Source organism: Dipteris shenzhenensis, chromosome 28 (assembly GCF_047967505.1).
Source record: "Dipteris shenzhenensis isolate YYH24624 ecotype China chromosome 28, Dip_SZ_1.0, whole genome shotgun sequence".
Lineage (NCBI taxonomy): Eukaryota > Viridiplantae > Streptophyta > Polypodiopsida > Gleicheniales > Dipteridaceae > Dipteris > Dipteris shenzhenensis.
Window position 1 is genome coordinate 7244068 of NC_141623.1, and position 144179 is coordinate 7388246.

The 144179-nt window shown below is 41.4% G+C and overlaps 2 protein-coding genes across 3 annotated transcripts; one reads left to right on the plus strand and one right to left on the minus strand.

The window, feature by feature from the left end:
- Positions 1-19406: 19406 nt before the first annotated feature.
- On the minus strand, positions 19407-71835 carry LOC147883120 (osmosensing histidine protein kinase SLN1-like). 2 transcript variants are annotated; one of them, XM_087399216.1, is made up of 11 exons: positions 70315-71835; positions 69752-70135; positions 68440-69501; positions 62467-62583; positions 61179-61300; positions 60828-61053; positions 53502-53610; positions 52086-52632; positions 44156-44816; positions 20217-20912; positions 19407-20088 (listed from the first exon to the last, which is right to left on the minus strand). In XM_087399216.1, exons 2-10 carry the CDS (start codon positions 70118-70120, stop codon positions 20700-20702), a joined length of 3426 nt encoding a protein of 1141 aa, XP_087255342.1. In that variant the 5' UTR covers positions 70121-70135; positions 70315-71835; the 3' UTR covers positions 19407-20088; positions 20217-20699. The 2 variants fall into 2 exon arrangements, with proteins under 2 accessions (XP_087255342.1, XP_087255341.1); XM_087399215.1 differs by having other exon boundaries at positions 70250-71835.
- Positions 38436-39366, plus strand: LOC147883121 (uncharacterized). The gene is made up of 2 exons (XM_087399223.1): positions 38436-38746; positions 38884-39366. Exons 1-2 carry the CDS (start codon positions 38564-38566, stop codon positions 39364-39366), a joined length of 666 nt encoding a protein of 221 aa, XP_087255349.1. The 5' UTR covers positions 38436-38563.
- Positions 71836-144179: the final 72344 nt, after the last annotated feature.

Below are 144179 nucleotides of genomic sequence, written 5' to 3' on the forward strand. Positions count from 1 at the left end.
TTCAACAAACATAGAAAGACCCTATGTTCATCACATCTATCTCTACTGAATCAAAATGCAATGAACATAGAGAGAGTCTATGTGTGTGATTAGGTTTGCATCTATCTCTACTTAATCAAAATGTGACAAGCATAGAGAGATTCCCTTGAGATAGATCAGATAGTAGGAGGTGATGATGGTGATAGGGTAGGCAGAGATAGGCCGAACATAATGGCATGTCACAAACTTCTACATGTTTGACTTGTCATCTGATCATAATGAGGAGGAGCTATGCCATATGAGGGGGATATGAGGGAAGAGGAGATGAGCAACAATGGAGCTAAAGCCATAGAGACCATACATAGTGCAGAGACAAACCAGAGCACACATGATGGAGATCTAGTTTATCTTGGTTTTACTCAAAGTGGATCATTGGAGTTGAGGTATCACTCATTATGGCACACCAAATATAGAGACAATGGAGGTCACCACCCCACCATAGTGATAGATGACTCAATAGAGGCCAATAGAAGATATCCTCATACACCATCAGAGAAATGCCGAGGCATCAAGATCATGGTTTACCACATCTCTTGTTTTCTCTCAAGATTTTGGAGTTTTCGAGTTCTAGATTTTAAGTATAGCACTCAATAGGGGCCCTAGAGGCCTGCATAAAACCCATGGTGGCTTGTATGAGATACTATTCTTGAATATACTTTGTCTCATATGCTTGTTAGGCCTCCATAAGATGTTAATATCTTTCATTGTTTCTTCTTTCTATGTGATACCTTTGCCCATTATGAATCTACTCTTTCCCTCTCCTTTTGTGTAGCCCTATGTATTCTCTCTCTCTCTCTCTCTCTCTCTCTCTCTCTCTCTCTCTCTCTCTCTCTCTCTCTCTCTCTCTTGCTCTCTCGCTCTCCCTCCCTCCCTCCCTCTCTCCCCCACCCTCCCTCCCTCCCTCTCTCTCCCCCCCCCTCTCTCTCTCTCTCTCTATCTCTCTCTCTCTCTCTCTCTCTCTCTCTCTCTCTCCCCCTCCCTCCCTCCTTCCCTCCCTCCCTCGCTCGCTCCCTTTCCCCCCCCTCTCTCTCTCATGCAATAATCAAGTCACAAAGCAAGGTGCCAAAAGATCTAAGTGCAGTGATGAGACTAGCTCTAATTGTGGAAGGCACATTCAACTAGTAGAAATCAGCAAGTCTAAGATTCCACAAGTGTCTACTCAATTATGTGCGAGTAGCCTAGCGCTAAGGAATATCAATTGAAGCACCCAAGCATGTCCACAATGATGATTGACAATAAAGAGCAAGGCAACATCATGGACCAATTAGTCACCGAGATACAAGAGATTGAGTTCAGAGTCCTAAGAGAGTTGAGAGGAAATGCGATGACCAAGCAGCCCCAAGTTGATGAGATTGCTAAATTCAAATCTACACATATCATTAAGGTGAAGTCCTAGGACTTCAAAAGGACCAAGGAAGTGGATCCCTAGGGTCACCTACAAGGCTTTCTATGGGTTTCCCATATCAATGGTGATATGACCAAGGAAGAGTACATGAACTACTTTCCATGTACCAAAACAACCTGGAGATGGTTTGACCAATTTACAATTGGTTATTTCATAGGCTAGCAACAAAATTTTGAGGTCGAATTTAGACAAGGGATTAACAAGGAAGATGTCTACACTAGGCTTAGTGAACTGAAGTAGAAAAAAAATGAGTCTATTCAAGATTTTATTCTCCGAATGTAGACGCTTATGAATCAATTAAGTACACCATTTGATGATGACAAGACAAGCCTTTGCATGCTTGGTTGACTATGAGATGCACCCAAATGGAAGTTGTAAATTTGACGAGGACATATAAGGAACTCCTAAACCAAGCTATGGCTTTGGAGAAGAGTGGTGCAATCAAGTCCAAGCAGAAGAAGAAAGGTGAGGAAAGTGAAGAAGAAGACCCATTGTTCAAGAAGGACAAACTACAATCTAAGATTAAGAAGGCCTTGCAAGAATTGGATATTCGAGGTAAGCTTGATTTGAATGAAAAATGGTGCAATAAGTGTTTTGGCAAGGACATACTAAAGATGACCATTGGACCAAGTACTATAATACTTGTACTAAGTTTGTGCATGATGATTCCAAGTGCTAATATGACAAAAATCACATTGTGGATATTGCAAGATACCAAGCCAAAGCACGAGTAGACATCATCGAGCCCCAAGTAGGGCCAAGGCAAAAATGTTAAAGGAAAACCAAGGACCACCATAGATCTGATGCTACTTCTATGGAGAGCATAGTCACAGCAAGGCATAATGTAAGCTTTGATTGGAGCACATTAAGCTATTCAAAACCAATGCAAAGAGAAGGATGTCCAACTCACTAGATGCCAATGCAATAACTCGGTCCTAGGGCCTAGTAACCAATTTTGAGATGAGACTAGCCAAAATTAAGGGTATCAATTGGAAGGAGTAGAAACAAGTGGTGTCCCAAAAAGAGAAAATGAAGGAAAAGGCAAGGCCCCTATAGTTGATCTACAACCCAAGAAAAATTTTGCACCACAAGCAACCAAGCTAGTTGAGGGAGCGTCTAGCATAAATCATCAATCTAATGACTTGAGCCCAAAAATTACCCAAGCATGGGAGACGTTCTGTAACATGAATGTAAGCCTCATGATGCCAGTTGAACTATTACAACTTGCTCCTTATTGCTATGAATTCTTTCTGCAATAACCCCAAGCTGAGTAGACACCCCAATAGTGGATTTTCTTACTGACATTCCTATCATTCATATACTAGTTGTGTATGAAGTAGTTCTAGCCATCACTTTCAAAATTAAGAATAAAATCATACCGAGCGTGGTCATGAATGGTAGACCAAGAGATAATATAATCTTGAGAGATATAATTATGTAGTTAAAGCTTAATATTTTGAAACATTCTCTGTTCTTAGTGTGTATCGTATATCAAAGCCATTTTTAGGCCAAGGTTATGCTCTTAGATGCCATTATCACCATCAAAGGAGTGCATTATATTTTGATTGTCATTTCAGTGGAGATGAATGCCTATCCATTATTGTTAGGTAAACCATGGTTGAAAAGTGCCAAGGTGCTACATGATTGGGACTCCAAACTCGTGACAATCAAAACCCAGGATACTGAGGTGAAAATCCCCACCACCAATATGGGCAAGTTGCTAAGAAATTGTCAACCCAAGAACCTAGAAGTAGATGATCGATTTCCATAAGATGTAGGGTCTAAGCTGATGGAAATCTTGCCTATGGGAGAGATAGAACCTATTCCAAGTGGTTGCTAAAATTAAATACAAGATCCAAGAAGAGAAGTTGGAAGAGCAAAAACATCTCTATCTCGACAATTTCACTTAGGATGTGACTAGGAAACAACAACTAGCCGAGACAAAAATAACAATTACTTGGCTTGGTTTTGAGGATTGAGTTGAAGCGCCAACACAAGACCTAAATCTGGGCATAACCGAGGAATCATGCACAGTCTTGGTAAGTGCCAGTGTTATGGATGATAAACTTTGTACTATGATAAGCTATTTTCTACAAGCTATAGATGTGTTAATAGCTAGAGCTACACCAATTTATAATGTGTACCACTAGAGATATGTCAACATAAAATTCCATTGGAAAATACCGATCCTCATCCAAGACATACACTTGGCCACTTTTGAGGAGACCCCTACCTATCTACACCTAGAAAAAACTTTTTCAAGATAGGCAAGATCCATGGAAATGGCCAAGTACACACAAAAATCATCCAAGTAAATGGCAATGAGCTCGATTAACTAATCCCAAAACCTTTCAATAATAAACATTTGAAATGCTAATGGCACATTATGCAGAGCAAAAGGCATAACTTTTCATGCATATGCACCCCCCTGTGTGATGAAGGTAGTCTTTTGTTGATCCTTTGCTGCCAATGAAATCTGATTGTACCTACTATGACCATCCATAAACAAGTACATCTTGTGTTCTACAACTTGTCAAGTATACTAGTAGTAATGAAAGGAATCTATAAGGGATCAACACTCTTTCAACATTGAGTTTCCTATAATCCACATGAACTCAGAGCTCGCCATTCTTCTTGGATAATTGTGTAAATGATGCTTGTTTTCATCAAATGGGGGGCCCTATTAAGTGCTTAGAGATTGCCACGTCAAATTGCTAGATTGCAAGAAGCACATTGCGTTTGGTTCTAGAAGCTTGTGACCTAGATCATGACTTTCACAATGAATCCCAATCGTCTTCTTTTGTTCTACCAATATTTATAGAGACGTTCTTGCAATCAAGCATTTTGACATTTCTCCAAATTTTGTGACTTGCAGCTGCACACAGACTACTTGACCTGCACAATTACTTGCCTAAAGCTTTTGCCACAACAGCTTTTTGCATTGTAAAAGGTAGTTGTAGCTATGCCACATTTGCTCCCCAAACTTGGTCAGCCCTAGGTTCACTTGCTTGACATTGAGAACGTAGAACAATAAGGATATCACCACTTGATAGTGTGTGTAGAATGTTGATCTTATCAGAGCTAATAAGGCCATTCTTTCGAGGAGAGGGCAGTAGAAGAGGCTGAGTGATGAGGGAGGGAGGGGAGGGGAGGGGAGGGTTGGGCAAGTAGGGAAGTGATTGGGTAGGGTGGACCGGAGGAGGGGAACAGGACAAAGTTGAAAGAGGGCAGTGAAGAGATCTATGGGATGGTGAAGAGGATAGACTGAAGACGCTCCATTGAGGGAGGGAGACAATAGCAAGGAGTGGGAGATGAGAGTGCATTAGCATGAGAGAGAATTTTGTGTTTCCATGGAGGAGTACTTGAGCTATAATCAAAGGTGGCCAACTCCAGCAAAATGTCTAATCGTAGCTAGATGTAGAAGGTGTATTGTTGTGCATGGTTTTGTGTGCCTATGGAGAAGGCAGCTGGCCAATATTCACGACCACTATCGGCCCTAAGGGAAGGTGGCTGGCCAAGTAAAGAGAAAGAAGAGAGCAACACATGGCATAACCTTTGAGTGACAAGTAATTATTTGAAAGCTAGCTGGCTAAGGAAAGAGTACAACACACCTTTAAAAGCTGCCTCGCTGGCCAAGGAAAGAGAACAACACACCTTTGAGTGATAGGTAATTCTTTGAAATAAGTAAATAGATACTCCAGATTGAATTTGGGGGCAATTAATTACATAGAGGATAGAGGAACCAAGGTAAGGTGGACTAAAAACGTTTGTGAGACATTGCTTTTTGGATGCTTTAAAAGAGATTCTCCTCTTTCTATCTCAAAAAAATTCCCAAGTCCATGTGTAAACTCTCGTAGCTATAGGATTTCAATGCAAAAAGTATGTGACATGTGCACAGGCTGGACTGCATATGTTGGGACTTTTATTCCATATAATAATTTTTGTTGTACGTGTAGAAGCTAGCATGCTAGGTTTAATGTTTCTTTCACCATTTCTATTCTCCCCCACTTTTGTTTGAATTCGCAAATGGTAGTCGTGAGACTCTGCACCAAGACTACTACAAACAACACTTAGCTAACATACACAACTGAATGCAATGTGTTTACAACAATCTAATGATGCTCTATAATAGCTAATGCATAGCTCAACAAAGCTACATCAATTGAGAATAGAGAGTCAGAACAAGTGACACATGCAAAGCTTAAAAAGGAGAGCGACTCAATGCTAGAGGAAGCAATGCAGCTGAACAAGGCAAAATTTTATATCCCCATAACAAGGAGCCAAAAAGATAGCAACTCAATGCTAGAGCAAGCAATGCAACAGAACAAGGTGTAATTTTTTATCCCCATAATTGTGTTGTAGTGGCATCAACCAACCCAGCAACTAGTTCAAATAGGTATCTCCAAACGTTTTGGTAGGTGGTTCAGGTGGTTCCAATGTGGCTCATGTTACATATGAATTGAATTTCTTCAAGCAGCTCAATAGGCCCAAGGTGCCTACGCTACCTCTCTCTCTCTCTCTCTCTCTCTCTCTCTCTCTCAGCCATCGCTTGCACATGGGAACACATTGATAAACAAGCCTTTACATAATTGTAGACAGATTTCTTTGATCGTGTGGCTAGAGATTTCATTCTAACATTCTAAGAAGTGATGAGGTATGATAGATATATATTTGAGTATAACATAGTCATGCTAGTCATGCTCTACATATTATAACATTAATACTTTATTTTGGTAATCTAGTGCTTTGTTCATTTGGATATAGTAATTTAAGTGCTTTGTTTTAGTAAAAGAGGTCTATTTTAGCATTGTATGCTTGGTTCATTCTATAACATTTATTCAGGAAACCGAGTTCATTGTGACAATATTAAACGAGTGATAACATTCTAACATTAAAAGGCATACTATTTTTTTGAAAAGGTTATATACATTGTTTGAATTAATAAATGCATTGTTTGTCTCGAGGTACATACATGACATGGCTGGGGTTTATATGAATCTACCCTTCTCTGTGTTTCGTTCTTGAGTTGGGCCGTGTTTTGATCCATTAACGTGCTTAGCACACTGGAAGAAGCCTAAATACTATAGCAAAGGAATAGAAGAGGCTGATCGATTCCTTCAGCTCATCATGGATAGAAAGATGATTCACGTGAGGTAGTTGATATAAAAGTTGGAGCAACCATGGCATCATGGTGATATCCATTGCAACACTTGTCACCTTCATAAATTTGACATATTCAAGGAATACGAGGATTTCAAAAAAAAAAAAGCAAAGAAGAAGACCGAAGGCAAAAAAAAAAGCTCCAGTTGTTGGAGACGGTAATTTTTATAAGCATAAATGATGCAAGATTTGTAATGACATGGCACTAATCAACTAAGGGAATGGGCCAGACGACTTGGAATATAGTCTTTTGAGAGGTTCTTCTCCATAGTAGTTTCAAAGATATGTAGAATATAAGGGAAAGAGTCAAGGTAGCAATGTTGTGCAATATCTGCAATATTTTAACACAAGTAAACTTGCCAAGATCAGTAGATGGGCTCTTATTAAAGAGATTATCCCCCATGATGATACTAAATTTGGATGGAATTGAATCCCATGATGTGAAAATTACAATGGCCTCAACAATATTAGGGATTCGTAGGAGAAAGTCATAGGGATTCATTTCCAAAAGAAATTTGTACTCAATAATGTCTTGCCTTGGGATTGAGGAGGAAGGGTTATCGCCCCTATCTACATGCCATAGACTACCATACATCACAGGAGATGTCAAGGACCTTGTAGTACACCTTGGACAACTAAGAGCCGAGTATCCCCAAACAAGAGAGTGTTTGCCACAAGAAATTGGATAGCAATGTGTTTTTACAACATACAATTCATACAATTCACGAGCCTCAAATTAGTCTTTACAATGTATATGTTAAACACATTTCAATTATGAGCACCTTTTGAACACTTTTTGCACTTCCACACTTTGCTGGTGGTTGCATAGGCCAACTTATAGGTTTTCAATGTATGCTTTACAATGACTAGTGCGATTGTTCAAGTGAAGGGATAGCCACCACACTGCAAGTCACTCTATTGGTTGTAGCCACCATGCTAGTTTTAAGTACTTTATTGACCAAAAAGTGAAAATAGCATAAATGTAGTGGCATACATTAGATATATTCAAACAAACATATACATTTGCACGGTCATAAGTATGCAAATTGAAAATTGTAACAAATTTTGAATTGCATTACAACCAAAAAATTCTTGATAATAGTTAAGTCTAATTTCTATTCTTTTAATAGTTTGATATTGGCTCAATGCTAATCTAAGCTTGCAAATTAGATGGTCTTGAGTGCACAACCAATGTTCTAACATTCACGTTTCGATAGTCTGATTTCTTTTCTTCTTTTTTTGTGTGTTATTAACTAGAAAAGAAATCAATGCATGAGGCTAGATGCTAGGCATGGCGATGCTCGAGGGCCATGGAGGAAAAGGGAACGTGAGGGAAGAAGCATTAACATAGGTGGGGAAAAGGGATTAAGAGGGGTGGGAATGAAGAGGGGGACTATGGCACAAGGGGGAAGAGGAGCATGTACATGATGGGAGGTGGAATGTAGAGATAGAGACATCAAGGGAATAGAGTCATGCTTTATTAGAAAGGAAGGATGGGGGGGGAAATCAAAGTACTAGCTAGGTGGCTTTACAAGAATGAGCGTGTCCCATCAAGGAATAGCCCCCTCCTTTTATAGCCAAGAGAGGGGGGTCTCTCCCAATAAATGCATCCTCCCACATGCATGGTGTGTGTGGAAGAGTCTCCCATGTGGGCTAGGCAATTACACACTCTCAATTGTGTGCGACAATCCTTGGCCTCATTTTTCCACATAAATCAACCCCCATATCCCAAGTCTAAGATACTCCCTTGGTCTCTTCCCAATTTTATAATACGTTCAAACATCTAGGAGGACAAGTGGAGGGTTAGCACAAGGAATCTTGCCATCTCATCCTACTTTCCCATTATTTAACTTGCATTCTTGGACTTTCTACCCCCCCCCCCCACATGGGCCTATCCTACATGGAGGGAATAATCCAATATAATATCCATCTCCACCTATTTTATATTACTTCTCCCATGGTCCTTGGGCCATATCTCACTAAATGCAGGCGTGGGACCGCCTAGGTGGAGGGGTGGTACATGGAGGACCCATGCCACCTTATCATTTTATATTATTACCATGGATTATGTACAACACACCTTATGGGTCCTCTTACGTAGAAGGGTGGCACATGGTCATGCCCTGCCACCTCAACCCTGGGCCTTATGCACACCATATTTTATTATACTATTGCCACACATACAAGCACACACACATATTTATGCCTTTTACTTTGGTCAAATTTATCCATAACAGTTCCCCACCCCAAGCAGGGAATGCACAGCATTTCCATGCCTGGGACGATCACGCACAAATAATGCTTGTTGATCACCTTCTTGCCATATGGTTCATGCAGCTCCTGAATTTGTATAGACTCATTGCTACATTCCTTGATGACTTTGTATGGACCAGTCCACAGTGGCAAGAACTTCTTATCCATTTGGTGGTCCAATCTGTTATCAAAGCATAGCACAACATCCCCCTTAGCAAAGTGTCTTTCCCATCCCTTGTAAATTTTAGCATCCAAGCGGGCCTTTTGTCGATTCTTTTGGATCTCTGTCTGATGTAGTTCAAGGCATCGGGTTTCATCTCACTTCTCAAGTTGTACCAACCTGGCCTCTACATGTTCATCTTCTATCATCCTTTGTTCTTGTGCCAATCTTAAGGCTAGAATCTCTATCTCTAGGGGTAAAACTGCCTCAGTATCGTACACCAACTCAAAAGAAGTGTGACCTGTAAATGTTTTATGAGTGATGTTGTAAGCCCACACAGCTTCAGTGACCTTCTGATCCCACTGGCTCCTATTCCCTGTGGCCATTTTTTCCATGGATTTACAAAGGAGGCCATTGGTCTGCTCCGTTTGTCCCACGGATGCTGGATAATAGATGCTAGAAGTGTGATGATCAATGCCTATGCGATCCATGAGCAACTCCACTGCTTCATTTAAGAATGGACTCCCATGGTCAGATACTATTTCCATGGGTGTCCCAAACCTTGTGCAGATACGTTCAAATATGAAATTTGATACTGCCTTACCATTTGCAGTGGGGAGGGCAATAGCTTCAGCCCACTTAGTGACATACTGAGTGGCTACCAAAAGATACTTTGTTTTGTGGGTAGTCATGGGTAGGGGCCCAACAAAATCTATTCCCCACTTCTGAAACCGATGGATGGACATCACTAGGTGATGTTGCCCAGGATGCAAATCCTTCCTACCAAAGAATTGGCATGGTTCATAAGTTTTGCAATACATAGTGACATCCTTGAACAAGGTCGGCCAATAGTACCCAGCATGTAAAATCTTCTTAGCTGTATAGTCATCGGCATAGTGGCCTCCATAAAATCCATCATGATAATTCAATACCTTCAACCGGCCCATGGGATTTGGTGATTGAAGAATCTGCTTTGCAAGACCATTGCTATAGATTATAATGAAGGACTTTCCAGCCACATAATGCTTAAATTTCTCAATGCAGAACACCAAAGACAAGGCACGTTTGTTTTTGGCAATTGACGACCCAACACCAAGTTTTGCGGGGTATGAAAGCTCATTGGTAGGGGTCACAGTGTTAAGCAAACTTAATTGCTTCAGTAAAAGAGAGTTGGCCACCATAGTTTTACTTGCAATACCTTGCGGGCCGTAAGCCCCCCTGCAAATAACCACTTGCGATGACCAAACAAGCTCCATCCAACACCTCCATGAATTCACCTTCTCAGATGCAGTGGTGCATTATACCATCATTGCCCATATGATAGAGCTGGTTGGCTATGAGTTTTCCGGTGCTTTGTCCTTAATGAGTTTTTCAGCCCTATCTTTATTGATGGCCTTGTCTTGAGGAACCCATTGGCAAAGAAGTGTCCAAACTCTTGAGCCCATTCTGAAATCAAATCCAAGAGAAATAATGGGGCATTCGAAAGATCATCTTCCACTCTTGTTGTTGCAGATTCTCCATTGGGAATATGAGACATGTGGTCGTCCATAAAGTGGGTATGTCCCTTTCATACAGCTATGGTGAAATCAAACTCTAGAAGTATGAGCATCCTCCACGTGATGCATCCAGTCATACATGGCTTATTGACTAGATAAAGGAGGGCCTAGTGATCTACAATGAAGACAAACTTGTTTGCCAACAAGTAATGGCTAAACTTTTTTACCACGTAAACCATGGCAAGTCCTTCTCACTCAGTTGTGGTATAGTTGATTTTTGCATCATTCAGTCAGAGGTCTATAAAATTTATCGAGTAATTTAAATTAAACTCACCCGATTGCACCAACATGCACCCTATTGCAAACTTAGAAGCATCAATATGGGCGTGAAATATCAAGTCCTAATTAAGGGCTTGCAAGATCGATGCTAAAGCCAGAACAAGTTTGAGAGTCTCGTAGGAGATTTGGCACTCTTTTGTCTAATAAACAATGATAAAAAAAGTATACAAAGGGTGGGCAATATTGGAATTTATAGATAAATTTAATGTTAGTAGCCCATATCCATGGAGATTTCATTTGTTGACACGACCTGTCGAGGATGACCCCATGCTTGACCTAGAATTGGCATTTCAAAGGGTTGAGCAAGATCTTGTAGTAGAGACATCTTTTAAACACAAGCCTCAAGTACTTAAGGTGATTATCCCATTTGGAATAAACACATTAAACATCTTGAAACACCTTTAGGAAATCCCTCAGATTTTCCTTGAAAGCTATGATCATTAGCCTTTGGAATGTCGTGGGAGCATTGGTGAGGCCAAAGAGCATCACCTTGGAAGCCCCATTCCATGGAAAATGCAATTTTGTGTTTTTCCTTTTGTGGTCTTTGTTGTCTTTGAAAATACATTGTCACCTATCCAAATTAATATTTATCCCACATCAAAGGCAATCATGAGCACAGTTTGTTATTTGAGTTGAAAAAGCATGCTCTAGTAGTCATGGATTTAAAGAGCATATTCAAGTGCTCAAGGATTGAGGGCACTTTCTCTTCTAGGACCTCATGGATTGATAGCCCCTTTAGGTGGGCATAGTTTGAGTGCATTGCTTTAAAAAGAGACCACTGGCTACAAGATAGATGTTGTGGTAGAGGCTCATGCAATTGCACAAGAAAGAAAAGTTCATACAACATAGATGTGGTAGAGGCTTATGCAATTGCAAAAGAAATAAAAGTATGAAGAGATGAAAGGGATGTAAAAGAGGAACAAACGTGAAAGAGAGAGAAGTTGGACTATTTAGGGATCTACATTTACCACCAACAGACATCAGAGATGGTGCACCAGGTGTATACATAGGATGCATACAAAGAGAGAATACAAAATCTTATAGATCATCAAACTTTCTTCCTGTACATCAGTTATGTGTCAAGGCCTCCAATTCACATGACACTACTCTATGTCCATTGGAGGTACATTCTCCTCATCAAATTCATATAGAAATTTTAAAGACAAGGATGAAGGATAGCCCATAGGTTTGAGTGATGAGGCAAAGTTGTTGGCCTTTGACCACAACAATGACAATGGCTATCATAAGTCAATGTTATGGATAGAACGAGTATGGCTTTATCACAATGATTTTGTTGTAATTGTCAAAGAGGATTAATATATTATCACTCAAGAGTTTGTTTTCTTTGCTAAATGAGATACAAATTTGTTCAAATATTAAAGATCCTACAAGGCTAGGTGATAGCTTACAGGTTTTAACATTGTTACCATTCTCTTTTTAATTACTATTGGAATACTTCACTATATTGCCTTGGCAAAGTGTAACACCAACATTGAAAGAAGAGTGCATGGGCAATCCTGGTTACAACAATTGATGACAAAATCCAAATGCAAAGCCAAAGGCAATACTTTGTCTATAATTAGGCTCCCTTGTTTCTTTCAGAGGAGTTCCTAGGTGAGACTTTAACCACTTATATGGCTTCGAGAAGAATGCTCAAACTCATGGTTTTTCCAGTATTGAGTCTTTCCATGGCATGCTCATGGCCAGCTGCACCAAACGCCATCCTAACGTCCATAATGTTGTGAGTTTAAAGAATGTTATTTGCATTAGATGGGATAGCAAAAGGAAGGTAGCATTGAAAGAATTATCGAGTGGAGGTGGGGTTGCACTGTAACTCATTTGGTGCAATTAGAACCATGCTTTTTGTCAACAATTGGCACGTCAACCAAACTAAGTTTTCTTGAGCATTAATGAAGTGTCTTTTTGTAAGATGGGCATTGATTACCATTTTGATCAAGCCATGATGGAATGGAAATTGACTCCAGAATATAGACTTGTATCTATCTTGTTTGTTGCTTGCGGGCTCTATTAGGCAATGCTAAGTCTATCTTTGCCATAGCTGCTAGTGTGTGCTATGTTGTGCTTGTGTTTCATTGTCTACTTTGTATTCTTTGCTACTGTGCAACCACTACTTGAGTGTGCATCTCGGCCCTTTGTAGTCATGCCGTTTGACTGTCTATTTTGGTGAATCTTGCCTTAGACCTTTGGCTTCTTGTTTTGTGTTACCATAGTGGTATGTATGTAGTAGATGTAGAATTGTTGCACGTATCTACCTTTGTTTTATTGCCTAGGCGTGCTATTGTGCATTTCTCTTGAATGACTACAATTTTCTTGTGTTCTTGAAGTCGTGACCATTGTTGGTTTTGTGGTAGGCTATAGCTTGGTGGTGGATTCCCATCCATTCTCCACATGGCAACCTTCTCCTTAGGTAATATAGAGATGTTTATACATAATGTAACAAGGGAACCAGAGGATGGCCAAGGGGTTCAAAAAGTGAAGATGGATCTTCAGTGGTTGAGATATGTGGGTTCTGTTATCGCACACCATGAATTCTCTTCTAATTAGGGAGCTAGGCTGCATAGAAACAAGGCCCCCTTGGGATCCCTTAAGGTAGAAGAAACCCTCGTAGTTGAGGCTTAGAAAGGGCAATGGGTAGTGGTCCTTCTGAGTCGTGGCATTTACTTTTTTTAGATCTATGCAAACTCTTATCTTGCCATTCTTTTTTAGCACCATGACGATGGGGGATATCTAGTCTATATGCTCGATCTTGTAGATGATTCCTACATTGATTAACTTTTGTATCTCCTTTGTTACAACTGTCACATACTTTGGATTCATTGGGTAGGGTCTTTGTTGCACCGATCTAATATCATCCATCATAGGGATGGTGTGTTCTATGACCTCGGGTGCAAACCATTCATACCAGTGTACTTTCAAGCAAAGAAATCTTGATACTCATGTCGGAGGGCAATTAAAGCCAACTCTTTCTCAAGGGTGAGGACATCAGCTATATAGACCGATTTAGGGTCTTTGCCTTTGATGGCAAGGTCCACCTCCTTTACCTTGCATTAGATGGAATGTTCCAAGGTGGATAAGTGTGGGATCTCATTGATGGTATTTTCACCAAGTGGGAGAACTTGAGGATGAAAGGGCAAAGGAAGGTCACAATTCATGGAAGCAAACATGATAAACTCTCTCTCTCTCTCTCTCTCTCTCTTTCTCTCTCTCTCTCTCTCTCTCTCTCTCTCTCTCTCCACCACCCCTGTCCCCCCCATCCGCCCTCCTAATACCTCTCTTCTCTTTCTCCCTCCCTTTTTTTGTGAGGGAAAAAATAATATTCTTTATTAATAATGCATGTTTAGGCTATTTATTACAAGTAAGAACTTTTGTATATCATTGATATCTAAAATTTGGCAAGTACTACTATCGCTTCTCTATCACCTTGAGGTTTTCCTATCCCCAAGACACAAAAATTATAGCGATGTTAAGGGCCTTTGAACTCTTTCTTGACATTATTTTCCTTGTTGACACATCCTTGTGGGCTGAAAGCATCCGCAATCTATTTGACCCTTCTTGGATAGTATGCTTTTGATGTTACGTGCTTGTTTTCTAGAAATGCAAGTAGTAGATCTTAAGTCCTTGTCCAAAAATCCCACATCTTGAGAAACAAGCCTGGTTGTCTTCACCACTTTGCCTACAGAATTCTCCCTGGGAAGTTCACATGCTTATGAACACTCTATCATTGTATGGATTGGCAGCGGGATTGCATGTCAATTTTGACAAATCTAAATTGCTTCCCCTGAAACAATGTGACTGGCATTCTATTCTTTGGCCAGATCAGGTGGTGCATTCCAAAGATGTAGTTAGACATTTGGGATATCCTTTAGGATGGCACATCACCAGGAAGTAGCAGTTAAAATGGATCTTCCAAAGACTTCAACATAAACTGCAATACTGGAAAATTTCTACCTGGCCACTTCATGTCAGGCTTAGAATAGTACAGTTTATTGTAATGTCCTATGTCCAGTTCTTTTTGCCTTTACTGCATTGGTCCTCCAGAGATATTTCAGCCTTTATGTCTCAAGCTATGGAGATGTTATGGAAGACAAAAACTGCTGTGAAAGCATTGAGACTGATGAAGATGGAAATGGTGTGCTCTCCTAGGATGCATGGTGGACTTAATATCCTCAATATAAGATATCATGTACTTGCAAGGAAGGTGACTATGCTCCATACTTTTTTCCGCCAACAATAGCCATGGACTTGTATGATAGCATCCATGTGTGTCAACATGAGGACTTCTGCTTATGGTCATTGGACTATAGATCATTGGGAGGTTGTCATTGGGAGATTTGTAGGGAAGATACCTGGCTGTCCTTTCTCTACTGTTCTGATACTTGACTGGAAACAAGTACTTTCTAAGGTCAAATGGACTCCTGATAATTGCTCGGGGACAAACTCAATGAGGAAAGAAAGTATTCATTGGAGTGCCATCTTTGACATTCCACTTGCTTTACAGGAACCTGTTCGGGCATACAATCTCATGAAATTGGGAATTAGATATATACATGATGTGGTAGATAATCAGGGCTATGTCTTATCCATTCCTCAAGCCACTGCTTCCTATGCATTGGGAATGCACCATAGGTTGATATGGAAGAAAATTGCTGATTTGTTACATCCTTTTCTACCTGTTCCCCCTGTGGCTAACACAGACGAGCTTATGGATTGGCAATTGCAACCCTCTGCTACATGCTCTCATCCTGTTCCTCTGCCTGCCCTGACCTCCATCAAAGCCTACAGGCTTCTTCATCCTGCTTCATGGATTCAGCAATATGCTAATACTCTGTGGCATATTAGGAAGCCCCCTAGGGAGAATTTCAGATCATCTTTGGCTCCGTTTCCCGAGTCACAGATTTAGGAAACATTTTTGGCTATTTGGTAGATTTATGAGGTCATTGTCTCAATACTCACTATTTCTCTCTTGGGTGAGATATTGGGCTCTTTGGACAATCTGGAGTGAGCATAATTTGGCATACTTGGGTCGGCAAATTCACAAGTCATATGAATCTTTCCGAGCCTCATTGCGGCAATCCTCATATGATACTTGCCATGAGGGTGATATAGATGCTTCTTGCATAGAGCTTTTCTTTTTATGTTTCTGATCTTTGGGATACTCTCCTTTTTGGAGACTTCCTATCTTGTAAATTTATGAGCGTATAAATACAGCATTGGATATTACTAAAAAAATGTGTGTGTGTGTGTGTGTGTGATTGTTTGCAAACAAAGTCTCTAGATCAGAATGCATATTTGTCATATATTGACATCTTTGCTTAATGTATTTTGAGCGTATCTTGCTTTGGGATGCTCATCTTGTAATATAAAAAGCAACAATAGTTTCACCACACAAAAAATGTGTGTGTGTGTGTGTGTGCCATTTTGTAAAATGATTGTTTCATAATTTGATGTTCATAGTTTCACTTCCAAAAAAAAGTGTGTGTGTGTGTGTGTGAGAGAGAGAGAGAGAGAGAGAGAGAATGAAATCTTTGTGATTTGGGAAAAATATGCTGCATGTTATTTATTGGTTATATCAAGATAGTAAAGATGCTAGTATTCTAGCAAGTGATATTACAGATCAATGGACTCTTTTTTGTTCCATATGACAGGGATGTCCTCTGAGTGCTTTGTTTTATGACATAGCTATTCATTCTATGCTTCAATACATGGATGATTTAGTAGCTACATGTGCTTTGCATGGTCTAGAGACACATGGCAACAAGCTGTTGATTATGCAAGCGTATGCGGGAGATTCCTTTTTCTTGCCCTTGAACACAGAAAGGGATCTTTCATGCCTCATCTGGGATCTTTCATGCCTCATCCATGCTTTATCTTTATATGGTTTGTATATTGGTCTACAAGCAAATTTTTAGAAACCTAACCAATTCGATCACAAGAGGCGATCGTCAAGAGAGTGGGTTACCATGGGCCACCACTTGTCTAATCCAATGTAAGTAATCGTCATTTTCAACATTTCATGACTTATCGTCAGGTTACCCACATCTAGCTTATAGGAGATACTTACCATTGCAACATGTGAAATGGAGGACAAACAATCAAAAGTACTATTTTGGCAGATGTCGAACAAATTTATGATCGAGCTGGGTATAATGCAACCGATTTGTAGCGAGGCACAAGCAAATTAGAGTGCAATGAGCACGGTTTAAAATGATGGTCTCATAAAGGAAGGCAAGAGCATTCTTTGTTTTTTCATTGGGAGCAAAGCTTGCAGTTGCACGTATGAAGTACGTGAGGCAAATAGATTAACAAGAGCAAAAAGAAATTGTGAGAAATTGTGAGAGGTGGCGAGCAACAAAAATGAAGGAAGATGCACGATTGCAAAGCCACCTAATTAGACAATGGTGAAGGGTAGGTCCAATGCATGATAGAGACAGCCTTGCAATGGACTCATGGTTGAGCTAGTGGGAATTGCAGAGGGGAAAATATGACATTCCAAGGGGAGATGGATCTTGCAAGAAACAGTGATCATGAAACCGTTTTCTTGAATGGGGAGCCTATTGGAGCAATCACTGCACAATATGTTTTAGGCATTAAGGAGGACCCAAGTAAGAAGTCATGTAATGTGCATAGGGTGGGTGGATGGGAAGAGGTGCAAGGCATTTCATGGAAGCTCATCGAATAGCATAATTGCACCTTCTATGCAATAAGCGTTTGTGACACAGATCGTAACATTAGCCCCAGACCCATGCCCATACGCCCGAAATGGCCTATTGCAAGTGGAACTAGCATCACACAGCTAGAGACCCATTCATGGCTAGGGGATTCACTTTGAGACATGGTGAGGCATGTATCTTTGTAGACAACATTCATATGGCCTCAAGTAGGTGGGATTCACCATCACTCCCATGATAGATCTAGAAAGAATCATGGTGACAATGAATCAAGGCAAAGGTTTATAGCACATATTAGCAAGCCCTTGTCCAATGTCAGCCACACAGATTCCATGTCATTCGACCCAACTAAAAGATCTACACAAGGATGAAAAACATCTTCCACATGTCACATAAATTCAACAATGATTCACGGAATGACCAATAACATAACAAAACAATTTACTGTCAAAGCTAGGGCCTGCAAGATTGCATCCAATCACCTTTTATTGGGGGTTAGCAAAATAAGACGAGAGAGAGAGAGAGAGAAAGAGAGAGAGAGAGAGAGTAGGAGAGGAGGAGGAGCAGGAATAGGAGGAGCAGCAGGAGGAGGAGCAGGAGGAGAAGAAGAAGGAGAAAGAGAAGGAGAAGGAGAAGGAGAAGGAGAGAGAAGGAGCAGGAGGAGGAGAAGAGAAGAAGCAGAAGGAGAAGGAGCAGGAGCAGGAGGAGGAGAGGAGGAGGGGGAGGAGCAGAAGCAGGAGCAGGAGAAGCAGCAGGAGAGGCAGCAGGAGAAGGAGAAGCAGAAGGAGAAGGAGCAGCAAGAGAAGGAGCAGCAGGAGAAGGAGAAGAAGAAGGAGAAGGAGAAGGAGAAGGAGGAGAAGAAGGAGCAGCAGCAGCAGCAGCAGGAGGAGCAGGAGCAGGAGCAGGAGCAGGAGAAGCAGCAGGAGCAGGAGAAGCAAAAGGAGAAGGAGCAGCAGAAAAGGAGAAGAAGAAGGAGCAGCAGGAGAAGAAGAAGAAGAAGAAGAAGAAGAAGAAGCAGGAGCAGGAGCAGGGGCAGGGGCAGGAGCAGGAGCAGGAGGAGCAGGAGCAGGAGCAGCAGAAGGAGCAGAAGAGCAGGAGAAGAAGAAGGAGCAGCAGAAGAAGAAGGAGCAGAGCAGGAGAAGAAGAAGGAAGGAGAAGAAGGAGCAGAAAGAAAAAGAAGGAGAAGAAGCAGAAGAAGCAGAAGAAGGAGAAGAAGAAGGAGAAGGAGAAGCAGGAGAAGGAGAAGGAGGAGGAGGAGGAGGAGGAGCAGGAGAAGGAGAAGGAGAAGGAGGAGAAGGAGAAGGAGAAGGAGGAGAAGGAAAAGCAGAAGCAGAAGCAGAAGCAGGAGCAGGAGCAGGAGCAGGAGCAGGAGGAGAAGCAGGAGCAGGAGGAGGAGGAGCAGCAAGGAGGAGCAAAGCCAGGAGCAGGAGAAGGAGAAGCAGAAGCAGAAGCAGGAGCAGAAGCAGCAGAAGCAGAAGCAGAAGGAGAGGGAGAAGGAGAAGGAGAAGGAGAAGGAGAAGAAGAAGAAATTGAAATTTTAACGTCAGAGAGAGAGAGAGCTTTCCCATATGCCTTTGCTCTCCGTTTTAGACAATCAGAGGAACAGCCTGGTGTGCTAAGGACCTATATTTTTATCAAATTAGTGGTTCTTGTGTAGGAAGAAGTGAGCCAAAGACCTTAAAGTCACTTCTTTCAGTTTGGAAGGGCATGGCATGCATGATCGTGAAATTGTTGGTACCAACAGAACACTTCCTTTCTTGGAGCTATATTTGAGGGAAGCTCACAAACCTGAGATCACTCTCCAGTAAGAGAGGCTCATGTAGCATACTAACAACAATCACATATAGAAGATAAAAGCATGAAGTTTTCATTCATATGGGCATGCCAGGCTGTGCTAGGAACAGCAGTTGGCATTGAGAAATTTCCTCTGTGGGCCTACTTATAAATAACAGGGACAAGACCATCAATCTCATGCATACAACCTTAAATGGATCAACTAGTCAGCTTGCCGGACGTCCAAATACTTGTAGATTCTGACGACTGGAAATGATAACATGTGATCAACAATTTGCATACATCGCATTCAATCAATAGGGGCCTTTTTCACATCACCTATATGCCCAAGTCAGTAGGTCTCCCAAACAAATCACGTGGGGATTTGCAACTATCAACAAGCATGGATGCATGATCCAATTGAACATTGGAGTATTCTTCCCCTGTTCACCATTTTGGCATTTCATACCAAGCTCTTAATAACGAATGAATATGTGTCAATTTCATCATCCTGGTTTGCCAATTGGAAACAGAGACGAGGTGAGGAGGGCTTGAATGTTCAAGACCACCACATGCTTCGATGCGAAGTGACAACTGATCAGAAGTGCAGTCTTAACACCCATGTAAGACTTGAATGTTGACACATATATTATGGTGCATCACTAGAACGCGATTTACAACATGAAAATCATTGGAATCTCAGCTTGCTTAGCTCCAATCTGAGCATCAGAATGCCATAATACTAGATATTCTCTACAAAAGGTGGTGCGACATCTGCAAAAAAAAGACACATCAGAACACAAAAGTAAAACTCTCAAGATAGCAAGGTTAGGAAAAATATAACCAACCTGCCAAAAAGAAAAAGTTGTTCATGCGTATCAACGAGAAAGCAAATAAATTACCTTGGGCATTGTCTTTCCATTTGATAGAGTATGTCCACAAGATGCCGGAGTGTATCACCCAATTTATCTTTGAAGTCATGATACATATACTATTGGGCCTGGATTCAAACTTTAACGCTGTGCAGGCTTTAGGCTGCTTATGTGGCACTTGATGCCTCTCTATCATGAGTGGCAGGGGATAGTATTACAATCAAGATGGCAATCCTCTTCAAAAATGTTCTGGGATCAAGTCACATGGTACCGATTGCCTTCTTTGGAGAACATAAAGCTTCCAGAACATTTGTTCTCAAATATTCAAGCTTCGCTTTATGAAAAGATACTCAGACTTTCCCCAGTACAACTAAAAATAACTACAAGTTGTTAATGTGACAAGGCTGCCAGTAATACTGCTCGTCAAGTCCCTCCATTTTCCCTACGGAAATAGAGCAACCCTTTGGTACTATAAACATCTGTTTGAGCTCCACCTGAGCAGCAAAGTTCACTTCAATTTTCCATTACTCTTTGAATTACTTCCATCAGTTGTTTTGTCTGGAATGGTTTGCATGCATATGCATCCATCCCAGCTTCTAAACACTTGTCCTTGTAGCCCTGTATAGCATGTGCTGTGAGGCCAATGATTGGCTTTTTGGTATAGCCAAATTCTTTTTCATCCGCTCTTATAATCTTTGTTGTTTGCAAACCATCCAAGATGGGCATCTGCTCAAATAGAACTGTGTAGTCAAAGGAATGTAGGAAAATACAATATCTCAAAAATTGAGAAACAAGCCCAACACACAAACATCCACAGACTACAAACCCATGCAAAAGCGGCTTCTACTATGATTCCCCACGAACGAAGACATTTTGACACTCTGTATAAGCTGTGCCTTCAGGCATTGCCTCTTTCGCTGAAAGAAGTCTATGTCTACATATGGGGCAGTTAACATGTCTTGTCTTATGCCCAAACTTATCAAAGACAAATGAATAAAACGAATTGCCCAGAGCTGTTTCATGTGCACTAGCACTTCTCTCTTCGTACCATGAAAATATCAAAATTCAGTCACATAACAGAGAGAAAGACATGGGATAATGTAAAGGCCAACCATTCCCCTCAACTGAAGATACATTCATGATATTGACAAGAAACTCTGTGTACAATAGACAAAAGCCTTCACATGGTGAAAGTGAAAAGTGACCAGAACAGATACAAATTGTAGATTCTGCCCCAGTGCAAAGCTCCTAAGCTCATGAAAATGAACAGCAACAGGGCAAAAATAATATAGCAGATAATACAGCAGAAACACACTCTCATAATGTCTAAGAATTAGCATGAAATATTTGAAATAAAAAACAGGACCAATAAAAGGTCTGAATGCTTTGCATAAAAGAAACTTTACTTTCTCCCCCAGAGATCTTATTCTGTATGGTATTATGGCCAACATCATAAAACAGTTTCCAGCACAAAGATGTACATAATGCTTGTCCCATTAAGTCAAGAAAATCACAGAGATATAAGAGAACAAAACCACAGTTGTAGCATTGAGGTCTTAGATCATAGGTAAACAAAGCATGGGAAACAGACATGATAAATGACAAACTTTCCAATCGAGAAGGAAGAGGCTATTGAGATGTTAGTAAGAGTTGATATAGATGACACTAAAGCATGAGTTTCCACATGCAAAATAGAAAATCAATTGTCACCATTCAAATGTCACTACAACACTATCTGTACACCTCAAATGACTGGTTGAAGGTGGCTGAATAGAAGTTTTCCAGGCAGGCACCTATAGATTCAAATTTAGAAGGCTACAGGTCTGGTGTAAGCTGTAATTTGCTTGACAGACGATGCATGCACCAAAGAACGCATGCACTGCTCGTAAAGATAAATTAGAAATTTAAGTTAGTTTCAATGCATGCTTGCCAGCATAGCTAAGTATTCAAATTATGATGGCCCACATGGCATTCTATAACAATTAGCATACTCCATAAACCTAGATGAATCCAGGAACATTTCCAAACTCATCCTCTAAAAACACAACATAGTGCAGTTTCAATCTCATGATGGTCACACATAAGGTTGAAAACCATAAACTCCATCATGCATAGCAGGGACTAGCTACTATGACATCCCCACTGACGTCATCAGCACCCAACACTGGGGGTAGACCATAGTATAAAAATATGCTTCTCACACATACAAATCCACACACCCACACAAACTTGAGCATCCACAAATTCTTCGTACTGACTTTCTGTCGGCACTCCGGAGGTGAAGGGCAGACTCAGCCATGATGAAGGCTAGCACTAAAGGAGAAGGCTAATCAAAAAGTAGTCCAAAATCTCTTCATTCAAGCTACCACTGCTTGTGAAGTCTAAACAATTTCATTTTAGTCTCTCCCAAGCGAGCATCTAAATCTAGCTGATAGGGCAACGCACCATTTAAGATAGAAAGAATTATCGCAATACCAGCAGGCCGCAACATGGACGAAAACTTCACAAGGTGAAATTTGCATGTCCGCTAATACGGCAGAAGCATATACCTAGATGAATCCAAGAACATTTCCAAACTCATCCTCTAAAAACACAACATAGTGCAGTTTCAATCTCATGATAGTCACGCATAAGGTTGACACACTACCACTGTCTTTGTTTGCAAGTCTCCAGTTGCAAAACTGCAATGTATTAATAGATTTTTGAAGTCCACCATATGGAGATTCGTTAAAATTCTTCTTTGCATGATTTGTAGCCAAGCTACATAGCTCTTGCATACATTTGTCCTGCCAACAAGATAACATAGCATCAGGCGTCGTGGCCTAGGTTGATTTTTTCTAGTCTTGTCTTATAGGAGCATCAGCTCTTTGACCTAGAGGCTATGCATGCATGCGTGCATGTGTGTGTGTGTGTGTGTGTGTGTGGCAGGTTCGAGCAAGGATGACTCAATTTTTGGATAAAGGATGCTCCTCTAAATCCTTTTTTCAAGGGTTACATGCTTTCAGGAGAAAGACATCTTGCCTCAGACTCCGCAAACGGGATGGGGAATGGACTCGGTCTTTCTCAGAGCTTCAACATGAATGCTTTTCTTATTTTCAGAAGCTATTTGCACCCCCTGATACTCCTTCTTTGCAAGAATTACAAGCTCGGGAGATTCTTTTGCATCAAGTGCATCCCATTATCAACCCACAGGAAGCTCTCAAACTGGATATGCCTTTCACTGATAAGGAGCTTGATGATGCCTTGTCTCATCTTAGCCCTGGTAAGGCTCCGGGGTATGATGGTCTCACAGTGGAGTTTTTCTTACACTTTTGGGAGGATCTTAAAGGTGTCATCCTACAAATGATTAATAACTCTTGGCACACAGGAGTACTCCCCTCCTCATGGAAGCATGGCATAGTTAAACTCATTCCCAAGAGGAAATTGTGTGAGCATCTTATGGATTGGAGGCCCATCACATTGATGCCCGTTATTTACAAACTCTTTGCTAAAATGCTAGTGCACCGCCTTCATCAAGTGCTCTATGAGGGCTTGCATCCTTTGCAATATGGTTTCGTCCCTCGGAGGCAGATTCATGATAATATTGGCAATGCTCTCATGGCTATTGAATATGCAAAATATTCTGAACAGGATGTTTTTATTATGCAAGTGGACTTTGCCAAAGCTTTTGACACGGTCAACTGGGACTTTATCTCACAAACAATGGCTAAGATGGGCTTCGGGCCAAAAATGGCTAATGTCATCTACTGTTTATATGCTGGCTCTACAGCCCAATGCATCCTTGGAAATCATCTTTCGCAATCTTGGTCCTTGGGTCGTTCGGTCCGGCAAGGATGTCCACTCAGTGCCCTGTTGTATGCCATTGCCACTCACCCACTTCTCTCATATTTGGATCATCTTACCGCACAAGGTCTTCTCACTGGTCTTCAGATTCCTGGAGCCCCTTCCTTTATTGCTCAGGCCTATGCAGATGATTCTTTTTTTATGCAACATAATTCTCCACAGCAGTTGAAGACTATTATGGACACTCTTTCTTCATATGGCCTGGCTGCTGGCATGAATGTTAATTTCGATAAATCTAGCCTCATACCGTTGCATTCATATGATTGGCATACTCTTCTATGGCCTGGGCACATTATGCAGCCCTGTGATGTGGTCCGCCATCTTGGTTACCCTATTGGCTGGCACATCACTAGGAAACAACAGTTAAAATGGATTTTTGATAAGCTTCATGCCAAACTCCATTATTGGAAGCTCTCCACTTGGCCACTCCATGTTAGGCTCCGGATTGTCCAGTCGATTATTATGGCTTATGTTCAGTATTATTTGCCTTTGATGCACTGGACTTCTCAAGACATTTCTGCCTTTATGTCTCATGCCATGGAACTGTTATGGAAAACAAAGTCTTCTGCTAAAGCTCTAAGACTTATGAGGATGACAAAAGTCTGTTCCCCAAGGATGCACGGTGGATTGAATGTGCTGAATATTGCGCACCATGTCTTGGCCAGGAAAATTCCTCTTCTACTCACCTTTTTTCGTCAGAAGCAGCCATGGACTCATATGCTTGCAACCATGTGCACGTCCTTACGTACTACTGCACATGGTGCCTGGCTCACTGATTTTTGGGAGGTTATTTTGGGCAGATTTGTAGGCTCTATCCCGGGTTGCCCCTTTGCTACTTCACTTATTAGCGATTGGCAACAGGTCCTTTCGCATGCTCATTGGGCCCCTTCCGTTTTATCTCATGCCAATTCCCTTCGGCAAGAAAGTATTTATTGGAGTGCTGTTTTTGATCCTCCATTGGCCCTCCAAGAGCCGATTCGGGCATATAATCTCAGCAAATTGGGGATCAGGTGTATAAATGACGTTGTTGATGCTACTGGGCACATGCTTTCCTTCCCTCAAGCCATGGCTTCTTATCCACTAGCCATGCATCACAGGTTTATTTGGGGAAAAATTGCTGAATTACTGCAGCCTTTTCTTCCCATCCCTCCTTTATCTAACAGGGACCGATTACATGATTGGCAGTTACACCCGGTGGGCTCAAATTCTCGTCCTGTTCCTCTTCCTAACCTAACGGTCAGCACGACATACTCTCTCCTCCAGCCGTCACCATGGATTCACTTACATGCTAATTCTCTTTGGCATATGGCAAAATCGCTTGCTTGGTGGCGAAAGAATCTCCGCAATTTATGGAGAAGCAAATTGCCTCTCAAGCAAAAGCTTTTCCTATGGCGTTGTCTTACAGGAACCTTATCCGTGGGGGTCACTCTGGCTCAACGAAGGATTGCATCTGCTTCCTGTCTTCGATGCATGGCCCCTTCTGAAACGGTGTCTCATTTGTTTTGGATGTGTTCCAGCACTAAGACCTTCTTATGCAAAATTTCCATGTCGCTTCGCCTTCGTTTCCCTAACTCACCTTTTGGGAAACATTTTTGGCTTTTTGGCAGACTTCCTGCAACCCTGGTCCATTACTCCTTATTTTTGAACTGGGTCAGATATTGGGCTTTTTGGACCATCTGGCAGGATCACAACATGCGATATTTTGGGAATCCGTTCTTGCAATCTTATGAATATTTCAGACTCTCCCTACGGCAATCTATCTATGATGCTTGCTATCAAGGAGATCTTCCTCAGTCATGCCTGGAAATAGTTTTTCTTTGCTTTTGATTTCCTGTTGAGGCTCTCTGCTTTTTTGAGACCCTCATGTAAATTTTGCTGATAATATGATCATGGATTTACCAAAAAAAGTGTGTGTGTGTGTGGGGGGGGGGGGGGGAGAGCTATGGAGTTTGCTTGCTACTGCAACCACGTCTAGGCCCTCGAAGTCCGTGCCCTCCCCGCGAGCCTCCTCTACCGCCTATACGACTACCAGTATAGGTCGTACGGCTGTTCTGTACAAGTTCCCTCTGCTGTTCCGTATCTAGTTTCCTCGGTGTGTGTGTGTGTGCTGCTGGCCGTACAGCCTCTGGTTTTTTTCGTACGTTTCCTTTCCTTTGGTTGGTACGTCTGTACGTTTTTTGTCATGCGTACGTTTTTCCGTAAGTTTTCTGTCAACCTTTGCCCATACATTTTCTACCAGGCTGTCTCCGTACTTTTTTTCTCTACTGTACGACAGTCTGTATGTTTTCCCTGTCCGTATTGTTTTCTGTACTCGTCTGTCCGTACTGTACTTTGTCCTTTCTTTTCTCCGTACAATTTTTTTCTTTCCATTTGTCCTCCTTTCTTCTCTTGTCCTGCTCCTGTTCCTTCTCTCTCTCTGCTACAATGGCAAATTGTCCTTTATGAGAAGACCTTTCACAAAGAAAGATCGCTTCAGAGCAAAAAACAAAAGCAGGCAATGGGTCACGATGACCCTCTACGTGCCTCTGCAGAGGCTCAGCTGGTATATGAAGTAATGCATGAGGGTTTTGAGGATACAAGGAAAAGTTGGAATGATCTGGTTCCTACCTCAGGTATCATGATTGAGGTAGATGATATCTTCGACCCAACGAAGGATTATGCCAAACATGCCATCATTATTTTCTTTTCGGGACGGATGCCTGCTGCTGCATATGTTGGCAATTAATTGACTAGAACCCTGGGTGGTTGCTATGTCAAGAAAGTACATTATGCAGCGAGGGGTTTTTTTGAAGTGATAATGGCTGATGAAGAGCACAGACAGATTTTGTTGGAGCATTCCCCCGCTCTTCTATGGCCAGCAGATGGTCCATGTATTGCCCTGGTCTCCTACCAGGGATTATCAGGCATTGATTCGGCATCGCTGCCCTGTATGGGTAGAAGTTGTGGATTTTCCTCAATGGATGGCTTCTCTATTGCTGAAAATTGCAGCCTCCCTTGGTAAGGTGGTCTGTCCACCAACGCCGGAGTGGGTTGCGTGTGCACTAGATCGAGTTTTGCTCATTCCCGTATTAGCGAGGAAGGAGTTTAGGGCAAAGAGAGTGTGGATCTTATAGGATTGGGAACAACTGATACCGGATTATGCGGAAGTTAAGCTCTGTCTCGACCTTAGGCTTATACCTAGATGAATCCAGGAACATTCCCAAACTCATCCTCTAAAAACACAACATAGTGCAGTTTCAATCTCATAATAGTCACTCACAAGGTTGAAAACCATAAACTCCATCATGCATAGCAGGGACTAGCTACTATGACATCCCCACTGACGTCATCACTTGAAACTACAATTGATAAATCGATTTGTGTCTGGTATAGTTCTCCCTCAAATCCTGCCTCGTTGGTTGGCATTGTGGTAGAAGAGGTTCTTCTCCAAGAGGAAAGGCTAGTAGCCTTTGAACGCAAGAAGCTTTCTCTCTCTCGACGTAATTGGCTAGCTCATGAACAAGAGTTGTACGCTATTATTCATGTTGTGAGAGCATGGAGACATTACCTGTATGGTTTAAAATTTTACGAGGATGTGGACCATGATACTCTAAAGTATTTTTTTAAATAGCTTGACTTGAGTAGCCGTCAAGCTAGGTGGACAGAGCTCATGTAAAGGTTTAATATGCAGATTTGGTATTGAAAAGAGAAAGAAAATAAGATTGTTGATGCATTGTTATGCACTATGCATAATACGAGTTTCACGGTATTAGAGAGTGCTCTAATGATTGAGATAATTGGTCGAGGTCGTCCAAAGCCTTTGGCCAAATGCTATTGCGATTAAATCTAGGATGACCTAGCATCTAGAAAAGGCCAAACTAAGATATATTTTCATTTTTCAAATTTTTAGTGTATAAGAAAAGCCTAGCGTAACATAGGCATGCACTCTTAGTCTGAGACAAATCCTGCATGTCACTAAACCTTGATAAGTGTTTTTGGCCTTAACAACAACCTCCCTTTAAGCCGCACATGCAATTCTCCCCGTACTCAAGCATTACATACTGCATTTGAGTGGTAAAGGTAGTCCATGCATAATCAACATCAATCACACTTTGTGCCCAAAGGGAAGCGACGGCATCGGCTACCATTTCCTTATAACGCTCATGCTGCTATTTACTATGAGAAGCCTTTCACCTAGCAGCCTCTCATTTTGTATCTCATGAAAAGAAAGCTTTAATCAAAGTAGAGCATGATCCAAGTGTAGACATGCATAGTCCACCTACAATTGATTTCCCCAGAGCAGCAGATAGCCCCCATCTTAGAGAGCGTGCGGCGCAAGCTTCTATGTTGGAGCTCAGCCAAACTCTCTCTAGTATGCAGGGCCCTTGTGGCCAACTGGGTTCTTTTGGCTATGGCTTGGTATATTACCTCCTACTGGTGTTTTTGTACGGGCTGTATGTGTTACGCTCTAGCTGAGGTGGCATGACCTCGGAAGAATCAGTCGACATTTCCCTTAAGGATCTACGTTTGTAATATATTTGTTTGCGCTTCATGTAAATGATCGGGAGGGAATGAATGTCAAGGTCCTAGGTGAGGGCTGATAGCACCAGACTAGGTGGATCTAAGGCTAAGGGCCTAATGCAAGCAATGTGCCTAGGGGCAAAGGAAATTAAAGTATCCCATGAGAGGGGTGAAAAGATGCATTAGGAAAGGCCCTATGATGATGACATGTGGCATCTAGATCCATCTAGGGAGATGGGGCTTGTTGGAGTTAGTGAGAGAAGGAGAATGGACCTTCACGTGATTTTGGATTTCGATTTCTCTGAGAGCTCTCACGCTCTAGCAAGGATTTGGCTGGGATGATATTCTGTGATGCTACTCCCGTGATCTGCTGTAGTAAGCAGAAAAAATCGTCTCATTTGGTATCAGAGCTGTCACGCTAAATGAAGGGGTTACATATAAAGGCGATTCTAAACAGGGCTGGAATTGTTGGCGTATGCAAGTATCCATGGGCTGATGGGCAGTTAGCGTGGGCTCTCAGACAAATCTCTCAGCCTATCTGTTGCAATGCAACCGATTTGACGATTCAGAGCAAGGGTAGAGATTATAGGTGGCTCTGTCGTGCGGACTTCCGTTGACAGAGGCAAGAGAAGGGTAAATTATCATTTGGGACTACGTCTGAATGACCTGGGAAATTAGAGAAGGCGTGGCACTCGACGACGATACGTGATCGACGAAATATGTGGTGGTTGCACAGGCGAATTTTTGGATCTCAGCATCGAAGCAGCTCACTGCTACACGAACCAGCGGAAGAACAGATTGCCAAAGGGCGGCTACTCTATCCGACTGGAACCTCCTGATCGCTATGAGGCTACATGGTTCACCAAGGGCACCATAGAGCGGGTTTGCTGAGAAGTGACGAACAGTAGGGCCAGGGAGCGATGTTGGATGCAAAAGATCGTCGCGTTGATGTTGGCAAATGGTGGGAAGCTGTGAATTTTCGTTCGTAAATAGCCAAGAAGAAGGCACAGATTACCTTCACGTAGGCGCACGTTCCGACATTTGATGAAGGCACAGATTACCTTCACGTAGGAGACCGAACTCAAAATATGTGGAGATTCCAGGGAGCAGTTCTTTTCCTCTTCACTACAAATTTTCAATTTGCAGTTTATTATTCCTGTACAGCAGAGTTTACAGTTGATTTATTCCTGTACAGCAGAAGGGAATCTGAAGTGGAGAAAAAAAAATTAAAAAAAAAAAATTTTGGACAGTCTTTGAGACTATGCTTGTGTGCTTCAGTCAGAGTGGATTTGCAGGAATTTCCCTAGTATAGATAAAAGCGGTATTTGGGTTATGCCTGTGTCAAATGCCTAGTCAGTGTGCATGTGGGATTGCAGGTATTCCCTAGAATAGGGAATTGTGTCAGAGTGCCAGTACACTGAATTTTGTCAGTTTGTAAATACAGTGTTCTAGTGGGTTTTTTTAAATTTATAACACACAAAATAAAATAAAAACACCCATTGACCTGAATGGAAGCAGAAGGAGCTTCCAAGATGGACCCTGTAGAGTCAAGAGTCCGGCCGACCCAGCAGGTGTCGCGCCCAGTAGTTCACACCTTATCTGGCAGGATTGCATTACTTGAGGATGCCTTGCAGCAGTTATTAGTACAAAAGTTACAGGCAAATGCAGGGCACTTTGAACTTAGAAGAGTGATACACAGTATGTCTGCCAGACCTTCTCAAGATGAGAAAGGAAAGGCTCCAATGGAACCGGAGTCTAGTGTCCATACGGTCGAGCCTAGGAAGGCTAAAATACCTAATATTGCCAATTATAGGCCGAAAAAGTATTCTGGTCGGATGAATGACCGTAGTTCTGATGTCATTGAGACCTGGTTACACAAATGGGACGAGGTGTTCGCCATTTGTGAAATAAAAAATGATATCAAGAAAATCCGCGAGGCCACCCACATGTTTAGTGAGGCAGCGGATCGGTGGTGGATTAAACAACAGAAACTGGGAGGAGTTTAAAAGGGAATTTAGGAAACACTTCTTACCTCCTGACGAAGCATCCCGAGCTTGGGATCAGTATAGAAACCTTCGTCAGAGAAATTTGTCAGTGGCAGAATACACTGATAAGTTTTGAGAGAGCGTAATGAAGGTTGATGAACCCCTACCTCAATCAATCCAAGTGAAAGATTTAATATTTGGATTGAATGATCGGATTAAAATGGAAGTTCGGGCTAAGTATGCGAACACGTTGGATGATGCAATAGCCATAACCCTGAACTATGAAGATGCCAAGGGCAGCAGGCCAAGTGGGTTTGCGTAGGTCGGAACCCAGTATGGGTACCAAAAGAAATATGGGTTTAAGAAGAAGTGGATTAGTAAAGGGAGTGGTTCTTAGCCGAGTGGTCAAGCCAAGCAGGTGAAACCAGCTGAAACTCCTAAATCAAGTACCACCATTGGAGATTGGAGCGAAGAGGAAAGTAACACCAATGGCAGCCCGGGCTTGGTCAAAGTCTCCCTTAAACCCAGAGCAAAGAGAAAAAGTGAGGAGAGAAGGCTTGTGTTTTGGTTGCCTTTAGCCTCATTAGTGGAAGGATTATCCACGAAATAAGGATTGTCGGATGGCTGAGATGGTAGTCTTAGAATGCGACGTGGAAATGGAGGGAAGTCCCAGAGCGGAACAGATGCAGATTCAGCTAGCGAATCTTCTCAGAGGTCAGTACCTTGTTTGTTATGTGTGTCTGTTGCTAAGCTAGTAACGAGTGCACCTGATAACATCCTATCTAAGCCTGCAGCAACGGGGTATACAGCCTTTAATGATACGGAGTTAATTAAGATGAAAGGGCAAGTGGCCAATCATGATGTCATTGCGTTGTTTGACTCGGCGTCCGCACAATGTGATTAACTCCAAGCTCGTGAAGAGGCTGAAGTTAAAGACTAGCCCATCTGACTATGCGTATACAATCAGAATGGCACATGGAAGTAGAAGCATAGGAACGTCGAACACTGCTAAGGACCTCACTAGATACAACCCTATCTCTACGAATGTTCAGCATAAGATCGAACTAATCCCGAGGGCAGAACCTGTAAATAGACCTCCCTATCGAATGAGTTTTACCGAAGAAGCGGAGGTGCGAAGGCAACTGGAAGAATATCTCAAGTTGAGGCAGATTCAACCAAGTTTTTGACCCTTTGCTTCGCCAGTGATATTAAAGAAGAAAAAGGATGATACATTTCGCCTCTGTATAGATTACAGAGCATTGAATAATATCACTGTTAAGCACAGGTATCCGATGGCTCGGATTGATGATTTGCTAGATGCATTACATGGAGCCATGATTTTCAGGAAGATAGATCTTAAGTGTGGCTACCATCAGATCTGGATTAGAGCCGTGGATGTGCATAAAACCGCTTTCAGAAGCAGGTTTGGTCATTATCAATTTTTCGTAATGCCCTTTGGACTTACCAATGCTCTAGCTACATTCGTCATGCTTATGAACGATTTACTACGTCCGTATATCGGAAAGTTTGTAGTACATTTTATTGACGATATTCTGGTATTCAGTAAAAGTATTACTGAGCATCGTGAACACTTAAGAATAGTGTTCAGTACTTTGAGGAAAGCCAGTCTTTATGTAAATAAGAAGAAAACTATACTGTGTATGGTTAGACTTGAATATTTAGGATTCATAATTACTCCAGAGGGGGGTAGAAATGGATCCAAAGAAAGTGGTTGCGATACTGACTTGGCCAATCCCTCAGAGTCTAACCGCTTTGCGATCATTCTTGGGATTTGTCCAATTTTATCGAAGGCATATCAAAGGATATTCCAAAATAGTATCGCCATTGACTGATCTGACCTCAGATAAAGTATCTTTTATATGGGGACAGAATCAACAGGAAAGTTTTAACACCATAAAACAAGCTGTGGTCACAGGACCGGTGTTAAAAATAGTTGATCCCCAGAAACCGTTGATTCTGGAAACTGATGCAAGTGGCATTGCGGTAGGAGCAGTTCTTCTTTAAGAGGGAAGGCCAGTAGCCTTTGAAAGCAAGAAGCTTTCTCCCTCTCAGCGAAATTGGCCAACTCATGAATTGGAGTTGTATGCTGTTATCCATGCTTTACAAACATGGAGGCATTATTTGTATGGTTCAGAGTTTTATGTGGATGTGGATCATGATACTCTGAAACATTAAACAGCCTGACTTGAGGGGCCACCAAGCTAGGTGGGCAGAGCTCATGCAGGAGTTTAATTTGACGATTCGGTACCGAAGAGGAAGAGATAATAAGGCTGCTGATGCGTTGTCTTGCATTATGCACAATACGAGTTTTACGGTATTAGAGAGTGCTCTAATGACCGAGATTAGAGAAACTCAAAAGGTGGACGAGTTTGCAAGGCATTGTCACGTGCTATTGGGAATTCCGACATCACTCGAAATGCCAACAAGGTCATTTTGTTCCACCGCTTGACTTTTGTCAATGCATTTGTCCAGATCAAATATTCATGGATGGGCATTGATGGCAACATCTATGTTTTTGGCAGTAGGAGAGGATGATTTTAGTGCTATTACAACTAGGTTTATTTAGGAGTATATTTGGGGATCCAAAGACCCCCATTGTCAATGTGTTAAAAGTATTGTCGATGTATTAGAAGTAATGAAGAAGAAAGATATCCCGTAAGGGCCTCCGCTAATACATTTTCGAATACAAACATCTATTTTAATGGACACACGTCTTTCATATTTGTTTTAAGTCATTACTGTTCTTAATATATTTTAACATATTTATTTCCCAGAGCTTATGGCCTAAAACTCACGTGTTTAGACCCGAAGAAGAAAAGGATGACCTGGCATCTAGAAAAGGCCAAACATATGCAAGATATACCATAAGGGATGGTATGCTAAAAAGAAATGGCAAGGTTGTAGTACCTAGTCAGAATGATCTCAGGTAGAGAGTCATTCGACAGTGCCATGATAGCCCATGTGCGGGACACCTAGGAGTCGAGAAGACCTATGATCTCGTGAAGCGAGATTTCTTTTGGCCAAAGATGAAAAAGCATATTCATGAATATGTGACACGGTGTTTTTCGTGTCAGGTAAGCAAGGCCGAGCGGGTGAAGCCACCCGGACTTTTACAGCCCTTGGAGATACCACTAAGTAAGTGAGAGAGCATCTCCATGGACTTTATTGTAGGGCTGCCTACGACACAAGGTGGATATGATTCTATCCTTGTGGTGGTTGATCGTTTAACCAAGATGGCTCACTTCATTCCGACTAGAGAGTCTCTTAGTGCCTCGCAAGTGACGGATTTGTTTATTAAACATATATTTCATCTGCATGGATTGCCTAGATCCATAGCGTCAGACAGAGATGTCAGATTTACCGGTCATTTTTGGACAGCGGTATTTGAGACACTATGGACTGAGTTGGGAATGAGTAGTGGGGATCATCCTGAAACGGATGGTCAGACAGAGAGAGTCAACCAGATTTTAGAGGATATGCTGAGGGCATATGTGTCATTGAGGCAACATACGTGGAACAAGTGGTTGCCATTGTTAGAGTTTGCCTACAATGATAGAAAACATTCCTCTACGGAGTTTAGTCCGTTTGAATTGAATTATGGCTATAAACCAGCAAATCCAACTACAGTTGGAATACCTTAGAGAGTGCCTAGTGCCGCGAACTTTGTGGTTTAGATGCGGGAGATGCTAGCACTTGCGAGAGCTAATATCAGCCACGCTGTGGATAGAGCCAAGGCGTATGCGGATGAAAACCGGTCTATAAGAGAATTTAAGGAAGGAGAAAAAGTTTTTCTCAGAGTTCCTTCGCACTCGAAGTCGTTAACTTCAGGAGAGTGTGCTAAGTTATCACCTCGATATTGTGGGCTGTGGTTAATTCTAAAGAGAATAGGCAAGGTAGCCTATAAATTAGAATTGCCACAGGGTTGCAAGGTTCACCCAGTGTTTCATGTTTCTCGTTTAAAGAAATTTTTGCATACTGGTGACTCACTAATCGAGGGTGTGGTTTTGTTTTGGGAGATAGAGGATAATGCAAGATGCAAACCAACAAGAATCCTGAACCGAGGAACAATGCAAGTGCGAAATCGGAAGATACCCACGGTGTTGGTTGCATGGCATGGTCAGCCTCTATCAGAAGCTACCTGGGAATCCGTATACCAGTTGCGGAGAGTGTTCCTAGACTTTATCATCGAGGACGCTGATGTCTGAAGAGGGAAGGAATGTTACGCTCTAGCTGGAGTGGCATGACCTCGGAAGAATCAGTCGACATTTCCCTTAAGGATCTACGTTTGTAATATATTTGTTTGCGCTTCATGTAAATGATCGGGAGGGAATTAATGTCAAGGTCCTAGGTGAGGGCTGATAGCACCAGACTAGGTGGATCTAAGGCTAAGGGCCTAATGCAAGCAATGTGCCTAGGGGCAAAGGAAATTAAAGTATCCCATGAGAGGGGTGAAAAGATGCATAAGGAAAGGCCCTATGATGATGATATGTGGCATCTAGATCCATCTAGGGAGATGGGGCTTGTTGGAGTTAGTGAGAGAAGGAGAATGGACCTTCACGTGATTTTGGATTTCGATTTCTCTAAGAGCTCTCACGCTCTAGCAAGGATTTGGCCGGGAGGATATTTTGTGGTGCTACTCCCGTGATCTGCTGTAGTAAGCAGAAAAAATCATCTCAGTATGGGACAACTTAGGTGCCTAGTGCACAACTTCTTATGGGCAGGATCGGATGGTACCCAAAACACTCGAGCCAAGGTGGCTTGGCAAATGGTGATCCTACCGCAAGCTCAAGGAGGACTTACCATCATTGACCCCAAGATGCAGAGTAGGCAAGTTGGTCGTACAAAACCTCACATCTAGTTCCAAGCCTTGGAAGCTCCGGCTTTAGTGAGGGCCTCTCAAGAATAACCCCATATAGGAGGCCTATGGCAGCTGTCCCACGGGTGGATTTTTCCAAATGCCGCACTTACAAGAAAGGGCTCATCCTTGATGCGGAGCCTTCTTAGAGGTTTGGCCGTGATTATCTAGAGGCCTCATTTGGGCCAGTCCCTCGGAGTGGTGATGCGATCTCTGCGAAAATACTGGATAAATCTCTTGTAGTACGAGCACAAGCCTAGAAAGCTACGTACTTCATCGATATTCTTCAGGTGTGGCCAATTCTTGATAGCCTCTACCTTGGCGTGGTCCATCCTAACTCCATCCTTGGAAACAATGTGCCCGAGAAAATGGATCTCATGCATGAAACATTCACTTTTCTTGGCATTGACAAGCAACTTATGCTTCCGAAGCTCCTCAAAAACAATTGACATGTGCTTCTTATGTTCAGCCTCATCTTGAGAGAACACGATGATGTCATCAAAGAAGGTGCCAACAAAGGCTCGATGTTCTCTAAAAATCCTGTCCATCATTTTGTTGAAGGTGGCAAGTGCATTCGTTAACCCAAATGGCATGACAAGAAACTCATGCAGACCAAATGTGGTACGAAATGCTGTTTTGTGCACATCCTCTGGCTGAATTCTGATCTGGTGATAACCACTCTCCATATCAATGCGGCTGAGCATTCTAGATCCCTACAACCTATCCAAAATATCATCTATCATGGGTATAGGGAATCTATTCTTAATTGTAATTTTATTGAGGGCTCAATAGTCAATGCACATCCGCCAGGATCCATCCTTCTTTTGGACCATAGTTGCACGAAACGCACGTTTCGTGACAAGAAACGGAAACGGCGAAACGGAAACGCCGTTTCGTCAAGAAACGGCGTTTCGTTTTTGCTGTTTTTCCCAGAAACCCTAAAAACGGGTTTTCCCTGTTTTCTTTCAGAAATTCGCCGCGGCCTGCTCCGTTTTTCGCCGCCTCCCGCTTTCTTTCAGCCTCCTTCCTGAATCCAGCCTCCTTCCAGCATCCTTTCAGCATCCTTCAAGCTCTCTCCATCCCATCCTTTGCTCTTGGACCTGCCCTCACCTCCATCCTTCTCTGAGCTCTCTCCATCCTCTTCATCCTTTGCTCCATCTTCTCCATCCTTGGCAGCCTGCTCTCCTGACTCCATCCCTCCATCCTTCTTCTCTCCATCCTCTCTTTAATCTTACCTTCTACCTCTCCATCCTCCTCCTCTCCATTCTCCTTCACTTCTACCTCTCCATCCTCTCCATCCTCTTTTACAAATTACCTCTATCTCTCCATCCTCCTTCTACAGTCTACCTCCCATCCTTTCTCACGAGTCACTTGTGATCTCTCCATCCTCCTTCTCACCTCTCCATCCTCCTCAATGCCGAGAGATGCTTATTGGGTCCATGTCTCCCTCCTGGATAGTTATAAAGGAGGCGGTGGCTCCAAGAAGTGGAGATGCAACTATTGCGGCATAAGCAAGACGGGGTCTGTCACACGGGTGAAAGACCATCTAGCAGGTGTTCCCTGCAAGGATGTAGGACCTTGTGAGTTCGTGCCTACTGCAGTGAAAGGTGGCCTAGCAGAATGGAAGCGTGCGCGTATGGCAGCCTTGGCTGCAAAAAGTGGAGGACAAGGGCTGCAAGATGAAGAAGAGGCTGCTGACACTGAGCCATTGGATGATGCCAGCACATTGGGTTCTGCAAAGAGAAGTAGAGGGGCATCAACTACATCGAGCGCAGGTCCTAGTGCCACAAGAACACCCTTGCCACATGGATCAATTAGTGTGGATGCTAGTGCGGGGAAAAGAGGATCACTGCAAAGGTCTAGCATTCAAGCACGCTTGCAAAAGCAAGCAGTGAAGGAGGCCACTAGTGAGCTCACAAAGCTCTTCATACAATGTGCAATACCCTTTCATGTGGCGAAGACTACACGATGGAGGAAGGCCATGAGAGCCGTAAGCCGCATTGGGTATGAATGGGAAGGGCCTACATATGAGGCCTTGCGGACAAAAGAGCTAAGAAGAGAGAGGGAATGTGTGGAAGACCAAATGAAGCCCTTGAAAGAGACTTGGAAAAAATATGGATGCACACTCTTATGCGATGGATGGTCAGATGCACGCAAGAGGAATGTGTACAATATTTTAGTATCTTCTTGCAAGGGAACCATGTTCTTGAGAGCCATAGACGCTTCCACTGCAGGTACAGTGATTACAGGGCTGTATATTTGGGAGCATTTACGGGCAGCCATTATGGAGATAGGTGTTGAGTATGTGGTGCAGGTGGTGATAGATAATGGCAGCAATTGTGTGTCAATGGGTGCCATGTTAGAAGATGAGTTCCCTAAGATTGTGTGGACACCCTGTGCCTCACATTGCCTTGATCTTTTGATCGAGGACCTAGGGAAGATACCTTGGATTGATGCCATCTTCTCCACAGCCCGCAATATCGTGAAGTTTGTCACGAAGAGACCCAAAGTCCTCAGCATCTATCGGGCTTACAGTGACCTTGAGCTATTGAAACCTCCAACCACAAGGTTTGCTTACATGTTCATAGTGGTGGAGAGGCTTGTGCGAGTGCGCCAGGGCTTGTTGCGCACGGTTGTGTCTCGGGAGTGGGGAGATTGGGATGATAGAGGCCAAGCAAAGTCTATCAAATTTTTTCGCATGATCATGGATGAGTCTTGGTGGAATGAGGCGGAGGCATTAATCAAATCGATTAATCCTATCTACACGGTGCTTCGCATTACAGACATGGAGGGAAGCACATTAGGGCTCTTGTACGAGTTTATGGACAAGATTGGAGAGGCCCTCAACAGAAACACTTCCCTATCGCCTGATAAGTAAGACTTTTTACTTTTGTAATATGTATAATTATTGCAGTTACTAAATGGCAATTTGTTATCATGAAGCCTGGAATTTTCAGATATATATTATGTATGTACTATTATCTATAGTCTATGAATTTTGCATGCATAATGCATTCTAATTTCTTGTGGCATGATTTAGGGTTGAGTCCATCCGTGCTATATGGAATAAGCGGTGGAATTGGTTCCACCGCCCAATCCATGCGGTGGCACATGTATTGCATCCGCTCTGGCGCAGTCAAGAGCAATATGAGAATGACGAGTTGGAGGAGGGGATGCAACAGTATCTACAAAATTGGACGGGTGGTGACTTGGAGATGCAACGAAGACTGGAGGATGAACTTCTATTGTTCCGCAATCATAGCCTCTCCTTTGGTCGACCTACAGCTAGGCTCCGAGAGACACAGTTGCAACCTGTCTCCTGGTGGGAGAAATATGGCAACTGTACTCCTACTTTGGTAAGAGTCTAAGAGACAAGTTCCAACGCCACTAGTTGGAGCTTAGTCGTTAAGTAATTTGAAGTTTTATCTACTACAAATATGTTTAAAGTTATCAAGTTCTTGATACTTATCTCGGATTAATTGGCTTATGGCAGAAACGCCTTGCTATACGTGTTCTCTCACAGGACTGCAGTTCCGGTCCTTGTGAGAGGAACTGGAGCACTTGGGCCCTCTTTCACACAAAGAAGAGGAACAGATTGAGCACGGCTCAATTGGAGCGGTTGGTGTTTTGTCATTGCAACCTCCGTCTCCTTGAGTTCACCGCCGGCTGCCCCGAACCTCGCCAAGTGAATGTAGACAAGGTGGACGTGGAGAAGATGGAGGTCATACCAGATATCCCACGGGAGGAGCTGGACATATACACCATGTTGTATGAGGAGCTGTCAGCACCAGCACACCACACACGATCATACACTCAACCATCTGGAGATGGTGCTAGTACTTCAGTTGCACCCGATGGTCCTGATCCTGATGTTGATGATTCTTCTTCAGACAGTGACACAGATGCCTCGAACTTATCTGAGGACGCAGAGGATGACGATGACGAGGAGGCCATGGATGATGCAGATGATCAGTAGTCCTGCTGTTTTTTTATATCATCCATGAGTGCTTTTATTTTAAGTCTTGCATGACTCATGAGTCATGAGTCATGAATCATGATCATGAAATTTGTGGACCATGAATCATGATCATCTATGGAGTCTGGACATTGAATACTTTCAAGTTTCAAGTTTCAAGTTTCAACTTGTGTGCTAAGTTTAGACTTTTAAGTACTTCAAACTTCTAAATTTCAGATTCTTGTAATGCCAAACTTGTTAGTCATGACTCATGATACATGTTGATTTCAGATTATTGAAGCATCATTCAAGAATTTAGAATCATAGAGGCATGAATCATGAATGATGCATTGATGCTTGAAGGCTGAAGCCTGAAGCTTCAGCCTTCAAGTATAGATAATTGTAATTTGTATTATGTATGATTTGCACTCTATTGATAATTATATTATGTATAAAAAATAAATTTTTATACATAAATTGTATCATATTGCCGTTTCTTCCGTTTCCGTTTTGGCGGGGCCCGGAAACTCCGTTTCTTCCGTTTCCGTTTCTTCCGTTTCCGTTTCGGCTGGTAACTATGTTTTGGACCAAAAGCACAAGTGAGCAGTAGGGTGAAGAGCTGGGCTGAATCAGCCCTTTCTCCAGTAGGTCCTTGACTTGGTTCATGATTTCCTCTTGCTGGGCTACACTGACCCTGTAAGGAGGTCAGTTAGGAGGGCTGCTACCAGGGATTATGTCTATCGTATGGTCTTCTGGCCTTTCAGGGGGCAACTCCTGTGGAAGTGAGTCAGAAAAACACTCCTTAAACTGAAAAATAAAATCTGTCCACTGCTTTTCCAGTTTAGAAAAATGAGACTTTCTTCTACTGAGTTCTTTTCAGATGTACACTAAGTATGCTAAAAGGTGTTTTTTCATTGCATTGCCAATGGCAAAAGCAGATACAATAGGGATAGATTTTCCCTTCAGCTTAGCAACAAGAATGGGAGTTTTGCCACGGTGAGTGATTGAGATTGTTTTATTCTTCGTATCCACTAAGACAACCCCAACACGAAAGTGCCAGAGTATTCCCAATAACACATCACAACCATTCAACGGCATAATATAGAACACTTCTGTGTCCACCTAGCTCTGAATATGCATCCTCAACTTGCCTATCATTGGAGTAACTGATTGGCTGAGCCTTGGGCAAGCCATATCCACATCACACAAAGGACCCATCTCTTCTGCCCGTATTCCCAACTTTCCATCCAGCTCTGTAGAAATAAAGTTGACCTTGGCTCCCGGTTCAAAAATCATCAGAGCTGTTTGGTCTCTTATCATGCCCCATGCCCAACATAACTCCGTAGAATCTGTCTTCTGAACAGCCCCGATCAATTCTGGCAAAAGACCAGCAATGGGCTTAGGCTTTTTATTCTTCTGATCATTCCTCTTCTCTTTCTTATGCTGACCTTGCTCAAGAGGAGGGAAATCCCTTTTCTTGTGTGGGGCGCTCAAAAGCCCTTTGGCCTTCTTCCTTGCAAATGTAACACTTGTTGGCATCATAAAGAATTTGTTTTTCTTCATTTGACATATGGGTACGAGACGGTACTCGTCTCTATCTTGCAACAAATTTTGCTTTCATAGGTTGCGAGAAATTTATGAACTTCTTAGGAGATTCCGTCTTGCTGCCCTTCGACTTCGGTGTCTCCTGGTTGGCTACCTCTGAACCCGGAAACTTTCCCCTGCATGAGTGCATAAGCGGTAGTGGCATTCTCAATCAACTGGGACATATTGGAGACCTTGGTCTTTGTGCAATAGTCCTGAATCTCGTTGGGTAGCCTGCAGCAATACCTTTCAATTTGCTCTGACAGCGGTACATGCCTATAAGAATTCACTGGCAGCAGGGCTTCCCAAAACTTCTTCTTGTAGTCTTCCAAATTTCTGCAATTCGCCGCATCTAGCTTATACCAAGCGGTCACAATATCCACTTTGAAAGTGGTGGTTAACCACGTGGCTGAGAACACCTGTTTGAATTCAACCCATGTGGTAGGTGCTCAACCTTGCAAAAGAAAGTTGGTCCACCATTGGAGTGCATTGCCTGGAAATTCTGCATTCTGGGCTGCATGCTGCCCACGTATCTGCCTAGCATTCCAAGCCCTTCTGTGGGCTGTCCCACCATTGCCTGAAAAACTGATCCCCCTCCAAGTATCCTCGATACATCATAAGCTGAGGGAGGACTTGCTATCCTTGATTAACAAAGTGGAAATTATTGGCCTTACCCGCTACAGGGGTGACTGTGGGCATCTCTGGTGGCTGTCCAGTGAAAGATACATGCCTGCGAGTTTTCTTATGCTTCTTCTACTGCACTTTGCATTTGAAACTGGAAAAGGGCATTGCGATCAAGCTCCTTTGCCTCATCTACCTCATCCTAGAATTCCTCAGTGCATGCTCAAGAGAAACAAGTGGTGTCCTACTGTCCTGCTCCTCATCACCCCCACTGATGCTATGCTCCTCCTCAAAACTCTATGGTGCTCTGCCTTCCTCTTGCCCCTCCTGCTTGGAGATGGTCAACGACCGCTCCCGGTCTGACAATCTTGCTGAAATTGATGGCTATAGCAAAAATTGCAATGAAGGTGTCCTTCACCCAACACTACCAAGGCTCACCTCTATAGCAAGATGGTGATATCCCGGCAATGGAACCACTATAACCGGACTTCAAAGAACTAAAGGGCAGTAATCTTCATCTACTCAATCATAAACCTCATAAATAGCCAAAATGCAAGCTTCAGTCACTTAACAATACTTAGAAATAAACTTCAACAACAACAATAGTGAGGCCCCTCCTCAATGAAAACAGTACACAATACTCCCACTGGCCCCAAATGCCATGGCGCCCCTTTCGGTGTATTTATTTAATGCTGAATGGAAATGCTTTACACCGGGGGTTCACCCCTGCACTGTTCCTCTCTATAAATCCTCTGTTTGCCTTCTCGGCATCCAATCCAAGTGCACCATTAGAATCCAAATGGCAAGGCAATCTCAGGCATCCACTTCTGACCTGACCCAACTGATAGGCATCCATGCTCCAAACCACTAGCAAACTGTATCCAAGCAGCCTCAAGAGTTTCACATGCAACACACTGGTCATCTAGCCTTTCCCTAGGCACACCTTTTGCTTCTGAGTGCTGGTTTAGGCCTATGGGGACCAGAAAGGACTCCAAACACAACAAAGACACTGCAGCTAGCTTCAAAATGAGAAACAACAATCAACAGGAAGACAAAAACCAAATACCCGCTGTCCATGGCAAAGGGGCAAGCTCAATCCTAGCACCTATCCCCTAACCAAGCTCCCAACAAGGCGCAGGTGTATCCCAGCCTCAGAGAGAAGAAAGAAAGAACAGATAGAAGCTGGAAGGAGGGCCAGAAAAGAGCTGTAGAGGACAAAAAGCTGCCAGATCTACCTTGAAGTCTCTGTTCCAAGATCTGCGCAAGGAAAACCTCCTCGGAAGTGTGCCCTCCTCGAATCTCATGTCCAGAAAATTCGTACAGCCGCCTGGATAAATGTGCCAGCAGTCCGTACAGCTGTACGACAGCCGTACAGCTGCACGACAGCCATACAACTGCCTCGGGACTCATGCATGCAGCCTCAGGCTGTGTGCAGCAGCAAAAAAGGGGGAGGAAGCCAGCCAAAGCGTGAGGAGTGCAGCCAACAGCAAAAAGAGCAGAAAAGAAACTGAGCCTGACGTTGAAATCTGCCCAGAATGCTTCTGCTAGGCATGGAATGCTCCAGGAGGGTGAGGGGAGAGAGATGGTAGGTGGGTTACACTTGGCCCTTCATTAAAGCTCTAATTCACCTGACCAAGGACAATGTTGGTTGTCCTTGGGCCCAACTTTTAGACCCCTCTCCAGTGCCTTTGCCTTGCCCCTAGGACCTAATGGTGCACTTAGACTTTGCCCCTAGGAACTTTTAGGAAGTTTGCACTTCCTCTAGCCACACTCTCACAGCCAAACTATTACTAGACTTAACCACAGTTAACCCCAGGTTAAGCGTTGGTTGAGTTACAAAATACTTTACATCACTTTACACGTCCCCGTGACATATACTTTAGCATAAATCACCTGGACTATATGTGCATGGCATGCAGGCATGTTAGCTCAAGGATGCCTCTCCGCTAACAATTACCACCAAGCTTCTAAACGAAGATCCTTGACTGCAGGGAGGAGGTCTAGATCTGAGATGCCAGCATCTGCAATTTCATGCAAAATATCATGAAATTGCAAAGCAAAGTATGATTTATAGCTTACTTAAGAAAGGAGTCAATGTAGTAACCTCTTGCTATACTGCTGAGAACCCATTGGTGCAATGCACTGAAGAGTCAGTGGCTAGAGTACTGCACAAGAAGTCAATGTTGGACACAAAAGTTTCTTAGAAGTTGTATAACACTCACTGTCTAGATCCTTCATGAGCAGCAAACTCATTCGCTGTGAGAATTTCTATAGTAGATTGTGCAAGGATGCAATTCCATCTTTCTAAAAATGGATTCCATATGCTGTTTGCATTTCACAGTGAGAAAAGACAACAAATTACTTCGCAGAGAAATGGGAGGGGTTGCAGAACAGCCAAGTCCCAAATCCAAACAATCTTTGACACAATCTAAATAAATGGCTAAAGGTTTCAGCAGAGACCAAAATATATCCAATAATTTTAAAACGAATTTGGAGGAGATGAGAGGACAGTTTTTCAGCATAGGCTATCTTTTCATGAACAGAAATATAGATTTCATTTGACAAGGAAACAGATGTTTTCCTTTGTTGAAGGAAAAATAAATACCTGTACGTCCATGAGAATCAGATCATATTTGTCTCGATCAATTCGCAGAGCTCTGAGACACTGCTGTCCATCACACACAACATCCACTTGGGTTCCGAATTTTTTGAGCTGTTTGCAAGCCACCTTCTGATTCACCAAATTATCCTCGGCAAGTAGTACTTTCAGACCCTTAAATAGGCCTTCGTTGTCAACCTCTACCACATCAAGGGACAACGGCTGCTCAATTACTGTTCCAACAGATGTACTTGTTCTATCTGTCAGGTGCTCGTCCAACCTGGCACTGACAATTTCAGGCCTCTTAGATCTGCTGCTTCCAAAACAGTTCTCTTTTTCCTTATTGTTAGAAAAGACAGCACCGGCTCCACCCCACATCCCTTCTCTATTTGGTAATCCATTGTTGAATGTATGAGCTGGGTATTCTGATCGCATATTACCAACCGAAAAGTGCTCAGCGTCATTTCTATTGATGCTGTGAGTCAATGTCCGCAAACTCACAGATTGGTGGAGATATACTTCTCCCAGACCTGCTGCTAGGCCATTTTCATTCTCATGCTTGCAAACGCTTGGGTCCCCCTTGTCAAAACAAGCAAGAAAATGAAAGGTGCTTCCTATCCCTAACTTGCTTTCAAGCCAGATGCGACCACCCATCATTCCGACTAACCTGACACGTCATAACAGCGAGCATATGAATTTCTAAAAACTGAGGTGAAAAGCATACCAAATGAAGACATTGTTTGCGAAGTAACTAGTTTACAGGAGCATGTTTGAATATGCCAATAATATTGTTGATACCAAACCAAACCACCCATCATTGCAATTAACTTCACATGGCATATCAGCAAGCTTGTAGAATTCTGAAGTATAATGTGTGAATTAGTACAGGATAACGACAATTTACAGGAGCAGATCATAACACATGAGTAAAATTTATAAAACCTTAGCCAGATCATAGCACATGTGAGTAAAATTTGTAAAACCTTAGCCTGACATTCATGGCTCACTCGATTGGCAAATTTAAAGTATTTGACATCCATGTAAACGTTCATAGATCACGTTCATAGATCAGATTTGTTCCATTCTGAGAGTTCAACTGGTCACTCATGCAAGATTAGAGAGGCTAATTACTCTTAGCCACAAGTTAACTTAGACATTAAAGTGACCAGAGCTCTAAGTCCAATCAAGGAAGAGTGGAAGAAGAACGGGCGCACCTTACTATCTAATGGGTGGTCTGATGTTAGGAGGACGAGTATCATCAATATCCGTGTCTCCTCTTGCCTTGCCACACACTTCTTGCATGCCATTGAAGTAGGAAAGACCGACATGGAGGGGTACACCCTAGGCAAGGTCAAGGCACAAATTGGTTGTCTTTGTGACTCGTGAGGCTTAATCTATATAGCATATAGAATAAATTATAATTCTGAAATTTTGAAATTTATCTTTACTCTTTCTACTTGTAAGGGCAGATGAGATACTCAGAATTTTTTAAAAGAGGTGGAATGGATGTGCCAGGCCCATCCATGGTATGGGTGCCCTACTTCATCTCTTCTTTAAGAGACTTGAGATATTTGCAAATGCCACATTGCTTCAGGCGCGAGATGAATATGTCATCCACATATACTCAGAGTAGTACCAGTTAGTTTTGGACACACAGTTGTCCAACTACATGATAATTTAGGTCCCCCTTCTAGTCGTGCAATCTCTAGGAGGTCGGAGGCATGTATGCGAACAATCTCATGGTGAGACAAATATGGATATCCTACTCCTTGCATACGAACACTGGCATTGGGAGTGCTCTCACAGGTAATTATCATTGTAACTTTGTTGCATGATAAATCATAATTGGTCTTAAATTATAGTCTCGACTTTGTAAAAGATTCATTATTCACATGGAATCATGGATGATAAAGTGTTATGCTGCATGCACAATAGGATTGCTGAGCTAGAGCTTGCAAGAGAAATTGAAGCTCCTACTCAATTACTCATACGAAGATTTGAAATAGAGTGAGTAATTCACAGTTGGAGAGGTTGGTTTACTGTCATGCAGACCTCTCACTAGTGAAGAACCTCAAGACTGTGGATGGTCCCATGCAGGTAAACTAAAGAATATGCAGCTCAATTCATAAGTGAAAAGTTCAGCCTCTTATATGCATTGTGAATTGCAGCAGTAAAGACTTATTGCTCATAAGTCTTAAATTTGAATTTTTGATGTAGGTGGACCTTAGGAAGATAGATATCACAAAAAGATCATGAGAGGTCTCCATAGGATGAAGCTGAGGAAGCCTTGTATGCTAAGCTTGCTCAGGAGCTGGAGGCTATTGACCTTTGAGTCACATGGATGAAATCTCGAGGACGTGACGGGCATGGTGGGCCTGGGAGAGGCACTGTAGCTATTAGTCAAGCAAATAAACGTAGGGGAATACCTCAAGGGATGACCGTATCGTCGTTCACCTTGAGAAGAATCTTGTACATCTAGAAGCACAAATAGAGACGGAGGACACAAAGGGAGAGGTGGAGTCGAAGTCAGAGCTAGATCTAGAGCAGACTGACAGTGATGATGCTGAAACTAAGTCTCAAGATTCGGCATTTTTATATAGTGATGAGGACCCTCTAGCATGATGTAGATTCCATAGTTTCATGTTTTGATCATATCACATGATTTATGTGATTATTGATATGCAAGTATGTACTGGACAAGAAGTATTTTGATCAGATTTCATGATGTGTTATCAGACTTCTCTTGGTTTCTTTCCTCTCAATAACTATTTCATAATGTTAATGATGCTTTTGTGTTTCTTTTGCATCTGTGCATGCCATGTGAATAGTTTCCTCCTTTCCTCCCTTTTTTTAAACTTTTTTTTTAAAAAAAGGAGCTCGCACTTAAAAATTTCAGGAATAAAATCTTTTCGAAGCTCGCACCTAACACGCTTTGACGACTACACACCTAAAGACTTGTTAAGCCCTCGTACAACCATGCAGTAGAAACAAACTTCAAAAGAACTGGTCAAGTTGCTCACCTAAAACAGCCGCATCTCTACCTCCTGCAAACTACAGAGACTGCTACTACTGATTGGCAAACTTCAAAGAAACTGGTCAAGTTGCTCACTCTAAAACAGCCACATCTCTACCTCCTGCAAACTACAGACTGCTACTACTGATTGGCTCATGAACCTCCTTTGTGTTTCATTTTGAAGGTGATTCAATGATTTTATCCAGTTGTTTATCCAAGTGAGTTAAATCCCAACCCTCCTATTTTCATTTTGTTCAGTCTATGTATCTTTATTTCTCATCTTTTCATTTAGAAATTAGTGCTTAACAGATGATACGGCCTTGTATGTGGAGGGTTCGGAGGAGAGCCTGGATGCAGTCAGGGAGGCTCTTGAGGTTTATTGCACCGCCTCAAGGGCAAGGGTCAATTGGGACAAATCAATTGGTTTTCTTTCAGTTACTGAGAAGTCCCAGGATATTCTTCGGTGGGGCGCATTGGTAGGCTTCAAGCGGATCCCGAGTAGCCAATCGGCAAGGTACTTGGGATGCCGTGTGGGCATTGACATCTCCGCAGAGCAGTAGATAGCCCCGGTCCTTGAGAGCGTGAGGCGCAAGCTTCTTTACTGGAGCTCAGCCAAACTCTCTCTGGCAGGCGGGGCCTTGGTGGCTAACCAGGTCCTGTTCGCCACAGCCTGGTATATAGCCTCTTGCTGGTGTTTTCACAGGGGTTGCATGGGACAGTTGAGACGCTGGGTGCATAACTTCCTTTGGGCAGGATCAGATGGCACTCGCAACACCAGAGCTAGAGTAGTGTGGCAGACAGTGATACTACCACAGGCACAGGGAGGCCTTGGTATTATAGATTTAGAGATGCAGAGCAGAGCCCTGTTGGGCAAGTTGATAGTCAGGGGTCTCACTCCAAGCATGAAGCCCTGGAAACTTCTCCTGCAGCGCGGTCTCTTGAAGAACCCCCCCCCCCCCCGCACAGGTGGTCAGTGGCAGCCGTCCCACAGGTGGATCTTTTCGAAGGCCCCTCTCACGGGGAAGGGCTCACCCTTGATGAGGAGTCTCTTGAGGGTCTGGCAGCGGATCTCAGGAGGTCTCATCCGAGTCAGCCCCCGGTACACGGAGGAGTTTGCAAGCCAGTCGCTTATCTAGCACCTGGAGGTCAGAGACCAAGATGGTTTGATGCTAGGGCAGTGGCTACACATTGGCTGGTCACAGTGGGACAACGGCCCGGCTCGCTCCCTGGGGACATGGTCTAGACTCCCAACAGAGGTAGAGGCACGATTGGAGGTCCTTTCTCATCTGAGAGGGGCTGGCCAAAGAATGGTGGAGATAGAGGCAGCTATTCCGGACTCTTGGAGGGAGGGGCTGCAGGTTTTCACTCCGGCACACTGGCTAGGACAGTTCTCTAGGACGGATGTACCTCTGAGAATTCAGCCGTGACCGCAGCCGCCAACCACGAGCGCGCAGTTCTATGATGTGGGACTGGGCGGACTACTGCAGCCCTGGATCACAGGGGATCAAGAGATGGACGGGGTGTTAGGCCAGGTGGGTTGGCAGAGGGTCAGAGTAGTGGGACGTTTGGACAAGGAGTGGTCGATCGACCCTTCTGAAGAACTTGCACATGCAGCCTTGTATCACATCACTCAATGAGAAGTACACTTTTATTTTTGTATCCTTAGTTCTCATAGATAAACTATTGCTCTTAGTCCATCAATGTGGGCCTGTGATGTCTTTGTTGGGTGGCACAAGCCATGGCACAATCGGGGGGGGGGGGGGGGGGAAGAGCATCTTTTCCAACACTACAAATATAGAGCACACCACCGAATCACCCCCATTACATACATAAACTTCATTTTGCAACCAATGAGCTAATCATTCCACATCCTTAGAGGACAGTAGAAGGATAGTCACAAAGTCTCTTTATAAATGAAGGAGGGGGGAGGGGGCCCAAGAAGAGACATGTGTAGACCCACACTTTTTTTTGTGGTAATACTATATATTACTGCGTGGGAAACCGCTAAAAGAGGTAAAAACCCACCGTGAAGTACAAAAGGAAAAGGTACAAAAACACACCTGTTGAAAAAGACAAGAGGTCAAGCGACATAAAGACATAAAGACACACACACATACACGTCTGTACATACACAGCATTCTATTTATCAGTTAAAAAAGCTAAAGTATGACACATTGCAAGACACACACTACTCAGAAACAATAATAGAACACCTCCAATTGATTGTGAGGAAGCTCTCCAAGACCATGGCAATCTTGGCGAGACAGAAGAAGAGATCTCCTGAAGTAGGTGAAACAAGAGACATCAGCAGTATGAAAGATAAGGTGATTCCCTGCCATATAGATGGTCCACAGAGCCCATAATCTCATCCAAGGAAGGGTATATTATCTAGTGGTGAAACTGTAGAAAACAACCAAAAGTCTTGACCGAATCTTTAACCTGGAAATCTGTTGCATATACATGTCAAGAGATTGTGGAGGAGCTGACGAGCAGTGGGACAAAAGCATCGCATGTGGGGAACCATTTCCTGTGTTCGAGAGCTTCTACAATCCGGTGATGCAATGCGCTTGCCGGCTAAGAAAACCCCAACCTGCAACACTCCCACAACACATCTCTAGAGAAAGCCCTTTTGTTTCAAAGGAAGATTAGTTTTCCAAATATGTGAGAGCACATCGCGCCGCCACCTTTCAAGCTTATTTAGATCTGCCATGTTGCTGAATTTATGGAGGGGGCAATAACAAGCGATATGCTTTTGCAGCATAAGGGAATGACATAGCAAAGGGTAGAGTTGAGGCCTCCCTTAACAAATACCAATCATCTAGTCTCTCTTGGCTTTGAAGAGGAGGCACAGGCTGTAATGGGACAAGCGATTTCACTAGCCTATGCTGCATACCCAATCTATGCCGTTGCTTCACTTCAAGGAAGGAGAGTAGCATGCCATATTAGTTTCTAATGTTATTCAGGATGATGGCTCTATGCTTCCCTTTTCTTTGGCAGCCACACAGTATGGTTGGGTTCTCATTATCGTACTTTGTGGCAGCAAATCACTTGTATGCTTTCACCTTTGGTCCCAATTCCCCCTTTGGAACTCCAGGATAGATTAAAGGATTGGACTCTGACTTCCCTTGGGTCCTCCGCTCGTCCTTTGAGGCTATCTCAAATTATTGTGCCTGCATTATACAAAATCCTTTTGCCTCAACCCTGGGTTTCAGAAAAGGGTAATTCTATTTGGCGATTGAATCGGCCAGCTAAGTGGTGGATGAGCATACAAGCTTCCACTTCGGCAACACATTCTTTTATGGCGAGTGCTTTTGGGAATTTCTGGACAGTTACTAGCCCATAGGCACATTGCTCCTACTTTATGTCATCAATGTCTGACCTCTCAGGAGATTGTGCCTCATTTATTTTGGCATTGCCCGTCTTCTCGGCAGTTTCTGGATTCTCTTTGACAGCGGCTACGAGCAAGATTCCCAACTCTTCTCTTCGGGAAATTTTTTTTGGCTTTTTGGCTTTCATCCACAGCGACCGAAGTTTCATCTTTTCTTTGTTTGGTTCGCTATTGGGCACTTTGGACTTTATGGACAGACCCCAATTGTAAAGTCTTTGGTGATCCTAATTTTTCTTTGTTTGCTTACTTTAAGAGTTCTCTGCAGCAATCTTTCTTTGATTGCTTGCAGACTCGCCAGATAGATTAGCATGTATATTTGGCTTATACTAACATCTTCAGTTGATGTATTTTCTAGCGCCTCTTTTCTGAGGTGACTATTCTTGTAATATAATCAATCAAAGTTTTCACTAAAAAAGTGTGTGTGTGTGTGTGTGTTTTGGGGAGGCGGGGGTCCTTCAGGCCCAGTGCTGTGTTCTTCTCCTCTCTGTTCCTCTCCTACATTCTCTCTCTACAGCAATTCACTTTTCAGCCCCATTGTTGAGTTTCTATTGCACTGTTCGAAGTTTCCCGCTACGAGTTGGAGTCCATCCCCTCATGCAATTTACCCCAGCATGCTGCGATTGATTTCCCTTGAGGCGATTTGAGTTCCAGACACTTCTATGGCACGTTTCATGAGCGTGAATTAACAAAACAGCTGGAATTTGACTACGAGGGCTGAGTTTGTGGTTGGTTAAGGTTTCAGGTTCCCCAATCGAAGAGGGCATGCATTTTAGTTCCACTGAAGGGCTAAGCTGATGAGACTATGCTATAGAGGCTAGGGAAGAACTGACACCATGAGAGGAGCATTCTTTATAAAGCTATAGGGACTAAATCTGCTGCTGAGGGACTGAGTGCTGCTACTGGTCTATGGCTTGTGGTTGCCTCTGGAGCTGAAGGGACTGCTGCTGGAGATGCTATACTATCTGCTGCAGGAATTGGAGGTGGAGCTAATGCTGAAACCCCTGAAACTGTGCATGTACTGGATGATGGAGAAATGGGAGCAAATGGCTCCTCTTATAGGGCTGGGCTGATGTCAGCCGACTGCTGCAGACTATCCGAACTGCTTCTGGTCCCCCACTGCTGTCTGCACTCACCCGCCATGTCAGCCTGTCTGCACCACTGTTCTGCTCTTCCCTGCTCTCTGCTCCAGACTGTCTGCAGGCTGCCATACAGACCAACATCAGCCTATACGTGCTCCGTACTGCTTGCTGACCTGACATACCTGCTATACTTGCTACTGTGGACTGCAGGGCCGCAGATGGCCGTGACACGACCTCTAGCCTCTTCAAATTTATACATGAATGTGGAGATTTACGCAAATCATCTGAAGGACTTGCCTATGTCTATGCATAGATGCCAGCACATTTGCTTCCAAAATACTGAGTTTTTATACTTTCACAGTAGGCATGCCACTAAAAATGAGGACCTTTGATGAGAAGGTGGCTATTCAAGGATCACAGAATACAGATAGAGATGAGTAGTCATGGAAACAATACCTTTCAACGATGCTTAGGCCCAAACCCGTTCCTCCATACAACCTTGTCGTGGAGCTATCTGCCTGGGAAAATGCCTTGAAAACCTCTTTCTGCTTTTCCTCACTGATGCCAATGCCAGTATCACTGACCGAAAACAGGAGAGTCAACTTCCTGTCATCCTCCTCCTTGCCTTCACGAAAACCCCCACTTTGAGTAGGACTTGTTTCCTTACAACCAGATATTCGGAGGTTTGAAGAACCTCTCACTACGTCAGAAAAAGATGCCCGACGACTATTTCGATAGTCACTCATAGATCTTTCACCAGTTGCAGAAACAGTGCCTCCCTCTTCTGGAGACGGCTCCTGACTCATCCCATTTTGCAAAGATGTTTTCACCAAGCATTTGGAATCATTCCTATTGAACCTGCTGGATCGTCTGTCACACTTTTCATTAGACAGGCTTGAATGCATGCTTCCTCTGCAAATACACTCTTCTGAATATTCTTCTTCATATAACTTGGCCGAGAGAAAGACGGATCCTGCTTGGGTGAACTTGATAGCATTGCCAACTGCAAAACACATTGCCATCAAAACTTCAGCTACAAGATCAGTATGCAGAAAGAGATGACTGTTGGTGTTTCTATGCCATTAAATAAAAGAAAACAATACATTAGTAATTTCCTATAATCCTGATGCATTTGATTGATTAAATAAGTCAGTATAAGCCAGTAGCCATGTGATGCACTCAGTTTCTACTTTCTTCAAGAACCCTCGAAGATCAAGGATGCTCTCTTTCTGATCAATTAAAGTCAGTCCTGGTTTGATACTTGGCCTGGCCTTGTTATCCTGCAACTTCATACTACCCATTACTTATACATATCTATCTGACTGTGGGAACATGCCAAGCCTTTAGTTTTTATTTGGGGTGAAGAAAACTATCAAGGCATGTTAGTTTCATGTCTATTGTATTGCACAAAGTAACTTCACAAACCGCACCATAAACCTTATATACAAAATGTTCTTACAATGTCTTTACCTGTAAGATGCAACAACCATTAGCTCTCCATCATCAAATATTATCGTATGACATAAGTCAACAAACACCACCAACAAATTAAAATGGTAGTTCACCTATTACTCTATTGCCTATTGTAAGTCTTTTAAATAAATAGATACACATCTAGGCTCATTCAATTTGGGTATGTTCCAACAATGCTAGCAATTCATATGCCAGTCACATCTAATATATGCTTCCACCATCTAATAGTCCCTTTTACTCTCCTTTACATAGGAATTTTGTTCCTTTCCCTTTGGCTGCTCTTATTTTGGTATTGTAGTTTCTCGTCCTCCTCCTCCGATTCGTCTTCTTCTTCTTCTTCTTTGTAGTACAATTTAAGCTAGATATGTAATAAGCAGTTGTCAAAAGGTAAGAGCATACCAAGATTAAGAATACATTGTTGCAACCGTCCAGCATCACCAACTAATTGCCCAGGCACTTCTTCAGAGACTTCCCATGATAGATCCAGCTGCTTTTGTCTTGCTCTAACCTGCAAGTCAAATAAATACTTTAGAAGAATCCTCTCTCTCTCTCTCTCTCTCTCTCTCTCTCTCTCTCTCTCTCTCTCTCTCTCTGTGTTCGCACCTGCTTTGCTGCCTCCCTTCTGCTTGCGTCTGCCTCACTCTCCTGGCTGAGCAGAGCTCCATGGCTCAGCAAAGGGATCAGCTTTTAAAGCTTGGGGCAGCCCAAGCCGCCGCCACGGCTCGAACAGCGCCACCATTTCTTAAAAAGACTTAGCCACCACCATGCTGAAGCACCTATCGCAGCAGCCCATATACCACGCAGAAACTCGTCTCTCTCAGCTCACCTAGCTCAACAGGACCCACCCAGCTTGAACCATGCTCAGCTGCCGCTTAGCTTGATTCATCACTCGGCTCGACTTGGGTTTGTAAGTTTGGACAGTTTCATCTGCTCAGGTCGACCCTCGCTCAGCTCACAGGGTGCATATCCAGCTTGACTGCTCAGCTTCTATAGCAGCTCATTTTTTACCTGGGCGCTATGGCTGAAAGAAGGTAAAGTCGTTTGCTCAGGTGGTGGCTTCCCCCTCATTGCCTCGTACTAGAATAAACACACACGGTCTAAGTCTGCAACAGCAGATTCGGAACCTCGAACAGGAAAACCAGCATCTCCAAAAACTCATGGCAGACTTACAAAAGTGTCTATCCGCTCTAGTGAATCAAGAGACAAGCAACTTGACTCTCATTGAATTAGCGAATCAATACATCAATGCATGAGTAACCCCCCTCTGATTGTTCTGAGGTGGTCGAGATCATAGTTGGGTCCGTACGTGTATGGAATCGATGTTGATAAGTAAATAGGTTTTGGAGGTGGATGCCCACTTTTAGTGGCTCCGCTATTTAGTCTTTATATTGTATCTCCGTTTTTTCAGTCTCAATAGAACTTTCTGTCTCCAAGGCACAAGGGCAACGAGCTTTGGGACAGGTTGGATCCCGGAGATAGCAGTACCACATCTTCACTCTACAGGCCATCATCGAGAAGGCGAGATCGAGGTTCCAACAAGTCTATGCTTGCTCAGTAGACTTTCAGAAGCCTTCGACACAATTCCACAATCTCATATGATTAGAAGACTTCAAAATATGTAGATCCCAGGAGTCATGATCTATGGGGTAAGTCTACATGAGTCAAAGGGAGAGTACGTGCCCTCGGAGGCCTATCAAATTGGATTGAGAGCACGATTGGAGTGAAGCAAGGATGCCCCCTCTCATCGACACTTTTGATGAGATCACAACCTTCCTTGACCGCCTAGGAGGTGAGGGGTCAATGCTTGCTGACCTGATGATATAGATAGTATTATACAAAGATGATATACTCCTCATACCCTCCTCAACATCAAACTTATACAAAGACATCGAGGCAAGACTTGATAGTCAACCTTGGTAAGACCTTGATTTTCAATACCTCACAAGCAGTACTACATCAACACAACTTCACTCAACAAGGAAAGCCGGCGTAGATTGTGCAGTCCTAGATGACTCTAGTGCCAATCTCAATAGTCACTACATTGGTCTGGAGTGGTGTCATGGCAAACTGTGCTTGTACTATCTGATGACGGACTCAAGGCTTACTCCAAATCATCCGAGATCCCATAATCATCTATAGCCTCAAATCTCTTCCAATTAGTTGTCGAGAGAAGGGTGCTACATACATGGTTGTCGGCCTCACTAGTGTATTAGTCAGCCATCCCTTCGTCAGAGGTCTTGGAAGTATGCTTAAAAGCATTGTCGCCCCAGAGCTCCCTGACCTCTTGTAGGCCATGCCTTGGCTGCATGAATCATCATGAAAATTGGTCCTGTGAAAACCGCCCCTAGGTAATTGTAGATGACTAGCAAATAGAGGAGTTTGCACAACCCCGTATGCACATATATCTAGATGGCTTTCCAATCAAGGTATTCAGATGGATGCGCCATCCCCCATAGTCCCACGAGATGAGATCAACCGTATCATACGGTTGGATCTACTATAACTCCATACGTCATGGATTTGACAGGGAAACGAGTTTCCCACCAAGATCAAGTTCTATCACGATCAATTCCTAAGAGTATCAAAGGATGGAGTGATTATCAGACTCCAGTACCTTTGCGGCTACTTCAGTATTAATCTTTCAAGAATCCCACCCTCTTCACAGGAAGAGATCGATAGGTAGCCTGTAATGTGGATCAATCTCATACTTGATGATCATGGCAGACCTCTTGGTGCTTTTGGTTACATGTAGTGGTCCATATGGGAGAGAGGACCTGCTTCCTCTATGGACTCTTGGAAGGACTTCGAAAACCTTCTGAATGATCATAAGCTTCAATTGGTACGTCGCCTCAGAGGAAGTCAAAGAAGAACTGAGAAGATTGATGCAACCTTACCCTTGGACTAGGTTCTCACATATGGCAGGCCTTACCTTTGCTCTAGATGGGGTGGGGCTTCTACTAGGGTAGGCATCCCGCTTCAGATCATAGGGCTTTGACAAGGTTCACATGGGGATGTCATGGTATTTAATTTTCACTCTAGGGACGGGTTATCCAAATCCAAGCATGTGGTTATCCTTGGGACATTGTCTTTTATCCTGTCAGAGTTTTGAGTCATGTGGAGCATTGTTTTTTGACTTCAGGTTGGTACCTAGACCCATGCCCAAAGAACATTCCCTTGGGTTCATAGAGGACTTGGCTTTATGGAGGTGTCCCCATAAAATATTTGGGTTGGGACCCTGGGGGAGTGGGACCGGATTGAGGTAGGGAAACAAGAGAAGAGCCTCCCTTTCTTCCACTACACAGTTAGCAATTCGAGGAGGTTTTTGCTCAGTCTTAGGAGTTAGAAGCCCACCAAACTTTTCAGATTCCATTGGTGTTGCAGAAATCTTTTCGCAAAAGACTCTGGACACCCTTCTCACACTTTGGCCAATATTTGGATAGACAGTGTACACATGCTGATGGCCATTTGGTTGAGAACACAGGGATCTTCCCAAGCAGCCTCTGCCAAGAGGACCCAGAGAGTGGAGAGGCTCCTCTTTTTTCTCGGATTCCACCATAGATTTGAGGTGACATTTTCAGCTTCAACCTTGAAGCTTAACGGCTCATCTTGATGAGCAGGTTGTTGAGCCACTAAGGGTATTTTGTTTTTCATGATATTCATGGTGTATGCACTAGGGGCTTTTTTCCTGCTTAATAGAAGTCTTTTTATTCGGGGGAAAAAAACTTTAACACTACAGCCATACAAAAGTCCTTTGAAATTGAGTATTTCTTAGTGCAGCATTGTCTTCACCCATAACCTTGTGATAAAGTTGTGTGAGACTCTTTTCCTAAACCTCCCCTCTCAAGTTGAGCACACATACAATGGATACTCACCACTAGGCCTTAGACTAGAGACCTAAGGCACAGTCATAACATCATATTAGTCTTTCAACCCCATCGGGAAATTTTTCAAATAAAATTCACCTTATAGGTTAGATTTAGTCTTTTAAAAATTATTTGCCTTGGCCCTTTCACATAGATCATCTCATACAAATCAAATTGATAAAGATTGAAAATCATTGCCAGAAATTAGTATTCCTTTTTCTTGGCTGCTTTAGTTCTTTTCGTTGTTTCACGAGACTTTAGTAGCTGTGGTAGATGCTTTCTTAACCAGACAATATTTACTCAAATGGAGGTCTAATATATTTAAAACATAATCCCTCTTTCTTTGCCTTTTAATTAACCTCATAGATAAACATTGGGCCAATGTTAGATGCTTGAATTCTCCTACTTGTGCATCATCACAAAGAGATTTCCTAAAGTATTATTTCAATCAAGTGGGGCATATAGCTTCCACATTCAACTTAAGAAGTGAAATATACCTTTGTAAGACTAGAATATGTCCAATTGAACAAATTCAGATTTTGAAATAAAAGACTAAAGATATCTAAAGTTTCAACTTAAGAAGTTGAAACTTTAGACACCCTTCTATTATCTGTCTTGTGATTGCATCCATTTCCCCAAAGAGTGGGACAGGTTGAATAATTCATGTCTTATCCTTATGGGTAAGTGATTCATATTCTTTGAGCTATAAAGACAAAGTCTCACCAATTCTTGTTGAGCCACGTCCTTGAACATAGACTCTACCGGATCAAGCATCACATTGTCATGGGAGTTCAATTTAATACCAATTTCATCGTCACATATGTCCAACCCTTGTATACAGAGAAATATTATTTCAAACCTGGCCGATCTTGGGTATTAAGAGCATAAACCATGTTACTCCTGTTTGACATTATCAACACATGGGTATCCTCTAGTAACACCCTACTGGACCTGAACACCAAATGGGTTGTACCTCACATCTATGAGGTGAACTTATTGTCATACCCTACATAATTGTCCCTAGAAGATTTCATGAAACCCTCCTCCTCATATTCTCAATTATCTTGACCAAGAAGAGTTCCTCAATGATGAGGTTGGCAGCCTCTCATTTGTTCTCTCCCTTTGACTTGTCAAAATCTTTCTTTTTTAAGTCCGCCTTCTTATTTCGGCAATTCTTGGCAAGAGAGTCCTAGCTTCACATAGTAGAAGCACTTCTTCCTTTCCTTAAAATCTCTCCAATATCTTCTTCGGAGTCTCCATCAAATTGAGGCTTACCCTTGGCGAGCTTTAGCTCTAGAGGAGTATGCCGAGTAAAATCTTGGAAACCCGAGACGAATCCATTTATTGACCCATTGCCGAGAGCTGGTCCCTTACCATCTTTCCCCTTGTCCATCTTCATGTTGTAAAGTTCGATCTCGAGGTCAAGGAAGAGCTTTGACTACGTGTTTAAGCTTGCACATATCCTTCACAATGGTCCATGCTGAAGCACCGTATTCGCAAGCTGAATATGCGGGAGGATTGAGTTTGTAGTCATGCCAATGATTATGGCTAGGGCCTTTGCATCACACAGTATCCAATCTTTAACATGATTCGCTGTGTCACCACTACCTCAGCAGCATTCTTTATGTCCTAGGGCCTCACTCTACTGCCATCATCTCCCAAATCATCCTCACCACAAGGTGGCTTTAAATCTTCATCGTAATTTATACCATCAAGCTTTTCTGCTTCAAAAACTATCCAATGTTGTACATTGCTGAACACAGAGTCGCCTCTTTCTCGTGAGAATCTCCTTTCTTCAGTGCTGGGCGTGTATCACAAGAGACATCCATAGACGAGTCTCTCATACCATCAAGTGCTCTTGCCGGCAAAAAACAAACGCAAACTCTTTCCAAAACACACCCACCAATATGTTGTAAATGAACCAACATATACACTGATGAGCAAAAGATATAACAACAAAGTACAACCTCAACAAATGATGTATGTGGAGCATGATCCTTTTTTCAGAGGTGGCTTTTTAGCTGTGCTTTGGACCTAGGCATGTTTATACCCATGTTATAAAAGGGGGCAAGGGGGGGGTCCCCCCATTACAGTCGCCGAGAGATTCCAAGGGGTCAGTATGAATTGTGTGGTCAGAATTTTTTACCACACAATTCTGACCACCCCTATAGCATGAATTGTATGGTCAAAATTTGTAAAAAGGAGTGTGGCTCACATAGCATGAGCGCAGTCGATATACTGCTTGTATCTTGTATCTTCTTGCGGGCTGGATATATTGTGTACTTTATGCATTCAGCTTCTCACATTGTTGCTCCGTTATAGCATTGCTCCTAGCAAAAAAAACTCAATATATTCGTTCTGGGAGAGTATAGTTCTAAGTAGAGCACAAACCCCAACAGGTGCTGGGTAAAATATAGCAATGATGCTGTGTCAAGGCTGGGGGAGATGAAGGCTGCTGCTGCTCAGCGTATGCTCCTGCATGCCTCTTAGCAATAGGGTTTCAGTTGGATGCACAAAGTTCAATCAGAGGTAAAAGCCTCCCTTTTATAGGGCACTTTAGCTCTAAACCTGGGCCACCAGGTTCAGCCAACCAGCCAACCAGATCTTGACCAGATCCAACTTGGTCCGTGAACAAATCAACCAACCTGGTTATAGCATTGACCCAACCAGCAAGTCAACTCTACTTGTGAATTTTGCTTACTGAACAGGTCAGTCCTCCATGCCTTTCCAAGCACCTACATCTGCTGCTGCAAACTTGCTCTCGATCTGCTACTCCTATTGGTTGCAATCTGCAACCTTAATCTGCTCACAGTCACCTTTATCTGAGGACTGCAGTAGTTGCTCACCGCTGGGCCTAACCTACAGATCTACTGTCCCTTTGTCCACCTAAAAGAGGGCTCATAGGTGGGGTCAGTGATCTCTAGCATATCAAATATGCATGATGCTCATCTATATTTCTGCCCAATCGGCCCTCTTGTAAACCCTTAGGCTTTCTCAATTGTGGCATTCTCCTACAATTTGTATGTATTTTGCACTTTTAAATACAGTTCAACTCTCAACAAAAGCATTCCTAGACCAATCCTCTTTGGCCCTCTTGGAAACCCCTTACGCTTTCACAATTATAGCATTCTCCTACAATTTGTTTCTCTCAAGTCTTATTTATTTTGCACTTCTAAATACATTTTAACTCTCAACAACAGCATGCCTAGACCAATCCTCTTTGGCCCACCCACACCACTATTGTTTACCCAAATCCTTCAAGTGGGTCAGGTACATATTGCGGAGAACCTTCCAGTAGCTCTGTGACACAATTGATTCACCATGTATCTCGCCTTGGTGGGAGGGGCATTTCTGCATGTCCTACTGTTCCCGCAAATATTGCACACAAAGTTATGAGAAAGGATATGCATCATTTTCATTCCATTGATGCAGTACCACAAGAGGAGGATTTTACATAGGATGAGACTATGATTGAGGATCAGCTTCCATGGCTCTTGGTAATCCTCAGACATAGCACCAAACAAGAAGGCATCTGACAAAACCCATGCATATCTTGCTAACCTTAAGCTTAAAAAATTGAGCACAAAAGAGTAAGACACAATCATGTATCTTATCAATAACCTTGTTACAAAGGCAAAAAATGGTGACACTTAACTACAAAGAATTGTCATGCGCAAAGCAATTAATTCTAACTTGAATAAATTCAAAACACCTATGACAATTTTCAGACTTGTGCCTACACTCGATTTTTTTGGACAAAGCCACTGCATTCCTAGACAAATATCAGCTGGTTTAATGTTTAAAGAGATCAAAAAATGAACCCTTTACTCAAGATCAGAAGCGTAATATAGCAAGAGCTTACTTGAAGCATCTTCATGGTTGAACCAATTGTCTCCGATAGGTTAAAGGGAACATGCTCAAGCTCCAACCGTCCAGCTTCAATCTTTGCCAGGTCAAGAATTGCATTTACAATGTGCAGGAGACAATCAGCTGACTGTGAAACAGTTTCAAGATGCTCCCGTTGTTCGTCTGTAAGATCTGTGTCCAAGGCCAGTGATGCCATTCCTATAATTCCATGAATTGGAGTTCTGCATGCATTCCATGCAGTATTAATTTGAGCTTTATACCCGCAAAATTGATAACATATATTTTCCATCCACTATGCGATGCAGAAGATCAACCTATCTGCTCTATGGTGAATTTAGATCGTCACCTTATCTCATGACTCATGTTGGCAAGGAATTCAGACTTTGCCTTGCTTGCTTCTTCTGCTGCTGCTTGAGACACCTGTAGCTCCCGATTAGCTTTCTCTAGTTCCTTAGTCCTATCACGCACCTGCAAGAAAAATGCCACAAGCAGGGTGTCAGGGAAACTGACAAAAACCTATACAGCCCACCCTTGCAGGTCATTTGCCTGAGGTATTACAAGTGCAAAGTTTTTTTAAGTTTCATTGTCGTTAGGACATTCAAAGAAATTGTGTAATCACTGACAAGCTACAAGAAGAATGGATTGACAAGGATGGGTAAATGCAATGCTTCTTAAAATAAACTCAGAACCAAAGAACCTATGATACCAGAGGACCGGGTGCATAAGGCTTTACCTTCAAACCCTGAGTGTGCATGTGCATGTATGTGGAGGCTTTGTGTGTACAGGAGAGGGGGAGGTGGGCACAACACCCAAACTCGTCAAGCAAAAAGTGACTCTTGACCATATTATAGCCTACCCACATGTTTACAAACCATACTCCATCCTATGCAGCAGAACCAGCTACTCCTTCAAGTCGAAATCAAGAGAATGCATGAAATTAAGACACTACAGAACAGTCCTTGTTGAAAAGTGATCAAAACCCAAAACAAAAAGTCGCCAGATCCTAAAAAGCATTGGCTTTGAACTGCCTTCATTGAGCAGCGTTTTTCATCTCTCTTATTCAAAGCAGTTCCTACATGTTTACTGCTGTAAAACTTTGTCATTGCACAAAAGGCATTAGGATTCTAAAGACAAGTTCAGAAGAGGAAGTAGCCACATTATTGCAAAGAGAGATTATCTTTATTAAACCCTTGAATTTTGCTTTCAATTAAAAGAATATGAGCAGCTACTAGCTCTTCAATAACCTTCATTTTATAATATGCTATTTAATGCTTCTTGATAAAACGATCGATATATCAATTTCTGCCAAAGCATATGCATCCTGCCAGCTTAATTTACTCATCTGCATGTTTTTCCAGCTGATGAATGGTACTCCATCCAAACCAGAGTACAAACTATAGAGTAAGGCAGATGCTATTAAAATAAATGCAATTCATCAGAAATATCGTTGTAACTGTGTGACATAATAGAGTCTTCAGTCGTACACTTGCACTATTTCACATGACACTGTACCCACAAGGTCTCCTGATTTCGTCTAAGTTCTGATGCAGTTTGCAAGAGAATAGACATCCATATCTGTATCTGAACGTAGTCAATGGCGCTTTACAAAGGCTCCTGAGAATGGGCATCCATACCTGAGACTCCAGAGTAGAGTTCATGCCATTCAGCTCTTTCTCCATTTGCTTTCGATCATGCACTATTGCTGCCAAAGTGATTGCTACTGTTGCTAATACACACACAAACATCTCAACCTGCAACAAGATCAAAGACATTACTCTCCCTAGCTTGAATTTTGGAGACATCTAGCATACTAAAAACTTTCGTTGATTTGATGAATCAGTATCCACTTTATAATGTTAAAAAAGTGTGCCTCTGAACTATATCTCACTGATGCAGGATAAAGTTCATGTTTTATGTTAATCAACAGATTTGAGGCATTCAACTTGCAGCATAGTTGGAAGCAAACATGCAAACGGAAAACATCTTTCTCAAAAACGTTTTTATCAGGAGTGGTGCTGAAACAAATGCATAACACTTTTTATGTTAGGGCTCCACCATTCAGGCATGAAAATTCACAGCAAGCAACAATCATCACAATTCCTGGTTGAAACTTCAAAATGGATATTAAAATATAGACTGTAGATTATACAATACTGCAATCAACATGCTATAATCTATCAACTTTCAGCCTTTAGACTTTAACAATTCGTACATGAAAAACAGGCTTTAAAGGTTAAAGTGGAAACTTACCCAATACCAGCTAAAATGAAAAACCACACTTTAAATAAAACCCTGCATCAGGTGCATGTTGCTTCAAGACAGTGTCCTACATTTTGATGCGTTAAGCAAAGTTGGGCAATCGTGGCCTTAGCATGCAAGATAGAAATTTTGCGGCATTTTTAAAAACGTTTGCTTCAGGTAGCAAACATGTTTTGTTGGTTTGCAGATCACAAAACACCAAGCAAGAATGAAAGTGAAAGAAGAAAGTGAATAGGAAAGGTAATTGAAGGAACTGTTGCATTGCCAAGCGCATCATAGAATTCAAAAAAAGCATTAAGCTTCTGTCAACAGGAAAATCCCTTACTCCATGAATATTCCATCTTCGCCATAGTTGTAGCATTTCTTTTTTAAACAAACATACAGTTAAATGGATTCTGTTTTTGCTTTTCATGTGTACGGTACACTGAGCAGGCTACAAACTAACCATGTAGTTGAAGCAGGCAAAACAAGTGCTAATGACACATTTTCACTGAGATAGGTATTGGAAAATGTCAACTGAGAGAACTCCTCTAGATTTTTGCAGCCCATGTAGTTACTTCTCAAACTCTTTATGATGCTACATATACCTAGATTAGTCCAGGAACACGCCCAAACTCATTCTCTAAAACCACAACATAGTGTTGTTTCAATCTCATGATAGTCACTCGTAAGATTGAGAACCATAAACTCCATCACGCATAGCAGGGACTAGCTACTATGACATCCCAACTGACATCAGCACCCAATAGTGAGTGTAGACCATAGTATAAACATATGCTCTCACACATACAAATCCACACACCCACACATACTTGAGCATCCATTTATACAAAGTCTTCGTACCAAGATGCTGTCGGCACTCTAGAGGTGAAGGGCAGACTCAGGCATGACAAAGGCTAGCACTAGAGGAGAAGGTTTTATCCTAGAGTCTTCATGTCCAAGCCTAAAAAATCAAATATCGGAGTTCTTATTTCAACTTAACTTGAGTTTTGAGGATAATTATTTATTGGTCATATTAAGTATCACATCTCAAAGTAAAGAAAACTAAAGAAGAGTTTAATCATGTAATGTATGAGCAAAATAAGATGAGCGTCTAGGATAGCACTAAAAAGGATGAGAGGAGGAGAACATAAGCCTCACCTCCACTCATTTGTAGCCATGGTTTGATGTGACATCTCAACTTCCTAAGCTACCCTCACTCTGCTGCTTCCTCTCTTCTACTGCCCTTCCCCCAACTATGTTCCCTCCTCTGCATCCTCCCCGTCCTCTCTATTACATTGATATCAAAGCCCTTTCTTGGAGATTGTACCTTCTCTTTCACTCCCCTCAAGCCTCACTTGCTTCACGTTAAGGAATACACTTCTTTCCGGGGGACAATCCAACATTTGAAGGTCTACTCCTCGTGATTTACATATTTGCACTTGCAAAGTGTACTATATACACCCATCCGGAGCTCTAAAGTTAGTGTCCTCAATCATAGTAGCCAGCACCGTATAACGTTGAATGCACTAGTTGTTGACCTTTTTATAAAGCTGCACCATGCATTGTGTACAACATAAGGCATCTACAAGCGGCACACAAACAAAACTCCGCCACTTAGGAAGCTGCAATCACTATGAGTCAACTACTAAATTTGAAGGCTTTCGCATTGACCAGCTCCAAGCGCCCATCGACCACAGGGACCACCATTCTCCAATCAGCAATATTTCCTCCATCACCTGTGCAGAGGCTTTTCCCCGTCTGCTGCAGCTTGCCATTAAGCACTTAAACCCGTTGCACGTTTGCCATCAATAGGCACAAGGACATCAGCCCAAGGGAGCACATCCCCTCCCCTCTTGTGTCGTCAATTTGCAGCCCTGAAAAGGAAGGTGCCATCACCCTTTTGTTTCTTAGCCACTTATCGAGGGGAGCAAGGCCATAGTCTTCCAATCTCTCATTTTTCATTCATAACAAGGATTGGGCAGGCTATTCATCCCACCATTGTAGCCACAAGTTCCAGCCCCCATAAAACTGTTCACCACCACCAGTCACAGCCAACAAGGGTTATAATTATATAATAACCAAAGGTAGCTTAATTTCTTGGATTAACTTAATTACATGCTTGCTTCATTTGAGGGGGTGGAAAGGCTTGCACAATCAAGAAAATGTAGGCAATCAATATGCCAAGCAACAACACGCACATACACACAAGAAATAAGAAATCTATGTGTTTCTAACAATAATACTAAACATCACAATAGCAATACCCAAATCTCTAACACACCAAGAGACTCCATTTCATCGCTTAAGAAGCATCATTGTCAAGCATCTTTTCCGCTTTAACTTCACGACTCTACAACTTTGAGCCTCCATTGTGGACTCCTTCCATCACATGAGTACTAAGTGTGTTCCGTTCTTTTGCACCCCAATTGTACTTGTGAGGCATCCCTGTTTGTCACTTTTGCACTCATCTTGCAAGTATTCTTGCCAGCGTTTGACAATTCTTGGCCTTCAATTTACACACGAGGACACCACAATAAGAACAATGATCAAGGGATGACAACTTCACCCACTCCTACAGACATATACTCTCAATTCATGGAGGCATTATCCATACATTTGAAAGCATGGCCAAAGCCTAAGTACAGCCACTCCAACAGATTGGCCAGCAATTTAGCCAACACGATTGGCTACCATGTTGGCCAAATTGATTAAATGGTTAGCTCAGCCCATCAAGATAGGGCCAAGTAGCCCAAGCCATAAAATGAGGATCATTTTAAGCACCAAGATGTCACCCACCTAGAAAAGAGATAACGGCTGAAGCAAATGTGCACTTTTGACATCGAAATGCCAGAGTTTTTAAGTATTTTGCATCCCTAGAAGGTCTATTGGTGAGAATGTTCTTACCAATGTCTCTACAAGCCATCCAAGCGAGGTATCTAAGCCAGAAAAAAGAATATCACAACTACACTCCCAAGCTTGGGATGGATGCCAAACTTCAAGGCAGCCATCTAGCGATTGCCTTTTCACATATGGATGCATTTAGGATATTTGTTTAACATGGTTCTTATACTTTGGACCCGCTGAATACACTTGCATTTTCAGGAACAACAACACATGACCAAGCACACCAGCACATACCTTATCAAACGACCATGCCTCAAAAGGTATTGATCATGTGGACAACAACCCTTTTAGCCAATACACATCGATCATATTGTGCCCTACCTACGAATGTGAGACTGGCGACACCTTTCCATCAAAATGTCAGCATCAAGCCAAGGATGCAAGTGGACATGGAGGAAGCTAGCTAGAAACCACCTCCTTAAGGTGTAAAGGAAAAGCTGACAATGCATAAGGTCAAGAAGGGAACCTCAAACTCAAAATGATCTCGAGTAGTAGATGACAAAGCTGAAACATTATTTTGATGACAAGCATGCGGGGAAGATTATGCTACACGTGGTGGCATTACCTGAGGAATCTGGTGACTAATTAAAAGCCTTGAGATGACTATGGTCTTTTGTGTAGCCACTCATTCATATTGGAGCAATATTTTGGCTGGGTTTTGTGCATTATCTTAAACTGGTAGAGCCCAATAATATATGTATCAAATTTGAAGTCTCTTTTCTCTTCATGCACAACATCTTAGACAAAGGAAAACTGATGTGCTGCATTTAGAGAATGCAAACCATCTTTCGATCCTTGAGGGTATCATGTGAAAGACTATCATTTGGTACCTAATAACACCATATTTGTATCGTATGTCTTCTTACAAGTCATATCAAGGATCTTAGCGGGATCCATGACCTCCTATAACATTGAGCCTGGTTGTCCAAGTGTTCCTCATATTGCAAACGTCCGTATGCTAAGGGGTCCATTTCCACCACATTTGAATAATAAATTTGACCTTTCTTTGCTATCCATGATAGACTAAATGTTTTCTAATTTCAGAATTTTTTGGTACTACATTGCCCAAACACTCTATATTGCCTAGAAAATTCAACGGCATGGCTATGCACTGTTAGTGGACATATGCTCGTCAAAGAAACAACCTTACCAACGATGTGACTTGCAGCCAATAAGATTGATCATGGGCTTAGTATTGAGGTTGCCAAATGGACAGCAACTACTCAGCCAATTATGATATACGATGCACGCATTCAACTCTAACATGATTACTCGTTTGCAAGAAACTTATTTGCCGTGATGTAGGCTGCACGCATTCAACTCTATCATGATTACTCCTTTGCAAGAAACTAGGATCGATTGAAACAGTCCTATGATGTGCATGGATGATTTTATTTTTTTGAGGGGGGAGGGGGGGGGGGTCCGGGTAACCGAGCCACATGAGGGCAGTATTCCCTGTGGAGAACATTCACATGCGACAAGTATACAACAGCCTTTCATACAAAATAAAGCTTGATTGAGTTCAGAGTACTACCCTTTAGATTGGCTTATATCATTAATGCACCATATATTGCACTTCTTTAGGGATTTGTCCTATTTTTTGTTGATGGAATCCTCATTTACAGCAAGTGTAAGAAGGAATACATCATGCACCTTAAGTAGGTACTTTTCCGGAAAAAGAGGTGGAATGTCTTGAACACATTGGGGGCCATAATGGGATCCAAGTGGATCATAAAAGGTAAAATGCATGAGGGAATGGCTACAGCCATGTAACACGACTCAGCCGAGGGGACTTTTTGATCTTGCCTCATATGGCACTTTCCAAAAGGGCAGCTCCTCTCATTTCAAACAAAAGGACCATCTAGAGATTGAATAAATGAATGGAGAACTGGACAGATTGAATAGATGAATGAGGAAATGTGTCCGACACTTCTGGACTTTCAGACTTTGCTAGAATAGCACTTGCCTATTGATAGAGCCCATGTAGGGATGACAGATTTGGATGCTTCAGCTGTAAAAACCAGCAAACAAGGAATCTCTCTCAAGAAAATGAAACCTCTTTCCAAGTGGCCAAAAAAACATGCAGGATGCCCTGGCCTGAGTAAAAGAAATATGGTCGTGAAAATAGGAGACATCTGGTACCTAACAGGAGAAACCCTGAGCGTGTCTCCTCTGGCCAAATAAACATGAGTCTCACAAGCATGGTCAGGTATACCCAAGCTCATTTCACAATAAATGTTTGGTCAAATCAAGAAGGAAACAAGGTACAGAGCCTGAAAAATACAGCCAAAATGTTGTGCTGACAAAATTACAACATATAAATGCCCAATAAATCAGACGTCAAAATTTCAGAACTCTTGCAACGAATGCACTGTGAACTCTTATCCCCATGAAAGCATCGTCAGGCAGCATACATGCTCATTACATAAAACTCAACTGTCCACAAAATAATAATCAGTCACCTGTAACAAGGAGTGCTCTTGACGAACATTTGCAACATCATAAACACTTGCAGTCCCAGCACTTGCAAGTCCAGCAACTGTGACAACTGCAAGAGGTAAGCCGACACGATTGAAGCGAAATGATGCCCAGATGACAACTGGGAAGACCAGATAAGATAGCCGTTGTGGATCCTCAAATTTTTTTATCTTGCGGAAGAATATGAATAGAGAGAGCACAATGAGAACTACAAACAAGATCCCACACTCTGTAGCCCTGATGAGGCATGTCCGAATTGAGAAATTTTCATTGGCAGATGAAGCAGCAGTGCACACATCCTCAACACTTATGTTGTCTATCCTTGCACCCTGCTCCATTGTATCATGTGCGTCACTTTCATCCTCATACACCTGACTATCTGCTTTGCTAGAAATTGGCTGATTGCAGCCTCCACAAAATCTTCGATTTGTTGAAGTCTTTCTACGCCACATGTTAGCCCAGCCTTTTGCCAAAGCACCCAACCAAGGACCTTGCTGCCGATTGGATCCTCTGTGGGATAAGTGCTTGTCGATTGAGTCATTCTCAACATCATAGCAAGCTCTGGGCTTGTGAGAAACCATGCTGCAATGTCCTGCATTCTGAGAAAAACAGGCAATGGAAGTGGAAGGGTTGCCCATAGTAGCTCCATTTATGTGAAATGATCCTTGAACAGTTATCACATCCAACTCGTTTGATCCAGGAGCATCTCTGCCAAACTGTTCCTGCCGTTGACTGCATGGATCAATTTTCTGGGAGATAAAACCAATTTTAGGTTGCTTCTTTTGAACCCAGCAGAAGGGCTTTACCTCCAGATGGAAGTAATTCCACAAGTGAAGAATGCAGGGCATGTAGCAGAGGATCGCTGACAAATCACCAAGTACCCATGTTGGCCAGACAGACAGAAAGTCTTTCCATTCTGATAGCTGAAATGCAGATAATGCAATTGCATTTCCTGTTCCAGCAATAATTGTAGCAAATGGCGCCACGAGGAACAGCCATAAGGCATCATGTAATGTATCAACTGTGAGAGTTCCTTCTCTTGCTTCCTGTAAAAGGCAAATTCTACCACTTCTCAGCATCACAGCCATCATCTGCTGGGAAAACCTGAAACTGAACTCTTCTGAGCGTCTACGGTGACATGATAATCACAAGGTGACATGACACGCTATAAAGGGAAAAACTGGAAAAACGCATGAAACACCCTGGAGATACCAGGATTTAATTTGAACACACATACAAAATTGTATATCGATCCTCTAAGCTCCATTTAGATAGACGACATCATGCACAACATACCTGCCATCGAAAACGTCCATTTGTAAACCGCAGCGGATGCTTGAGCAACCAACCACATGAGAGTGACTCCAGCAGTGAAAATCCACCAAAAGCAAGTGATGCAGGCAAGTAATGTTGAGGTGGACGATTGTGCAAATTGTGGAAATACCAAACGTTTATCCCAATAGTTCCAAGAAGAATACCCACGAATATTCTGCACCCAAATATCAGAACTGCAGCGACCATGATTCCTGATGGGGCCCATATGGGTGATTCCAGGGATCGGACAACTGAAAGCGTGTCCGACAATTTTCCAGTTCCAATACAAATACAAGCAATTATAAGATTCGTGGCAAACCACCTTGCCGATCCCCATCGTAGATCTTTCATCTTTTATACACTGACCTGAAAACCATGAGACGTATAATTTTAAGAATTGTTCTTGAAACCGAAACGTGCCACCAGAAACAAATCTTCCTACACTTCCACTCGCAGATTCCCCAGCACAGTGAATTGCACCTGGAGACTCATCTGGATGAGTTATCGCTTGCCTCTCATCGATTTCAAGTTGTGTGAGTGATCACCTGGCCGCACAAGCGTTTTGTTCCGGGCATTCTTCAGCAGATCGTACATCAAGACTTTAATCTATTCAAGCAATGATTCCTTTTCTGTCAAACTTGAACGACTAAGGGAGCTTTCCCAAGATAGCCTTTCAGGTTTTTACTGCAAGGGCATGTCATGTAAAGTCTTCCGGCACGGAGATTAAGTATTATATATGAACCGTTACAGTGGCCATGCCAAAGCTCTTAGAACGAGCTAGCGCAAACTTATGTTTCCTAAAGGCAAGGCTTGATCCACCCTCTCATGTCATTGCTGCTCTCAATCCCGACCATTGAGTAAAATCTCCCATATAAATCATTTGACAGAGCAGCCGTTGTTTTCTCTTCACGTCTTACACAAGAGCGTCAAAATCCAGCACCTGCTCCAATCCCAGTTTGAAAGGAAGGTGCTTCACGGAGAACTGTAAATTTTTTGCTGTGTTTGCTACTAGCGACAACATGGATGGGCTCACCACTAAGTACAACAGAAATAGATGCCCCATATTTTCAGGTTCTGTCAAAGTCCGCTCCTTTGAAGAGGTATGGTTGAAAAGATTCAAGGAAGCCGTGCGATCGAGCTCACGTTGTACCCAGTCCTAAACCAGGCTTAGCGCTTTTCAAGATGGACGATCACTGCTCCCTGAAGGCTCCGGCAGAAAGGTTTATCACTAGACTGTTCTTATAAAGAGACTGACACGAGAAAGCATGAGCAACTGCTGAAGTACTCAGTCAGCGAATTCACTTCGTGGAAACACATTCAGGCACGTGGGTCTTTGAAAATGTAGACAGTAGTTCGTAATCGCGAAAGATGGTTCTGCAAGGCAGATTAACTTCAAGTGGGCAGCAACAGCTACGGAATGCATTTCAGTGAGACGCTTTTAAAATTGGAGGTTCAGCATGCCCAGCAGGATAATTGCACACAGAAGCTCCACACCTAGAAAGTAGAGGAGGAGAGTTTTTGTGAAATGAATGAGGTAGCTGGGAGCTGGAGTGAGCATTTTGTGACTTAATGGTGGGGAAAGGAGAAGGAAGAGAGGTTGAAAGGTGAGGAACAGCCTTTTCGTTGCGATGAAGGAAGACCCACCTTGCACCTTGTATGAAACAAGAGAATGAAAATGGCAGGACACGCGGCTTCAGATAAGAAAGAAGAGGGGCACGAACAGACTGTGTGAGTGGAGAAAGAGAGAGAGTGAGAGGGAGTGTTGGGCAATCTTGCAAGTGGGACGTGTTTAGCGCACTAAGGGAGACTCGAGAGTGAAAGACACAGCGATGTGAAGGAGGTGCACAGGGACCAAGGAGGAGAGTAAAATTACTCGCTCTGTCGAGCATGCAGAGAGGAGCACACGGGGGAATTCCAAGGGGGGAAAGCCATTGTGAGGAGGAGGACAGACAGGCAGAGAAGAAGACCGCCCAGAATGCCACGGGAGAAAGAGAGGATCAGAGAGAGAGAGAGAGAAAAGAGAGCAGGATAAGAAGGCAATTGTACTTTTATATGAAGCAAGGCTCTTTGTGTGTGTGTGTGAGAGAGAGAGAGAGAGAGAGAGAGAGAGAGAGAGAAAGGGGGGATGCAGAGCCAGCCAGTGAAAATAAGTGAGAGTGAGAGCGAGAAAGAGAGAGAGAGAGCGAAAGAGAGGATACAAAAGAATGTCACTAGTGAGTTGGAATTCGGCTGACGAATGACCCAAAAGCGTATATAGATACATATATAGACAAAAATGGAGGGAATGGAAGCGATGAAGACACAAAGTACACAGCCAAACAGAGAAACAGAGATATAGAGAGAGAGGGGAGGTGTGCAGTGTACACCGATGCATTTCGTTAGCGGAAAATCTGTAGCAGGATTTTATTCTTGGACAGGAACACGAAGCCGCAAAGTTAAGACGAGAAGGCTGGGAAGGAAAAATCATATTGATGGAAGCCTGAGCACATGAAAATCGTTCAGTAAAAAGAGAAAAGAGAAGGGGAAAGTGTGAAAGAACTGTGTGTCAAATACGAGAGAGACAGAGGAGTAAGAGAGAGGACTACTTCTCAACTGAAAGTCCCCACTAATCAGAGACATGCGGTATAACTAATCAGAGACATGCGGTGTATGGGTGTTGAAATTACCCACTAGTCAGAGACATGCACAGAGTGTGTGTGTGTGTGTGCGTGTGAGAGAGAGAGAGAGAGACAGCAGTCTTGCATCTTGATCCCGGGAAGCTACTGTGTAATATAAAGCATCAAAATCTTGAACAAAAAAAGTGTGTGAGACGAGAGAGAGAGCACTTGCATCTTGATCCCGGGAGACCACCCACCAAGTAAGCGAGTACAATTTTCTTTAATATATGTACTTTTCTTATTCTTTATTTTTTGTAAAGACAAAGAGAGTACAATTGCCCACTAAGAAAGAGAATTTGGCCAACTTGCCACGACATAGAGAAAGTAGTTACTGTACGAAGGGAGAGAGAGAGAGAAAAGAGGCACCTATGACCTATTAGTAAGTAAAAGAGAGAAAGAGATGCATAGAACTTAGAAGAGATAAGAACTTTTAAGGCCAGGTCATATAGCCAAAGGGAGGTCAGAGGGGACTTGTTTTTTGCAATTTTTGGGGTAGGAGGATGAAGATGATGACGATCACCTCATTTTAACATCCACGTGAGTCATCTAAGAGAGAGAGAGAGAAACAAGAGTACGTAGTGGCTAGACTACTGAAGCTTCTCAAATTCAACTTGTCCTTAAATAAATGCAAACCATCCACTCTTAAACACAGAGGAGGACAGTTAGAGACAGGAGGGCCTTAAACAAAAGTGCACTAGAGCTAATAAAGATTCTGCATCCCAACACAAGCGCACTGATATATATTTTATAAAGCAGGCTCCCGAAGAACAATGCTTGTTTATTGTACCTTTGTTTAGAAGAGAGACTCTCCAGAACCCAAATTTCAAAACCATGGCAAGTTGGTCTTCCACTTTCTGAGCTCAAACTTCACAACTTCATGGTGTGTGTGTGTGTACCTTCCACTGTCTCTCTGACTTTGGTCCTCCTCTTCACTCTTTAAAGCTCATGTGTGTGATTAGTGTGTGTGTGTGTGTGTGTGTCTCAGACAGACCCTCCACCTTCTCTCTGACTTTGCTCCTCCTGTGCTTATCCTGTTGTTCGTATCCTGTTTATTTGCCTCTGGGTTGTGGAGCTTTTATTAGTTGTTGTTTTTTGGGGCTTGCCGAGTCCCAACGCTACCATGCAATAATATGGAATTGCACAATGCACAGTCCTCACTGCATGCAAAGCTTCAAGAATCGATCGGCCGTAGGATTCAAGCGCTTTTTAGCCTGACAGCCCCCCCCCCCCCTCTTTTCCCTCGGCCTTTGAAGTCTGCATCATCGCATCATCTTCTTCTTCTTCAGTCTTGAGTATTGTGACTATTCATTTGTTGGCTCTTGTGTAACTTGTTTCCACTCTCTCTCTGTCTCTCTCTCTCTGGTTTTCTTGCTCACTTCGAATGTTGCTGTATCATCATCTTCTTCTCCTTTACTCTCACTTTCAATGCTGTTTCCTCCTGCTACCAGCTCAGTTCTGCCTTATTGCTATGAGCTGTTTTCCCGACTTTAGCCATGTTTGCTTTTCACTCAGAGACCCTGCTCTTGTTTTGCAGTCAAATGTTCCGCTCTGGTTGGCGGTCAAATATGCTCTGTTTAGGCCTCTGCCGCCCTGGTTTTGCGGTCAAAATATGAAAATGCTTCTCCAGCACACGAGTCCACTGTCCTCGGGGTCCCCAACGTGGCTCCCTCCGAGAATCGGGCTGCGCAAGCAAGTCGCCAGCCTCCGTGCCACAAAGGCGACAACCTTGTTCTTCGAACAAAGACTCACCGATGGTCAGCCCACATTCCAAATGGCGCCACATCACGCAACCGCCAACGAGAAAGGCGCTCCTTGGAATTGCCGGTTAGCGCCAAAGAATTCGAAAAAAAACAAGGGCAGTCGCAGGTATCGTCACGGATTTGCGAGCAGCGACAAAACAACAAAAGCTCCGATCGTCCCGGACCTAGTCACTGCTAAAAACAAAACATTCAAAATCGTAAGCTTCGAGACAGAAATAAGAGTTACGACAAGTTCAGCGCAGAAAAGCACAGCAAGAACACCCTCCGAAACAGGGATTTGGAGCCAAGAACAAGGCGGAACAGCTGAAAGAATGGCCAAACAACATCGGAAACTCTGATTGTGCGCCAAAATTTGAACACTATATGCAAGCAATCGAGCTGCAGAACAGCAAAAAAACTCCGATTACAGCGCAACTGTGCAAATTTGCAAATTGCAAGCCTAACTTTTCTGCTTGTAGTGCGAAATTTCTGCAGTTTAACTGCGATTCTGCGCCAAGATTTGAAAATTAAGCAAGCAATTGAACTGCAGAACAGCAAAAGAACTCCGATTACAGCACAGCAGACCAAGCATCTTGTGCAAATTTGCAAAATGCAAGTCAATCTCTGATTAACCCACCAAACCTCCAGCCTTGGTACCTCACCTCCATATCATTGCTTCGTCCTGTACTCAGGCTCGGCACCAGACGTCCAGCCTCGGTACCTTACCACCACCTCCCCTAATCCCTCACACGACCCATACCTCCAGCCTCGGCACCTGAGCAACTAAAAAAGCCTTGCCGCCTCAGCTTCGGCACCGAGCCTCCAGCCTCGACACCCCAGGACAGCCTACGACAAATACCGAACCTACCTGTCCTACCGTAGCAGCTTCCTTTTTTAATTATTTTTTCCCCCTTTATTTCTTATCACCCTTTTGTATTTTTTAATTGTTCATTTGTGCCAGGTCATTGTCACTAATCAACAAACAACCACAATCATATTGTGCTCCCATGATTCTCTCTCCCCCCCTCATCATGCAATTTTGCTTGCCATCAAAATCACACGTCTTTCGTGCCTTTATCGTCTCTTGACTCTAACCCGCGCCCCCCCGCGTCACAATCCTACTTGGGCCTCCTATGTGTTGCAATCCTAGCACACTAAGCCTAGCCCACCTGCTTCATGTGTCGCAATCCTAGCACACTCATCCAATCTGTAGCCCCCCCCCCCCCCCCCCCAACACTTGTTACCATACTACAATTGACCACCTCTCTTGGAGACTTTCCTCTCCTCCACAACTCTTACCCATCTGAATTGACAATGCCAATTCTCTCTCTCTCTCTCTCTCTCTCTCTCTCTCTCATGGTCACATAGAGGGTCCCTTGTAAATCCAACAAGGCTCACAACAATATACATTAATATTGTTGTCATTGCTTGATGATGAGGATGATTGACTGAAGGGACGATCCCTACTCAAGCGTAATGCCTACTATGAGTACATTGATCAAGCACCGACAATTACTCTAACAGGTGGATCCCAATAGAAGTGCATGAAAGCATTACTTGATATAGTCCATGGGAACAGACTTGTAAATTAACTCCTTCCAATGCGTTGGCCATTCACCACGGATATTCATGCTTAAAGTATGCTTCATGTATGACATCCTTCATTCTTTCCATTCTCCTTCTCACTCTCCCTTGTTTGTGTGATCTCATGAGGGGCACTGAGCATCCCCTTTTATCGAGTTAGTTCCCTTCCTTATAACAACAATCTTTAGAGAATCTCGTACGATGGTGATAGGCTATGAGGGAGAGGAAAGTGGAAAGGCTCGGAATTAATTACGAAAAGAAAAGGAAAGGACAAATGACACTATGTGCTTTTGAATGTGCAAGACAACAAAGAACTACCAAAGAGGCAACCCATTATAGCAACTGTTTGATGTAGTAAAATCAACACACCATATGTATTAAAATCAACACACACCTTATAACCATATTACTAAAATCAACATAGAGCATAAATCTATGGATAACATACAAATAAAAAACTATCGTTCTTTAAGAAAAATAAGTAAGTTTGAACAATCCAAGCATGGCTTCTACTAAGCATGATATGATTAAGAAATGCCTCTAATTGGGAAAAGTAAAAAAAGGCATGGAGACTAGTTGTTTATTGAATCCTACTATTTACTTTTTGTTTTAAATTCTCTCTCTCTCTCTCTCTCTCTCTCTCTCTCTCATGGACACACACCATCGAAATGCATAGCCCACTATTCAATTGAATTGCACTTTCACCTCACAGTCGCCAAGAATATATGCGTGTTTTAAAGAATTTACCCTTTTGGAAAATACTTCCTCGATTATCATAAACTATTTTTTTCGTGCATATTTATGACATATAGTAACTTAGCTTTGAAATCTGTGACTTATGTTGTGTCAATGCTAGCAGCATCAGATGTTGATATGTTATTTCATCTTTACAAATGGAAAGGCAAAATCACTTTAAAGATTTCTTTCATTTTCACATTGACAAAAGGAATCTTAACCTTAGCCTTCTTTCTATTTGGGTATTTTTAATTTTCACATTGACAAAATGAATCTTAACCTTATCCTTCCTTCTATTTTGGTATTTTTCTTTTCACATTGACAAAAGGAATGTTAACCTTATTCTTCCTTCTATACCAGTATTGGCACCCTTCTCTCTCTCTCTCTCTCTCTCTCTCTCTCTCTCTCTCTCTCTCTCTCTCTCTCCACAATGACTTTAGTGACATTAACATCTAAACTTTTGTTAGGATATATATGTGTGTGCACACATGTGCATGCATGCGTGTGCACGTGTGTGTGTGTTCGTGTGTGTGTGCATGTGTGTTTGTGTGTCCATGTGTGCCTCGCATGCATGCACGTGCGTGTGTGTGGTTGGTTTATACACTGGTGTCATGTTCATTCGAACATGCCTTAGTCATATTTGTGTATTATTTACAATAAAGCAATATGCTATTATGGTCCCCCATCGAACAAATGTTATTATCGCATAACAACCCTCAATGATTGAAATCCTTAGGAGAAAAAACATGGAAAGCAAATTTACGTCTAAATATGAATGTACCAAAAGTACCATGCCATATATGCACGAAAACTCTTCAAGTTGAGGGAAAGCATGTGAGAAGGCCAAAGTAGAGAAAGTATATGTAGTTCTAGGTCAATACAGATTTAAACTTTACGAGTTCATTTAAGCTAAGTGTTCCATATCTAAAATGCAATTCTTATTGGTTATTTCTTCATAAATCTCTCTCTCTCTCTCTCTCTCTCTCTCTCTCTCTCATGTGGAGGACGTGTATAAAAGTGTGTGAATATGCACGCGTACATGCATGCATGTGGGTATATGTGTGTATGTGTGTGCGTATATGCATGCACACACACGTGTGTACTTTTCATACTTATGAAGCATGTGACAAGTATTTAGTCAAAAGTGATTATCTAACTATTCCCATGGTATTACCTTTTTGATGGGGATAGGAAAATTTGAGTTGAATCAAATGACATGTCGCTTTCTCCTTTTCATAAAACAGACTTTATAGTTCTACATCTCTAGTAGTATCGAAAGTCTTAGGGGAGCACAACCACCTTTTTTCCTTCCACAAAACTATTGAATAACTAGATTGATGCATGTGTGTGTGTCTCCATTTGATGTGTGTGGCATGCATCCCTTAAATTTTTCTCTATAAAGCCACATATATTTCTCAAATTCAAATGGTGAGAGGCAATATACGTAGATAGCTTATTAGCTCCCCATTTTTAATAATGAACTATCATAGATGTTTATGAATATGAGCATGATTTTAGATAACAACCTACATGAAATAAAAGCATAAAAACACATTGACTTATTAAACTCTAAAATATTAGTATTATAAATTATATCAATTTAACCTTAAAACATAAGAAATATACATACATATATTATTTATATTTATTATTTTTTCATTTCTATGTGTGTATGTGTTTGTGTGTGCACATTCAAAGAGAGAGAGAGAGAGAGAGAGAGAGAGAGAGAGAGAGAGAATGTGCTCTTGTGCGCACGACACAATGCATCCAATGCACAACATGCATTATATGCAACCTCAATTTTGTTTGAGGATAAAGAGCTATTCAGTCACATACAAATTTTTTATTGAGTTACCTTAGAGAATGGAGATAGGTCGCAAGTTTTTCATAAAGCCATTAATCTTTGACAACTTTTCCTACTTCAAGAATCAAGTGAGGTTTGCCAAAAGGTCTTAGGTGAAGTTGATCTTTGCAGTTCACTTCAACATTTTGCAATTTTGTTCAACTCAATATATTCTCTAGTAACAAATAGAAACTATTACTTTGTCGGCAATAGAAGTAGACTATGTTGCTCTATTCAAGTAAAGATGTGAAGCACTGGGGCTGAGATGGTTTGTAAGTGAGCTCACCTACTCCATTAGGAAGCTAATGTGATCTTTTGTGATAGCTTAAGTATATTTGCTTCAGCAAAGATCCAAAAGGTCATGGAAAAGGAAAAGCAAAGTGGTATTGTTGTCTCTGTGCCAACATGAACTTTGGTAGTACAGAATGTGTGTGTAGAGTAGCGGCAAAGCTCTGCTTGTACTTGCATAAGGCTAGGAATAATCTCTCTTAGGAATCCTCAACATGCAAGTTCTACTTGCAATTTCTACATGCAAGTTCTACATGCAACTCTTACATGCCATTCCTACATGCATGTTCTACTTGCAACTTCTACTTGCAACTCCTACATGCAAGTCCTACATGCGATTCCTACATGCATGTTCTACATGCGAGTTCTACATGCAACTCCTACATGCAACATGCAACATGCGAGTTCTACATGTAACATGCAACTTGCAACTCCTACATGCAACTTCTATATGCAAGTTCTACATGTAGAGAGAGAATGTCTTACGATTCCTACATGCAAAGAGAGAAGCTCTCCAACTTGTATAAATACCCCATAACGGAATGAAGCCCACACTCTTTGAGGCATTGTGTTGAGTTCTACTTTGGTATTCCAAGCAATTGTCTCAAGTGTCCATGCTTCCTTGCACTCCACGTCCGAAAGCATGTTCTAACCTTGCAACTCCTCCTCCCCTCTCCCCCAACCTTGCAATTGCTTAACCCTTAACCTCCCTGATCTATGAGGGAGATGAGTTCTCCACCATGTACTCTACCCTGAAACTTGGATCCTCCTTCTGACCCTAGAACTTCTTCTAAACCTTGGAACCTCCTTCTAAACCTGGAACCTCCTTCTAAACCTTGGAACCTCCTTCTAACCCTTAAACTCCTCCTAAACCCTGCAACCATGATGATGCATGTTCCTTTTACACATGCATGCACTATGTTTGCTTACCACACTTAAGCCTACGTCTCTTCCCGGAATACGACTTGAGGTCCTAAGCTACACGTATACTACAACCGACAACCCCGATATATTTGTAGGTGACAAAAAGCCTCGAAACCCTGCATACTGAGAATACCCTACTCTTCCTGCGGAAGCCGTGGGAAAGAGCGAACATTTGGCACCGCTGCCGAGTTAAAAAAGCACACTCTTTGGGGTATTGTGTTGAGTTCTACTTTGGTATTCCAAGCCATTGTCTCAAGTGTTCATGCTTCCTTGCACTCCACATCCAAAAGCATGTCCTAACCTTGTAACTCCTCCTCCCCTCTCCTCCAACCTTGCAACCCATCCTCTCCCTCTCCTCCTCCCTCCTCCTCCTCCTCCTCCCTTCTCCTCCTCCCTTCTCCTCCCTCCTCCTCCTCCTCCCTCCTCTCTCTTCTTTCCCCCATGCTCTTACACCTTCTTCCTCTTCCACTCCTATGCTCCCCCTAAACCCTTAGTTCCTCAACCCTTAACCTCCATGATCTACGAGGGAGACGAGTTCTCCTCCATGTACTCTACCCTGAACCTTGGATTTTCTAACCCTGAAACTTCTTCTAAACCTTGGAACCTCTTCTAAACTCTGGAACCTCCTTTTAAACCTTGGAACCTCCTTCTAAACGTTGGAACCTCCTTCTAACCCTTGAACTCCTCTTGAACCTTGCAACCCCCAATGAAGGCAAAAGCCTTCATTACTTCAACCATGATGATGCACGTTCATTTTACACATGCATGCACTATGTTTGCTTACCACACTTAAGCTTACGTCTCTCATCGGAATATGACTCGAGGTCCAAAGCTACACGTGTACTACAAGCACCAACCCCGATATATCTGTAGGTGATAAAAAGCCTCGGAACCCTGCATACTGAGAATACCCTACTCTTCCTGCGGAAGCCATGGGAAAGAGCCAACATTTGGCGCTACTACCGGGTTGACAAAGCACAATCTTTGGGGTATTGTGTTCAGTTCGACTTTGGTATTCCAAGCAATTGTCTCAAGTATTCATGCTTCCTTGCACTCCACGTCCAAAAGCATGTCCTAACCTTGCAACTCCTTCTCCCCTCTCCTCCAACCTTGCAACCCATCCTCTCCCTCTCCTCCTCCCTCCTTCTCCTCCTCCCTTCTCCTCCTCCTCCCTCCTCCTCCCTTCTCCTCCTTCCTCCTCTCTCTTCTTTCCCCCATGTTCTTACACCTTCTTTCTCTTCCACTCCTATGCTCCCTCTAAACCCTTCGTTCCTCAACCCGTAACCTCCATGATCTATGAGGGAGACGTGTTCTCCACCATGTACTCTACCCTGAACCTTGGATCTTCCTTCTGACCCTAGAACTTCTTCTAAACCTTGGAACCTCCTTCTAAACTCTGGAACCTCCTTCTAAACCTTGGAACCTCCTTCTAACCCTTAAACTCCTCGTAAACCCTGCAACCCCCAATGAAGGCAAAAGCCTTCATTACCTCAACCATGATGATGCATGTTCCTTTTACACATGCATACACTATGTTTGCTTACCACACTTAAGCCTACATCTCTCATTGAAATACGACTCGAGGTCCTAAGCTATACGTATACTACAAACGACAACCTCGATATATCTGTAGGTGACAAAAAGCCTCAGAACCCTGCATATCGAGAATACCTTGCTCTTCCTACGAAAGCCCTGGGAAAGAGCCAACATTTGGCACTGCTACTAGAGAGACTAGCGTCTCAAGAAACAAGTAAACATACACAGGTATGTGTAAAAAACAAACTACTACGAATTTTCATGAACATAATACTCAAGGGCAAGGAGAGCAAATTTTTTCCCAACTCTAGCCAAACGTATCAACCCTAAGCATCAACCTTGGGTTACTACCTTAAGAAATTTTCTTTATTTTTTAAAAAGAAACCACTTGATAAATAATCAGGCTAGGTAGTGGACATGAATGCATAGAGCTTGCAATTTTGATAGCTTTTTACAGAAGAGCGATCCGAGGTAACCATAAAAAGTTACGGCTCGGGAAGAGTTTAGGGTTTAACCCTAAACTTATACCCATTTCCTATAAAAACCCACTCCACCCCCTCATTCTTCATCTTTCACATCTTGCCTCCATCCTCTTCCCCATTTCGAGCCCTACGCAAGACACTCCTCCCTCTCCATCAAGCACCACCCTACTCCCATCCTCACACGGTGAGTTACTTCAAACCCATCTCGCCAAGATAACCGAGCCATCCACCCACCGTCCATTAATCCTCAACAATCCCTTTACATCAAGAAAGACTTGGAGAGCGTTCAGGTGATCATCTCTTCCTCCCTTTGGATTTCCGTCAAAGTTCTCCGTTCGTCAAGTTTTTTTTTTCTCCCTCCCCCTCCCCCTCCCCCCTCCCCTCCACCACCACCCCCCTCTCCACCACCCCCCCCTCCACCACCACCACCCCCCCCACTTCCATCTCCAACCCCCCACTCCACTACCACCCCCCCCCACTTCCATCTCCACCCCCCCCTCTCCATCTCCACCCCCCCCCCCTCTTCCATCTCCACCACCACCCCTTCCATCCCCCATCTCCAGCACCCCTTCCCCCCCCTCCTCCATCCCCCTTAATCTCCACCCTACCCCAATCTCCACCCCCCCCCTCCTCCACCACCCCTCTGTCTCTCTCTCTGTCTCTGTCTCTGTCTCTCTGTCTCTCTCTATTCCCTCCCCCTCCTCTCTCTCTTTCTCTCTTTCCCTTGCTCTCTCTCTCTTTTTCTCTTTCCCCCCCTCTCTCTCTTTCTCTCTCACTTTCTCTCTCTTCTTTCCCTCCCTCTCTCTGTCTCTCTCTCTCTCTCTCTCACACCTCCGCTCGCACTCCCCTCCCTAATCTAAGGGCTTAAAGCCCTACTAGACTAAAGGGCTTATAAGCCCTTGCCTTAAAGGCAAGGCAGCCTGCGCAGTGCTCGCCTGCAGGGACGCGCATAGAGCCGCTCGCGATAGCATGCCGACGGCACAGCTCGCCCTCCACCCCAACTCGACGGCGGTGCCTGCCACAAAAGCAGTGCCCGCCCCGCCTTTCCACTTCCTCCTCTAAGCCCCTACTCCGCCATCACCTCCACACACCTCCCTCTCGCCCCGCCTTTGCACTTCCTCCTCCAAGCCCCTGCTTTGCCATCGCCTCCACACACCTCCCTCCCGCCTGCCTCCATATAGCTCCCGCCCGCTGACTCCTCCTGCCATCTCGACTCCTCCCTCCATCCTTCCTCCATCACTCCACCCTACATCCTCCTCACCCCCCCTCCACCCTCACACTCTTTCCCCCTCCACTCTCCTCACAGACCCCTCTAGCCCTGCTACCCCCCCCCCCCCCCGCCTGCCGTGCAAACCCCCCCTCCCCCTCCTCAGATTTTTTTTAAATTTAATTTATTATTAAAAAGAACTAACCTACCCATTAGACTAACCTAGGTTAAGTTAGTAGAATAGGTTGGGTTATTATAATAGGTTAGTTTAGGTTAACAAGGTATGTTTAGTTAGCATTAATCCACCCTAATTAGTTTAACTAACTTCAGTTAGTTAGACTTATAGTTAGGTTAGTATAACTGAGGTTACAATTGGTTAGGTTAGCTTAAGTGACCTTTAGTTAAGAGACTAACTCTAGTTAGTGGAAGTAGTTAGGTTAGTTAAAGCAATTGTCCAATTATAGTAACTGGCTAGTTAGGGTAATAAGTTAGTTAGACTAACTGAAATTAACCTAGTTCAAACCCCTCAGTTGGACTTAAAGTCCATTCACAACAACCTTAAGACCAAGGGACCCCCCCAAAAAGGTCAATTTTCTCTCTTCTTTAACCCCTCGTAACTCATCCGTTTGAGACCCAAACTGGATCCCGTTTGAACCAAAATTTCACACACAAAAACACCACGCTATGAGGCATTTTTCTAACCCATTGCATACCATTTTGGCATCCCTAACACTCTCTCATTCGCACCCCCGTGTGGGCCTCGTTTCGCACTAATTCGCTCATATCTTTACACCGTGACCTCTAATTGACAATCCATCTGCATCAGCACATTTCCCTACACACGTGGGACAATCTTAGGTACATTATTAACATGACAGTATCTACAACACTAACACCTCTCTAACCCTCCAAACAAAACTACATCAACACCCGCATTTACGACAGAGACACCCTTTGCAACTCTCGCCCAATCTGAATGCAGCTACACTCCGACCAATGCCTGCAACTCCAATGCTTGCCAAATCCACATACAACTCTGTTGTAACCACCGCCTCCGACAATCCTCTACCTCGATTTTCCCCCTGAAATTCAAGGAATCCCTTTAACTCCTCCACGCTACAACATGGCTAGACGCCGTCACGGATGATGATGGGGATATTGACCTCGATGCAGAGGCTGACAATTTCTTTAATTGCAAAAATAATAAAAATCAAGGAAGGCGCCCCTTGGGAAAACTGGAACTTCCAAAATATAATGGTAGGGGAGATCGAGCTCAATTCCTCCAGCATTTTGATGCCGCATGCCGAGTAGGTGGAGATCAATCCAATGAAACTAAGCTCGCCTACTTTCCCATGGCCTTAACTAATGAAGCGTTTGAATGGTACCTAGACCTTCTAGTGGAAGAGCGAGCCACATAGGACTTGCTTCAAACAAAATTCAAAAGGTGCTTTCAAACAGAGAGGCTACAAGATGATCCTGCTCTCCAACTAAGCAAGATCGAACAAGGCTGTCGAGAAGATGTACGCACGTACCTGGGCAAAATGAAAAGATTAATCGCCAAAAGTGACCCATGCCCTGATGCAAAGTACCTCACGGCCTGGTTCATTATGGGACTAAGGAAGAAAATCCGGAAGGATATGAAAAAGATTAGCAGCTATGAAATGTTCAGTGTTGCTCATGCAGCAGCCATTGACATCGAGGATGGCATGACCGACTTTAACACTAGCAGTGATGATGGCAGATCTAGTGCATGAGATAAGCACTCTAAAAATGGCAAATCCAAGTCCACTACTGAAACATCAAATGAAGATCGCCTGGAGGCCATGACCATGAAGCTGAAAGAAGAGATGATGCAGGCCATGGAACAAAAGCTTCACTTGTCTCAGCCGCCACCTCAGACTTATCCACGGCGAGAAAATGTCTGGTGTCCACACTGCATGGCCAATCATACAGCAAATGAGTGCCCAGTCCTAAGAACCACGATGACTACACAAGCAAATCCACCGCCAAGGTTGTGGTGCCATATCTGCATCGTCAGTGGCCATGATGAAAACAATTGCATCTTCAACATGCGCAACAACCCACCTCGACCTCAACAATACCAAGGGGCACCCATGCCAGTGTATAGGCAATCGGCACTTGCACAAGTGCCCCCAGCTCCAAGGCTAAATCATGTTCCTGTTTGAACACAAGTCCCACAATTACTTAGGAATCTGAATCCACGACCATATCCAAGAGTGCCAAATCTAGCTCCTCAGGCAATTCCAATACATCAACTGCAAGACGAGGAAGTAGACTCGCCATTCGAGTATGAAGCAGAGTACCCAGTTTACTATGTAGAAGGTGCAGAGGGTCTAATACCAGTCTACGCAAATCAAGTTTGACCCAATACATATCGAGTACCAATCAAGTGCTACGAGTGTGGAGAAAATCACCGGATCGCAGAGTGCCCTCATTGTGGTAGCCCCGCTACTTTCCAACCACTCTGTAGAGATTGTGGCATAGGACATGCCTGTATGGATTGTCCTGTGAAAAATAAGGTCCCACAACAAACAGAGGTTAAGCCTGACATCCCAATCAGCATCATTAGGGTGGACCATCAAAGCCTGGGGCTGGCAAGCATAATATCACAACCTGTGAATGTAATTACATGCCAACAGAAAGAGGCCACCAAGGACCCTAACATTCCAATCCAACCAAAAAGACCTCTTAAAAAGAAAGGACAAGTGCCTCCCCTCCACCAAGTAATGAACAACCAAGCTCATCCACAGCAGCTCCCAAGCCTCAATTAAAAGAAGCTCCATACCCAAATGCAGAAGTGGAGAAGGCTCATTTTCAGGGACTTCAACAATGGGTACAAAAGGAACAAGCTCAATTTGAGGCTGAGAAACAAGCTCAAGACCCAATCCATGACGGCCCCACAAAGTATTGATATCGTACTCAAGCCTTTGTTCCAACAATAGACTCAACATAATGTACCACCACATCAACTTGAAGGAGCCGCACTCTCTAGCATCCTAAGTTTCCCTGTGTCAATTTCCATCGGAATCCTCCTACGAAATTGTCCTAATATCTGGGAGAGTTTCAAAGGATGGATTGAACTCGCAAATCCCTCTCCACCTATGAACGACATCAAAGATATCCCTGTGCAGATGGGTGAGAGAGATGACATATGCAACATTACTGTGCCTTTGTTCCACAAGGCATATAATGAAGTCCAAGCCATAGTGGATGGTGGAGTAGGTGTAAATGTCCTATCAAAGGAGCTCTACGATGAATGGGGTTACCCACCAATGCAAAAGGCTAATTTCAACATACGCTTTGTCGATGATTCATGGGCTAAGCCCTTGGGAATAGTGAATGGTGTGTCAACAAAGGTCGCAAGAGTCCATTTTTTTCTTCTATTCACAATCTTGGATCTCCCCAAAAAATCCTATCAAATCTTACTAGGACGTCCTCGGTTATGGGAAGCATCATTCCTCCATGACTGGGGAATTGATAGACTGACAATCTAGAATCATGACATCACAGTCAGGGTGAATGTGGGGACAGGACCTATAAGAACAATTGTGCCTAGAGCGTTGGATGACACATCTTCAATGACAATCTCAAGCAAATCAGCTCCCCTGCAACAGCATGCCATAGCGGGTGATTCACAAAGCAATGTAAATAATTGGATACAAACATTGGCAACCATCGATAACTGCCATTCATTAGACCCCATCTTCTCACAGATAGATGCTAAGGTGCTACAGGTAGATCCTTCGCTCACACATGAAGAACCAATCGATCTAGAGGTACCATTCTTTATGGCTGACCTCAAGTGGGATAATGGACTTAAAGAGGGTACCCATACCAATGATGACTCCGATTTTCCTTGGGACCTTGAAATTGAGGCTGAGAATGCTAAAATTGAAGATCAAATCTTTGATAATGACTTAGCCATTATGCATGCCCTAATGGCAGTCGAGCTCCCAAAAGTTGAACCTCCAAAGTTGAATAACAGCAGAAAATCCCGCAAGAAAATTGGAGGAAATCACAAAAAAGCAAAGGCTGAACACCAATGAATTTGAGCGAGTCTAAACAAGGATCGTCGAATTATATCTCACAAAGCCAACTCCCTCAAAATCAGAACCACCACATCTTGAATGGTCCCCTGAGGGACTAGAAGGAGTATGCGCAGCAAATGAACCCTTACTTGGGAACAGCTTACCAGTGGAAAAGTTACCCCACAGTTCCCAATGTAAGAAGTTTCGAAAGTACAAGCCACATGTGCGTATGAAGATCAATCAAGATAATTTAAAAAAAAAAACAAAAAACAAAAAAAGGTCCCCAAGAGCCAAACAAATTGGTTAATGATACTATGCCACCCCATACCCATAGCACATGTCAGGCTAGTTCAACACCATAAGAGGCTGATCTTCAAGAAGTGCTGGAGTATTTACAATTATTGAAGCAATGCTTGGCTATAAAAATCATTGAACTTGTGCAAATAGCTTGGTTCTATATGTCTCTATCACACTACCATGAAGTACTGCCATGAAGCTTGGCTCTATATGTCTCTATCACACTACCATGAAGTACTGGCCAGTCTATAGTATTCCATGATGGAAGATATTGCTTCTTTAATGCACCTTGGGTCTTTCCTTTGTCCAAAATTTCATAAAAATGGTCATAAAATAAGATACCTATGTGAGCTATTTGAGTTCTAGATCTACCTTGATATTGCATTTCTCCTATTCTCCATGCAACACATCTACAAAGCTAAAAATCCACTCCATCGATTGCCACTCCTCAGATGACGCACTTCATGAATGAGTTGTTCAGCTCACTTACCAAGGATTTTATGATCATACACCAAGTAGAAACAACCTACTACGTGAGGTGCAATGACAAAGCTGATTCTATGAACAAGGTGTTGATACAAAGGAGAAAAAAACCAACCAAATAGTTGATCCAACCAATGAGGAGAAAAAACTTTTGGGCCCAAGAGTTGATACAAAGGAGATAAAAAGCTTGATCCAACCAATGAGGAGAAAAAACCCACAACCAAATAATATATTTCTAGATCTTGGAAGGGAAGGGTCAAAATTTTCAAAACACTAGAGTTAAGTAGATACTAATAATCAAGCATGTATAAATGCACAAATAGCTTTTGTTGCAAGATTATCTAGATTATCTTCCACCACAACATAGGCCTGCCCAATGAGTGGCCATTCTATAAATGCTATTTTTTCCAAAGATGAACTTGGTTATGCTAAATAGGAAAAGCTCAAGAATTGAGCACGTGCACAATTATGACCTTGGAAATATACACAATGGTACCGTACAAAGACATGGGGCAAGCTGGATCCTTTGGAAGGCATCCATGGTGCCAAGAGTCTTGAAGTTAGAGTACTAGAGATGGTTAAGTCATTCTCTTAGGTTGGGTTGATGAGCCAAGGTAGTACTCGGGCTTTTTCCAAGCAAGAGGGTGCTAGAAGACATATTAGGAAAATTAGTAGATGGTAACTTCCTTGCTAAGTATAGCAAGTGGGGGCCTATACATGGCCATAGGATAGTTGAGTAGTATCTAGGATATTGAAAATAGTGATTCATTTGGGATGATCACTGAAAGGGTCCATAATCGTACCTACTAGGTGGTGGATATGTAAGCGCTTAGTAAGGTCTAGTGACCTTAGAGAGATCTCAAGTAATTGGTGAGTCATGGATGCATGACTATGGGTGGATCCACAATTAGACGTGGTGGTCTAGAATGAGTACTCAAGCAAGATCTAGTGATCTTGATCTTGTAAATTTAGGCCTATCTTGTAAGTTTTGGGTCTGATCTACCTAAAACTAATGGTTCCAAGCTGGGGTCACTTGGAACTTGGACCAATGCATGCATATGAGAGAGATAGATTAGGAAATGGTACCTATTGAAAAGAAAAAGTAGAACAGAATTGGATTCCTACTAATCCTAATGGATAAAGTTGAATGAGTCTTTGTAGGAATGTCTGAAGCAAAGGAGTACATGGAAAACACAATATGAAAGATAAGTACTATGTCTTTCTTATTGATTTATTTGGAAATTTGATTTAAAGGAACATACTAATGTTGGACTTGTTTGGCAGGAGTACCAAACATGAAAATGAAAGATTGAAGTTGTTGCATGGAAGTTTATACAGAAACCTAAGGAGTGCTTAAGACCATGAAAGCAAAAAGAGTACCTAGTAGATGAGGACATCTATGTCCCAAGCAAGAGGGCATGTCACGAAATGATTTTTAGGCCTAGAATGTATTAGGCTAGAATGATCAAATGTAATAATTATAAGGTAGGCTAGGTAGGTTTAAATGGCTAAATGCCATATGGATAATGTATTGGGCATGTTAATTGATTAATATAAATGGAGCACTCACACATGTAGGTCCTAGGATAGGTATGGTAGGAATGCATGGGTATGCATTAATAAATGATAGGCATAAAGTGTCATAGACTAAGGGTAGAATAATGGGGTATGCCCAAGGGATGGATCCCAAGAGGCATGAGAGGTTGTGACCTCTCTTTACTTGCCTTTGTAACTACAACATATTTTGCTTCTATTGTAGAAAGTGCAACAACCTTTTGCAACTACAACATATTTTGCTTCTATTGTAGAAAGTGCAACAACCTTTTGCAACTTGGAACCTAGCTTATTACTGTTCCACCTATAACAAAGACATACCTAGGTGGTGCTCCTTCTTCCATCTCTGTTAGCTACTACTATTGCCATATCTAAATCAACATACCCTTGTAGAGAAATGTTTGAATGTTTAAAACATAGTGCATGAGAAGTCATACCTCTTAAATCTTGAGAATCCACTTTACAACCATCCAATGTTGTTTACCTGGAGTGTTCATTAATATGCTCACAACTACCATTGCATGTGCAATATATGGTCCTTGTGGATACCATTGAGTACATCAAGCTACCAACTATTGATGCATATGGAAACCTTGATATATAGTCAATCTCCTCCTGTGTCTTGGGACACATATCCTTGCACAATCTAAAATGATTAGCAAAAGTTATAGAAATAGGTTTTGCATTTTGCATTTCAAAGCTTTCCAATACCTTTTTAATATACTCACTCTGAGACAATGTCAATTTGCAATTTTTTGTGCCTCTTGTTATTCTCATGCCAAGGATTTGCTTAGTAGCACCCAAATCCTTCATTGCAAATGTATTTGCTAACTTCCTTTTGAGAACATTGATATCTTGGGGTGCCAACTCAAGATGTATTATGTTACTACCCTTGTCCAAAATTGAGGGTATGGGGGGACCAGGTCCATATAGAATATGCATGGATTTGCTTAAACATTTTCAAATATGTAAGGGAAAAAATACAAAAATCTCATGTCCCTCGTCCCACAAAATATAAGATATATATCTTGAAAAATATGCAAGATTTCAAGATTTGTACATATTTTTCATAATATGTGAGGCCCAAGGATGGTCTTTTGGGTGAGGGGGGTTAAACAAAAATATAAAAAATACAAAAAACCTTTCTCCTTTCAAATTAACGTAACCTTTTCATCATTCACCTAAATTTCAAGGTGTAAAGACATATTTGAAGCTCTTTTAGTGCAGAACACAACCATGCTAATTTGACTAATTTCTTCTCATGACATATTGTTGAATTTATCTCATACTCAAGATTTTGATAGGTATTCTTTCTAAATGGAGTTGGCGCCCTAGGATTTATATTTGGCATGTTAGAGCCTGCAATAAGCATGCCATCAATATACAATAACAAGATCACATATCTTTCATTTTCTAGTTTTTGAGAACAAACATAGTGGTCTAAATGACATACCCATAACCTTGTTTTGCCACCATAAACCTGTCAAACTTCAAATACCACTTCCTTGGAGCTTGCTTTAAACCATACATATTTTCCTTCAACCTACATACCAATTCCTCCTTCCCTTTGATCTCATATCCTTGTGGTGGCTGCTTCCTATAAATCTCTTGCACACTCTCATTTTCTACAACCTTTGGAATTTCATCTCCTGTGATTTCATCAAGAGTTATGTACTTTGTGTCTACATTTTCATTCTTCATTTTTTGCAAGTGATTTATATATAATAGTCTCATTGAATGTAACATCTCTACTCCTAATGATTTTGTCACTTTCCCCTTACTTTCATAATTCCACAAATGATAACCAAACTCACTACCTCCATATCCAATAAAGATGTACTTCTTGGATTTTACCTCAAGCTTTGTTCTCAATTCCTTATTAACATGGACAAATGCTTCACAACCAAAGACCTTTAGAAAAGAATAGTTAACCTTTTTACCTATCCATGCCTCTTCTATAATGCCACCATCCAGGGAAATTGAAGGCATTCTGTTTATTAAGTAAATAGCTGTATTCACTGTTTCAGCCCAAAGTTATAAGGGCAGCCTTACATGTAGTCTCATGCTCCTTGCATGCTCCATGATTATTCTATTCCTCCTATTTGACATAGGATTTTCTTGTGGTGTTCTTGGAGTTGTCTTCTCTCTAGGAATTCCATTGTATGAATAGTAACTATTAAACTCTTTGCTGTAGTATTTGCCTCCATTACCGAATCCGAGAGCATTTAACTTCTTCCTACCTCATTCTCAGCCAAATATTTCAATTTCTTAAAAGTTTCAAAGACATAAGATTTTATTTAAATGCAATAAACCCAAGTTTTTCTAGTTGCATCATCAATAAAAGTAACATAATAGTCAGCACCACCAAGAGATGATACATCAACAGTACCCCATAATTCTGTATGCACAAGCTCTAGCTTTTCTCTCTTCTTTTCTTTCCCAACTTTGAGAAATATGACTCTTTTCTATTTTCCATAAACGTAGCTCTCAAACCCAAATCAACGTGCTTCAAACCTAGCATTAGCTTTCTTGAGTGAAGAACTTGTAGCTTTTCTCACATAGGTGTCCAAGTCTATGATGCCATAGAGCTATATCTACTCCTATGTAAGCTAAAGCAATAGAGGAGTAAGATAATTAATGGTACATAAATAGAGGAGTAAGATAATTACTGGTACATAAATACAATGTACATACCTTGGGTCCTTTTTCTATTACCATTGACCCTTTAGCGACCTTCTTATAAATTTCTTGCAAATGTGGTTGTGTAGCCTTCATCATCCAATGGTCTTGCTGAAATTAAATTTCTTTTTAAATCAGGAACATGCCGTACATCCTTTAGTAGCCATTGGTTTCCATTCTACAATTTTATCAACACCATGCCCTTTCCAACAACCTTCAATGCTTCATCATCACCTAAATGAACTTCTCCAAAATCACCTTGAACATAGTCTTAAAAATATTTTCCTGTAAGGTGTAGCATGAAATGAAGCCCCTGAGTCCAGTACCCATGCATTAGTGATAGCATCCAATGAAAGAATTAAGGCATCTTGCAACATAATACCTGCTACATTTGCTTCCTGCATATTCTGTTTTTGTCCATCTCCTTCCTTTTTCTTTCATGACCAACAATCTTTCTTCAGGTGTCCTTTCTTACCACAATGCTAGCACTCGAGGTTCCCTTTGGGTTTGGATCTATATTCTCGTGAGTTGTCATAATGTCCTGGGCTCTTTCCTCTCTCCCTTTGTTTTCCTCTACTCTCAAGAGTTAAAGCATTACCTGATGTTTCACATGTGCTTTTCTATTGCATTTCCTTGCTAAGGAGAACACCGATAGCATCCTCAAACTTTAAAGTGTTTGACCTAAAAACAAAGTTACTCACAGCCACAATGACCAAGCTATCCCAACTTTCTAGCAATGAGTACAAAATTAGGAGAGCTCAAACCTCGTCATCAACATTTACTGCTACAGACCTTAGTTGGCTTGTATTTTTATTGAACGGATTCAAATGATTAGCTATAGACCAACCTTCTGACATATTTAGATTGAATAAATGCTTCATAAGAAATACCTTATTAGAAAGCTAATGTTTTTTCATACAATGTATTGAGCATGCTCATCAAGTTCTTTAATGAATGTTGAAAGCCACTGACACTACCAAACACAGTCGTATCATTCCTAGCATCTTTTTTTCAAGAACCTCTCAATCCTCAACTAACATACTTGTAAGCTTCTTTGAGATCCTACCTAATGGTAACAAAAGTCCTTTTGGTACAAATAATCCTCAATCTCATCTTCCAATGCTAGTAGTCCTTACCATTTAACTTCTCAATTTTCAACTTGCCTTCATCTATCATTGCTCCCACTCGAACCAAGAACCTTCTTTCTAATGAGTCAATGGATGTTGATAACAAACACTCTGATACCAATTGTTAGGAGCAACATGATAACAAAGAAATAATGTGAGAAGTAGAATGCATAAATACACAATACAGAAAGCACGCGGAACAGAATAGAAAGAGAAACATGAATATATGTGGTTCACCCAATGTGGGCTACATCCATGGAGAAACAACTAGTCGTGTTTTTCTTATCGTGCAAGTGAGAAGATACAAGATACAAGCATTATATCCACTACTCTCCTGCTATGTGTGCCACACCCTTATCTTACAACTTTGTCCACACAACTCATGAGCAACTCATGCACCAATTTTCATGTATTTTTGGCTTCTGGGATGCTGTCCCCAAACCCTTGCCAAGGGGGGCCTAATGCGTCGCCATCCCCCCTTGGAACCCCTCACTGATGTTCTAGGGGGGGCATTGCCCCCACCTACCTCCAATCATTAAATGGCTATGAGCATGCCTAGGTCCAAATCATAGCCAAAAAATAACCTTTGAAAAAGGTATCACACAAGAGTAGGACTTGGAATACACTTCTAAGGAGTTGGAAGAAGGGAAAGAACACCGAGATGATTGGTCCATGGTCGGATTGAAAAATACTATTGGAAGAAAGACCAACCCTTCAATTCCCCCTCTAAGAAATTTGCCTTCCCCCCCACTTTAATGAACATGGCCCTCTGACTTGGATCACAAGCAACCCTCCAAGGTAGAAGGGTTGGACGATGTTAGCAACCTTTTCTACTTCAATCTAGAGGCCCTCAACCATAGCCAAATGCAAAAGGCTTGGAATACACTCAATTTGGAAGGAGAAAAATGTGCAAAGACAACGTGGGCAAGGTTGAGCTACAAGAGGGATAGTCGACTACCAGCAAGGGACAACGAACTAGAGATCAATAAAAGCATGACTTGAAACCACATAACTGGGCTATCCAAGGAGCTTTACAAGGTACAAGAGGATCATGAAGCATTGTCGGTGGCCCACAGAGAATTACAAGCTTGATAAGTATAGAAGACCACCACTTGGAAGGCCACCAAGGAAGAGACCCGCAAAATGAGTCTTGGTCCACCCCCACACAAAAGATTATAGTAACAACAAAGGGATAGGCCTCAAATGGCTCTAGGAAATTTGGAGCCTGCAAGGGCAATATAGAAAGAAGTGATGTCTTAAAGCCACATTTCAAACTCTCATGTCCCCAACTATTGTTATCCTCTTGGACAACAACCAAGCTCCAAACCTAGGTCTAGGCATCATCATTCTCTTGGATAGTGACCAAGTTTCAACCCAAGAACCTTGTCACCTAAAGGCTCACAAGGGGCACGCAAGGCTACTAAAACCTTGCCAATAATTCTTGGTCATATTTGATCGATCGTCGAGGAGGCCCTCATTGTAAATTCCATTATAGTGCACAATTGCCTATTTTATGTTACAGGATAGTGGGTTTGTTAGCATTTGATTCATGTATTTGATGTTTGAGGGTTCCTAGGTCTACCTCCCCTCTCAATATTTGTTATTCAATGAAATTGTTTGGCTTTACAAATCAACACCCTCCATTTTGTTTTGACTCTCTGTCCCCAACACAATCAGAACACCACTATGTATGGATTCCTTTGTCATGTCAGAGAGAGTAGCTGTATTTCTTATTAATGGTATTAATCTCAATGTAATTGGAAGTGAGACATCGCTATTTTTCACAAGTATTCAAGAAACATTTAAGTACCACATATAGAAAGAGTACACATGCTTTAGTAGATAACGAGTAAATCATGGATTTAGGCTATATTAGTGCTAATAGATGCTAAATTTTATGGGAATTGCATATCGAAAGTGGAATGGTTTTGCTATGTATTAATGGCCTCTATATTTGTTTTTAAATTGGACGGTTGCATGATGCCACCTACATAGAATGTTGATTTTCTTCAAACGCCACAAAAGCAGAATCGAAGTATAGGCATCACAAGGTGTTCAATATGAGAATGATCTTGGCATGTGATTGTTGTAGGATGCATATATTTTAAAGCTTGATAGTCTCATCACCCACAACTTTCTTTGGTACTTTATTCTTTGCCTACTTGATTATTCTTAAAATATCTCATATAAATGTTGGTGACCACAAAATATGGGCAAAAGGAAGGTATGATGGTTTTAGTTCCTAATTGTATTCCAAATTGTCACGTAGTCTTAAAACTTGAATGTCACTATGAGTGCTCTTTAATAAGTACGTAAAATTACATCATTGTCAATTAGAAAGCCTAATTGATTGAACATGTTTCACTCTATTGGGAGTACGTGTAAAAACCACACTGCTTATTGATGTGACTTCTTGACAGTATTAAAGTGATCTTCATATTAGAACATATGTGTCATGTCTCTAGTCTATCCTTGAAAATCATGAGAGTGCAATGAACATGAGTGAATACGCATATTCTACACCTATGATGGAGCCAATAAATCTTATGGGCCATGATCAATGGAATTGGTGAGAGAAAAATTCAAGATCTTTGAAGATGCTGACCATCTTTATACCTAATCATGTGGTGCCTTTACATATCGCTCTAGGGCGATGTGGTCCCAATTAATTGCATAATAATACTCTTTCATTTTATATTTATAAGGACTCCATACACAAAGGGCATTCTAGTGCTAGCTTTGTACCTAGGGCCAAATGAAATGTTTCCATAAAAGAAGACATGAAATTATGAGCAAGGCCCATAACTTAGGAGGGCATTGGGAGATATATGTGTGTGTATGTGTATGCATGCATGATCATGTGTGCATAAGTGCATGCACATGGGTATGCTTGCATATCTATCTCACTTCTTTCACGCCATACACACGTATAGGTGAGTGGGAATTGTGTAGGTGTGCATGAGCGTGAGTGAATGTGTGTGTGTGGGGGGGCCGGGGAGGTGGGCATAGAGTGAGTGGATGGTGTTCTCTTTTCATCATCCCCCACCCCTCTCTCAAGTGCTCACATGCAAGCAAGCACGTGCCTGGACACCTACACATGCACATGCAAAGTAGTATGCGAGAGAATATATATATATATATATATCAATCACACACACACAAGCACACGCGCGCACGTGCACACTTGTTTTGGGATGAAATTACACACAAAGACACGTGCGCATGCATAGGCACGCTCATGTGCACGCACAAAACTTCCCATCATACCTCTCTCTCTCTCTCTCTTTATCCAAGTTTCAAAGCACACACGATGACATTTTTTGCGAGTGATGTCAAATCGAAGGCGAGGCTGAGTCCAAGCCAGAGAAGAAGAATGTGTCCTCCTGAGGCCTGGATCTCCGCCCAAACAAACTTATTTCTTCCACTTTGCGTCTCATCGTATGTAGTAATCGGTCGCACTGCCATAGTCGATAAGTGCTGCTCAATATCTTTTCATATATGTACTGCTTACATACTATACACTTACTGTTATCTTTATTACTGTTATCTTTACTTCATATCTCTACGTATGATTCTTCAACCATCCGCAAAAGACCTCACGCATGTTCTACCTCATCCTTTGATTGGACTCGTCTCTCTCTCACGACATTGATTTGGCATGGCCGTTTTGATCCACAACTGCCCGATGGCCTTCATCCTTTCCTTGTGATTATCAGATCTCATGCATTGCTGCAAAGACGGAAGCCTTGCTCTCTGCATGATCAGATCAAAACCGCCTACTCCCCATTCCATCCATTTTCGGTGACGATCGATGTGTCCACGCATTTTCGGTGAATCGTACATGCTTCTTGTACCCGTAACCCGATATGGAGCCCTGCTGTCTTCTTCTTGAACAGTTTGGCCGCGCTACTACCTAACCGCGTTCGGCATTCCTGGGACGCAGATTCCAATCACCTGATCAGTTTCATTCAAATGCCGCTTGACGGGTACTCACGACTTAAAAAGCGCCTATTTTTGAAAAATCGAATCTTGCAGATAAACCGTAGGTGACAACATCGAGACAGGTCGGTGCGCAGGCGAATAACGCAGCTGAAAGAAGAAAAGACCTCCAACACCCGCAGGCGAATATCGCAGCTGAAAGAAGAAAAGACCTCAGGTGTTGGAGGGATTACTGTAGCTTAAAATTCCAATGCAAACACACTTTTTGCCTTCCCAAGATGCTGGTCCAACGATGCGTTTTAATGGATGGTTGTAACTTCGAAGAGACTGTGATGACCACCTTTGCTTCGGCTCTGCTTTTGACTAATTACATACGACGCTAACTCAATCTTAACAACGTTTGTGATTTGGTTAACGCTTCCACTCCGGTCATCATCCTATACAAAGGCTCGCATTTGGAAAAAGAGACTCCTCATTATTGGGGGGAGGGGGGAGAGAGAGGGGAGAGAGAGAGACCGTGTGAAGAGACCCTTCTCTTTTCCTCTTCCCATGTCCAAAGGCTCACTTTGGGAGGTGAGCATGCATGCTATTTGGCATGCTTTTGATTGTGTGTGTGTGTGTGAGAACGAGAGAGAGAGAGAGAGAGAGAGAGAGAGAGAGAGAGAATTTTAAAATTAATACCTAAGAGAAAATGTGAAGATTAGAAAAAAAATGGAAAAATTACACATGCGGACTTCTAAGCCTCCACTTAAGCAAGCAATCCATACGGTACATAAAAGAATCCATTAAGGTTTGATCAAGTCACATAGTAGCATCCATGCAAGGGAGTTTCATAGGAATTGATCAGAAACATGAAGGCATGACAAATTTGAAAAAAGAACTAGTTAGTAGTAAATCTATATTGAGTTAAGATACATATGTTATTTATTTATACCAATGTATACCATTAATAGTCTGGCCCTCTCCATCTACTCACTACATAAAAAGCACTATTAGCCATGTATGGATATGTAATGATAATTTCCACAATTTCATTATGTGTATGTATAGATCCTGCCATATCTTCTTGGTAATGTGATGTGCTACAGATGGGACATAGTCAAAGACAATGGAAAGAAGATCTTTTTTTCTCTTTTGAGAAAGAATCCTTATTGAATGTCATGTGTTGCTCATCCCCATGTAGAGGCGATGGCTCCCATGTAACTACCAGTTAGTGGCGATCTTTAGGTCCCTTTACATTGGGTCTTTCTTCTCGCTTCACACCTTTGCCCTAAGCAAGAAACAAAAGATTTCATGCGAACTACATGTTCTACTATCTTCTTCACATTACTTTGTCATTGCAGCTCATAGGTGTTGGTCCGGATGTTGTGTACAATTGTGTATGGTCTAATCATCTGTGGAGGAGTGATTTAGTTAAATTTTTATTGCAAAGTGGGTAGTACAGAGAGATGAGTTGTCCTGGACTATACTGCTATTTTGTGCATTTGTTGTTGTAGCTCTTTGCTTGATGTTGTTGCAGATGATTTGCAAAATTTTTAAGATTGAAGATGTGGCTATATAACGCTCAGAATGGGCTTATCCTTGTTGAGAGTTGTACTATCATGTAGCATGCATGTAGGATGTTCATCCCAATGTTGATGAAGAGGTTCAACATACATAATAGCATACATTTTGATTGTTGTGTTGAGTTATTTAGTAAGTCCATTGGTCTAGGGATGGTAAGAATGGAAGAGTGATGTGCTCTGAGAGTTTTTTTGAGGATAGGCGTGACCTTGGACTTGAAATTTGTGCCTTATGAGAGAGGATTATTTCTAGGCAACCCTAACAAGGGATGTCTTTAAGTAAGAACGCTGCAATTTTGCTTCGCATCACCTAGTGAGGTGCTCGGTGAAAACAACCATGTATTTGTTTCCATTGACATATTGCACGAGTGGTCTAATGAGATCTCAAGCGACTAGCTAGAAAGGATGTGTGGGTGTGATGCCTTAGAATCTTTTAATTGGATCTTTGCATTGTTGGCAACGTAGGCATTATTGAAGTCAGTTTGTAGTGGTGTGTTACACGTGTTAGGCCAACAGAAACTTTGGCCAAGGGAGGCTAAGGTTCGATGAAGACTTAATCGATCGAACAATGGATGTGCATGATACTAATCTATATAATGGTTTGTTAAGGTTTGAGGAAAGTAGAGATGGGGTTGAGACTATGCCTTACAAAAATATAAAAAAATTGTATTTTGGAATATGGAGTGATGTGGACTGACTTGGGCTATTTTATGGACAAGATGATAGATTTTTGCATTAGGTCTTGGTTTTTAATGGATGGTGGGATTAGCTAAACTCACTAGTTGAGGGCGAATTACTTTGGGGATAGTTTGGACATTTTGAAATTGTGGGTCATGAGATAAGGCAACAACTATGATATTTTCTTTTCTAGGGAAATATTTAAGGGAAATTGTATACTCTTGTAGTGCAAGAATCCACCTAAATAACCTAGGGTTAGTGTAAAATTTTTTTCAATAAAGGTATCAGAGGTTTGTGATCTATTTCTATGGTGTTTATACTACAAGAAGGATGGAGTTTTGTGAAAGACCTAGAAATAATGAGGATTTATCTTTTGGATGTTGAATAGTTTGTCTAGCTTTGGAAAGACTTTGGTTGATGAAGCACAAGGGGAACCAATCTTGAGAGTCTTGATCTTTATGTAATTGAATTATGCCTAATCCATATCTTGTGGCATCTGTGTGTACCGTGAATGATCTAGAGAAATCTAATGCTGTAATGTGATTGTTGCGGCTATGACCAATCTTTTTAGTTTGGTGTATACTGGGGGGAACTTGAATGTATGGTGCTTTTGCAAGATCTGAAAGAAGCTATATACAACCAAATTCAATAGGCCATAGACAAGCAACAAGAGACCGTAGAAGAACGAGTGCAAAAGATGAAAGAAATACCATTGGGATTGAAGGATAGGAAAGCACCCACTGGTGGTGCTAAAAAGACAAGAACCTAGGCTATAAGGTTGGCTATCCATTGTTCCAATGAAATTTCACTATTTTGTGCTACACTGTTTGTGCTAAGTTTTGCTTATATTCTTCTTTAGGAACTTCATGGAAGATGTGATGGGAAGAACGGAGGGGGATTATATTGATTGTTCATACACTCTAGCCAATTTATTGAAGTCAAAGTGATGTCATTGGGATTCTAAGGGACCCAAGACACAAACGCCTATGTGTGCAAGTTGTCGAAGAGGTGATGAAGGATTTTAAGGACACTGTAGATGCAAAGGAGAGATGCTTGCAACTTATGATGCTACTTGTGTAAGTCATGAAGTGTACATATCTATTTTAAAAAATTTCAAGTCTGCTATTCTAGGAAAGTATAAGAATGTTGCAGTGCCACTACCTTGGTCTGCATGGCATTCCCTTTGTCCATTTGGAATACACAAGGCATGGAGAAGCCGTACTAGGCCCATTAGCTACGATGGTGACATGAACACCCTATGCCCAGCACAACTCTGATTATGGGCAGTCTATGGTGGTGCGTGCCACAACGCATGCAATGCATTTGTGCAACTCCACTTCTCCTACACATGTTCCTATGCATACCCATAGATGTGCCATGCCTCTATCTTCTTGCATATCTTCAAGCATGCATATCCCTATGCCTAATCCTTCCCCTTTGATGATCCCTCTAGCACCTTCACTCCGCCCTTTGCACCTACCTTATCACCTTCTATCACTGACTATTTTACATGTGTATGCACCCAAGGCAAGCTTCATTAGCTAAGGTTCTATAAATACCCTTCATATCACCTCTTTTCAAAGCTTCAATACATTTACCATTTTTTTAGCATCCATGTATTGTGTCAAAGAGAGATGCTTAGGCATAAAAATTTGTTCATGCAATTGTGAGGACATTATTATTATTATTATGTGGCTCCAATATGAAGTCCATCACCAATTTCTAAAATATTGTATAGTTCATAGTTATTGCATCTACAAAAGGATACCATTACCTTTTGAATTTTCAATGATTTTCCCCCATTGATATCAATGGAATAGTAAAAGGAGGCATGATCTATCGATCTCTTGCTCCATGTCCCACACGATGGTCTATTGCTCATGGGAAGTGAAGTTACAAATGAGATTTTCAAACCTAAATGCTTAATTGTTTCTTGTAGTGGGCACTCCCAATCCACTAGTCCTATGTTGTCCCATTAGCTATGATGTTGACATGAACACCTTGCCCAACATAGCTTTGGTTGTGGGCGGTCGAAGGTGATGGCATCGTGGTGTCGTGCCACAATGCATGCAATGCATTTTGTGCAACTGCACTTCCACTACATAGGTTCCTATGCATACCCATAGATGTGCCATGCCTCTACCTTCTTACATGTCTTCAAACATGCATATCCCTATGCCTAATCCTTCCCCTTTGATGATCCCTCTAGAACCTTCACCTACTCCACCATTTGCTCCTAGCTCATCACCTTCTATTACTGACTACTTGTATCTCCCAATCCTCTCACTATATTTGGTACCCATGCACCTCTACCATCACCATTAGCAAGTTTCTTAAATTATACTCTAAATAAAATAATTATGCACCAAAAAGCCAAACATAGTACAACAAATCACAAAACTTTAGAAATAAGAAAAGTATATACCTAGGATGCAATGGTGATAGTGTGAGATACTCTCGTTGTCATCCAATTCTTCATCTTATAATTGAAACTAAAGTTTGAAACCTTTCAATACATACTCAATACATATGGATTTAATTTTCTCTATAAATAAATTAATAAAGTAATAAAAACAATAAGAAAAATGCATACCACGAGAGAGTTCATGACGCTTTGTGCTCTATATTAGCACTACTCTAGCATGTTTGTAATCCTACGGATCATCAAATTTTCTCTTCTCATCCACTCTCATCTCAATTCTCCTCACCCTCAACCTCCACCTAATCTCTAACCTGCTTCTAATCTCTGACCTTCTTTGTTTCCATGTTTATGTCATTATTCCTAAATCTATCTTAATCCTTTTTGTTCCTTAATGTTGTAGATCTTGCACTTCAAAGTGGACTTTTGTCAATTGTGCTCATGGGTATATGTTCTCAAGAAGTGATAGCCCATTTGTCACCTCCCATATCGATTGCTCTAAATACTCCAACATGTCATAAACCACCACTCTTGCATGATTTTTTATTAAAACTTCTATTTATATTTGGACCTATGGACTTCTTTCCCAATTTACATCATAGAACTCCACAAGCTATGGTTATGCATGTGGGCTCCCTTGTAGATATGCCAACCTATGGTTGGCTATCCTTAAGGCTATCCTACTAATATATCTAAAAAATTTATTTCGCTCATTCCAATGGTGGACACATAGGTTTTCCATGAGCTAGCTCTCAAGCCCTATTGCATAGCAAATAGTACACTATGTCGATGTCATTGAGTTGATGAGCTTACTAGTAGCTTGTTATTATAATGTAAGATCTAACAATGATACACTTTGCAACTCATGGATGTTGTGTATGATCTCAATAGATGTACTAAGTGGTATAGCATCCAACATTCCAAATCACTCCAACAAAAAGCTAATATATCTTGTTGGGGTTAAATATATGCATTCCTTTGTTCATTCTATATAAACACATATAATGTAATGCAACAATCCCAAATCATGCATTTTAAATTACTTGCAAATATTGACATTGTCCACCTTGATTAGCTTGATGGTGTTGTTGCAACACTACGATGAGATCATCCACATGGAGTGCGATCATTGTAAGAGCATCTCCATTTCACTTTTCAATGTTTCCATACCAAGCCGTGCAGGGCTTGCTTGAGTTCATAAAGTTCCTTCTTAATTTGCAAACTAAGATGTCTTAGATCCTTTGCCACAATACCTTTTAGTTATAACACAAACCTTCTTGTAGTTCCCCATTAAGGAATGCATTTAGTTGACATACAAACAATGCAAATATAGCCCCATACTACATGCAAGAGATAAAATAAGCTGGATTTTCTTTATCCTTGTGATTGCTACAAAAGCCTCCTTGTACTAGATATAGCATATCATTTTGCCCTCCTAGAGCACAATGGAAACTATCTACCTATGTGCCTTCACCTTGAAAGCTCCTCTCCAATATTATACTCAACTAGAAGCTCGACTATTTGTTAGTGCCTTGGTGATTGAGTATGTTGCAAAGAGTGGCCAGGATATTTCACCGTTCCACAGAAGGCAAAGTATCTGAGATGTTAAAAGGAGCCCAGAAAGCCCAAAACCTACCACGGCACAAATTTGGGCATTTTGCACCTCCCAGAATGCCAGAATTCACACCATGGTGGATTTTGGGAATTCTGGGCTCCTTGCAACATCTTGAACATTTTGCCTTCTGTGGCATGGTGAAATTCCACCTGGATTTGACAAAAATGATATTTAAATCATGAAAACACATATTCACCCTGTCATAATGTAATAAAATGATGCATAATCCCAAGACCTTTCATGTCAAAGACTATATATTAATTTTGATTTCATTCTTTGTTGTCACTTTTTAAAGTAAATTGAAAGCCAATTTTATGATGTTGGACAATTCTAGGCATTTGTGTCATCAGTTTTATCAAATCTAGGAAGAATTTCACCGTGGCACAGAGGACAAAAGTTTTCAGGACATTGCAAGGAGCCCAAAAACTCCAAAACTAGACATGGAAAAAATTTGGGCATTCTAGGCCTCCCAAAATGTCCAAATTTGTTCTGTGGTAGATTTTGGGCTTTTCGGGCTCCTTGTGGCATCCTGGACACATTTGTCTTCTATGCCATGGTGAAATTCCTCCTATATTTAATAGAATACATTATTTACTTTTTAAACATTGAAAATGAAAACTAAAATGCATAATAAACATGGAGAGGTTACTCAACCATATGATAATGTACAAAATCAAAATACATTTTATAAATAGAGTTCACCCTGTGGGCATCAGATACAACATTGTGCCTTTAAGGGCAGGGGGATAGTCTAAGTCGGCGGGCTCCATTATATTCTATGGACTAAGGCTAGGATCCATCTTTAGCTGCTTCACTAGAGCCATGTCTACGCCCATGATGGTGATATGCTTTGCATGGATGGCACACAAGTTGGTGTCCTTGAACAATGTAGTGGTAACTTGCTCTGCAGCCTTTTAGAACACCCCCATATCTCCCATACTAAAGTGCATGTTGTCCTTGTACCCTATGCTATCTCTCATACAATGCATTAGAAAGGAAAACCAGATCAAGCTGTCAGTGCTCTTTTATAGTAACTGTCTGATCTAACTTAGATCCCTCACTCTTGGTTTTGCTATGTATGGCTCCTTAACTCTTTGTGGAGGCTATACAAGTACCGAACATGGCTCCATGGCCTCCTATCCACTTTGAACTTCTTTCACTGCTCTTCTTTTTGCTTCTCCTCCTCCCATGCCTAACTTGATCCAACTCCTTGAACTTTGTCTTTGTGATGTGGCTTCCTCAATGTCTACTTCATCCTGGGGCCTAGGCTTCTAAGGTGGTGGCAAGGGCATAGGAACTATGTCTATGATGGGCTGTAGAATAGGAATAGGGATGATTGTACTTTTTTGGGCAATCTACTTTTTGGTAATCCTCTTAGAAAGCTTCTTGATATCGGCTCTAGAATAGGAATAGGGATGATTGTACTTTTTTGGGCAATCTACTTTTTGGTAATCCTCTTAGAAAGCTTCTTGATATCAGGGAGGTTCTCAAAAACATTCTGCTCATTTGGGGAAGATGCAGGGCTCCTCTCACATGGGGAGGGGTGGTCTATCTCTTGTGGGGAGGGGAAGTGTGTTGATATTAGTCATGGGTAGGAGAGCACCAAGTAATTCTATCGTGGCGGCAATCAAGGGAAGGCACTTTGTTGCTCGTACTCATATGAAATTTTGGAGGCCTCATGAGAGTTAAGGGTTGGATCACAGGATTTTGAGGAGGGATAATGGGAATTAGTGGATGGTTCACGCTCTTGGGACTTGGGGGAGTGCTCACAAGAGGTGGGTAAGGGCTCATGAGAAGGGCTCACAAGAGTCGAGGGAGGGCTCATGGGACTTGAGGGCTCACAAGAGTTTAGGGAGGTCTCATGGGAGTCGAGGGAGGGCTCATGGGACTTAAGATAGGGCTCACACTCTTGGGAGCTAGGGAATCGCTCATGAGAGTTGGGGGAGGGCTGACAAGAGGTAGGAGTGGGCTCACAAGAGCACTAACAAGGGGTGCCACTAGAGGGATTTGGGTCCCTAGAGAGGTTCATGTGTGCAAATGCCATGGAGGTAATGGAGCTAGAGGAAGAAGGGTGGAGACGGTGTCCTATGGATCTGGTAGTGTTCTTGACTCATGCCCTTGAATAATGAGAGTTAGGGTTTTAAAAAACATTTCACATAGTCCCATCATCTTTTTTATACCCCTTTCAATTACGTTTAGGGTTCCACCCTAACCCCCCCTCCCCCCTGCCCCCACCCCTCCCAACCCCCCCCCCCCCCCCACCCCCTTCTCTTCTCCCTCACTCATCCTTCCCCCACCTCCCCCAACCTCCCTACCCCCTACACCACCTCCCCACCTCATTCCCAATGTTGCCCCACCACACCTCACACAGACACTAGACCTAAAGAGTGAGTACATAAATTGTGAGCAAAATGTGCAAGATATTCATTTCATAGCTGTATACAATTAGACCATAGATACTATTTTTGGTTGAACCCCTCTGCTCCCTCGTCTACTAACTCTACCTTCGTGCAACTCCTTGAATCCCTATGGATGCTTTCCAAGCACTATGCCTTCTATTCTTTGATACAATTTGAACTACTTTTGCAAGTTCTAATGCCTTTGCCTTTTCAAAATTCAAAGTCCTACCTAGTAAACATTTTAAAAACCAGTCAAACATCTCATGCAATGCATTGCTATGAGTCATGACACCACCACCATGCCTTGAGTTCTTGAAGTACATTGCCTTGGATTGGGAGTTCCCACTAGAAGAAACAATAAAGCATTTAGGTTTGAAAATCTCATTTGTAACATCACTTCTCATGAGCAACAAACCACATGGAGCAAGAGATCAAGAGGTTTCAGCCCATGAGATCTAGAATCCCTCATGCCATGCTAGAGACCTTAGAGAAATCAAGCACTAGCTAGTTCTAGGCTAGTGTAGCCCCATCATAGTAGTAGCACCTCTCATTCATAGGGCTCTTATGTTCATAAGGTAGCTACCCAATGATGATGCCTCCTTTTACTATTCCATTGATATCAATGGGGGAAAGTCATTGTTGCAAATACAAAAGGTAGTGGAATAGTAATGTTGGTGGATCCACATGTGTCTAGGTGCATGTCACTAGGGTTTTCCTCAAAAAGTGTATGTGTAAACCTATGTATAAGACAAGATTTGGCACTTTGATTGTGACCATAGTGACCTAGAGTGACACAAAGTCTTGTTCTTTTAAAAGACATGTAGCCCTGCATTTGGCCTTAACCTACTAAAAATCCATCATTGATGCATGTGGTAAAGAAAAGCATGTGCACCATAAACAAGGCCTCACACTACTCCAAATGCAATAAAACCTAGGAGAAATATTTACTCCCTTTTGATTTAGAGGGACACCAAATTTAGTACCGTTTTGACTGCCAATGCCCATCTTCCCTATGCAATACCAACATTGGTAGACCCACACGTATGACACTAGGGTTTTCCTTAAAAACTCCAGGTGAGACCTATTTATGGGACAATATCATTAAGGTGTGTGGATCGGGAGTACAATAGCCACATGGGGTGTGATATTGTTGAGAGACCATATCAACATCATATGCTTGATATGTGCATAGCACTAACCAAACAGAGTGCTATAAAGGAAAGGGTTAGATGCCCTAACCCAAACCCTAACCTAGTTAGTCATTTGTGGTGTGATCTCTAGCTATGCTCTCTCTCCTCATCTCCACTCTTCTCCTCTCCCCTGTTCATATTTTGTCATGGTATCAGAGCTCCCTTGCCTTCCACTGAGGCATCGTGATCGTTACGTGTGGTGTGAGAGATCGATTGAGAGTTCTCAAGTGATTGTGATTGCATTTCATTCTCTTTCATTGAGGGAAAATTCCATCCATTATGTTGAGAGAATTTTTTGTCATTCATTTCCATTCATTGAGAGTTCTTTTTTTGTGAGAGAAAAAGAGGTATTCATTTCTTTTTTGATTGAAAGAGTAAGAGAGAGACTATCAAGGGCCTTTACAACAAAGGACCTTCAAGTGACTATAGAGAAGTAGAGGCTCATAGTGACCTCATGGGCTAGCAACCTAGCTACAAGGTGATCTAGCTACCAAGAGCTCTACACAGTGCCTCCAAGACTCAAGGACTCTCCACCAGGCTGCAATGCCAACACCATTTTTGATTTAGCCTCTACAAGCTCCCAACTCCCTTTGAATAGCGTGCCACAAGCAGCAGAGCCTCGGACATTACAATGAGTCTCAACACCCTAGAACTAATGATTCTGGCCTTCATGGTTCTCTGCTAGCGCTTCAGCGAGGGCAACTTCCCAACTACAATGACCCAAGGCAAGGTAATTGAGCTTCATAGTAGCGACCTGCTTAGCAACAACATAGCACATAAGGTGATTTCAATGACTACCTCTCTAAAAAACTACTCCAGTCCACGAGCAAACAATGTGACCATGCAATGCTCCTGACCTTTGCACCTTCATTTGCAACTATGGGTGCCACAACCATAACTGAACTCTATGCACACAGGCGCTCCAACGACCTGCTACAAGGTTGCCTAACTTTAAGTTCTTGATGGTTCATCCTCCCATAGAGTCCACATTCATGCCTTTGATGATGGCCTCAGTGAGGTCCAAACCCAGCTTGGCATCTGATGCTGGCCCTCTATGCTAGAAGCTCCACGACTTGCTTGCTATAGGCGGGTGGTAGCTTGCTGATGAAGAAACTAGAGGAGCATCAACAATCGTCTTTGGAGCCATCTCAGCCATCCCATAATTGCATGCACCAAAGGCTCCACAGCTTTAATGAATGAAGCTTCTCCACTCGAATATCACCTTCTACATCGACCTCCAGCTAGCGTTGATCTATCTAGCCAGCTTGATCTCTACATGCAACTAGAGTTTCCACCCCATTCACACATACAAGGGATGGCTACCACATAGCTCCATAGCCAATCAGACCAATAGAAGGCTCCTGATAGCACCAAGCAACTTCTCTAGGCCACCGATGGAGGAAGAACTAATCCGATAGAATCTCCCCACGATACCAAAATCTAATGGAATCTAGAAGATTCTAGTTACAACCTTGGAGACTTCTCCAATTAACACATGGCACACACAACCAACCTTATCCTAAGGTCTTACCCACTCAACCAAGGCTTCATAAAAAAGATGCCACGTGGTACCTTATCCTTATCTGACATGTAGGCTCTCTACCACATCATCAAGGCTATCCATAGAGCCACATCAGCTACCATGTCAGCAAGTTGACATCATCTATCCACAACATTGCCTAATAGGACGTCAATAGCCACATCATGCCTGACACATCAACATCCATGTTAGTAAGTTGACAATACATGAAATCCAATGTAGATCATACTCTCTTCTACAAAGTTCAAGGGGAAGACATTACTATTGCACTTTTGCATGTAGATGATTTGATTGTAACTGGAAGCAATGATAGCTTCATTAGAAAGTTGAAACAAGACTTATCTGTAGAGTTTGACATGAAAGATCTTGGATTTATGCACTATTGTCTAGAAATTGAGTTTTAGAGAGATTTAGACAACACCTTCATGAGTTAGCTAAAATATATTGACAGTCTGCTGAAGAAGTTTCATATTGCAGATTGCAAGATTGTAGCCACTCCCATGGAATAGAGTTTGAAACTTACAAAAGATTTAGAAAAGCCTACCATCAATGACAGGTATTATTAGCAGCTCATCGGATCTCTTATATATATGACTATCACACGGCTGGATATTTGTTATGTAGTAAGTCCACTAGCACAGTTTATGGAAACTCCAAAACAGTCTCATTGGAATGTAGCCAAAAGAGTCTTGAGGTACATAGAGGTACAAGACTGTTTGGAGTAGAATATAGAGGAATTCATCATCCAAGGTTGCATGGATACTATGATAGCGACTATGCCACAGATCATGAGACTAGGAGATCCACATAGGGATATGCAATTTTCCTTGGTCAAGGTGCTATATCGTGGTTTTCAAAAAAACAACCAACTGTTTCTTTATCTTCTATTGAAGTAGAATATAGAGCACTCACTACTATTGGTGCATGTGAGGCTATATGGCTCAAAAGACTATTGTAAAAAATAGATTACTTTGATGAATCAAAGCCAACAAAATATACTGCGATAACCAATCAGCTCAAGCATTGGCCAAGAATCCAGTATATCACTCCAAGACAAAGCACATTGATGTGAGAGACCACTTCATCAAAGAAAGAGTGTTACTTGGTGACATCACACTGTAGCAAATGTTGTGATAGCAAAGAGAATGTTGCAGACATCTTTAGCAAACCACTTGGCAAAGAGCTTTTCAAGAAGCATTGACAAGCTTTTGGTTTGACTCAGAGGAAGGACATTCCCATTAAAGGGGTGTGATGGAATGTAATGTTCAGTTCTTCTTCGATTCCCTAGAATCATCATCTTGAGGGAAGGCCTACTTCATGATGTTGATCTTGAGGGAAGGTGTTGAGAGACCATCTCAACATCATATGTTCGATATGTGCACAACACTAACCCAATAGAGTGCTATAAAGGAAAGGGTTGGATGCCCTAGCCCTAACCCTAAAAGGATTGGGGACTAGAAACTGGATGCTAGGCCAATCTAGGCAAGTAAGATCCAAAATCTAGGATGAGATTCAAGATATTATTCAGAATTTAAAATGAGATATGAGACATGACTAGATAAGGCCTAGGAAAAAGACATGATCTAGGCGTTAACATAGGAAATTTGGCCAATTTGACAAGCTGGGGTATACTATCTTGGCCACTAGGTAGGCCATCTCTTTTTATCTCTAGGTAGACCAATTTGAAAAGCTAGGTATATGATCTCAGCCACTAGGTAGGCCAATTTGACAAGCTGGGGTATATGATGTTAGCCACTAGGTAGGCCATCTCTTTTTATCTTTAGGTTAACAATCTATGATAATAATCATGAACATCTTTTTGGGCCAACTTGGATTTGGGAAGATTAATGGATTAATGCTCTAGATTTGAAGGAATTATTTAGATATCAATTTGCAAGTCAAGACATCAAACAATTACAATGACATGGTTTTGAAATGATCTAGGTTAGGGTAGGAACAATGATATGGTTTGAAATTATCTCGGTTATGTTAGAGTAGGGACAATGGCATGGGATTTAGGCTCGAGGGAGAAATTTGAGTCTGGCCAAAATAGCAATCCAAAACAATAATCCAAGAAAGTGGGTTCTTCAACAAGCAAATAGGTAAACAAGTGGATAGATAAACACTAGAGGTGGAGTCAAGGGATAGCTACTAAAGCGTAAACCACTTGTTATTTTGGACCTGTGAGTATAGCATAATGAGCTTGAGTTACTGGTGGTAACCAAGTCCAAGCACAATTTGTATCTAAATCCAAAATAGTGTACCCATTTTTTATTTGTGGGTGGTGTACATCTTTTATTGAATTGACTAAATATAAAGCCTTATTTTCCCATAGAAATATAAAGAAAATTTACCTCAACTAGAATTACAAAGTTTCTTTTTTTTTCCACTAAAAGAGAGTAAGCAACAATATTGCACAAGCCTTAATGTGAGTAAGGAAAGGCATATGCAAATTACCATACACATGAAAGACACACACATAGGCATGCACATTATCTAGCTCTCATGCATGATCCATGATAATAAATAAGGATGTGTGCCCAACCATGCAAATGATATATAATGGATATGATACTTTGTATATGCTATAACTGAGTATGGTTAAATTGTTTGCAAAGTATCATACACATTAGAGATGCACAAAAACACTAGAAGCAGACTGATGCATACTTTTAGTTGGAGCTAAGAAAATGGAAATATGCATGCTCAGCCATGAAAATGGTATTTGATGGGTATGATTCTTTGCACATGCCTTAATGTGAGTCATATTAAGGTGTGTGCAAAGTATTAAATTGTAAAGCATTTTTTCAATGCTTTTATTAATGCCAAATATGGCCAAAACTCTCTTTGATGGCATCAAGAGTATGCTTTTATGCATGACCTCAACACCGTCCTCACAGTCAATGTGTTTCTCTTCCTATACCTTCTCCCCATCTTTGCACCCAGGCCTTCCCATATTTTCTCCCTCCTCTATCAATTTCAATACATCTAATAACAATCAATGAAATTTAGATATATCATTATGGCCTCCTCCATAAAAAAGAAATAAATTGACTATTTTCCAGCTGTATGTGAGTAAGATTTGTGGGTTTCAAGGTGAATCATAATACTAAAATTTTGAGAGGGGAGTGGAGGTGAGGCTGAGGGGTGAGAGGAAAGAGCTCTAAGGTGAGAGGTGCAGTGCATGCCAGCCACTAGTCATCATGACCAATTGAGGGCTCTTTGAGGTGGAGCCAAGAGGCCCCATGTGGAGGTGACGTCTATCTCAAAACCCAAGGTTTAGGGGACAAGAATGAGTGGAGAGAGCGATCAAGGTGAGGAAGGAAAGTATGAGCGTACAAATTCCGAGGTAACTAACTCTGTTGGACCTCATGTGTTTGAGAATCCTATGGTTGAAGTGGCTAGAAAGGATCAAACGCAATCTTATGTAGATGTCCTGGTGGCAAAGTTACAGGGTGGTTTCTCTCCTCTTAATGATATTGAAGTGCTTCAACTTTTGCATGCAGACTCTTGAGTGATGCAATAATGAGGCATATAAAAAAGGATAGATGGATGTAGGTAAAATGCATTTGGTGGAGAGCAAGATTCCTATTGAGTTGGTTAAGACTAAATTTGAGAGATTGGTTAGGGGAGGGGTTTATCTATTTTTAACGAGGAGAATCCCTACTTTGGTAGAGCTGGATGAGTTTCTATTGTATGAATGTGAAATCCTTGCGGGTGCCTATGCTACGAAGTTTAAGAGCAAGGGATTCTTTATTTTGTGATGTGCATCCGAGGCTATCAAGAATGAAATTATTAGCCAGTTTCTTGTCTTTGTGGGTGCTATGGTTTTTCCTATTCCATGGAGTCCCTTGTTTAACGTGGATGAATTTATCTTCAAAGAATGTCCACATTTTGGGGGGGCCTGGATCAGGTGGATTCTTCTTTGGGAAGAGTGTTTCATATATTGGCTTCAGCTAGATTTGAATTTGGTCAATTTGGGGTTGTTGTCAAGAAGCTATTAATTCAATGTGGATTCGACTATGTGATGGTATGTTGCTACCAATCAAGGTCTGTGTCGGGCCTTTTCCTAACTCTTCTTACATCTCTAAGTAGACATCACACTTTGCACAAAAATTTCCATCTAGATGAGAGAATGTGGAGTTGGCACAAGGTAATAATGGGTCTGCTTGAATGAGGGTCCTCCACTGGTGGTTAGTCAAGGTAGTGAGTCTGCAAGGTACAGAAAATATATGATGGAAGCCCCTTCCCAACAAATGTCTCGAGGGAAGGTGATGGTTTACAGGTTAGAATGCAAGCAAATCATGAATGGTCTTTGGCTCGAATGAAATGATGATGAGAAAGTACTCAAGGAAGTGTCTGCCTCTGGTTGTCAAGATGAATTTATCCCTAAAGCATACCATAAGGAATCCTAGAGGAAAAGGCTATTAAATTCAATTAGATGGAGGAAGTCAGTCTCAAAAGGGTGCAAAACTTGGCCAAAGTGTGTCGAAGTGCATTATTTACATGATGCTGCACCTTGGAAAGCAAAGGAAGTTTGTTGTCAGATTCAAAGGTATTTTTTAGGTGTTGAAGTCTCTATTCAGTCATTTTTGTCAGGGTTTTGAGAGTTTATGCACAAATAGTATTGTTGTGCATAGTGAGTGCTAGAGAGAGATTAAAGATGCTATGGTAGGGTCACAATGGACACTGGCAAAAAATTGGAACATGATAGAGTCTATTGATGATCACTCTCATAGTGGGAGGAGGCTATTTGGGGCAGAGAGAGAGGCTTGGGAGGACCTAGTTCTTTCTTGGGTGTTAATGGATTGTGTTGAGTTGGATGAGAGATGGCTGGGTGGAATCTCTTGGAACAATTGCCATCAAGGGGATGAGTTTTGACTCTTGAGTGGGTAGAATTAACAGATTGCATATTTTTGAAGAGGGGTCGTGGCTATGTGCTCTATTTGGGGGGCATTATGTTCTATCATCCGGGTTGTCAGATCACCTACCTATCTATTTGGCAATTCTCTCTACCAGTTGCCTCAGGCAAATCCTTGAATTTGCAATTTAAATTTGATAATGGGTTTCTTCTTTCAAGGTCTCTTTGTAGGAAGATATGGATTACCTGGAGTGAGGTTGTGGCTGGGGTAGAAGACTCATGCTCAAGATGGATAACACAATTAGAGACATCCTCTAGGTGGCTTGAGACTGGATGAAAGTGCAGAGGGAACGTAAGAATCTTGAGGAAGAGGTTTTATTGCATGCCAGATCTACTTTGAAGTCTGCTTTGGATTTATGTCCTCAAAACCAGTATGTGTGGAACTTTTTTAAATTTATGTCCTTGTCGAGACCAATATGTGGGACCTTTTTTGGTAGTAACAGAGATTGAGCTGCATGTTAGAGAGCTTGAGGCCACTAAGGCTAGTTGGGTTAAGGAGCTAGTACTTACAGCTTTTGGTAGGGACTGTCCCTCAAAATTTATCTTTAATCATTTAGGAAAAAGCACATCAGGGAAAGAGTTGATCGGCGGGTGCTAGACCAACAAGGCAATTTAGTTACCAAATTTTGGCATCTAGTAGAAATGTTTTGGTAAGAGCTTAGTGCTATAGTGGGGGATGCTGGAGTGCAAGACTTGAAGTGGGAGGAGGAGCATGGGCTTTTGATTGAGGATGTTCAAGTGCAGGTCTTGGATTAATAGAGAGCTCTTTTTTGTCATCTGTTCACAGAAGATGAGCTTTGGGAGGCTTATTTGCAATGGAGAAGGAGAAGTCTCTAGGTCTCGACATCTTTTGAACTAAGTTTTATGTGTCTTTCTAGGATTTAATTAGAGCTGACCTCACAGACATGGTGAATCATGTAGTAAGAAGGGGATGCCTATCCGGAGAGTAAATGTAAGACTAGTTAAACTCTTCCCAAAATTGTAGGAATGCTTATAGGTGGGGGACTAAAGGCCAATCACTATGCTCAAAACTTCTTACAAAGTGATAGCCAACATATTGCCTCTCAAAATTCGAGACATTTGCATGCAAGTGTTTAATAGAGAATAGAATTGATTCTTTACATCAAGGAACATTTTTGAGAATACAATAAATGTGTCTAGTGACTTAGATTATGCCTGTGCAGTAGGCCAAAGATGTGTGTTATTTGGGATTGATTTAGATAAGGCATATGATAGGGTGAGATGGGATTTTATGTTAGAAGTTTTGAGCTCATTGGGATTTGGTGATACTTTTTGCAAGATGGTGGAGACCGTATTGGAGAGTGGCCACTTCCAAGCACACAGATCAGCGAATCATATAGAACTAGAATGTTCAATGGCGGGAGAAATGCTATGAAGCCAACTACTAATGGAAGAAATGCTAGGCTGAACTAGTTTGTTCCATTCCCATGTTTAATTGATTTCTTCTCTGGTTGTATGTAATCAAGAGAAAAACAAAGATAACACATGCTTGCAAGAGCTTAGATCTAGAATGGCTATCTAAATTATTTGATAATGGATGGACAAAAATAACATGTCATAGTGAAGACTTGGTACAATGTCGATTGAACACTTCAGAAGTGACATTTTGCTAAGCACGTCTAATAATTCTTGTTTGTATAAAAAATTATAATGCTATAAGATAGTATGTATTGACAGATTCCAATTTTTGTAGGTATTGCATTAGAAGTCAAAATTTTTGCATGTCTTTCACATATAGAAGGTCTAGATGGAAAAATATGCTATGGGAAGCAATGGATGGGATTCACAGTCCCATTGTTAAAAGGTTTAGATGGAAAAATATGCTATGGGAAGCAATGGATAATGATTTGTGTGATGGGATTCATAGTCCCATTGTTGAAGTATTTATTTCTTGACAAGGAAAGCCTGATCTAATGTTGGAATTGGAAGAGGAGTGGACCATGTGGTTCATTAGAGAAGAGGTGCAGTTGGGGCTAAAGGGCAAATTGATGTATGTGTGTGTGTGTGTGTGTGCCTATGGGCTTGGAGTCCTATGCAAGGAGTGTGTGAGTCTAGGTGTGTGAGAAGGTTCTAGTGACTTGGCAGTTAGGTATGTCAGGTTGGTGTGATGTGTGGATTTGGAGTGATCATAGGAGGTGACTGATTGAGATAATCATGGAGATAGTTGTGGATTTGGGATCTTTCAACATGGAGGGAGCTGCCTATATACGTAACCACTCATGAATAAAGTTTTGTTCATTGTGCTTCATTGCTCCATATATGAACCAACATGTGGTATTGGAGCTTGCTGAGAATCCTAGTGCCTAGGAAGAGAATCCACGAGACTTTTTGAAGATTCTCTCTTCTTCCCCAAATGGAGTTTTCTTCCACCTTCCTCCCATGAATTGCCTTAAGCGTATTCTCCACCTACAAGCCACAATTGCTCCTACCCTTTTAGCTGTAGATTCCCCTAGTTAGGGTACACTTCCACCTAGGAGGAATTGAAGAAATAGTGCCTCTATAGCCCGTGCTAATACTCACTTCATCTCGTGCCATTTTTGTCAATTCAGCTTACTGGGGCCACCATTACCAAAATGGTCTAAGGCATACTTAGGCGACTCTATGGGCTACTTGTCAGTGAAATTTGAGGGCAAATGGTCAAGGGAAAGAGGAGAAACCGAAGAAAAACCAGTCGGGTTTTGAAGAAGACATGGCTTTTGTAGTTGGAGAAGATGCTACTGCCCTGGGTGGTGTGGCACTTCATTTCATCTAAGACTTGCATTGAGTCTTCTCCTTCTAAGTACCTTTGATTGCACAACAAATTCCCTCCGCTTGATGTTATGTGGAGTGAGGTAGCAATCCTCCAAGGTTCCTCTATTTTCTGCAAGCATTTCTAAACTATTTTTGAAGTTTGATGCTACACTAAATGCTAAGGTGATGCTTGAGGAGTTAAAGTACAAATCAGAGATTCAGATATTCCTTTTTCAGTTCATAGAATGTTCTTTGAAGTTCAATTGTTTGTGATTTCTTGACAACATTCGAAGTTCTCAATGTTCTTCAAATGCTAAGAAGACTACAAGGACAAAGTACAAGGTAAAGAAGACCCCAGTTAAGAGGTTGTGGGAGAGGCCAACTGGTTATGCACATGCCAAAAGACTAGGATTTTTTGAATTCTTATCTAGCAATTTGCATCTATATGGTGAAGGTGATTTCTTTGTTCAGAAAGATTGATCTTTTGTAAAGGGATTAAACACTACCATTAAATTGGTAAGACCTTCCCAAATGGCCTCCAAACTCAAAATAGATAAGTTTGAGGGAGAGGGGTTTCATAGTTGGCAGAGCAAACTGAAATTTATTCTCATAAAAAAGGGAATATGAAAGGTGGCTAATGGAAAAGAAACTAAACCTACAACTAGGGAAGGAGAAGCTTCGCGGCTTCCTAAAGATGAAAAAGCACTAGCCATAATTGCTCTTGGATTGAGTGATTTGTTTATCCACCACATTGATGGATGTGAGACTACTCATGCTGCATGGACTCATCTTGAGCATGTTTTTGGAGCATAGGGGAGATGTTCTAAGTTTAGCTTGCTCATCAAGTTCTTTGATTTAAAATTGGATAGAGGAGAATCCATCTCTTCACATCTAAATTCAATGAAGAGCATATTGACTCAGTTATTTGGCATCAAGTTTAATCTTGATGAAGATATTGTAATTGCCATCTTACTTAAAGTCTAACTGAAGAATATGGCACTATTGTCACCACACTCACCAATATACTAGAGATTAGTCTGGTGGAAATTGAAGCATCCCTCTTGGAAGAAAAGAGGAAGGTCAAACAAAGAAGTGACTACAAAGAACATGGGGCATATTTGGCCAAAAGCAACTTCAAGGGAAAGAGCAAAATGAAGTGCAACTTTTGTGGAAAACCTAGACACTTTGAAAAAGATTGTTATGCAAAAAAGAGATGTTCAGCAAACCTTGTTGAAGAAGACGAGACAAGAGAAGAAGAAGAACCAAAGGATGTTAAAGCTCTAACTACTTACAACACCCAAGTCAATTCTGACAAGGGTGAGGACCCATATGTTTTCTAAGTTATGTGTGTGTGAGGTCAATAATGGTTCTCTGCCATGGATAGTCCATCCTTAAATGATTGTTAGTCTTTTTTGGACTCACAGGGATTCCCATACATAGTCATTGTCTATCTCCCAGTTGTAAACCAAGAGTCCTAAGAGTGAGTCATAGGTTGGGGCCATGTGTGTTGCCACTTAATGATGGGCAAGCCTTGGTGCATCCCATGTACTACTGCTGAGGGATGAGGTCATCAATTTGTGGGGGGGAATAAAGGGCAAATTGATGTGTGTGTGTGTGTGTGTGTGCCTATGGGCTTGGAGTCCTATGCAAGGAGTGTGTGAGTGTAGGTGTGCTAGAAGATTCTAGTGACTTGGCAATTAGGTATGTCAAGTTGGTGTGATGTGTGGATTTGGGGTGATTATAGGAGGTGATTGATTGAGATAATCATGGAGATAATTGTGGATTTGGGATCTATCAACATGGAGGCAGTTGCCTATATATGTAACCACTCATGAGTAAAGTTTTGTTCATTGTGCTTCGTTGCTCCATCTATTAACCAACATTAGCAACATCAAGCTCTTCCTAGAACTACTATTTTAGACTTGACAATTGCAAAGTTAGATATAGGATGAGACAAACATCTTGTGTAAGAATTGTTGTCCCCCATATACTCTTGAAATAATAGAAACATGATGGTGGGAGGGGCTCATATTTTTTGTTCCAGAGATTTGAGATCAAGTGTTTGGATTCTCAGAGCTTCAACAATGCACTTGGCCACCATGAGGCATTGTTAGAGTATGAACAAAATAAAATAATACAAAGCACTATGTTTTATTCGTTGTGTTAAATCATTTAAAACTTCGAATTGATGGCTCTCTAGGGGCTCTCTATGGTGTATGAGGGACAAATCTATAAATCTTTGTAATTTTCAATCAATGCAAATGTTTGTAATTTTAAATCTATGGAGAGGGAGAAGTAAAGGGAGAGGGAGACAGAAAGAGAGAGGGAGGGAGAGGTAGAGGGAAAGGGAGATTCCTAGAAAGAGAGGGAGAGGGGGAGAGAAAGAGAGAGAGAGAGAGAGAGAGAGAGAGAGAGAGAGAGAGAGAGAGAGAGAAAGAGATAGAAAGAGAGGGAGAGGCAAAGGTAGAGGGAGAAAGAAACAAAGAAAGCTTATTGAAGTCTTTGGAAGACCGATGGCTCTATGAGACTGTGAAAATCCTAGTACAAATGAGCTGTGAGGGTGGAGCTACTAAACGAGCATCCACACCAATGCAGAGTGCAAAAAATGCAAAATGATAGTACTAAGCACAACATACTCATGTCAGTGGTGGAATACATATCAATCTCCTCCTCCTCATGATCATCATCATCACCAACATCAAGACATCATGGTGGGTGGGGGAAATGGAGGCATGAAATTGGTGATAGAGTGTTGTCGGCTACTCATAGGTGTGGCCTTGTGATGTCTCCTAGTCATAGCTTTGTGCCCAACAAGGGCTACAGTAATAACCCTTGTCAACTTTAGTCTAGCCCCCAACAGGGCTACCATACATCCCCGCTGGGTGGACCAAGGAGTCAAAAAATAGCCCCTTGGTTCATGGATCCTAAAAGTGCAAGCGGAAGCACTGCCTCTCTAGCTTGGCCAATGAAGCATATCCCCTGCCAAGGTCAGCTTGCATCGTGGGTCTCATAGTGAAAATGGGTCTAGAGAAGACCACCCCAAGATACGTATATGATGAAACTATTTCAACAGGTGACCCATCAAACGTGAACTGCTCCTGGTGCATGGTGGCTCAAGATGTCTTAAAGATCATTACCAAGGTTGACCTTCAAATTATGAGACTCATAGGAAAATTGTAGGGTGTTAAGGTGTCTCTTGAGCCCCTCTGCTGAGGAAGACAAAAGTGTCACGTCATCTGCATAAAGCAATATTTGGATCAACGTGCCAGCAATAAGTAGCTAGCTTAATGGACTAATGTTCTCATAATAAATGATGTTTTCTCCATCCATTGGCTGACCCATATCTGTAAGCTTTCAAAACCAAGCTAGCTCACATGGCACCAAGGCTATCCCGATGTACTCAGTCTTTGTACTTGATAAGTCTATTGTTGGTTGCTTCTTGCTACTCCAACTAACTGTAGCCATTCCAAGGGAAAATATAAAAATACTAGTAGATCTCCTGTCTAAGATACTACTAGCTTAGTCAATAACAGTGTACCCATATACTGAATCTATCTCCCAGCCTCATAAAAAATTCCATGATGTAATGTGGATTCACACACCTCAATATGTGCCTAGCTGCATCCAAATGTAGCTTAGATCCTGCACAAATTAGCCCACTAATCCCACAACATAACTCAAATCTAGTCTAGTGATAGTCACATAGATCAAGCTACCTACTATGCACCTATACATAATAATTTCCTTCAGAAGCTCACCTATCTCTACATTGAGCTTCACATTCTACTCCAATGGAATTGAAATTGGCTTGCATCCCTAGATTTGGACAACATGTCCAAACCATATTGCCTTTGCAATAGCCATATCGCATTTGAGGATCTAATCACCTCAATGCTCAAGGAGTGATCTAACTTTCCCAAATCCTTCATCTCAAAATTTTGCTAATTACAAAAAAAGAAATTCAATAACGAACATTAATTTTCATGTTCTGCATCATACACATATCTATAGCCAACATGAAGGTTAATCATATGATACAATAGGAATCCTAATTTGTCTTCCTTTAGTTAAATGCCTACAAGCTACTCAGTGGTCACATAGAAGCTCTAATCTACTTGCCAAGCCAACCCCTTCAGGTATTTTCAACTAGGGCACCCATCACTTGGCACCATCTCCACTATACTTATAACAATGTCAGCCCATACCAAGTGAGATATTGTGGGACATGGAGTTCCATTTGTGAAAGATATTTGGCATCAAAATGTTCTAAGAACTAATCCACCCTTCATGAAAATAGGCACAAGGCAATTGATAATGTCAAAAAATAAACTCTATTCAAAATGCATTTGATGTAAAGGAATTAGTACCAAAGATACTCACAATGTTTGTTTGTCTAGTATCGTCCCAATAGAAGTCAGTATGATGCACGTTCTTTTCATATATTCCATAAGTACACATCATGCATATGAGACACCACTTTTATTTTTTCCTCCCTGGCATCAAAAGTGTAGGCCCCTCTTGTTCCTTCTCTCTTGAGATGTCCCTGCTTCTCCCATTTCCTTTCTTTTCTTTGATGTCGAGGCTTGTATAGGAGGAGATGATATTATCTCTACTATGTGAGTAGGATTCTCTAGCGGTGCATCATCTCTTTGTCTTTTGTCTTGCTCTTATTGATTCTTCTCAAAATATTTAGTTGAATGTAATGATTTTAAAATGAGTGCTATAAAGATAGATGTTATCAATGAAACCCATACGATAAAACAAAGTATACTGGCTACAAATTGTACCTATTAGAAGACTATGCTCGCTTTTCTAAAGTTGAGTGAGTGTAGTTAAGCCAACATGGGCATTCCTTCAATTCCCATGGACTAATGTCTTTATCATCATCTGGTAAATGGAATATTTGCTTTCAATGTCTAGCCATGATTGACAGGGAATAGTATCTACTTCAAAGAACCTTCCCTATGTAAAGACGTTATCCATTTACAAATGTGCCATTATGTCACCTATGTTGACTCAAAGGATAAGAAAATAACAAGAGGCTTTGAAATCAAGAATTAGCAATTAACAAGAATGTTACGTCAGGCATAATCCCAAAACCGTTTGGTGTGGTTATGGTGAAGCGAGAAACTAGAGGGCTCGATAGTGCTTGCATCAATGGGACTGTAGAGGGTTGGGGACTAGGGATTTTACCCTAGGCCTAAGAAACAATATGGAGTGCATAAGTAAGGCCTAATGGGCATAGAGGTTCTAAGGTCCATATGAACACATGGCACTCAAGAGAACAACATGTGGCAAGCACTGGGCTATAGGAGGGAGGATTCCAGAAGGAACTTGAGAGAGAGCAAGCCTGTGACTAGGGGGGAATTTGTGGAGGGTGGAAATAACCGAGCTGAAAGCCCTCCTTTGTGGTGATAGTCACTATAACTTGGTATCAGAGCCAGGTTGAGGAAGGGATGCACGCAGTAGTACAATAGTTTGGGGTTGCACACGCAGAGAGTGTTCATTGCTGTCTTTTGTTACGAGCTCTCAACTCCTTTCATTGAAGTCCATCCAGTGTTCCTTATAAGGCTTACAAAGCCTTACATATTATAATTCGACGGGCAGCTAGCAACATGGAATTAATGCAAGTGCTAATAGTTTATGGCATGGAGATGATGGAGTCATTTTTGGTGCGGTGAGTGTGTGGGGCCATGCAGGCATCATTTTTGTTGTGGGGTCATGCGAGTGTCAACTCTATTGTAGCCTACTACTACTCAGACTCTCAGAGGCTCAAACTCTCAGAGGACTAGTCAGAGGTGAGGGCAGTTTATGGAATAGTGAAAGGTGAATCACACACTTTATGAAGCATATGGCTGCATATCCTTGGTGTTTTGACAAAGCTAATGTGCCACAATCAAGACTCAAGGGAGTTACTTTGTACGTGTGCAACTGAAGCGTGGCTATTTGCAGATGTGAGCATCGCACGAAAAATGAGCAAGAAGGGCATTGTGACTTTCCATGTTACCATAAGGTCTTTGACCTTTAGAAAAAGCTATGTCATTCCTTCTTTTTTACCCCTCTCTACATCCTAAGACTTTCCTTCTTTCCAAGGTCCCAAGGTGTCCTAATCCTTCTTAGCCTCATCAAATTCAAAGAAGAAGATCGAAGCGAGGACTTTGAGATAGAAGAAAGTGGAAGAAGCCAGAATTAAAAGAAGATTTTTGGGATCGAGTTAGAGGAAAGCGAAGGCGAGATCAAGAATCAAAGAAAAGCGCATCGACTTTGAAGATATATCCAAAACCTTGAACAAATATCAAGGAAGTGGGCATCATATTTTTCTCTCTGACATACAGCGCTTTGCTTTATAATTTTTGGAAAATACACATCTTTAAAATGATAACTCCAGAAAGGGATGATATGGTTAGAGAGGCCAAGGAAAGGGATAGAAAAGGAAAAGTGATAGTTGGAGAAGAAACACATGAGGAGGTATAAATTGAAACTCAAGAGGATAACATGGAAATGGAGGACATAGACTATAGTGATTATGGAATTCACAAAACTTGAAACTCAAATGTAAAATATAGAAACACAGCTAGGAGTTATCAGTGATACATTGAAAACCCTAGCTGAAGCCATAACTAAGTTATTTGATTCTCAATCAGTAACTAGTGTAAAAAAATCACTGATTCCTCCTAATCAAGTTGAGAGGTCCACTTCTCGACTTAGAGAAACCTCTAATATCCTGAAGGACTTGAAATCGCCAATTTTCAATGGGGAAGAAAAGGAGCGTAATAAAGATGCGATTAATACGTTCTTGCAAAAGTGGCAAGACTTCCATCAACTCAGGAATACTCCTAAAAATCAAGTCATGGAAGCAAGTCTTTCCCTTGGAAATAAAGCCTATAAATGGTGGATGAGCCTAAAGGAAAATGATAGAATTCCTAGGTATTGGACTGAGTTTGAATAAGCCTTAGAAAGAGCATGGGAGGCTTGGGATAACTGCACTATGGGTAAAAACACTCTAGTCTAGTACATAGCGAACTATAGGGAGGAAGTCCTTAAGTTTAAGGGAATTGATGAATTCCAAAAGATAAGGGGTTTCGTGAGAGTCTCAAAGACACTTATAAGGTTGAGGTGAAAAGAAATTCTTCTAAAACCTTTGAAGACATTAAGTATGCCCAAATATATGATGATACGATGGGGAAATTCAAAGTTGGAACTTCAAAGCAAACAAGTTTTGTTCCAAAGTTCAACAAATTTCCCAATTTAAAAAGGAAGGGGCACTTTAAGAAGGAGGTTCCTGAGGTACCACCTAAGAAACCTCAAACACAAAATTATCCTCTCTTGAAAAAAGAGGATTATGAAAGGGCCAGGCAAGAAAATATTTGCTTCAAATGTTTGGGCAAAGACCATGCTGCTTGGAACTATCCTAAAAATAAACAAGTGGGAGCAAAAGCCCCAAATAGTCCTCCACAAAAACAAGTACATGTGGTGCAAGTGTTGCTACTTAATGGTTTTGAAAAGTACACTGAGGTAGAGGTCTATCATGAGGATAGCACCCACATGTTATGTCTATCATCGCGGTAATGTGGCAACCTGCCTTTGGTCCTCACGATTTAATGAGGATGCATGGAAAAATTAGGGGGCAAAGAGTAAGAGTGATGGTCGATGATAGTGCAACACATAATTTCTTGAACTACTCATTAATTAAGAAATTAAAATTGCCAGAGAGTCCAAGTGCCCATAAATATGTGGTCTTTTTGGCAAAGGGCAATGATAAAAAAGTTTGGGACACCATGATTCATGGTGCAAAGTTGGATATTCAAGGTTATCAGGATGGCTTGGATTTTCAAATCATGCATCTCGACTGAACAGATGTAGTGCTTGGTCGAGAATGACTGTATAGTCTTGGGCATAGCTTACAGTGGAGTTATATTAATAACTCCATTATGTTTGAAAAAGAGGGTAGATTCTTCTAGATTCAAGAACATGATGTGCCTACCTCTCCTCTTATTGGTTTGATGGAATTGCAATGACTACTACACCAAGAAGAATGCAAGGTATATCTTTGTGAACTTACTTTTATTGGTGACTTTATGTCTTCTGCATCGAAAAGAAGTAATATTGTATTTTATAATGTTAAAAAGTATAAATCTTCTTTCAATGATTTAATTTTTGAATTTAAATATGTTTTTCCATTTGATTTACCTGATGGTTTACCTCCTGAGAGAGAAGTAGATCATAAAATAGATTTAATTCTTGGATCTACCCCTATTTGTAAACCCCCTCATAGGCTTAGTCAATGGAGGAACATGAGATCAAAAGACAATTAACGGAATATCTTAGGAAGGGCCAAATCCAACCAAGTAGCTCACCTTGGTTTGCACCAGTTTTGCTAGTAAAGAAAAAGGATGGTACTATGCGTTTATGCATAGATTATCGAGCACTAAATAAAATCACCATAAAAAATAAGTATTGTATGTCTCGCATTGATGAGATCTTTGATCAATTGCAAGGGGCAAAATACTTTACTAAAATTGATTTAAAATCAGGATATCACCAAGTATGAATTAGGGAAGAGGTTGTCCCTAAGACATCATTTCGTACTAGGTATGGGCATTATCAATTTAAAGTAATTCCATTTGGATTAACAAATGCTCCAGCAACTTTCATGACACTTATGAATAGTGTCTTAAGGCCATATCTACATAAATTTGATGTACTATTTTTAGATGATATCCTTATTTATAGTAAAACTAGGAAAAAGCATTTGGAACATTTGCGAAAAGTGTTCTACCTGCTTAGAGATAATTCACTCTTTGCTAAAGAATCCAAATGTGAATTCTTTGCAAAAGAAGTGAAATACTTGGGACATATAATATCCCAAGAAGGGGTTTGTATGGACCTTGACAAAGTAAGGGCCATATTGGAATGGCCACATCCTACAAATCTAGAAGAATTATAAATATTCTTAGGTTTGTCAGTATTCTATAGGAGATTCATCCAAGATTATGCTAAGATTGTTGTTTTGATGATGGACCAGCTTAAGGGAAAGGGAAGCACCTTCATATGGGATGAACCTCAAAAGAGAAGTTTTGAAAAATTAAAAGTAGCTATAGCGGCAACTCCTATCTTAAAAGTAGTGGATCCCAATGAACCATTCGTGGTTGAGATAAATGCCAGTGATTTTACTGTTGGGGCAGTACTTTTACAAAAAGGTCAACCGGTGGTTTTGAAAGCAAAAAGTTAGATCATGCCCAATGGAATTACTCGGCATATGAGAAGGAACTATATGCTATAGTATATGCTTTAAAAAAGTGGAGGCACTACTTATATGGTGCAAAATTTTAGATCACATCTTTGATCATGAGAGCATTAAGTGGATTTGCAATCAACAAAAGCTTAAAGGTAGAAAAGCTAGATGGGCTGAATTAATGCAAGAGTTTGATATACAATTGACATATCGGAAGGGAAAGTTCAATGTGGTAGCAAACTTCCTTAGCCGAATACCAATTGTTAATGAATTGAGTTTTACTCAATTTTAGAATGATTTCCTAGAGTCCTTAAAGGGGAAATGCGAGTTTGATCCTCACTTCTCTGAAATATGGAAAGCAATTAGAAATAGGGATTCAACTAATTAAGGGGCCTTCACTGAGGAGTCACATGGAAATGGCAACACACCACAGGTTGGTGAGATAAAGGACTTAAGTGGGAAAAATATACTATTGAAGATGGCTACCTGCTCTACAAGGGTAGAGTATGTGTCTCGGATAATAATGACATTAGGTGCCAAATTCTTTTTGAATGTCATGATAGTCCGAGTGCTAGACATCCGGGAATTTAGAAGACATATGTGCTTCTGAAAAGACAATTCTTTTGGCATGGAATATGTAAGGATGTCCAAGATTATGTATTGAAGTGCCAAAAATTCCAAGTCAATAAGGTTGAACGCCTTAAGGTAGGAGGTCTCCTACACCCATTAGAGATTCCATCTGGCAAATGGGAAGCATCTCCATGGATTTCATTGTGGGATTACCTGGGACACAGAGGGGGCACAACTCTGTGTGGGTGATTGTGGATCGGTTGACCAAGATGGCTCATTTTATTCCTATTAATGAAGATGTTAAAATTCCAGAATTAGCTAGGTTGTTTGTGGAGCATATATCTATAGACTGTATGGGCTACCAGCCGGTATTGTTAGTGACTAGGATAGCAAATTTAACAACCTTTTTTGGAGGGCTGTGTTTAAGAGGTTAGAAACTTCATTGAATATGAGCACCGTGCATCATCCACAGAGTGATGGTCAAACTAAAAGAGTCAATCAGATCATTGAGGATATGCTTCAAGCATATGTAAGTAAATGGCAAACTAATTGGGAGCAGTATTTGCCCCATATTAGAATTTGCATATAACAGTGCCAAACATTCAGCTATAGGTTTTAGTCCAGGTTTTAGTCCATTCATGATGATGTATGGATTTCAACCAAAAGCCCCAATGACAGTGGGACTCGAAAAAGAGAAGGTTTAAGCAGCCAAATACTTTCTTGAAGATATGAATCAAACGCTTAAGTTAGCTAAAGATAGCATAAGAAGAACCCAAGATAGAACACAAAGTTATGCAAACCCCCATCATAGAAAGTTGGAGTTTGAAGTAAATGAGAAAGTCTACCTTAAGTACCTGAATCTTCAAAATCTCTGAAGATAGGTAAATGTCCGAAGTTGTCTTCTAGGTATTGTGGACCGTTTACAATACTTAAGAGGATTGGAGAACTTGCTTACAAATAAGCCTTACTTGAGGGATGTAGAGTACATCTAGTTTTTCATGGAAAATTAGGAGATGATGATAATCTCCTTGGAAATGAAGTCCTAGTTGAACTCATTGAACCTACATCTTTACCACACAAACTAGAAAGAATTTTAGATAAATAAGAAAAAAGAACATGACATACAATATGCCAAGAATGTTTAATTAAATGAAAAGATAAACCTAAAGAGAGCTCAACATGGGAAAGGATAAGCTATCTCTAGAGGAGGTCTCCCAATTTTATTTTCGAGGACATAAACCATTATTAAGGGGAAGGGAATGTTATGTCAGCCATAATCCTGGAACCGTCTAGTGTGGTTATGGTGAAGCATGAAACCAGAGGGCTTGACAGTGCGTGCATCAATGGGAGTGTAGAGGGTCGGGGATTACTACTCAATCTGATCTATTTCTCCATCTGCTTTGTACCTCTCATATCTTTCTAGAGTTCTAAAAAATCTTCTTGAATATGTAGTTATTTTTGTTCTAAAAATTCCTCAAATCCATCATGCTACTCTCTGCTCATAACAATCAAGTCGTTGATGATATATTTGCCTCCATGTAGCATGTACTCTTCGTACACTTCTTTCTTCACATAGTTGATGAGATTGTTGTTGTCACCAAACTTATTTGAGGTAGTTGCACCTCGAATTTTGTAATCATTAGTATATGATCTCTTTCTTCCTACACAAACCAATTCTTTTGTAGTTAATTTACATATGGAAACAAAGTCACAATTCAAAACACAAACAACAGACAAAAAATACCTATCTATTCTACGTCTTATAGTTGTGAGTGTATACAACTTATCTTTGTTCAAAGTGACATGTCCATACTTGGCCAATCATAGTTGTATGATATCTAAAAGGATCCTTCTCCATATGTTGGATTGGCAATTTGGAGCATTCTATACGCTCAATCCCTGAAATTCAACTCAACTCCCCTTAGCCTTGTTATATTTCTTGGGGTACACATGGAGTGATAAATCTTGCCTATCAAGCACTCCAATTACTTTATACTCAAGCATTACTATTACTTTATACTCAAATGTGCAATTGAGCTTACCTTCCAAATCAATTGAGCAAGCACATTAGCACATTTACAATCCTCTTTTCTAGTGCCAACTCCATTTCCTCACAACATCTAACAATTGGTCTATTATTGACGACTTAAGATACTTCACACCATAAATGGATGCGTCACTGTCACCTCTAACAACCAAGTCATCAACATTAGATGATTATAAGCAAAATCCTCTTGTCTATCTTTTTCACATAAATTGAAAAATTTCCATTGAAAATCTAAAACAAAATATGAAAAGACGCTTCCCTATCTTATCTAACTATGCCTCGGGAGCTTGCTTCAATCCATACAAGGCTTTGTGAAAACAACAGAGTGTGCATCTTCAAGACCTGGTGGCTACACCTATATTCCTCTTCTTGCAAATAATCATGCAAGAAGGCATTCTTTACATCCACCTAATGTAAGGACCATCGTATAGCTACAACCATAGCGATGATTGCTCTCATGGTTGTCTTTCTAGCAAGTGGGCTGAATGTTTCTTCACAATCAATGCCTTATGTCTATGCATATCCCTTGGTAACCAAACTTGCCTTGTATATACTCATAGACCCATCTACATTGTACTTCACCTTGTAGACCCATTTGCATCCATTTTCCTTCTTATTTTAAGGCAAAGATAACAAATACCAAGTATGATTTGCATCAAGGGCAGCCATCTCTTCATCCATGGCTTACGGCATCCTCAAAGCACATGGAATCTAGTCCTTGTATGAAATTGACCATATTAGCATATTGATGGCCAATATATCATCAAAGCAAATCAGCTCTGATTCTTGTATGACCTTGAACATATAAGCATAAACATAATGATGGGCTATATAGCTCTCATATCTCAACTTGTCCACTAGATACTTAACACATGTGGACTTGTGCACACGTAGATCATGTATTCTTGCATTTTCTTTACCAACTTGACTCTGCATTCACATGAGGGTGACCTACAAAACTATCAAAAATTGCATATGGTCCACCTTGTGTGTGAATATGTGTAGGATGCATTAAATGTTTGGTCTAAGGATTGCATTGTGTCCTAGAATGGTGACATGTGGATGCTTAGGTCACCATCCCATGTGACAATCACTACTGCCTCGGTTACAGGCAACTCCCATTAATAATAACATGATGGAGTTAATAGAGGTACAATGGAGTTAATGTAGGAGAGGTAGAGAAAATGGAACAAGGCAAGTGCTTACTACACTTTAGCCTACATAATGATTGTTTGCATCACTTCATGTTTGCAAGACCAAATCTGTGTGTGGGATCTTGATGAAATCTAAGTGATGCTCATGTAAAGGTCTATGAGAGTCTCTATGAGGGCCTTTTTGAGTCTTTTGTGAGAGCCAAAACTTGTGTCCATCTTGGTGATCAATAAAGCTATGCAGTTCTATGTGAATTTCTTGAGCTCTCTATATACTAATTTTCTCTATTGTTTTCTGTCTCTAAGTTCTAGCTGCACTCATAATCTACAATTTGTTTCACATTAGCTTTGTGTTTATAACATTGTATTTGAGCTATTTTGATCTCAAATTTCAACATGGTATTAGAGCCTCCTTCCATGGGTTGAGGGTATTTTGAGCTTCTATTCGTTGGTTGAAAGCTAAGTTGTGTTGTATGAGAGAAATCCTTCTACTTCATGACTGAGAGAGAGAGAGAGAGAGAGAGAGAGAGAGAGAGAGAGAGAGAGAGAGAGAGAGAGAGAGAGAGAGAGAGAGAGTTTATTAAAGTCTTAGGAAGATCAATGGGCCTATGAGACTATGAGAAACTTGATACAAGCAAGCTGAAAGGGTGGAGCTACATCACCATCATTAGATCAGATGTCATCTGAATACAAAGTGAAATATGCTTCAACGTCACGAATGTGGTCCATCCTATCTCCCCTCATTAAGGGTGAGGGAGCAAGAGCATGAAATCGGAGATAGAATGCTACCAGCTGCTTGTGGGTGTAGTCCAGTGCTTTCTCCTAGTCATAGCTCTACATCTAACAAGGGTGACAGTGACCCCTGCTAGTCATGCTTCCACTCTAAACAAGGAGGTAATGTTTTCAAGTGCAATCTATGCATTAACCCTCTGTTGATGTCACTGGCTTTGGGTATCGATCATGTCTAGGGCCTATAGGGTGGGACCTTATATGGTCTGGCTAGAAAACTCCAGTGTAGATGAATGTGCATATATCCTAGTGGGTTAATAAACCCCTCATCTGAGATATGTAGGCAATGATCTCTATAGAAGCTGAGCTGCACTTGGCGCTCATTCAGTTCCAACTAGGCTTAGAATGTGTGTAGTTGTAGAAGATCCTCACACATGACCTAGTTGACCTCATGATATTGAAGTGGGGAGAATGGAGCATCAATGCTACACTGGAAGGGAGGAACTCTATCCATGTGGAGCCCCATTCACTCAAGCCACCTCACTATGTGTGCAAACTAGCATCTCTGGTCACCTACATCTGATAGTGCCATAGAAGAGGACAATGCTAGCCATGGTAATCTATTGTGTCCAAAGGTTCACTCTCCAGATTCCCTAACTCAATATAGGTAGGTGATGATATGAAATGCTACATCTAGCTATAATGGGGATGATCCAAACTCAGGCTGAATGATCTACTCACAATCTGATGCTTACTCTGAATCATCCATGATAACATGAGAACTTGTAGGCACTCCACACAAGCCCACTCAATATCTTATAGATCCAGCCTCTAGTAAGGGCTACCATACATTCCCTTTGGTCAAACCAGGGAGTCAAAAAGTAAGCATTTGGTCCAAAGGTATTCAAAGTATGAGCAGAAGCATTGCCTCTCTAATATGGCCAACAAGGCATACCCTCTGCTCAAGCGAGCCTACATCACCAGTCTCATAGTGAAAATAGGTCCAAAAAAGAGAACCCCCAAGTATGTGTATGATGACACAATCATGACTAGTGACCCATCAAAAGTAAATTTCTCTCACTCCATAGCGACCTGAGATGTATTGAATATCATAACCTTGGTTTTACCAAGCTTTACCTTGGTATTGATGATCATAACCTTGGTTTTACCAAGCTTGAACTTCAAATCATGCGACTCAAAGCAAAAAAGCTATAGTGCATCTAAGTACCTCTAGAGGCCCTCTACTGAGGAAGATAGGATAACCACATCATTTTCATAAAGCAAGATCTGAATCAGAGTGCTAGCAAGAGAGCAACCAACCCCCCTAGTGTCTACATAACTATCTCAAGCCCATTGATGTAGAGGCAAATAGGGTTGGTGATAGAGGACACCCTTGTTTGACCTCAATAGTACTCAAAATCTCGTCTATCCATCCAGACCCTATCCAAACTCTGCCTCAAACTCTCTCATAAAGTGTCGTGACAACCCAAATAATCTCCTAATCATACCCCAAATCCTGCAAGCACCTAATGAGGCAAGCTCTCGGAACCATATCAAGGCTTTGCAAGAGTCCACAAAACAACAATAAACCCTCTGCTTCCATGCCCTCGCCTCCTCTCAATAATATATCTAAGTGTGAGAATGTGATCCATGTCATTTCAGAATCCGGCCTATCCATATGCTCTAAGCCCCTGCATCTCTACAAATCAGCTGACCTTAGAATCAAGCATAGATGCATAAATCTTGGACATGACATGCCTGATCATAATGGTCATGTAGTTCCCCAAGCTCTTGGGATACCCTGGCTTGTGGATGGGTGAGATAATATTAATAGTCGAGGTGCATGGGAAGCCCAAGAAAATAGCTTCATTAAAGAGATTTGCTAGGATCGAGGCTAGGGTATTACTACCATATGCAATGAATTCTATGCATAGACCCTCATGATATTTCACTCAGCCGTTATGAACCTTCATCACAGCATCCTTAACACCCCCCTTAGTGAAGACTGGTGTATGTGAGAGGTTAGGAGCTGGTTGATTTGGGATGTCGTATAGTGTGCATGCATAATCATACCAGACCTTAGCATTGGTGAGAGTGAAGGGGACCACGCCACTCTAGAAATCTCCACCAAAAGTCCTTGGAGTTGTTACTAAATAAGGTGTTCAGCAATTCCTCCTCATTTTGGGGGATAAAATCATGTTTCTTCTTACGTACCAATCGACAATACTTGCGTATCATTTCAGGTTCATTCGGAAGGTTGTGTTTGGTTTTGAATTTGAGCCAGCAGCATAGAGCCTTAGACTCATCATCATATCAATTGTTGCAAGAGACAATCCCAAGTGGTGGTGGGCGGGTGGAGCGAGTAGTGTAAGGATTGCCAACGCAGAGACCATCTCACCCTCTCCTTGATAGATTTGGTCCAACTGCAACATCAAAGCATTTGGCAACTCCACTACCCCCAATCTCTGCTTCATTACAGCCACCACTTGGTCCCAGTCCTCCTTGGTAGAGTTTGGCAAGGCCTCATGCCAACTCAAGGCTACACCTTCAAGAAAATCGGGCAAAATCTCCGCTCGATCCTTCATGGACCATCCAGAAAGCCATCATCCTCGAAAAAAATCTCAAAGATAAGACTCTGGGTCTTCCCCTTGGGTCCCTCAAAACACTGGAATCTTCACCATGATGAGACACAAAAAGGAAACACCAAGATCCAAATAATATCCCAAACAAGATCCCATAGAGCCTTAGTATACCAAGACCAACTTATTATGCATAACCTACATGCATTCAAGAATCACCCTTCTCACAATTGGAAGTCCACATAACAGCTTCAAGATATTGTACTCTTCATCATTTTCATAGCAAAAGAAGTTGAAAGCATGGAGAATCACCACTCCACTGTTATAGTCAAAAACTACCCAAAGACTCAACTCTTCTTCACACCAAGCTGCCAGTGCATGAAACAATCCCCGATCTATCATTGTGCAATGCTGGCTAACGGCATTGTCGATTCACTAACATATTCAAGAGTGCAAACATAAAGGATATGATCATGATGACTGTGCAAATAGCTTGAACATCACCTTCACAATCTTCTAGTTCTCTTAAATGGGCTGCAATCTCTTCTAATGGAGTTCTTCCAGGTGTCTTCTTTATCACATTAGAAAACATGCCTATACTAGGCATAACATGCAATCAAGTACACCCGACTTTTAATAAGGTGGGATGAATCCAATACCAAACGTACCCGGTGTCTCCACCAAAAGATGTGACATGGAGTTGAGGGTAATAAACTTCATGCACCTCTTCACTTCCTACTGCTTTTGAATTGAGTGATAGAGATATTCATCACTAGAAAAGGGATATTAAAAAGAAGCTTTTATACCAAGAGGCCACACCATACTATCCTTCCTTAGATGAGAATGAAGATGGTAACATCCCAAGTGATGTTGCACTCAAGCATAGGGAGAAGGAAAGAATCAACAGAGGCCATAATCTCAGCAAGTTGGTCTGCGCCAAAGAGAAGAGTGCTATGTTATTGAAAGAAGATCTTGCGGCTCAACATGACATGAACTGATATATATGGAGGAGTTTAAAGGGGCTGATTGGATCAGATGGGTAGGTTCCGAGGAAACATTACACCTCCTTCATAGACACCTTTACACTTAGCTCAAAACACTCTCAAAACTATCATAAGACACAGAGACCCATAACTTTCAGCAAAGAAATGATATAAAATATTAAATCACATATTGAGATGCGCCTTGAAATGAGCTTCGCTTTGATATAAGTTTCGTAAGAAACAGAGAAGCGGTCAGAAAAATATGGGCAGTTTACTAGGCGGGGGTAAAATCTGTCTGAAAAAGAAATAGTCACACACAGAGAGTCATAGATTTTTGGTTTAACATCTAATACAATAACTAAAGAAATAGGATGATGCTTCTTAAAGAGATTTCGCATTGATATAAGTTTCGTTCAAATCGGACCATCAAACGAAAAGTTATGAGCAAAATACTGACAGGGGGTCAAACTGTCATGAAAACACCTACTCCTACTGGTGCCAACTTGGGAGAATACTACCTCCATGCTTAGACTTCATCAATGATCCAAGTCCCATAGAGGTAACCTAGGAGGAAAGGAAGAGCTATTTTTATGGCTTGGGAAATAGATAAACCATGTATGCACAATGAGCGGCCGAATAGACAACACTTTTGAGCACTTTGGAAGAGAGAAAAGGGAAGAGAGACTCAAGAGAGGGAATATGAAGTGATCTTCATTGTCAATAGAGTGAGACTCCACTCTAATATAACTCAAAATACTATAAACACAAGGGAGAAGAAGAGGTTTCATACATACAAGAGGGAGCAAAAGCTCCAAGACTACTCATAGAGAGAGAATAAACTAGAGAGAGATGGACTCGAGTCTACATAAGAGAATATCTACAAGAGGGAGAGGAGGCTCATGGAAGAGGCTTGAGAAGACTAGAGCTACAACAACATGAGGCTTTATGGGGGGAAGAGATGATGAAAAAGGGAGAGGAGGGCTCCTTTTATAGAGATTTTGTCACCCTCCTTCACCCATTTACAATTACTGCCTATAGATCCCTTTCCCCATCAATCACAGAAACCCGTATGTCACCATCCATGTCCTTTTTGGCTAGTCTTTCCATGTGTCCCATCAAAAGATGCTCAAGACTTAAAATATTGAGAAATTCAAGAGTCTCCCCACATGGAGCCAAATCAAGTTTGGAAATAACAAAGTTACAGTCTCAAAGCAATGTTACTAACAATGTATCACATAAGGAAACCCACAAATCACAAGGATCCAGTTGGAAAGTAGTTAGTGTATTCTTTTCATTGAGGGAGACCATAAGGATATTCACTCTGCATCAATCCCTATGCGTACATGCTATGTTTCCCCCATTGGTTTTATGATGTAATTTAAAATATGTTAAACGCATATATTTAAAAATGTGGCCAAAACCATATGGCAGCATATGACTAGGGAAACAGATAGCATGAAAGCACGAGAGGACTTGAAGGCTTGTTGAAGGTGATCAAAACCAAAGGGCCTTTTGATTAAAACATATGAATGGCAAGGTGATTTTGTCAAACGCACCATGGATGTTGACAAAAATAGAAGAGATTTATGTGATAAGTGTTATCGTAGGTATGAAAACTTTGATTGGGCATATGCATAACTTGAAGGATGCTTTTACTTGAATGGAAATTGAGTGGGAAGCTAAGTGGTCTCAAGTCACATGATTGGCACAAAATGATACAGGTAACATTGTTTCCACTTAAATTCAAAACATTTTGGAACTCTTATTTCAAATTTATTGATACGTTATTGTTACTATATCATGTGCTTCCACTTGCTTCGTAGGGATATAGTATCAAAGATGTGTTGAATGCCATCAACAAGCTCAATGTATTTGTGTGTTAGAGGATGTATTGTGCATGTCTAAGTTATCTTCCCATTGCAAAAAGTTAGTTCCAATGCTTATCCAATAGATATATGCAGGTAGATGTCATCGGAAGAGATTAAAAAATCATCCATTCAAGAAATGAGAATTATAGCCATCAAAGATGTATGTTTAATGAAAAGAAGTTTCCATTAAGCATTATGAACCTACAATTGCATTTAATTGTGCAATTTGGCAGATGAAGTATCATATGTAGGAACTTTGCATAGCCATGTATGTTTTTCTTGGAATCTTTTATGAAGATGTTGAAAGGGACTATAAGGCAGAAGGCTAGAGCAAAGGGTAGCATGGTACAAGAGTCAACATTTTAGATTACATAGGTTCTTGTACAAATTAATCTAGACATGCTGTAACTTTGGGATGATAGGAATGTCCATGGGTTGTAAGAAGAGATCAGACACTTGGAAAATGAAAAGAAAATCAGCATTTCCTTGGAACTCAATGTGAACACCTTTTATCTTTACAATTGCTAAGAAATGGATCAAATTGAAATCAAATAGGCCATGATTGTTACGTGTTTGCATGACAGAGGTATTCTAACCAAAACAAGAGTTAAAATTGCATGTAGATTAGTGTACTCTTTGGAGCAGTTGTGCATAGCTAAACCAAAAATGGTCAAAATTTCTTATAAAGAGGACGACGTCTACGTAACCAAGCAGAGAGTGGAGAAGATACCAGGACGCTAACGAACCCAGACATGCAGGACTTGCCTATTCATTGCCACCTCAAGTGCAGACTCCCTGCTAACTAAAGAGTGGAGAAGATACCAAGACCTTTATAGACCTAGACATATGCGGGACATTAATAGCCTGCCATAAATAGTCATTCAAATGAATTACAAGGATGTTAATACCATGTTCTTTGTATGTCGAGAATGATCTATGTAACGTTCAAATTTAATTTATCTCATGGCCAAACACCACATAATCCAAGAGCAAAGAACATAAAACAAGCTTAATGAAGAGGGGAGACAAAATGTCTTAATGGTAGGACGTGTTCATGAATGTCTACCAAATAATTCGTTTCGCGAGCCTCAACTTGTTTTGTTTTTGGCCTGCTTTCTGGGTAGCCTTAGCAATTGCTCCCATTTTGTAAAGCAAAAATTCTGAATTTTTAGGATTAATTTGCTTCTAAAATAGGTGTGATGCTTTGATTGGCTGCCGTCAAGTGGGAGTTAAGTGCACTAATGGCATTGAGATGAGTTTGGCAATGAGCATTAAAGACTTAGGGCCCCTCGTTTTTATTGTCATTACTCCTCTCTCCATTCACTCTCTCCATTCACTACCTCCTTTGTTTTACATTTTGGGTGGCATTATGAATGACAAAAGTCATTCATTTCTTTCACTTGTTTTTTTAAAAAAAGGAGCCTCAACTTAACGGTAGATCAAACATACTCTCATCTAAACCAGAACCTTAGGCTTCGGATTTTGAAGCTACGCTTCTTATTCCAACATGTTGGGTCCTGGCTGGTTGAGGTTCGCTTCGACGCTTCTAATTGCAACATCTTGAGGTCTTGGCTGGTTGAGCTCTTGCGTAAGCAGTCTCGACACTCGAAATGCTTATGTATACGCTTTGCTTCCAAGTTGTCTAGTTTTGGTTCTATCAAAAGCAGTAGTAGAACGCAGATGAAGCACATCAGATGATGGAATTTGGTATGGATAGTTGAGTTAGGTAGCTGCGGTAGCTGCGCAGCCAAACTGTCGATGGAGGAAATCAACAGAACAGGGCTCAATCACAAACGACACCAAGGTAGGTACAAGGAGCATTTAACGAATCACCGAAATTGCGTGGTTGCGGCTGCGCAGCATGGAGATAGGTGGTTCCTCACTTCATGCTCGGATTCGGGGGCGAGGGGATTGAGTGGTTTAGATACGATTTTGCTTGCTGTTACTAGTGCTACCACTATTACTGTTAGTAGTGGGTGGAGTACGCAATGCAGACCTCGAGATCACAACCATCAGTCAGTTGCCCAGCAACTGAGGGAGTGTCGAATCAATGTCACAGTGGCTGGTGAGTGCCGGGAAACGACTTCAATCAAAAGAGAGTGATGACGAGCAAGACTGACAGAAGGTAGAAACTGTGAACTGTGTGAGGCTGTGAGCTTTCTGTGAAGATGCTTTCGATTTGGGAAGAATCATACGTAGAGATATGAAAAGAACGACGTAGTACTTGTATGGTATAGCTCTGCATGAGATATCAGCTCCAATATTGGATTATATCATGGCTGACGCTTGTTTGGACGTGTCCGCGGAGATTGAGCTTGTTTCATCACTTTCCCCCACGTCGGATTTGACACATTCGGTGTGATCACACAAGGAAAAATTTAAAGTTTTTAATTGAAAATTTGCAGGTTTTATGGCATCTCGAGGTTTTAAAACCTTCTATCTTCATATTTGAAGGTTAATTTCCTATACCTCACACCAAACCTCGGTTTTTCCTGAACAGTGGTGTGCTCGTGTATGTGTGTGTGTCCGTGTGTGTGATTGAGAGAGAGAGAGAGAGAGAGAGAGAGAGAGAAGGGATCATGACTTGACACCTTCTACATGCAATCGGTCACACACACTCGCACAAGCTCATGATTTTGTATGTGTACATGCGTGCGTGCATGTGTGTGTGTGTGTGTACAAGTGTGTGTGTGTGTGTGTGTGTGTGTGTGTGTGTGTGTGTGTGAGAGAGAGAGAGAGAGAGAGAGAACAGGGCTTGTGATTTCCACACCTTTGGCATGCAATCGGTGTCACATGCATTCGTGGATGCCTAAGAGTATGTGTGCGGAGTGTGCAAGCACATGCATATGTGTTTCCTTCATGTGGTAAGTTCTAGGTCTATCACTTCTAAGTGTTTGTAGGTACCTGATGCCCACCCCCTCTTTGAAATATATGTCTTTGTTTGATTTTTCAAAAATAAAATAAGCATACTCTTTCTTGACATCATTATGCACAAATATCCACCTCTTGTCATTAAATTTACTAAGCCTAACTTCAAGGTTTATATTATGTACACAATGCTAGTATTCAAGAAGCCATGGCATATTTATGTATGGTATGTTTGGCATGTGTAAAGGTGTGATGGTTCTCTTCTTGTCATTGATTATGGAGGGTAACTACTAAGAATCACTCACGTCATCATAGATTCATCACTAATGATATCATTCTATGTGTGGCTTGCTCATTCATCACATTAAAGTTCAACGCATGGTCCTTTGTCATGATCTCTAAGTAATAATTAAAGGCAAAATGTTACATAAAGATATGAAGAATATTTGATTGTGCTTGACAATGCACATCTATTGGCAATGTGAAGTTTAATAGCACGTACTCCCCCTTTATTGGCAATGTGACTTTAATATTAATAGCACGTACTTGCCCTTTATATATAAGCCAGATCAAATCACTTATACTTTCTAGATTTAGAGTGCATTGAGAGGATGACAACGTTAGGAAACATTCGTATTATTTTGGGTTTAAAGTCAAATTCAAATTGAAGTTTTTATCCCATTTTTATAGACAATTTTAGAGGTGGCATACAATTTTAAACATATCCATGTTGATGCAATTTTTAAAGAACAATCATACGAGGACAAATGGCATGATAATAATGTATATGTGGCTAAGAGGACCATCAAGCATTGAATAAATGCAGCGTGTAGGGTCTAATAACCATTAATTATTAGTGCCTCTTTCTTGGCTACATGTATCCTATAATAATTGCTCATTCTTCACCTCTCTCTCAAGAATGAGGTAGCTACCACAATCTTTTTGTAAAATCATAATTTGCCACTAAAAGAATATAAGTGCTTTAAAAATCCAAATACATGCATAGGCCCATCTTTATTACGTATCGCAAGTGGTATAGTCATCTCAAATTATTATCTACTAGCACTAACTTTTGTATGTGAATATATTTATTCGAAAGATTAAGACAAACATGTGTAATGTCCCCTAGTTCTTAATTTTGCAATAGGAGGGGGCAGGGGGAGGCATGGGAGGGTAGGGGGGAGAAGTGCTTTTATAGGAAAGTGCCCTATCAAATGAAAAAACAATCAATGATAATAGCTAGCTAAATGAAGTTTATCAAAAGGTCCATATCTAGAGTCCTACTCATATATTTTATAAACTCATTCTAACCATTTCCCTGGTTTCAAAGCATGAACTTGAAAATTTGGTTGACAATTTGATCCTTTTTCTTACATGAAATTGGCATTTATAACTTGCATTTTTCCATACCTATCCCCTATTTTTAAGTATAATTGTATAAATATTAAATGATCATAATCAATTGTTAATAATTTATTTATATACAAAAGCATAGTACAAAAATTATATACAAAACTGTAGTACACAAATTAAGAAAGAACTCTTTTTGCTTTATTTGAGCATCTATTCTATCACCCTACCCTTTTTCTTTATAATATGGGAAAATTGATGAGGAAAGATGCTTGCACATGTATGGAAAGAGTTGGCTTTGAACATCATATTAGGAAATTTGGGAATTTTCATGTAGTTTGGTAATTCCCAATATGGTTAAGATTTGGCCACATGGTGGAATCTATCCTAAAGTCTATATTAGGGAGTCCTCCCATGTCCCACTTTTAAATAAAAGGTTAAAAGCTCTAGCCACCTGGTCAAATGTTGATTGATTATTTGAAAGTGGGACTTGGGAGATTCCTAAATTCTCTAATATAGTGTTTTTTGTGATTCAAGTTTTTGTATACTCCTTTTCTTTTGTCTACAAATGTGTTCCCATCTTACATCCTCATCCATTACAAGATATTGGTAGTTTTGTTGGAGAAGATAAGAGAGGGTGAGAGGAAGGGAACGAGTAGATATACTGACTAGATTGTAGATCATGATGAAGAAAAAGATGAATATATACAACTTCAACCATAAGGCTTAGGGTTAAAGCTAGGGCTTTTGTCTTTATGCTCTTTACAATCCTGTCTAGAATAGTACAATTTATCTATTCCTAACACTTCCTCTTAAAGTGCACTAGGTAAGTTACTGTAGAGGGTTCCTATTCAAGATAGATTTTCTAGTGCATATGCTTGAGTGCATATGATAGTAGCCAAGAGTTGAAAGCAAAAACAAACGATATTAGAGTAGTGTGTGTCTAAGTGTCGAATCCCAAGATTCAACTAACACCAAAGCCAAATCTAGAGACCAGGGGACGAGCATTTTCTGAGCGAAATCTTCCGAGTGTCCGAGCGAAGGAAAAAAAAAGCTTCCAACTATGCATAAATATGGCAAAAATCGATCAGAAGAAAACATGTAGTTTCACTTAGAAATATGCAAAGTATTATAGCAATGCCTATTTTATACAAAAATCTTTAGGTGAATCTGTAGGAATGGTGAGAGCATAATGGGATGGCTTTTGAAGAAACCCACATGTAGAGTAGACTTCTCTATGAAAATTCCCTTATGATCCTTCTTACAACTTTTACTTAATAGGGGGTGACATTGAAAACCCTCTCTCAACCTATCTTCATGAAAGAGTTTCTTCAAAGAAAACTCATTGAAGTAAGCCATCCAGGTAGTTTCGCCAGCGAAACCCCTTTGAAGCAAGTCTCCCAAGGTAGTGTCGCTGGCGAAACTACCTTGGACAGCACTTTTAAAAGTGACATAACTTTCATATCCAATGTCCAAATATAGTCATTCAACCACTCAAATTGATCGGAACACCCTATTTGAGCACATCTATGGAGTTATATTTTGGAAAATCTTTCATATATAGTATTAAATATTACATGTATTTTATGAGAGTGATATATAAGCCCAAGTTAATACTTATTTATAGTAATTTAAACTTCTTTAGAAACATGTCCATAAATATGCTATAAAAACACTAAAAAGATATTGCCATATGATATAAATGTGTTAATAAGTAATTATATATGCATAGTATTATTACATTGAGAGTGATTATGAGGAATGTTTCTTAAAGGAATCAACACTTTTTTAAGGTAATAACAGGGGTACAAAGGGATGTCTCTAAATAAGAAAATTATGTTGTGTAAAAATGAATGAGTGACTAGTCTGTATATTTTTATGATAAAGGGATCTAGTTCTAGTGAAAATAAAAGTGTAAAAACAATGTTTCCTAAAGAAAAACATTTTTAAAAATCTCTTGAAAAACACGCTCGGATAAATCTGCTCATAGGTTTTTGCTCGTAAAATTGACGCATCCTAGAGACCACAACCAAAGGATGAAGTGGGGCTCCAACTAAAAGATGAAGGGAGATCCCAAGCAAAGGACCTTTTGGCCAGACAACTCTCCCACTGGATGGCATGATAAAGAGAGGTAGGCAAAGGATTGGGTAGGTCAACATGCACCATGAACCCACCACTTTGCGTCATCTTTTGTTCACCATTCAAGAAGCAATAAAGACAAGGGATGGAAACGGCAGGCAAAAGTCAGGGCATATGAAGCTCGAATGATGGCTTGTTAGACATGGATCTAATAAAACTGAATCGAATATTTGTAATTGACAAATATCAAAGTCTAACATTCTGAATTCAATCATTGTAAAGGTGGTGGATAGTGTCCACCACCTCTTATAGTCAAGTGTCAAAATCCTTCATTATATAAATGGTCCATGAGTCACAATAGTGGGAGTCCATCATTTTGGGGTAAATATTAGAGTGCATCAAGTGTAGCCATACACCGTTATATCTAGTTGGTTGGCCATACAAGATAGAACTGATTATCCCTATCTCTTTTGTATTCATTTGGGAATGCAAACTATCTACCTCTCTTTTTCATTTCCTCTGTATTCTATCCCAAGCTGTCTTGTACCTCTGATGTACCTCAAGACTCTTTTGGTTGCATTCTAGTGAGACTGTTTTGGATTTTCCATAAACTCTGCAAGTGAACTTATAGCATAACAAATATTTGGCCGAGTGATAGTCAAATATATAAGAGATCCGATGAGCTGCCTGTAGTACCTATCATTGACTATAGGCTTTTTTGAATCTTTTGTAAGTTTCAAACTCTATTCCATGGGAGTGGCTACAATCTTGCAATCTGCCATATGAAACTTCTTCAAGAGACTATCAACATACTTGAGCTGACTCATAAATGTGCTATTTGAATCTCTCCAGAACTCAATTTTAAGACAATAGTGCATAAGTCCAAGATCTTTCATTTCAAACTCTATAAATAAGTCTTGTTTTAGTTTTCTAATGAAGCTATCCTTGCTTCCTATCACAATCAAATCATCTATGTACAAAAGTGCAACAGTAATGTCTTCCCCTTGAACTTTGTAGTAGATAGTATGATTTGCATTGGATTTCATGTATCCCAAATCAGAAAAATACTTGCTGATTATGTTGTACCAACATCTGGGTGCTTTCTTTAAGCCGTAGAGACTCTTCTTGAGATGGCAAACCTTATTTTCTTTTCCTGGTTCAATATAACCTGCTGGTTGTTGCATGTAGACTTCCTCATCTAGACAACCATTGAGAAATGCATTCTTGACATCGAGCTGGTACACATTCCATCTACTAAGTGTCACTAGTGATATCAAGAACTGTATGGAATCCATCTTTGCTATTGGAGCATAAGTCTCATCATAGTCCTGACCATATTGTTGTGCAAATCCTTCTGCAACTAGTCTAGCTTTGTTTCTTTGAATACTGCCATCTAGATTGTACTTCACTTTGTATACCCATTTGCTTGCCATGGCCTTCTTTCCTAGTGGAAGGTCACATAATTCGCAAGTATTATTCTTATACAAAGCATCCATTTCTTCATTCATAGTAGTTTGCCATTCTGGCTTATCTACTGCATCTTCGAAGTACACTGGCTCTTTTGTAGCCATGATGGTAGTCATAAGAGCAATGGTTGGTGGTTTCCACCTGAATTGCTTTGCCTTTCTGAGCATATGTCAATTTGGCTGGTGGTCTACTTTCCCTAGTAGACCATCAGAGCTGTTGTGGCTCTGCTTGGGGTGTTGATGGCAATTCTTGCTCTTCTTCATTAACCTGTTCTGTAGATGATTGTGGAGTCGATGCTTCTATCTCCTATGTATTTGAGGTTTTTCATTCTGATTCCTCATCAAAGATTACATCTCTGGAGATAATGACCTTGTGATTGATGGGATCATACAACTTGTATGCTTTGCTTTCTTCATTGTAGCCAACCATGATGCATTTGTGTGACTTTGCATCCAATTTCCTGTGATGATCATCATGTAGATGGGCATATGCTATGCAACCAAATATGCGGAGATGCCCAATGTGTGGCTTGTGTCCAGTGAATGCTTCATAAGGAGTCATACCTTGTACTGGTTTGGTAGGGAGCCGATTAAAAGCAAGTAGTTTGCAGTGGCTATTGCCGAAGCAACATGCTTCGCAAACTTTTCCAAGAAATTATAGCTTTGGAATCCCGATTGCCATATTTTGATTCCTGAGATCTAACAAGTACTTGAAGTTGACATGACCATATCTCTTGTGCCATTTTGCAAATAGTGGCATCTGTTGCAGTTGAGCTGACATGGCATGATTCTCTAGCATTATGTATAATCGTCCTTCCTTGATACCTCTCATTATAGAATTCATAGATTCCCTTCAACTTAAGGGCTACCTCCCTATAGCTTGCTATGTACTAGAATAAAGTGTTTTACCCGATGTTACAATTGTCCCAAGACTCCCATGCTCTTTCTAGCTCATTTTTAGGTAAAAACTCTTTTAAGAATGCTTGTTTAGATTCAGCCCAATACCTAGGGATCCTGTCATTTTCTATGAGGCTCATCCACCATTTATAGGCCTTATTTCCAAGGGAAATACTCGCTTCCATGACTTGATTTTCAAGAGGGGTATTCTTGAGTTGATGGAAGTCTTGCCATTTTTGCAAGAACATATTTATCGCATCCTTGTTGTGTTCTTTCTCCTCCCCATTGAAAATTGGAGATTTCAAGTCCTATGAAGAGAGGAGGAGTTTGAGCGGCCAAGATCTAGTATAAGAAGAAGCATGGAGCAAAGAAGGAGACAAAGGGCAAATA

What these genes read in the sequence shown, in the direction of transcription:
- LOC147883121 (XM_087399223.1), top strand. Translation starts at nt 38,564, where the DNA reads ATGCAACAGTATCTACAAAATTGGACGGGTGGTGACTTGGAGATGCAA. An exon ending in GCAACTGTACTCCTACTTTG is followed by an intron (nt 38,747 to 38,883) that starts GTAAGAGTCTAA and finishes GGCTTATGGCAG; the next exon opens with AAACGCCTTGCTATACGTGT.
- LOC147883120 (XM_087399216.1), bottom strand. Translation starts at nt 70,120, where the DNA reads ATGAAAGATCTACGATGGGGATCGGCAAGGTGGTTTGCCACGAATCTT. An exon ending in ATGGACGTTTTCGATGGCAG is followed by an intron (nt 69,502 to 69,751) that starts GTATGTTGTGCA and finishes TGCCTTTTACAG; the next exon opens with GAAGCAAGAGAAGGAACTCT. An exon ending in CAACCATGAAGATGCTTCAA is followed by an intron (nt 53,611 to 60,827) that starts GTAAGCTCTTGC and finishes TTTGACTTGCAG; the next exon opens with GTTAGAGCAAGACAAAAGCA.